This window comes from Saccoglossus kowalevskii, chromosome 8 (assembly GCF_978046115.1).
Source record: "Saccoglossus kowalevskii chromosome 8, keSacKowa6.1, whole genome shotgun sequence".
NCBI lineage: Eukaryota > Metazoa > Hemichordata > Enteropneusta > Harrimaniidae > Saccoglossus > Saccoglossus kowalevskii.
The window spans coordinates 9,195,684-9,316,864 of record NC_140648.1 but is presented as its reverse complement, the minus strand read 5'-3'; the positions used below and the strand labels follow the sequence as shown (position 1 = coordinate 9,316,864).

The 121,181-nt window shown below is 34.4% G+C and overlaps 4 protein-coding genes and 1 long non-coding RNA gene across 5 annotated transcripts; 2 read left to right on the top strand and 3 right to left on the bottom strand.

Moving 5' to 3' along the window:
* Nucleotides 1-2,919: 2,919 nt before the first annotated feature.
* On the bottom strand, nt 2,920-12,749 carry LOC146739265 (uncharacterized). Its single transcript, XM_085502677.1, has 7 exons — nt 12,625-12,749; nt 10,626-11,120; nt 9,009-9,078; nt 7,873-7,922; nt 4,701-4,723; nt 3,171-3,449; nt 2,920-2,991 (listed from the first exon to the last, which is right to left on the bottom strand). The coding sequence occupies exons 2-7, from the start codon at nt 11,083-11,085 to the stop codon at nt 2,920-2,922; spliced, it is 954 nt and encodes a 317-aa protein (XP_085358803.1). The 5' UTR covers nt 11,086-11,120; nt 12,625-12,749.
* Nucleotides 12,750-17,431: 4,682 nt separating this feature from the next.
* On the bottom strand, nt 17,432-82,715 carry LOC102803904 (integrator complex subunit 1-like). The gene is made up of 47 exons (XM_085502143.1): nt 82,539-82,715; nt 79,146-79,415; nt 78,035-78,231; nt 75,728-75,865; nt 73,210-73,378; nt 71,275-71,380; nt 70,669-70,855; nt 70,097-70,242; nt 67,717-67,858; nt 67,416-67,598; nt 66,255-66,363; nt 64,784-64,904; nt 64,279-64,356; nt 62,118-62,275; nt 61,540-61,636; nt 56,945-57,036; nt 55,745-55,805; nt 55,291-55,366; nt 53,950-54,074; nt 53,674-53,803; nt 53,113-53,295; nt 52,615-52,758; nt 51,527-51,757; nt 49,395-49,499; nt 49,044-49,208; nt 47,008-47,119; nt 46,562-46,720; nt 46,329-46,401; nt 44,928-45,103; nt 44,366-44,484; nt 43,022-43,090; nt 42,718-42,891; nt 42,022-42,154; nt 39,606-39,725; nt 39,130-39,289; nt 32,047-32,280; nt 31,336-31,423; nt 30,427-30,629; nt 29,680-29,809; nt 29,403-29,536; nt 26,309-26,498; nt 25,513-25,637; nt 24,213-24,448; nt 22,821-22,891; nt 21,915-22,006; nt 21,638-21,747; nt 17,432-17,640 (listed from the first exon to the last, which is right to left on the bottom strand). The coding sequence occupies exons 1-47, from the start codon at nt 82,600-82,602 to the stop codon at nt 17,516-17,518; spliced, it is 6,510 nt and encodes a 2,169-aa protein (XP_085358269.1). The 5' UTR covers nt 82,603-82,715; the 3' UTR covers nt 17,432-17,515.
* On the top strand, nt 58,708-59,716 carry LOC146739264 (uncharacterized). The gene is made up of 2 exons (XR_014930141.1): nt 58,708-59,047; nt 59,543-59,716. It is a non-coding gene; the product is annotated as an uncharacterized LOC146739264 (long non-coding RNA).
* A 221-nt stretch (nt 82,716-82,936) lies between the features above and the next one.
* Nucleotides 82,937-108,507, top strand: LOC102805148 (transmembrane protein 184B-like). Its single transcript, XM_085502142.1, has 7 exons — nt 82,937-83,305; nt 100,866-101,031; nt 101,483-101,573; nt 101,818-101,985; nt 102,446-102,615; nt 103,055-103,272; nt 104,960-108,507. Exons 1-7 carry the CDS (start codon nt 83,078-83,080, stop codon nt 105,221-105,223), a joined length of 1,305 nt encoding a protein of 434 aa, XP_085358268.1. The 5' UTR covers nt 82,937-83,077; the 3' UTR covers nt 105,224-108,507.
* A 5,009-nt stretch (nt 108,508-113,516) lies between these two features.
* On the bottom strand, nt 113,517-117,789 carry LOC102804436 (uncharacterized). The gene is made up of 2 exons (XM_006813598.3): nt 116,976-117,789; nt 113,517-116,244 (listed from the first exon to the last, which is right to left on the bottom strand). The coding sequence occupies exons 1-2, from the start codon at nt 117,479-117,481 to the stop codon at nt 114,138-114,140; spliced, it is 2,613 nt and encodes an 870-aa protein (XP_006813661.2). The 5' UTR covers nt 117,482-117,789; the 3' UTR covers nt 113,517-114,137.
* Nucleotides 117,790-121,181: the final 3,392 nt, after the last annotated feature.

Genomic DNA, 121,181 nt, shown 5'->3' with positions numbered 1-121,181 from the left:
CACAAGTTACTACGTCAATGAATGCAGTGAATCTGTATGTTAACTCGCACCAGTCATGTTGGTCTGCGTGCGCCTAGCATTGATCAACAAGTGGACAACTACTCAAATGTAAAAATCGATTTATTTATTTTATTATTTATGTAATATGTTGTGTTACAAGGATAAAAGTAACTATAATTAGTTAAAAGAAAATGTAGTGTAAATGGTTTGATTCCTATGACATGATCTTCAAATTTTACTTCTTGACATGGGATGATTAAGTGTTCTAAAATGTACATAATACCATTTTATTGGGTTTGTTTCATATTATTCGTAATACAGTTTTCCCAACATCATTCATATAGTATGAGGAGAACTTAAAAAGAGATCTGTAAATGTATAAAAAGTAAACAGAACTTTAAAACAGACTATAAGAACTGACAAAAGAAAATGGTATACAAAGTTTCACAATTTGGAAATAAAAAAAGGCAGACACACAAAACAAAAACTTGTAAAAGCCAGAATAGGCAATGAACATTTAAATGAAAATTTTGTTCAAATTTGGTACATACATAATAGGACCTTGATGCATGTCATTTTTTTTTTGGATCGTGTTTGAAATGGCCGACTGGCGGCCATTTTGTTTTCAAGAATTCAGTTCTGAATCCGTATCTGAGACATGTGTTGTACATATGCAGGTGCATTTCGGATCAGACCACTGAAAGTGGTCTGAGATTTCGGTCATGATCTGCTTTGAATGTATATGTCACTCAAATATGAACGGAATGGGGACGTGTCATTGACAATGACTTGTTTTTTATGGACTTGTCAGGAATATAATGTAAATTTATTTCCAAGGAGTCAATAAAGTTATTATTGTATCAAATTCAACCTTCCTTGATTTGGTATTCATGAGATTTCTATTAGTCTTTTATCTTTGAGGGCTTCTCATTCTTCAAGTACTCTTTACCAACTTCCACTGCTATTGGTTAATTCACTATCATTGAGAAACCTGTTTCACCTGCAATAAAATGGTTAAAATTGGTTGTGATACATGTTAACGAGCCCTAAAAGATTCCTGATAGTGTAAAAAGTTAATTGTATCTTGGACATGAACATTTCTTGCTAAAAGCAAAGCATATCACTGTTCAGTTACTGAATGTTCTTTCGCAATACAAGATTTCCATGATTGATTGATAAGGACTGAATTGCGGTAATAATCTATACACATTGTCACTGATTTAATGTTGAACATGTCTCCAGTAATTGCCATTAATTCAGCTTGTAGTGTGCTCCAAGCATTGTTACTGATTGCATGATGTGGCTTTGATATAGGATCTGATATAATGAAGACTAATATAGCATTCTGCTAATATTTGGATGTGTGCGAGTTGTCTATGGATCAAGGTGCAATTCTATTCAGAGAACGAAGCAAATAAGTTGTGTATAATCCTGCAAAACCTCACAAGTTTACATACTGAGTGAGTCAGTGTCAGTATGTGTGCACCCCTTGGACTACCAGAATCCTGCCTACATTGCTAACTCTTCAGGCAATTCAGGAAGGGTTGTTAAAAAATATATTAGGGATATGATGCTGTCAATATACATCATTGAAGACAATACATGTTAGTGAGGGTTGAACAATCATGAGATAATATATTGGACCAACGAAGTACTGCCATTACAACTGTGACTTTTGTGACTGGCTTTAGTTCTCTGAGTTCATGTAACAAGGTATTTCAGAGAAAAAATGCACGATCATAAAAATATATTATGAAGTGACTTTGCATATTGATACTTGATAAAAAGAAAATGTCAGATTTGTCAATTAAATGAAATACAAAATGAAGAGCACTTTCTTAAATGCGGCCTTCATAAGAAAGAAAGAAAAGTGACCTCAAAAATTTTATGCTAGCTCCCAAAACTTTCTGACAAAGAAATAAAGAGTTCTTCAAATTGCTAATTACTTCCATAATTATTTTAATATTCGAGAGAACTTGAAATGAGTACTACCAGTACATTTACTTTAATTTATTGTATTAATTTAATTTTTTCATTGCATACCTTTATTTTATAATCAAAGTTCTATAAAGAACACAATAACAACAAAAGTTTGCGTATGATCAAAACATTCAACAATGAAAATAATAATGAAGATTTTGAATGTTTTTTCCCAGACATTAATAATTTTTACACTGTAAAATTCGATTGTATATAAATACTAGTGTAATAAAACTGTTTTATCATTGTAGAAGTGGAAATAAACGACGACACAATTTTCAAAATTTCATTTTCCCAAAAAAAGATTCCCTAATTTGCCACAGGATGAATGAAAATTCCCATTTTCTAATTTTTTGCAAGAGGAGTGCTCGACCAAGCGCCCACTCCTAAAGAACATGTTTTTGAGGGCTGAGTACCCTGGGTATTAAGTTGAATGAATACAGTGATATGCATTTGTTTGAACAACAGGGACACAATGTCATGTAAACTGTAATGACCTGACAAGGGTATTGTGTTAAGTAACCTAATTGTTATATAAATAAATACCCGGTACCTAACAATTAATGGTAGTTATTTAAGGTTATTACGAGGATACCTCAAAGTATGCATGAAGACAGTACACAGCTGGAGTATCAACCGACGCGCAGCATATTTGGAATTTGCATTTCCTAATATGGTAGGATGAAAATACCCTGTAAAATACCGCAAAATTACGGCATGCTGCAACTTATGGCGTTACGGTGACAAATGTATAATAATGATGTTTATGACAAACTGTAAATTTCATTTCCATTTTTCTTATTAAGATAAACAATTTATTAAGCAAATTGTCAAAAATTTGTGGTATGCAAATTACGCAATAAAATTACATCTGACCTCAATTTGCATCTCTCTTACATAAATTAATATTCAATATTGAGCAATGAAAAACTTGTCTTTTTAATAAACTGTGCCAAAATGAATTCCAATAGCTGACATTGTAGTTCTAAAATGACTGACCATTGCTACGAGCTGAAAAAATAATAGAAACATGTTTTTGAGTCCAGCAAACTGTTGAAAGTACCAGTAACCACAGGTTACACACGAAGGACTGACTCCGAAACATTTCACCCTGAATGGATGGTGCCCTCTTGTACCAAGCCTCTCTACACCTAAATATATTTTAGAGTTTAAGGATGTAAATATCTTACCAGTAATCCAAGGAGTACTCCATTTGAAGTCAATAGACCAACTACAAGGGTAGCAATTACTGAGATTGACCATCTACTTTGATCTGACGTTTTTGAAAACTTGACAATGACCATAAACATTATTAACAGGCTAAATATCAAGGATATAACACTGATGACCAACGCTGGTGACCATTCTTCTTTTGTACAATGATCCAAATAACACACAACGAGATAGACGAGCACAACAATTGTCAAGAATACTGTAAATCCATATAACAGTTTGAGTACAATTGTAACCTGTGAATGAATTCCAAATAAATACATGTACTGAGTAAGATTAAATTTAAAAAGCTCCAATTAATTTAAAACAAAAGCTTACAAAGAACTCCTATGTGCTTGAGGGTATTGTCAGAAAAAAACAGATATAAGAAATATTCAAAATTCATTAAAAAAATTTAAACTAGCCTATTAAACAAACAGCATTTGCTCTTTGAGATCCACAATGTGAAAGCAATGTGATCCCCATAATTGAAGTTTATAATACTACACTAATGTCAGTAAAGACACTTTTATTTCTATATACAATGACTTTCATTTGAAATCAGTTGATTGTTCAAATCAAAATGAGACAGGTACATCCATCCATTCCATCAGTAAGATGGAAATCACTAATTGAGTTACCGGTAATAAATATTTCAGTTGAAAACAAATAATTTATAGTATACTTTAGTGTAAATAGAAAAATTACAACAAAATGGAAAAAAAAATATTGTACATCTATGGTTTGTGGTCTGAGGAGTATATCATGTTAATCTGTTTAGTGGATCTTATAAAACATTGACATGTATGTGAATCTTTAGTTGGAATCGAGCTATCAGTGGGAAAGTTAGAAATTGATTTAGAAATTTAGCAGAAATCTAATTAGGCTTGCACACATTACAATATTATGTGTACTAATTAAGTTTCATTAAAATCCATCCTTGAAATATTAGTGGAAGAGACATATATACACATATGTACAAGCATGTACACACACAGCAACCACAAAGATTCCGATTGTGTGCTATTCAAACACTGGAGTAAAAATATGTATACCCTAAAAATATTTTTAAAAAAGAAAGAAACAAACAACTCTTGTGTGCTGAGGGTATTGGAGGCATGAAGTACAAAATAAAGAATACTGCTTTTACTATATAAAGCACATTATTGACATGCGTCTTATTTTGACCATTATCTACATTTAAGTACGGTACATGAGCTTCTAATATTGTAAAAGTCAATGACGACGTAACTAATTTTGAAATTTTATTTTTCCTCAAAGACGTAATATCCCCCTCAATCTGTCACATGGTAAATTATAATTGTCATTTGCACTCTTTTCTGAGGGGGACACTGAGCACTAACACGGTCCAGTACGGTACATACAACAATTATAATTTTTTAATAAAGTCATGACCATATATGAGGCTTGATATTTCGGTCATATAAGTTGTCCAATCAAAATTATATAAATAAGGTCATATGACCATACATGGTCACCTGACTTACCTCATGACGTTTCCTGTTTGTATCTGTTACAAAAAGAATATAGATTTTGATTATTCTATGTACAACAAAACAATATATTTGTGTGTGTCATATAGGATAAATTGTATAATTATACAATTGTTTAATTTGAATGACAATTTGAATCTTAACGCTGAATTAGTTGACAGAATTTTGTGGAGATATAGCAGCAGATTAAGTATGTTTAATTATTATGCAAATACAGCTAGTTATGTATGAATTTAATTTATACCAAAAATAATTGGATCTTAAAGTGTTCCATAAATTATGGATTTTAAATTCATCTTAATTCATCTTCATCATTCTTGAGATGGCAGTGGATCAAGTGTGATAAATTATTATCTGATTTTGACTACATCAAAAGATCTTCTAGCTTAATACGCAGATCAAAACAATCTTAATTACATTAACACTAATTATTAATTGCTTCATGCTATCAGCTTAGCAATTTAACTTTTCGGCCATGAAAAAATTCTGCTAGCCATTTAGAAAATTGGAGCAAACTGCTTCTGAACCTGAAATTTCAGGAGCAACTTTGTTTTATGCGTAAGATGCATGTTATGGTATTTCCACTATCTTGAATTGTACACAAAGAAAGTATTGGACATATAAAGTTAAGTTCTATTATTTTTTATGGCAATAATTTAATTCCTACCATAGTTTTGAATAGTGCGAACATTATTCAGTGAGTAATCATTTGGTATACTGTAGAATACTTTATTTTCGCTTGGAATTTATTTTCGCTATTTTCGCTGAAGGGATGATTCCGTGAAAATAAAATCCAGCGAATATACTTTTTTTCCGATATTTCACATTAATCTCATCAAAAATCAGTGAAAATAAATTCCAGGCAAAATGCCCAGAAAGCCTTTTCAGCGAAAATTAATTCCAGCAAAAATAAAGTATTCCACAGTATATTATTTTATTTAGTGATTTCATATTTTCAAGAGATAACTAAGCACCCCTATTCTACACCAATTTATATATAGAGGATATCTCATTAGGAAACTTACAATTATATCAGATTTAGAAAACAAGTATCGGAAGCTATTTTCATTTGTTCCAATATTTTACAGCTTTTACAACCTGAGGTTGTGCGACGAAAGCATCCTAGCTTGCAAGGACGTGTAAGCCATACGATCGAGGGCAGCAAAAGCGATATCCAGTCCATAAAGGTTTTATTATATACCTTATAGGTCTAATCAAAGTTTTATCATGGAATGTGAGGGCACACTTCCCATAGTCTTATAAGATACAAGATATATACTAATCAAAACAATTTAAGGAACACTTGAATATTCTCAGTTACAGCAAGATCCTTTATTTCAGATAAACCCATTTGGTCACATAATTGACGTGAAACATCTGCACAATGAAACAGATGATAAAGAATGCATGTAATCATTACACATTTCGTTACATGAGTTATGAAAGAGGGAAGGGTTGAAAATGAAAATCCCAGTTCATGGAACATTTCAATACTGGGTGTGACCACCTTTTGAAGTAACACATGCAACATTAATGTCGCCTCATGGATGTCACTAATCTCTGCCGTGAACGTTGTGGAATTGCTTGCCACTCCTGGATCAGCCATTGAGCTAGCTGATAACAATCCACTGGTAGGGGATGATTGTCCATAACACGAAGACCAAGTTGATCCCACAAATGTTTAATTGGTGCCATGTCAGGTGAATAAGCAGGTCAATCTATTCTGTTGATGTTGTGTTGGCATAGAAAATCTGTGACAACACATGTGTGGTGTGGTCTGGCATTATCATCCTGTAGGACTGCTACAGCTCCAATCTTCTGTAGACAAGGCAACTGACAATAGGTCGCAGTATCTTGTCTCTGTAACGTAATCCAGTTAAGTTGCCATCAATAACATGGAGAGGGGTCTTTTGGTGTTAGCTAAACCCATACCATGATGCCACCACCAAACTGGTTGTGCTGTCTGATGGTGGCATCAGTGAAGCATTCACCAGGGCGTCTATAGACAAGAATATGACCATCATTGTTCTGCAAAGTGAATCTTGACTCATCTGTGAAGATGACAGAACACCACTGTTGACGTGTCGAATGAATGTGCTGTCGAGCCTAGTCTAAACAAGCAGTTCTGTGGCGTGGGAGAAGGACTGGCCTAACAGCCTGGTGTCTAGGCATGACATTTCTGGCTCTTAGACAGTTCCGCACAGTCTGGTCACTCACGTTAGTATGAGTTGCTGCTCTGAGGGTCCGACGTAAGGAATTGGCAGTTACAGCTCGGTTATGAAGGGCTGAGATAAGGAGGTAGCGGTCCTCAGCAGATGTTGGGACAGGTGGGCGACCTGACCTGGTTCTGCCATGTACTGTATGGGTTTCTCTGAAGCGCTGGGATAGTCTGTGAATAACAGATGCGCTCACATTTAGCCTTCTTGCAGCTTCTCGCAAGGAAACGTGCTCATTCAACCAGCCTATGGCCCTGGCTCTCTCTTCAATTGTTAAATATTGACGTGGAGACATGCTTGCAAAAGCTGCGACAACGCCATTAGTGAGTGTATTCTGATTACCATAATTGGCAGATGTAATCACAAGGATGCATTATGTACAGGAAAAAAAATCAAGATTCTTCGAAGCATATAAATTAGAGCAGGTGTGTGATGAGCAATGTTCCATTTTTTCACCTGATTTTTCCCTGATAGAATACGTAACTGTGAAATTGAGGGCGCACCTATTCTCATCTACTGGGTTAAGAAAGAATTTAGACAAGTGTGGCAGATTAAAAACTGCCATTGTGGCAATATTACATGACATCGTTTAACATGGTCAAAACGTATTTGATGTAAAAACTCAGGTGTTCCTTAAATTGTTTTGAGTAACATAATAATAATTTTTACACAAGTAAATTTTTAATGTCCAAGCATTTCCAATAGAACAATGAAATCTTCCAATCAGTAACAATGTTGTGATTCACATAATTAGAATGTTGGTACAATTTCTATTTTCACTCACCTAATGAGCGTATTTATGAAATGTTCATGCTGAATATAGATATAACCAAATGTTTACCCACATCAGCATTTTTCTCAGTCCAAATGTGATTGGGTATAACTCATAACTTCCTAGAGTGGTCATAACTGCAAACTTTCCATCACTAATATATTAAATTTATGCTAACCTGTTTGTCCCGAATTCTGTTGTGTTCCATCTGGTACATCTGCAGTGCCACTACAGAAGTAACATTAAATAATAATTAGACTAAATATTGAACATTGATATACTGAGTTACCATTTTGTTTATGGTGTAGGGGTTAACTACATAACACATCTACTTCATATCATTTACCTTCAATATTTATGATATAAATAAAGACACAATCTGCAGACAGAAACAGTAAAAACAATATTTAAAAAATTAAAAATTAAATTCCAAGAAAATGGGGGATCAAATCACAAAAATAAACTGTGCATATATATAAATACTTATTGTTTTAAAATTATCTGTAAATAACTAAAAAAACAAATCACTGATCATCATTAATTTTCAGCATAATACAATTAAAAAGAATCAGATATTATAACCATATTGAAATATAAGGGAAGAAAATAATTTAAAAGAAAACTAAACAAAACAGAGGAGAGAATTAAAAACGATGTATCTGTTACCTGATTCATGGCTACAAAATAAGTATTAGACACATTGTAATTATAATTTTATAATTGTTTTTTGACTAATATTATTATATCCATTTATTTTGACTTTATTGTACCTTCATATCAATACCTTATTAGATTGGAATATCAGCAAAAACAAGATGCAATTTCATAAAATATACCATAAAACTATTTATTTTCAATAATGTGTTTTAAGTCCACAAATTTGCAAGTGAAACAATGTGTTCTATTGTAATTTGACATGTTTATGTGAATTTACGTAAGCAGATTGTTCTTATTTGTGAAAATAGCGTGATTAAAATTTTGTGAATAATGAATACATTTACAGTATACTGTAATTAGTAGACACTCCAAAAAATCATCAGTGAAATAAGCAACAGGTTATACTGTAAGTAATTTGTGTTCTTTAAAGCGCGGTGGTTGTCGCGCAGCGAGTGTTTGAATTTCATGTAAATAAACAATGTATTTTACACACGTTGTATACGTCGCTATGAGTCCCATATCGAACAGGACGCGGTGCGACGACTGCCGCCCTTTAACTCACAATAACAGTCACTCACAAAACAAGTAGATATTATCCAAGATTATTCTATTGTGATAATTATTAGCAGCACATGTAAGAATAATCATAAGACTTACCGGTACGTTATAAGAGGTGTATTTTCATCTGCTTCAGGTTGTGTAACTATTGGTTCTGGATTTGCATTGTCTGCAAACAAAAGTGAAGAGACTCTATGTAAAGCTACACTGAATTAAATTTGCCTCAAAATCATATTTTGTTTAAAATGTTACTAGATTTTTAAAAATTGGTGACACTATTTGTTCTATTATACGCTTTTGTTAATTACAGAATTGTTTTTATAAATTAAGATTTTAATGATTTAGTATATAATGAATGCAATTTATGGTTTATTATTGGCAATGGCTCTCTCTGCCTATCTCTCATAGAAGAAAAAGATAAAAAATCTCTTGTAATATTGAGCTTTCTTGGCATTTGTAACATTTTGACACTCCAATTATAGCGTTTAATGTTTAGATTGTGCAGTTTGGAATAATTAGACATTTATGCACAAACAACTATGTAATAAATATGCAAATTAGTAATGCAGTACATGTACTTTAAAGTACTAGTATGATTATGAATATGAATATAATTTATAATCTGTGTTAATGCTCAATTATGACATGCATTGACCAAGCTGGCATCCCCCTTTCATATTTTGACACCTCCCATGCCACATTGTACTTCATGCAATATTTGCTCACATTTCGTCCTTCAGTCGGATTTACATTAATTAACACCAGACTGTTCATTTGCTTATCTGTGCTCGCATCCTCTTCAAGCATCAGTTCGTTTTGCCGCACCGTACGATACACATCGTCTCAGCAGACCTCCCACCCACCCATTCATGCAAAGGGCTCTATATAACCACTTTCTATACCATTATCGATCTCACTCAAGTGTAACTCATGTTTATCTGTTCATGAACAACCTTAGCAATAAACAGGAAAGGGGGTTTCCACCACAGACCAAGCAGACTTTACACAGGTACCCACGCTGTCCATTCCCCTGGGGTTGTGAGTCTATCTGCAGGCTCCCGCTAGGGGGACGCCAGCCATGACGCCCGCCTGTACAGTCTCTGCTGGTGGAAGGTTGCAACCAGGTACCACGCGCTCAGCGTCATGATGCAATTCACAGGCGAGTCGCATCATGGAGCTGTTCGCCACGACGTCTGCGTCCACAATTCACTCCCCCTTCCACTTTTGCCAAAACCTTGTGTCTTGTGTCATTTATTGAAGCATTAAATGTGCAAAACAATATGGTCCAATCCAGAATCAATAACAACAAAACAATATGGTCCAATCCAGAATTAATAACAAAATTGTTTTCATCATTCAATTCTTAACCACACTAATTCAGACTATTACCGGTATATATTATCCTCAATGATTTTTCAAGAATACAGATTTGTTCTAAAAAAACAAAATATTCTATGAGCAACCAAATTTTAAATATTGGGTATCTAGCAAAAATATGTATTTCTTTATCAACCAATGATTAGGACCTATTAAATCAACTTGATTGATACCAACATGCATGTGGGGGCCTTAATGCAATAATTAACTCTTGTAATCTAACAATCAACTTTCTGTTTGTATGAAAAAATGTTTTGAAAACTGTTTAAAAGTGTAATTTTATACGGCAAGGGTATAGCTGCAAAGTTAAATGTCATTGAATGAACAAATTGTCCTCACCTGATGTTTCTCTTGGTGATTCATTCCGGTTTTGCTGTGAAGGCAGACTAATACCTTTGATATTTTTATACAACTTGTCATAAAAATCAGGTTCTTCAAAGTTTAATCTGTGGACATCTCTCAGAAAATCTGGGACGTTTGCTTGTTGGTTTTGTACAACAATGATAAGGCGATCATTACGTTTCTCCTTATACATTCGATGTATGGCTATTCGAGCAGCGTAGTTTGTCCATTCGCTATGCTCACCAAACACAACAATGGTCCGCTTGCAATAGTTAATAAAATAATTTCTCTGATCTATTATCGAGCCAGCAAGAAAATCACGTTCTTCAAAAGCTCCTTTAACTTTAAAATCTTTCTCTATACATGTTGCGATTTCCTCAATCAATTGTGAAATTTCATCGGCAGGGTCTCCAGTAATAAAGAAGTCTCGAACATAATGTTCATCATGTTCAGTCATTTTACCAGCTTTTTAAAATTATTCAGTTGTGTGCCCTGGAAAATGGAAACACATAATGATATATATAAATATTAAATTTGGTTAAAAATAACTGTATCAGTCGAAGCTTGGATGACACCTCTCATGTTTATATAGTCAAAACTCAAGCAGTTAGCCAATTCACTAGCAAGTTTGCAAATTGGTTGCCTCAATTCTTCTGAGCCTTGCTGTAATATAGGCATTAGAATTAGTAATGGGAATTTATAAAATATTTATTAAAAGTCATAGTTGCCATCCAGGTTTTAGTGTCAGTGTCATTAAAAAATCTGTGAATAGAGTCATAGAATGCGAAGTAGGTTATTTGAATGAGTTCTATTGGTACAGTGTATTTTACATTTTCAACTGGTTTCAATTTAGCAAATTTTACTTACATATATCAGAAACAATAGTGAAATTAAAATCCAGTGATTCACAGTACACCTTTGCATCAAATTTAAACTCTGACTGATGTGGAATAAAAACTTTTTCTTCGGAAGATTCTCATACTACTAAGAAGCTTTTATTGGTTACAGAAGCCATATCCCATGAGTTTTTAAAGGTTTCACTGATTAATCATAAGCAATTCACAATAATTCATCTTCTAAGGCATTGTGATTGGTCAAGTTGTTTTCAAATATTATTTGAAATTTATTTGAAATTTATAAATATTTTATATAAAAACATTCATGCTTATGTGAGACAAAGTATATGAATCTTTTATTTTTAGGCAATAATATCACTATCACAAAGTTGTTCTCTTGTTTTCTATAAATACCGGTAGTAATAAATTTTAATAGCAGCCAGCTAATCCTAAAATAGTAGTGCACAATATCATGGGTTTTAGAAAAAAAAAAAAAATTGTTTTAGAAAAATCTTATATTTCCAAAGTCTGTGAGATATTATCCTATGTTAATCCCAGTGTTAATCACATCCTGGAATAAACTTCACAACTTTTAATACATGCATCGAATTTCATGTAAACACAATGTATTTTGAGACGGACCGGAACAGGAAGTCAGTAGAAGACAAAAGATTATTTCGTTAGCGTGGGGGAAAGTTTGTTAGCGCGAGGGGGGGGGGGGGGGGGCAAAGGTGTTAATCCGAAAATTAATTGTCTATTCTTGTTTGTGATTGGTCCTAGCAACGGTAGGGGAATCGTGACGTAGCTCAGTCTTTGGGAACGAGTCGCATATCGAACAGGACGCGAGCGACCCGAATCAACAGTCATTCGTCCGAACACATTTGTCCCACAAGTCGATTCGTCCCAATTCATTTTCGTTCCATTGCCTTTGAGCACAGTCCCTCGTTGAGGGACTGTGCTTTGAGTCACCCTAATTGCAATTTTGGGCAGTGTGATGTCAATTTCAATGTTGATGCATGGAGATCCATGGTTGATGTGCAAAAGATCGGAGTTGTACGTATCGGTATGAGAATCTCAAAATAGGGAGACAGACATTCCCGCAGACATTAAGGGTTTGTCCAGAAACGAACCAAACGAGCACTATTAAAAAGACCCCAAACCTGTTACATTCTCCGTACAAAATTAATCAGATACATGTCTACAGGAAAACTTGCAGCAATATTTCTAGTACGCAGTCCATGGGCTTTTGTAGCTCCATGCAGAGATAAAATTCGTCTGGTCCCCTGCCCCAATTTCAACGCTGAGGGCGGTTAAGAAAATTTTCTTAACCGCCCTCAGCGTTGAAATTGGGGCAGGGGACCAAACTAAGATCAAATAAACGTTATTCAGCTCTCCATTTCCCGGCGGTCGAGGCGCAATACTTCACAAGGGATCGGTCTTTTTCTGCTACGAGGGGGGGGGGTATCTTGAAAACACAAGAGATATGCCTTTCAACAATGTAAAATGCTTTATACTAGTATATATATTCTGGCTGTCATTAATACATGTATCTGAACTTCTAAGAAAAACCGTCATGTTATTTCTTAACCAGTAGATGTATTGTCTTCTTCAGAAAGTTTACGATTACATAATCCACAGTCCCTCAACGTTGAGGGACTGTGATTTAAGTAAACTTTAGACCAATTAATTACGCAAATTAGTTATTTTGCCCAGATTAAAGTGCATGCGTCAGATGGCCATAGCCTGTCATTGTTTACAAACAAGAGTCTATCCATGAGCCTTTTTCGTTTTTAGCGTGTGTTGTTATCGTCGCTTGGGACTCAATTCCCGCGCTTGCGCAGGTGATGACCTTTCGGCTTAAATTAGAAGCCATTACAAATCGATCAACACAAACAGCAACAATGTACAAAATTTCAATCCATTTGAGCTAACTGTTATAAAGATATACAAAGGGCACAATAAAACCATGCAGCGCGTCTTCGAATTTCATGTAAATATACCAGTAGTTTACACTTGTTGTATACCTCGCTATGAGTCCCATATCAAACAGGAGGCGGCTCGAGGACCACCGCCCTTTAATTATACAAATTAGCTCATTGAAATGCACACAAATCAATCCATTTTGCCTCCATTTTGAGCAAACTGTAACGAAGCATACTAGAATTAGTTAATTTGTATGCAAATTAAATAATTAGTAAGTAAAAATTACCTAGGAAAAGACATTCCACTAAACATATTGTATATATACATCTACCAACGTTCAAACCATTTTAGAATCAAAGAAAGCTTAGAAAGAAATCCCGTGTGCTGAGAGTATTGAAGACACATTAAAAATTAATTCAAAATTACTTGTACATGAGATATTGATGGAAAAGCTGAAAACTAATTATGTAAATCAGGTAACTAATATGAACAGAACAGAACAAAAACATTATGAATTATTATGCTAACTGGAGAATTAATATGAAAAATTTTTAACCCAAAATTAATCAGGCCTGTCTATTGTCCTAGAGCATTTATGTACCAAATTTTATTCAAATGTGATGATCAGTAATTGAGATATCAGTGTTAATTAATTATGTTAATTAGGTGATAAATATTTACCAAAAACTAATTGTGTCGCTGCATAGTTCTAGATTCATTGAAATGTGATGATGAGTATTCTTTAAAAGTTTCATTAAAATCCAATTTGTGGTTCTTTATATATCAGTGGAACATTATGCAAATTAGGTAATTAATATCCAATTAAAACTAATCAGGTCTCTGCATAATCCTAGAAGATCTATGTAGCAAGTCTCATTGAAATATGATGATTACTACTTGAAATATCAAAAGCTGAAAATTAATTAATTATGCAAATTAGCTAATTAATATATACTGATATTACCGTAAAAACTATCAGGTCTGTGCAGTGTCCTATGACATCTATGTACCAAATTTCATTGAAATGTAATGATTACTACTTGAAATATCAAAAGCTGAAATTAATTAATTATGCAAATTAGGTAATTAATATGTACTCATATTACCCTAAAAACTATCAGGTCTGTGCAGTGTCTTATGACATATATGTACCAAGTGTCATTGAAATGTGATGATTACTACTTGAAATATCAAAAGTTGAAAATTAATTAATTATGCAAATTAGCTAATTAATATATACTGATATTACCGTAAAAACTATCAAGTCTGTGCAGTGTCCTATGACATCTATGTACCAAATTTCATTGAAATGTGATGATTACTACTTGAAATATCAAAAGCTGAAAATTAATTAATTATGCTAATTAGGTAATTAATATGTACTCGTATTACCCTAAAAACTATCAGGTCTGTGCAGTGTCCTATGACATCTATGTACCAAGTGTCATTGAAATGTGATGATTACTACTTGAAATATCAAAAGCTGAAAATTAATTAATTATGCAAATTAGCTAATTAATATATACTGATATTACCTTAAAAACTATCAGGTTTGTGCAGTGTCCTATGACATCTATGTACCAAGTTTCACTGAAATGTGACAATTACTACAGAAATATCAAAAGCTGAAAATTAATTAATTATGCTAATTAGGTAATTAATTTGTACTCGTATTACCCTAAAAACTATCAGGTCTGTGCAGTGTCCTATGACATCTATGTACCAAGTGTCATTGAAATGTGATGATTACTACTTGAAATATCAAAAGCTGAAAATTAATTAATTATGCAAATTAGCTAATTAATATATACTGATATACTAGTACCCTAAAAACTATCAGGTCTGTGCAGTGTCCTATGACATCTATGTACCAAGTTTCACTGAAATGTGACAATTACTACAGAAATATCAAAAGCTGAAAATTAATTAATTATGCTAATTAAGTAATTAATATCTACTGATATTACCCTAAAAACTATCAGGTTTGTGCAGTGTCCTATTACATCTATGTACCAAGTTTCATTGAAATGTGATGATTAGTACTTGAGATATCAGTGGAAAAGCCGAAAATTGATTAATCATTATGCAAATTAGGTAATTAATATTGCACAGATTTTTACCCAAAACTAATCAAATCTGTGCATTAGTTTGGAGCATCTGTGTGCCAAGTTTCATCAAAATCCAATGAGTGGTGCTTTAGATATCAGTGGAACAGTCATGGAACAGTTAAAAATCAGCTGATTATCATGCAAATTAGGTAATTAATATGCATGGATTTTTACCAAAACCTCATCAAATCTGCGCATTGGCCCAGAGCATCTATTCACCAAGTTTCATCAAAAACTGATGTATGGTTCTTGAGATATCAGTGGAACAGACGGACACACACACACACACACACACACACACACATACAGACACACTAACTGTAAAGACTCCCTTTTTTTGTGCTTCGCACACGAGAGTCAAAAAGTTAATTAATAAGCTAATTAGCTAATCAATATACATTAATTAAATTTAATTTCAAAATATCATTAGATATTGATCTACATAAAAAGTATGCAAGTACTTTTTACGATACAGTTGATTAATATGTTAAGTAGCTAATTAAACTGAACAAATTATCATTAAATGTACAAGTGTTAAGCATGTTTCAAGCTTCACCCCATTAGAGCAAACTGAAAATATTGAATTAGTATGCAAATTAGCTAATTAATATGCACATATTAAACAGCGGCTGTTATTGGATATTGATTTACACAAAAAGTTATCATGTGCCAAGTATCAATGCATTTGTGCAAACAGACGCAAAGACACACATCGAACATGCTAAAATTGATAATTATTATGCAATTTAACTAATTAAATATATATTAAATGTGTGCCAAGTTTCATGTCAATCAAGTGATTCAATCAAGAGATTCTTTAGACATCAGTGGAACTTTTACAAAGACTATGTTCAGAAAAATATAAACTCACCAGTAACTCGCCAGTCTCTTTATGTGGCTGGCTACTGATGTGTATTGTGGTGCAAGGTCATCCACCCGGACACTCTCCTTCTACAAGTTACCAATATTGCACAGATACTCACTGTAATTGATTGGTATCATGTTCGACAGAGTGTGCAGCGTATGTTCTACAATGACAGTGCTTCTGACTGCATTCTAAAATTACCGTCGTCGCCAAAGTTAGTTGAAACTTGCTGGGAAATATACTGACATCATGCAAAGACTCGTACATCTAGTTTGAAGAAACTTTAGGAAGGATCGTGTCCAATCACCAGTATTATTTGCATTCGTTCTTGTCTGTTATGTACGTTTGTTTCATAGTTTTATGCATCCATGCTGAGACAATTATGCAATTATCTACATTTCCGATTTAGGCATTTCCTTGTAATAATGTACGGTAATCCACTACCCCTTGTCTGGCATTTCTTGCCCACTCCTCACCCAAGTGGAAATATCATAATATTATTACTAAATTATTAGTTTTCTAGTGTTATATTTCTTATGTAATAATACAATGTTTACCCCACTACCCTTTGTATCGGGTCAGGCATCTCCTGCCCACCCATTTTGTGTGTCGAATAAAGTGCATTGTTTAAACCTTACTCGTGTAGCGTGTACTTATTGCTTATGTCGCATACCCATTATATATCAAAGAACCAAGTTCACAGGGGTGTTATGGGTGTTTATTTGGTACAATTTGAAATTTTAGTTCAGCTCAACTAGAACCCTGTGAAATCCAGGTCAGTAGATTCAGTGAATATAACAATACTATTCTCACAAACACTTCTTGGAAACACTGTGTGCTATAAGTGATTTATTGTTCATCTTATAAAGAATCATATTTAAACTTTCTAAATAAGTCTTGTATTCACAAACATAGTCTTTAAAAAGTTCATCAAATTTTCCCAAACTCAATAAGATTTAACTTGTAGAAACCATGGGTTTAGGTTGAGAGACAAATAAATTAAACTTATTTTTAATCAGTTAGTCAACCATGACAATATAGAATTGTAAAACTTCGTATGAAATCAGCTGATGGGTTTCATTGATGATTTATTGAATAAACTATTAAACTACATGTAATGTACAAAATAAAATATATAGCTAGGCGTTTCAATTATCATGATGCAACTGTTACAGATTCCATGTTTAAAAGTTGTAATGTCTCTGCAACAATTGGAGCTGTGTCAATACTTGTATTTACTCCCACTGAAAATGCTTTTTGTAGAACCACTCCGGCATGCTCTGTAATATTAGAATATTAGAAAAACTAATTAAAATAGAAGAATTAAAATAGTTACTAGGACAATTAACACATTGGCTCAACACAAACTTTGCTTTTAATACATGGTAATCTATGTTCCTGTGTATAATCGACTCACGTTGGAATAGATGGCACTCACTAGACTCACATTGGAATAGATGGCACTCACTAGACTCACATTGGAATAGATGGCACTCACTAGACTCACATTGGAATAGATGGCAGACTCACTATATTCACATTGGCATAGATGGGCAGACTCACTAGACTCACATTGACATAGATGGGCAAATTCACTAGACTCACATTGGCAAAGATGGGCAGACTCACTAGACTCACATTGGAATAGATGGCAGACTCACTATATTCACATTGACATAGATGGGCAGATTCACTAGACTCACATTGGCAAAGATGGGCAGATTCACTAGACTCACATTGGAATAGATGGCTGACTCACTAGACTCACATTGGCACAGATGGGCAGACTCACTAGACTCACATTGGCATAGATGGCAGACTCACTATATTCACATTGGCATAGATGGGCAGACTCACTAGACTCACATTGACATAGATGGGCAGACTCACTAGACTCACATTGGCATTGATGTGCAGACTCACTAGACTCACATTAGCATTGACGGGCAGACTCACGAGACTCACATTGACATAGATGATTCACTAGACTCACATTGGCATAGATGGCAGACTCACTATATTCACATTGGCATAGATGGGCAGACTCACTAGACTCACATTGACATAGATGGGCAGACTCACTAGACTCACATTGGCATTGATGTGCAGACTCACTAGACTCACATTGGCATTGACGGGCAGACTCACTGGACTCACATTGGCATTGATGTGCAGACTCACTAGACTCACATTGGCATTGACGGGCAGACTCACTAGACTCACATTGCCATTGATGGGCAGACTCACTAGACTCACATTGGCATTGATGTGCAGACTCACTAGACTCACATTGGCATTAATGTGCAGACTCACTAGACTCACATTGCCATTGATGGGCAGACTCACTAGACTCACATTGGCATAGATGGGCAGATTCACTAGACTCACATTGGCATAGATAGGCAGACTCACTATACTCACATTGGCATAGATGGGCAGATTCACTAGACTCACATTGGAATAGATGGCAGACTCACTATATTCACATTGGCATAGATGGGCAGATTCACTAGACTCACATTGGAATAGATGGCAGATTCACTAGACTCACATTGGCATAGCTGGTAGACTCACTAGACTCACATTGGCATTGATGGGCAGATACACTAGACTCACATTTACATAGATGGGCAGACTCACTATACTCACATTGGCATAGATGGGCAGATTCACTAGACTCACATTGGCATTGACGGGCAGACTCACTAGACTCACATTGGCATTGACGGGCAGACTCACTAGACTCACATTGGCATTGACGGGCAGACTCACTAGACTCACATTGGCATTGACGGGCAGACTCACTAGACTCGACTCACATTGGCATTGATGTGCAGACTCACGAGACTCACATTGGCATTGACGGGCAGACTCACTAGACTCACATTGGCATTGACGGGCAGACTCACTAGACTCACATTGGCATAGATGGGCAGACTCACTAGACTCACATTGGCATTAATGGGCAGACTCACTAGACTCACATTGGCATTCATGTGCAGACTCACTAGACTCACATTGATATAGATGATTCACTAGACTCACATTGACATAGATGGGCAGACTCACTAGACTCACATTGACATAGACGGGCAGACTCACTAGACTCACATTGGCATTGACGGGCAGACTCACTAGACTCACATTGATATAGATGATTCACTAGACTCACATTGACATAGATGGGCAGACTCACTAGACTCACATTGACATAGACGGGCAGACTCACTAGACTCACATTGGCATTGACGGGCAGACTCACTAGACTCACATTGGCATTGACGGGCAGACTCACTAGACTCACATTGGCATTGACGGGCAGACTCACTAGACTCGACTCACATTGGCATTGATGTGCAGACTCACTAGACTCGACTCACATTGGCATTGATGTGCAGACTCACTAGACTCACATTGGCATTGACGGGCAGACTCACTAGACTCACATTGGCATTGACGGGCAGACTCACTAGACTCACATTGGCATAGATGGGCAGACTCACTAGACTCACATTGGCATTGATGTGCAGACTCACTAAACTCACATTGGCATTGACGGGCAGACTCACTAGACTCACATTGGCATTAATGGGCAGACTCACTAGACTCACATTGGCATTGACGGGCAGACTCACTAGACTCACATTGGCATTAATGGGCAGACTCACTAGACTCACATTGGCATTGACGGGCAGACACACTAGACTCACATTGGCATTAATGGGCAGACTCACTAGACTCACATTGGCATTGACGGGCAGACTCACTAGACTCACATTGGCATTGACGGGCAGACTCACTAGACTCACATTGGCATTGACGGGCAGACTCACTAGACTCACATTGGCATTGACGGGCAGACTCACTAGACTCACATTGGCATTGACGGGCAGACTCACTAGACTCACATTGGCATTAATGGGCAGACTCACTAGACTCACATTGGCATAGATGTGCAGACTCACTAGACTCACATTGGCATAGATGGGCAGATTCACTAGACTCACATTGGCATAGATGGGCAGACTCACTAGACTCACATTGGCATAGATGGGCAGATTCACTAGACTCACATTGGCATTGACGGGCAGACTCACTAGACTCACATTGGCATTGACGGGCAGACTAACTAGACTCACATTGGCATTGACGGGCAGACTCACTAGACTCACATTGGCATTGACGGGCAGACTCACTAGACTCACATTGATATAGATGATTCACTAGACTCACATTGACATAGATGGGCAGACTCACTAGACTCACATTGGCATTGACGGGCAGACTCACTAGACTCACATTGGCATTGATGTGCAGACTCACTAGACTCACATTGGCATTGACGGGCAGACTCACTAGACTCACATTGGCATTGACGGGCAGACTCACTAGACTCACCTTGGCATTGACGTGCAGACTCACTAGACTCACATTGACGGGCAGACTCACTAGACTCACATTGGCATAGATGGGCAGACTCACTAGACTCACGTTGGCATAGATGGGCAGATTCACTAGACTCACATTGGCATAGATGGGCAGACTCACTAGACTCACATTGACGGGCAGACTCACTAGACTCACATTGGCATAGATGGGCAGACTCACTAGACTCACATTGGCATTGACGGGCAGACTCACTAGACTCACCTTGGCATAGACAGGCAGATTCACTAGACTCACATTGGCATAGATGGGCAGACTCACTAGACTTACATTGGCATAGATGGGCAGACTCACTAGACTCACATTGGCATAGATGGGCAGATTCACTAGACTCACATTGGCATAGATGGGCAGACTCACTAGACTTACATTGGCATAGATGGGCAGACTCACTAGACTCACATTGGCATTGATGGGCAGACTCACTAGACTTACATTGGCATTGACGGGCAGACTCACTAGACTCACATTGGCATAGATGGGCAGATTCACTAGACTCACATTGGCATTGATGGGCAGACTCACTAGACTCACCTTGGCATAGATGGGCAGACTCACTAGACTCACCTTGGCATAGATGGGCAGACTCACTAGACTCACCTTGGCATAGATGGGCAAATTCACTAGACTCACATTGGCATAGATGGGCAGACTCACTAGACTCACATTGGCATAGACGGGCAGATTCACTAGACTCACATTGGCATAGATGGGCAGACTCACTAGAATCACCTTGGCATAGATGGGCAGACTCACTAGACTCACATTGGCATAGATGGGCAGACTCACTAGACTCACATTGGCATAGATGGGCAGACTCACTAGACTCACCTTGGCATAGGAGTGCAAATTCTGGCAGATTTCTCAAGGCAGTATTAACAATAGTATGATCATGACTGTCAAGACATTTCATGAATGCAGGCAAAAATTCTGTTGCAGAACTGGAATTAAAACAAATCGCTGGTCAAATTTCTGGACAAATTTGCAAAAGACTGCTTCAAATCATGGATGGCAGGCAGCAGATAAATTTTAAATCATAATTGATGGGCAACAGAAGACTGTACTGCAATAATGGACGATGATCAGCAGACCAAGGATAGTGTCCTACCTGGGTTTATGTCTGATATGTCTCATTGCAAGTGTGTATGCTTTGTTACAACATTGATCACTTTTTTCAATCATTATGCGCATTATATCAGTCTGCAAGGAAATAAAAAATGTATGTTTTGTCACTAGAGGGATGGCATATATTTGGGAGGGTTACACCAAACCATGCATTGAACGTCTCACATATAATTTAATGAATCCCAGATTTTATTTGATGGTGCAAATGATGTTTTTATTGCATAGACTTTTCAGTAAGTACTGCCAAAAATAATTTATAACACAACACACACTCATACTATTCTTTCATTGGTTCAAACAGTGTCATGTGACACTCAGTAGATTGCCCTTTTAACACTGACCAAAATTATGCTTACTTGCCATGAATTTAGAAACCATGTCTGTTACAAATTACAAGCATTTCCTGACAGAGGTGTAGAGCAAAATGGATACACAGATACACAAGGCTAAAAAAAAAAAGGTTTTTCTTCTCATCGTCGCTTGAAACTTGCACCTCACACATTTTTGTGTGCAATGTAGCATGTTGATGTGCGCCAGGATGGAAGAATTGGGAAATGTTTGTCTGATGTTCAAACTTGTATGCATATATTCAAAACCATAAATCAATAAATGTTAAATATTGAAATTGTATTTTGTTGTGGTATTTTTAATTTTAAAACAAAAAAGAATTAAAACCACATAATTAGATTGAGAAGTAAAGAATATATTGAAAACATATGCCTCATTTTCTCAGCCTCATTTCAATTAAATGTAAATAAATATTTAATATTATAAGGAATGGTCAACCAAAAATATGAGCATTCACTGTGTTTCAGGAAAGATTTTTAGGGGAATTGAGAGAAAAATCAAATTGCAACTATTGTCTTGTATCAATCATTCACCAACTTACCACAAAGTGCTGCAAAATATGAACTTTTCGTTTGGAAATATCATCCAGCTCATGTAGACCTTCCATCATGACTAATAAAAAAATTAACTTAATTAATAAATGTTAGTTTTTGAAATAAGGATCATAATTACTTTATTTTTTCTATAAGTAGACATGCCTAATATGTAAATGTCACAGAAGGCGTGTCAATAGTCATAATAAATGATATTTTTAAGATCCAGTATACAATGCAATGAATGGAACAAATACAGTATGTACTTCTATAATGGAAATGCAGTACATATTCTAAATAGTCAGTGTTTTTGTTTGATTATATAGTTAGCCAAATCTGTTGAAAGCTCACAGTTATATAAGCACAGGTACAATTCAACATAATAAAACAATGCTTTCAGGTATTATCATCGAACAAGTCATTGACATGATGTAGATCCTGTCAGCCATTTTAAATCAAACTGATGTATAACTTATGTGATAAGGCTGATTTGATCCAGATTCACAATGGTAGACAAGCTTCATTTTGAATTCAAACTAAAAACAAAATGACATGCATCAAGTTTGAACAACATTTGCCTATACAACTGAGATTCGGTTCCAGAATGATTAAAATGCTTGATTTTTAGGCTCGGAAATAATCTAGAATTGAATTGTGTACTGGGGTATGTGTGACATGATTAGTCAAGAAATGTCAGAGATATTGGCTCTAAAACTGCTTCATTAATACAAAATGGCCACAGGTTGGCCTTTTTTAATTTTATCTGCAATACAAAGTGATGCACATCTTATAATGTCAAATGTATGTAGCAAGTCTGAACAAACAAATCTTCCTATACACATGCAACCAAGATATGGTTCTGCAAAGACATAAACGCTTGATTTGATGAATTTTTCACACTAAATTGGCCATCTGGAATTTGATCACAAAACGAATGCACAGCAAGATGTAAGTCTGTTTTCATTATTTGTTAATTTTTATTTCACCAACTCAACATTTATCATAGATAGATATTGTCATTGAAACAAGAAGCAGTATCTGAACTTGAGAACTAACAATTTAGCATGAATATATATTGTATTTGCTGTATTAGTAAAACAATTTCGTTTTTATGGGCACTTCTATTTGAAATGCACTTCAGGTACGTACAATGTAAGTGCTTTACATCAACACTCATCATGATGTCATTCGTCTGACCATTGTTGCACTGAACTGATACTTATTTACTACACACCGACTGTGACAATGCTGTGATTTTTGACGAACACTGAGGACAAGAAAGTACACGGGACTGACATATATACTAGACACCATATTCACAATTTTGAAAACCGATGGGCAGTATGACCACAGGAGAATTTTTCTGGTGCTGGGTGGATACGCTAAGCATTAATACAAACCTTCCACACTTTGTTCTTTACTTAGTTTTCTAATGAGAGGCAATAGATCCTTGTGTGTCCATTCAGCACCCATTGTTGAGGAGGTAAAGTTGTCACTGGTTGAGTAGTCCTTGATATTATGGGATATCTCACCGTCTGTAGCAGGAATCTGTGTTTCTTGTTTCCTACTTGGCAATGCCGTACTTGCAATCAATGTCTTTAAAATGGAAGAATCCGGATAACAATTACACAGGTCACTGGAAACAAATATCACAAATATGAAAATAATATTATTATTTTTATATAAAATTAGGGCAATCACAAACTTTCATATGCACAAAATATTATTAATATGAGTGAGTCTGTCTGTCTGTCTGTCTCTGTCTGTGTGCTTGTGCTTGTTCCATTGATATCTCAAAAAACAATCATTGTATTTCAATCAAACATGGTACATATAATATGTGCATACCGATTTAGTTTCTGGTTGAAATCCAAGCGTAATTACTTTATTTACATAAATTAGCCAATTTTTAGCCTCCAGAATCACTCAAGTGATTTTAATGAAACTTGCTGTATAGGTACAGACCTGATAAGTCAATTTGAATAAATTTTGATATCTCAAACACTCACAAGATTTAACATGACAGTGTTAAGACATAAACAACAATTGTACAATCGATTTATTCTTTTTGTTTTAATATTTATTTTGTTATTACTATTTAAGAGAAACGTAGATTTACAGTTGAAAAAGATGATATTTTGGAGAAATGGAGCAAAATAGAGATGGGTATGCGTGTATTTCACTGAGTAAATATGACCGTGACATAATATTTCAACTCCCAAAATACCTGCAAAAAAATACGAAAATATCACACTATATAATTTGCATCATCTTTTTTCTTGCTAGGGCAAGATAGTGTGCAAATTTTCAGAGGCTTTTACAAGTTAGTTGATAGCAGTTTTGAGGGGAATTAGTATGTTGCGAGTTGGAAACATTGATGTTCGATGTACTGCGACTCTGTGCCTTTGGAATGTTCAAAATCTGTATTACCTTCCAGTTTGTTGACCTCAGGTCATGCAATATGTGCAAGCGCATAAATGATAAACACGTAAATGCTATTAATTTGGGAATCATCGTTTTTTACAGATCTCAGTCACCATACTCTTGAAATGTTCCCATACTTTTATCTGTCAGCCACCACACATGATACTACATTATTACTTCTTTGTACAGTAAATCACATGTCTAGACAACATTAAGATAAACAAAGACACTTTACTGTTTTTCAGAAAGCGATTCCATTACATTGATAAGACTTACTGTAGTATATATGAATGTTTCTGTAATAGAATCCCAGCTTGTACTTGATCATAATTACAATACATGTGCAGCAATTCCAAAAATTTATTGATAAGTCCCGCTAATAATTTCTGTGCTCCATGTTCCTAGACAGATAACACAAAATAAACATCAAAACATAAATATGTAAATATGCTAATTTTAATATTTAGGATTTTTCTGGTAGTTCGATGTCAATAGACCTGACAGAAAGTTGGACTATGGTGATAATCAGTGCATGTTTATGACTAATTTAATTAAAATCTGACACAGGTGAAGACTATATATATGATAGGATCACTGGTTATGTACATGCCTCTCTACAAGTAGGTAGTGGTGTGTACAGTAGTTTTCAGTGATTAAAAATAACCACCATTACCAACATCCAACGTTAATCAGATTGGTCTATTGATTCTTTTTTATTGACTGAATAACAATTCCAAGAATTGTTTTTTCATATATTCTGCATTTACCAAATTCCATGACAACCCTTACATCTCCAAACAAACTTCAAATATCATTGACAATGAAAACAAATTGATTTATATGAACTGTTGCGATTACATGCTCATCATGAATGAGGCAATGTCAGTGGTTAAAGGGTCACAAGTAGCATGTTTCATTAAATTATCACCAAATTAGGATAACATCATAGTAACAGTTAGAAATCACAAAAAGATAATGTAAATGATTCAATGTCATAGTTGTATGCTGCCCATAATGCATGGAATAAAATATGTGGCATTGAATATGGTAACTGACATTCAACTGCACCTACCCTGACAAGTTCAAAGTATGACTCCAATGTTGAGTGTAACACATCCACATCCTGCTGGAACAGATATGGTTGCATCAACTCTAGTATTCCTAGCACATGACTGAAGAATAACAGATGATGTCGACTTTTCATTTCTCCGAATGTTAAATGAACTCTGCCTCTTAGAGTAGCTGACAGCATTGAAATTTGTCTGCAAAAAATGATAAACAATGATAATCTTGTCACTCACTATGATCATCATGTCACACACTATGACGATCTTGTCACTCACCATGATAATCTTGTCACTAACTATGACAATCTTGTCACTCACTATGACGATCTTGTCACTATGACGATCTTGTCACTCACTATGACGATCTTGTCACTCACTATGACGATCTTGTCACTCACTATGACAATCTTGTCACCCACTATGACGATCTTGTCACTCACTATAATGATTTTGTCACTAACTATGACAATCTTGTCACTAATTAGGAGGACCTTGTCACTAAGTAGGACGACCTTGTCACTCACTATGACGATCTTGTCACTCACTATAACGATTTTGTCACTAACTATGACAATCTTGTCACTAATTAGGAGGACCTTGTCACTAAGTAGGACAACCTTGTCACTCACTATGACGATCTTGTCACTCACTATGACGATCTTGTCACTCACTATGACGATCTTGTCACTAACTATGATGATCTTGTCACTAACTATGACAATCTTGTCACTCACTATGACGATCTTGTCACTCACTATAACGATTTTGTCACTAACTATGACAATCTTGTCACTAATTAGGATGACCTTGTCACTAAGTATGACGATCTTGTCACTCACTATGACGATCTTGTCACTCACTATGACGATCTTGTCACTCACTATGACGATCTTGTCACTAACTATGACAATCTTGTCACTAACTATGACAATCTTGTCACTAACTATGACAATCTTGTCACTAACTATGACAATCTTGTCACTAACTATGACAATCTTGTCACTCACTATGACGATCTTGTCACTAACTATGACAATCTTGTCACTAACTATGACAATCTTGTCACTCACTATGACGATCTTGTCACTCACTATGACAATCTTGTCACTAATCTTGTCACTCACTATGACAATCTTGTCACACACTATGACGATCTTGTCAGGCCCTATGACAATCTTGTCACTCACTATGACGATCTTGTCACTCACTATGACGATCTTGTCACTCACTATGACGATCTTGTCACTCACTATGACGATCTTGTCACTAACTATGACGATCTTGTCACTAACTATGACGATCTTGTCACTAACTATGACAATCTTGTCACTCACTATGACGATCTTGTCACTAACTATGACGATCTTGTCACTAACTATGACGATCTTGTCTTGTCACTCACTATAACAATCTTGTCACTCACTATGACGATCTTGTCACTCACTATGACGATCTTGTCACTCACTATGACGATCTTGTCACTCACTATGACGATCTTGTCACTCACTATGACGATCTTGTCACTCACTATGACAATCTTGTCACTAACTATGACGATCTTGTCACTCGCTATGACGATCTTGTCACTCACTACGACAATCTTGTTACTAACTGACGATCTTGTCACTAACTATGACGATCTTGTCACTCACTATGACGATCTTGTCACTACCAATGACAATCTTGTCACTAACTATGACGATCTTGTCACTGACTATGACGATCTTGTCACTAATTATGACAATCTTGTCACTAACTATGATGATCTTGTCACTAAGTATGACGATCTTGTCACTAACTATGACAATCTTGTCACTCACTATGACGATCTTGTCACTTACTATGACGATCTTGTCACTCACTATGACAATCTTGTCACTAACTATGACGATCTTGTCACTCACTATGACGATCTTGTCACTCACTATGACGATCTTGTCACTAACTTTGACAATCTTGTCACTAACTTTGACAATCTTGTCACTAACAATGACAATCTTGTCACTAACTATGACAATCTTGTCACTAACTATGACAATCTTGTCACTAACTATGACAATCTTGTCACTAACTATGACGATCTTGTCACTCACTATGACGATCTTGTCACTAACTATGACGATCTTGTCACTAACTATGACAATCTTGTCACTAACTATGACAATCTTGTCACTAACTATGACGATCTTGTCACTAACTATGACGATCTTGTCACTAACTATGACGATCTTGTCACTAACTATGACGATCTTGTCACTCACTATGACGATCTTGTCACTCACTATGACGATCTTGTCACTAACTATGACAATCTTGTCACTAACTATGACAATCTTGTCACTAACTATGACAATCTTGTCACTAACTATGACAATCTTGTCACTAACTATGACGATCTTGTCACTCACTATGACGATCTTGTCACTAACTATGACGATCTTGTCACTGACTATGACGATCTTGTCACTAACTATGACAATCTTGTCACTAACTATGACGATCTTGTCACTAACTATGACGATCTTGTCACTAACTATGACGATCTTGTCACTAACTATGACGATCTTGTCACTAACTATGACGATCTTGTCACTCACTATGACGATCTTGTCACTCACTATGACGATCTTGTCACTAACTATGACGATCTTGTCACTCACTATGACGATCTTGTCACTCACTATGACGATCTTGTCACTCACTATGACGATCTTGTCACTAACTATGATGATCTTGTCACTAACTATGACAATCTTGTCACTAACTATGACAATCTTGTCACTAACTATGACAATCTTGTCACTAACTAGGATGATCTTGTCACTAACTAGGATGATTTTGTCACTCACTAAGATTAAAGGGGTTAGTGTAGAAAATGAAGACTTACATTCACATTTGTTGTGCCAGGCAACATTTTAGTCACAGATGTCTCTCCTGAAGTTTTTGTTTTTATGTTGCTAATTGCAAGTGTTTGTGTGAACTAGTCTCCCTACGTAATACTGCATGTTTGTTAGGCAATTCAGACTGTACTCTGATTTAAACTGTTGAGTAAATGGTGGTGTGGTGTACATGTGACACATGAATGGCCTCACTGCTTACCTCAGTAGTAAGGTAGGATGTGCAACTGCAATTTTTCTCAGTGCTATATTAGCATCATTCATCTTGGTTTCACAACTTCTACCAGATTTAGTGTCGGCCAATGTTGACAATAATCCATGAGTTATCACATCAAACTGAAATAAAAACAAATAAAAAAATTAACTTTAATCTCATGCAAATAACCTTAATTATTAATTAAGAAAGGTACAGTAAATAGAGCAGAGCATGTTACTGAACATGATAATTGTACAACTTTGAATAGATCAAAGCATCTTACCTTGCTAACACTGTTGCTAACTGTAGGACAATTACGGACTAATAAATTAGTGTCTATAATATTATGTAATAATTCTGGTACTTGTAGATATATCTCTAATAGTAGAAGTAATGATGTATTGGAATCACAGCTACTGAAATGAAGTGATGAAGATTATTTAGTAACAATACAAAGAATATCTGATATATCAGATATTAAACAGAAACAATGCAGGACACATAAGTAGGGTAAATCAGCAAACACTCTCATAACCTGGTTGTAGGGTTGGTCAACACACACTCTCATTGTGCATGTGAGAATGTTGTTGTCCAGTAAATGGTTCGTGTTAAACCTTTGAATCCATCAAGTCAAATAGCTTAATGTTTAAAACTGTTTTTTTTCCAGCAAAAATGTAAATATAATATTGACCACATAGTAATGTGATTTCTGTATTTGTATGTTCAAGGTTGGCCAATAGACAACCAGTTTTCATGTTTGGTTGTTCCTTGCAAGAGGTTGCCTGTGACAAAACAAGACAATTTTAAAGCCAGTTTAAAACCCAATCATCATTTATAGCAGTTTAGTTTAATCAGTTAGATATTAATAATTGCGTATAAACAAAAAAACTAAGCCTATTCCAATAAATGGTTTCACCAATTCAATTAAACAGAAAATCTGACGGAAGAATTTCAGACTTAATCCATCATTCCCCAATACTGATTCAATAAAATGCATGTAAATAGAATAAAAATTGATGTTTATACTGACCTATTACTTGTTACATTTGCTAACAGATGCTCAACAACACTGGTAATAAGTGCTTTATTACCATGGCAACAGTTGATCACTAATGCTAATCTGAGTTGTATGACTGAAGCATTATCCTTTGATCTGCTCTCAGTCAAGACAAAATCTATCATACAACAGATTTGCTCTTTGGTTAAACACAGAACATCTTCCTGAGAGTGTTTCTGAAAATAAATTTATGTAAAAAACATTGTTATTATTAACCTCCTAACACAAAACGAAATATTTGTCATCTTTCACAAAAAAATAATTTCCAAAATATTTGATTACGATCTGTAAACAAGACTCAACCAAAACCATTATGGTCAAATATAGTACACAAGTATTAAAATTGTGCATTTTTGAGGAAACCCGCCATGTCTTTTAGTGACTTTGTCAAACAATGAAATATTGGGACGGTATTTAGCATATTAACTACAAATGTGCATGAAACAGGTATAAGACAAGTTTGAATGAAATTGGTCAATGCATGCCCCAGAAAATGTTAATGACATGTCCAAACGATGATTTTTGGGACTATTAATGGCTGTCAGTTGAAGGTTCACAAAATAAAAACAAAGCGATATCTTGCCTTTGTACTAAATTTAACCCAAATCTGTACAATCATCTATGTAAAATGAGCAGAACACTTTGGAATCAAATCATGAAAAAAATGACATGCATCAGTAACCAACCATGACTGATGTCAATGCCATGTTTGAATGAAATCGATCAAGGCATGTCCAGGAAACGGTTGATGACATGTCCAAATGTTGATTTTTGCTCAATTATAGTACCATATATAGTTGCCCATATCAACTCACTAATTAGTAATTCTGCTACTGAAATGACCAAATATGGCAATTCAAACGACTAAAAGTGCACAAATACCTTAGGTACATTGGTCTCTCTTCCTTGCCATATCTTAGGTATATGTACACAGGCCCATAAGAAATCTAAAGCAATACTTGCATTAATACTGAAATTAAAGACAATTTATTTTGAATTATTTGTGGCTGATACAGCATAGTAATAGGAAGTGGTCGGTGCAGTGTTCAAGCATTATGGTCAAATATAGTACACAAGCATTTGAATAGTGTATGTAACCTTTTCATCACAAATTCACAAAATATTCCTGTTTATAGTCTGCACTTTCCTTCAGAAGATTGAGACTTGAATAGCCAAATTTTTTTAGTAAAATCTGAAAATTGTTTCCTATTTTTTTTCTTAGCTTCAAAATTAGAATTCATTTCCTAAAATATTGAAGGATATGAGAAAAAAAGCAGAAAAATTTGGTCAAGGAAGTCTGATGGTTAAAAAGATAAAGGGTAGGCTGGGAAATGTTGGAGAATATAAATTCTTTGCATGACAAATGTTTTTTTAATAGAAAATAGGCAGAGGATATAGGCTGGACAGACAGGTTGAATTATCTCAATTGCTAGGACACCATACTCCCAACCTAAAATCAAATGTTTGATAGTAAGGACATTTATAGTGCTGAGTGAGTGACATCAAATCCAAAAACCTCCCAGGGTGCAATGTACTAAACCTCAGTACTACCACATCCTGTTAAAAGTGGTGATGTTGTAAAGATCACTGTACCTGTTTATATTTTGTCTTGGTTTTAACAACCAGTTGATACATCTACGTAATGTCTTCCAATTAGTTTGGTGGGTCAGTAGCGCTAATAAATACGCACAACACGAACCATTTTGACCAGTCTGTGTTTTCTCAGTAAATAACAATTGTTGTTGTAGATCTGGACATGACTGGATAATCTCAGGATCCAGCAATTCTAACCAATCAACTAAGAGACCAGCAGTAGAGATACCAGATCTGAAATCAATTTTTATACTACCGTATACAGTATTATTCCTGAGAGAGACTGACCTGGCCGGACTACATGTACAACAAAGTATGTACTTTGGCAGTACGGGTCACATTCACCTCTGCCAACATGTTGATATGATCACTGTACTGCCTTTGTACATACTGTAAAGGGGTTAATTATTCACAGGGTTTTAATTTTGCTTATTTTGCTGACTGGAAAATGAGCTAAATTAAAACCCAGTGAACATGTAAAATTTAGCATAGAATCATAGACCTTAGAAAGAGAGGGACAGGCAACTGAAATATAAAACAAAGGATTTCACCACATCCGGCGTGCAACGTGGGTTACTACAGTTATAAACAAATGACCAAGCTAAGGAAATTGTATGCCGTCACTCACAATCAATCGGCCGCGCAGTTTGCAACACGTCTTTCAGTGCTTGTGCTCATTACATCGAATTTTTAATTTCAATACAAGATCCATTTTTTTGTACTGGTTATTAGGTGACACTTATTATATGTTGAGTTACAATTTGTTTTTTTTTATCAGTATAAATTAACTACTCGGCTGATTTTATGTGCGGTGACAAATGGTTGACTAATACTTATCCTGCGACTGCAACATTTTCGCCCGTTTTCGGGAAAACAAAAACACTTGTTGTTTGCATTATCGTATTTTCACTTAAATCATACTATTTTCAATGATACTCGCGTATTTTAGTTTTGCTAGTCTATATTTTAAAATCGTAATTCTGAAATTTTCGAACTGTCTGAAAGGCCGTCTGGACAGACAGAATTCGTCCAGATTGTTTTTAGATCGCTGTATTTTCGCCCCATTTCTCAAAAATACAAGTCATTGAAAATGACACAGTCCCCGTAAAATTTTTGAAAGTTCTCTTTGTGTTCGTCATATTAAAGCGAGGAGAGGGGGGGGGGGGGGGGTTGTCGCGAGCGTGTCCTTGAAACTTGAGCTCCAAGTGGCATATACAACAGATTGTTTATTTACATCAAAACACTTGTTCCATGTAGTAGTAATATGGCCAAAAATAAAAACAGCCGTTATTCGGCCATCTTTGATCTGATTATGAAACACACTGATATGTATGATGTATGTGCCAAATAGGAATGAAAATGATACATAAATTGTGGAAATATAGTAGTAAGGCCAAAAAGTCAGATTGCTGTCAATCGGTCATCCTTGACCAGATTTTGAAACAAATTGTCATGGACATGCATCCTAACATGTATAAAGTACATGTATGTGCCAAATTTGAATGAAAACTGACAGAGCATGTCCAAGATACCGCATAAAAAAACAAAAACAAGATGCCTGCCGGTCAACCATCTTTGATCCAATTGCAAAATAAATTGTCATGGACATGTATCCTAACATGTATAATGTATGTACCAAGTTTGAATGACAACTGACAAAGCATGTCCAAAATACAACATTTTCAAAAAACAAGATGGCTGCCAGTCGGCCATTTTGAATCAAAACGCTAAACCACTGCATGTGCATATGTCCCACATAAGGTACTCGGCACATGCAAAGAATGAACGAAATCAGTCCACAGGATTCTGAAATATGACTCTGAACATACTGACACATGGACGGACAGATACATGGACGGACAGACTCAGGAACTCACGGACGGTCGGTGGACATGTATCCTAACATGTACCGTAAAAGCTCAATCAATTCGGCCACTCAAATAGTTCGGCCACCTATTTTTTGCGTCATGGTTAATTTTAAAATGTATCCGTTTAGTTCAGCCATCTGTCCAGTCAGTCTATTGTTTGTATTCAATTAGTTCGTCCGGTGATGACACCGCCCGATTTTTACGCCACTCTCTCAACAAAGGTATATTTTCACACATCTATCACGTAAATACAATGTACATGTAAAAGCATTTACATCCAAGGTATAAGCAATCGGGATATCCGCCAGATGTGCAGTCATGGTGTCAACCGTGGTTGTACAAAAGACGTGTGAAATCTCTAGTACGTCCATCACGTCCATGGTGAAATATACTTTGTTGATTGTCATTACAAATTACCCAGTACATCAGTTGTAAATAATCGCTAAGAAAATTCTCATCACAACGCCAAAAATATCGACAACGAACAAATACTTTAAGTCATTGCTAGCAATCACTGACGAAACGAAGCTCCATGGTTTAGGGACAACAAAATTCAGGCCGACACTTGACTCTCGTCTTTGAAATTTCAAGCAAGTCATACAAAGTCGCAAATGTGTTACGTGAAAGCGTCATTATTATTGGACGTAGTTTTGTTTACGCAGTCACGCAGCACGTCAAAATATCTTCTTTTTTTCGGTTGACCCAAATAAAATTATCTGCGGGATTGTTTCAGCACAGTCGTTTCAGTAATGTTCGAAACATTGTCCTGCAGAGTTGTTTGTTTAAAAGTCAAGTAGATTATTAATGTTAACGGGGTAAAAAATTAATTAATGCCGACTTGCAAATTGTATCGTCTTCGGCATTTCCAGTAAGTCGATACAAAGTCGCCAATGTATAGCGTGAAAGTGTCATTTTTATTGGATATGGTTTTGTTTACACAGTCACGCAGCACGTCAAAATATCTTCTTTTTTTTTGGTTGACCCAAATAAAATCACCGGCTGGATTGTTTCGACACAGTTGTGCCAGTTATGTTCTAAACTTCCTCTTGCAACGTTGTTTGTTTAAAAGTCGGGTGGATTTTTTGTTTTGTTTTAACTGTGGGTAAAAAAACATGACCGTGAAGTGAAGAATGCGCTCTCCACGGCAACAAAACAGCAGGTGGCCTGGTTGCGTCAGATTTCTTGAACGCGCTTGTAGTTTGTTTTAAAATTGGGTCAAGTCTCAGACTAGTACTACCGGTACACCTTTACTCTAATCCCGGAAAACGATATATTTATTCAGTTTTTCAAGTTACCATGTTTGTTTACATTTACGGGGAGCGTGACATAAAACTGTCGTCTCCAAGGCAACAAAACAGCAGGTGGCCTGGTTGCGTCAGATTTCTTGAACACGCTTGTAGTTTGTTTTAAAAGTGGGTCTCAGACTAGTACTACACCTTTACTCTAATCTCTGGAAAACGATATATTTATTCAGTTACCGGTGATACACACTTCAAACCCAGTTTTAAAACGTTGAAAAATTATTCAAACAAATCGACCACTTCGGAAACATATTTTCTACATTTATTCAATCAATTGGCCCACCCCCAAAAATATTTATTTTTACATGGCCGAATTGATTGAGTTTTTACGGTATGATCGATGTACTAAATTTGAATGAAAACTGACAAAGCATGTCCAAAATACGACATTTTCGAAAAACAAGATGGCTGCCAGTCAGCCATCTTTGATCCAATTGTGAAATAAATCGTCATGGACATGTATCCTAACATGTATATTCTATGTACCAAGTTTGGATGACAACTGACAAAGCATGTCCAAAATACAACATTATCGAAAAACAAGATGGCTGCCAGTCGGCCATTTTGAATCGCATCGCTAAACCACTCCATGTGCATATGTACCACATAAATTACTAGGCACATGCAAAGAATGAACGGAATCGGTCCAAGGGATTCTGAGATATGACTCCGGACGGACGCACGGACGGAGACCGAATTATAAGTCCCCGTTTTCGGACTTTGTTCCAATTTTTTGCGGTTTTCACTTGAGTCCTGCCATTTTCAAAGTAATTAGGGTATTTTATTTTGATGACCTGCTATACAAAAGTCGAAATTACGAATTTTCTGAACTGTTTGAAACCGTGAAAGTCAGTAGCTTACACCGGAAATGGCTGACCCGGTTTGTTTTAGATCGCCGTATTTTCGCCCGACTTGTCAAAAATAAAACATCTGTTGTTCAAATTATTACATTTTTTACTTGAGTAGTAAAATTTTTGAAGTAATTAGGGTATTTTAATTTAATGACTTTCTTTACAAAATTCGAAATTCTGAATTTTCGAAACTGTTTGTAAACGTGTGACAATCGTCTGACAACGAAAATGGCTGACCCGATCTTTTTTTGATTGCTTTATTTTCGCCCGATTTCTCAAAAATAAAACATCTATTGTTCAAATTGTTGCATTTGTTACTTGAGTCATGCCATTTTCGAAGTAATTAGGGTATTTTATTTTGATAACTTGCTTTAAAAAAAGTCGAAATTCTGAATTTTCTAAATTATTTGGAAACGTGTGATACTAAGTGGAAAACTCATTAACATAGAATTAGCATATTCATGATTGTCGCTTCAATTATCATGAAAGCAATACATAACGAAGTTGAAATATTCAGAGCCGGTACATTATTGTAAACAAATTTGTGTAATTAGAAAAGCAGTGCACCAAGTAAACGACGTTGATATAAGCCCATACAGAGTTGCATACAAGTTGCGTAATTACAGTACCTTCGGATATAATAAGAATTTTACTAGATCGACGCGCAGGGCACGAAAGAAAAAGGTTGCTAAGGTAACGCGCCAGTTCAGTGTGTGACTTGGGGGTCAAACTGGGTCAACACACACTTGATGTCAGCATCGCCGTGCAGCAAGTTTCGCAAAGAAGTACTTGAAGTTCAATTGCGTCCAAAAATGATGTTGCTGATCACTCAGTTGTCGCAGCGTGTGTTGTGTCATGTCCATGATGCACCCCGTTTCGACTTTGGTTTGCTTTTCCTTCTTAGTGCATGTTCTTGTTCACGTAAAATGCGACCTTTCACCAATGTATTAAAACACTTTGAATTTATACTTTGCATGATTATATTTGGTCAACGCGAAACATTATTTTTTCTAAACATTTTCTGAGACCATTTTTATCAACGCAGGGTTATTTTTCCAGACAAGATGGGCTTCGTAATATCTACCATAACATCGCCCGGGTGATGCCTAGAAAAATAGAACAAGCAGCCTGTCGGCTGAGATAGCTCCGCTGTTAGCAATGCACATTTCAATTAAAGAACAGAAGACATCATTAGAAAATGAACAATATGTATAGTATCAAAGCAATCGGACTTGCAGTTTTTAACAAGAAGTCGAAAATATCACTTTCTACCAAAAATGACAAAAATATTCACCAAAATTAGAGAATTGAAGATATCATCAGGAAATAAACAAATCTGAGAAAGGTCTACATGTAGTATCTATATATGTAATATCAAAGCAAATGAACTTTTGGTTTTTAACAAGAAGTCGAAAATATCACTTTTTACCAAAAATTACAAAAATATTCACCAAAATTAGAGAATTGAAGATATCATCACAAAATGAACAAATCTGAGAGAGGTCCACATGTAGTACCTATATATATAATATCAAAGCAATCGGACTTACAGTTTTTAACAAGAAGTCGAAAATATCACTTTTTACCAAAAATGACAAAAATACTCACCAAAATTAGAGAATTGAAGATATCATCACGAAATGAACAAATCTGAGAAAGGTCTACATGTAGTATCTATATATGTAATATCAATGCAATTGAACTCTTGGTTTTTAACAAGAAGTCGAAAATATCACTTTTTACCAAAAATTACAAAAATATTCACCAAAATTAGAGAATTGAAGATATCATCAAGAAATGAACAAATCTGAGAGAGGTCCACATGTAGTACCTATATATGTAGTATCAAAGCAATTGGACTTGCGATTTTTAACAAGAAGTCGAAAATATCACTTTTTACCAAAAATGACAAAAATATTCACCAAAATTAGAGAATTAAAGATATCATTACAAAATGAACAAATCTGAGAGAGGTCCACATGTAGTACCTATATATGTAATATCAAAGCAATTGCACTTGCGGTTTTTAACAAGAAGTCGAAAATATCACTTTCTACCAAAAATGACAAAAATATTCATCAAAATTAGAGAATTGAAGATATCAACATGAAATGAACAAACCTAAGAGAGGTCTACCCAAGGTACATATACACCAAGTATCAAAGCATTCAGGCTTGTAGTTTTCAAGAAGAAGTCGAAAAAGTAAAACATTGACACAGACGACGGACGATGACGACGACGACGGACGCCGACGGACAATCACTCATATGATAAGCTCCGCTCGACAAAGTCGACAGCGGAGCTAAAAAGGCAGTGCAGCCAGACGGCTACTTTGTAGCCACGTGTTCATTGTTTGTTTGTGGACAGGGTGACCTTTGCCATTTCACTGTTTCATTTCAAGTGTAACTTGGTGCGTGTTCTCTGCCCGACTATACGCCATGAATGTCGCTAGCCACGAGTCTCAGAGGCACGAAAAAAACGTCCTGTAATTGTGTTCATTGGAAAACAAAACAAATCACTAATAAATTTATGAAAACAGCTTCTTTTTCAATCGATCAAAAAGTACTCTTTTAATTCGCGCACCAAAAACCAATAATTTCCGTTTTTACGCTATTAAATTGTGCACTTGAAAAAATAATTATTTTTACTACCGCGAATTAATCGAGTTTTTACGGTAGTTGCCTGTCCCTAAGGTCTATGATAGAACACATTATCTAAATGATACAACCGTGAATTTCAAACCCACTGAATATGCCTGAAATGGTAAATCAGCGAAATTTAAACCCAGTGAAAATTAGTAATTTTACTGTAACAGTACTTTGTGTATTCTCAAGATAACCTCATATCAAGAAATGATTTTTATAAACTGGATGGCATTTGAATTGCGCTATGGAATAAAACAAGATGAATCAGTAACCAAGCATGTGCATGGAATGTTGAATGAAATCAACAAATGCCGGAGCACGCCTGAGAAACAAGAGACACGAACTATGGAAACTAGTCAGTTAAATCAGAAAAATATAAATCACTTCTTCAACTGTAGACAAAATAAGGCAATCTTACCTATCGCTGATGTCATCCTGTTTGTTAGTTTGTTGTTCTAAAAGCAATTTACTCATCAGTTCATTGGTTGGATGTGATGTAGACTTTCCTGGAGCTGACAAGGCTGCATTTAGGAATTCTTCAAGTTCAGAAGAACTGCACATTGCCAGGCGACTGTACACTAATAAAGAACATAACATAATCAGTACCATTTATTAATAACAAAAGAACCACCGATGTTTGAGTTTAACGCCCTGAGACTTGTCATCGTTCACTTATGTAAATTTATTAAGTAAGTAAAATTTACAGAATCTACACAAGCTCGGGACGACAGATTAACACATTGCTGCTGAAAGTTTCCATGGTTTGCCAAAATAAATAGCAGAAAATGCATTAATGTAGAAATCCTAATGTCATCATAGCAGTTGTGCATATCTAGATGTGTTTCATGCTACAGTTAAACAAACAGCAAAGTGGTAAGGGTAAAATGGACTCACCTTTCTCCATATTCAGACTGCTTAAAACAATTCCCTGTGTCTTCAAATCATCAAGTAAGTCTTTCAGAGTTTGCTTTTCTAGTTTATCAGATTCACAGATTTCTATAATTGATTTGTTTACTGGAAACAATTTATATTTAAGAAATCAATGAATTATCAACAGTTCCATGTAAGTGACATCAGTATAAAACATTATCCTCTTTGTGACACTGGTAAATAAAGCTGAGGTAAAATACCCCTACATTGTAGCATTAATTACCGGTAGCTTGCAATCAGTTTCCCTCCCTTCCATCACAGAACCAATCAACATACAGATTTCTGAAACAAGCACTGATTGGTCATTTGATTTTATGACATTTACTCATGAATATGCAAATCATAGCTGACAAGCAAATTAAAGCATTCTTGCTGTATATTTTGTGCAGCAGAAACATACTATACTTAAGCAATAACCCCCGCCAAAGGCGAGTTTACCACGAGATATTGCACAATTCGCGACATATATGCAAGAGCCGCAGACGAGTGCATATATGGAGTGAATTGTGCAATATCAAGTGGTATACCCAACTTCGGCGGGGGTTATTGCTATTAACAATTCGATAAAACTAGTAAAAAAAGAGTTTACTTTCATCTACTAAAAGGTCATGATTATGGCCCTTGAACATGAATATTTATAAGAATAGTATGTAGTTGTACGCTGAATGCATACAAAAATTACATGCGCAACACAGTTCAAATTGAATACAAACTAATTTTTATTCCACATGAAAAAGAAACATATCCACGTTGAATAAAGCAGCGTAAACACACACATTAGCATAACAAAGGATGACCTTTCTGACCTTTTACTGACGCACAACGCGATTTGAAATACAGGGTCGTGTACAGTTTGGATCATTTAAACAACGGATTTTCCACGTTTTAATTCCGGTTTTTGTACAATTTGAACTGTAATTTGCCCATTGAAAGTACAGTTGTGAAATAAACCGGTTTTGTGACTCATCATACTACTTGTAACTGTGGATATTTGACGTTCAGCGGTACTTGGTTCGACCGAAATTTGAGACGCGGCGGGACGCGGTGTATCATGTACGGCGACCGGCACAGCGACCTCAGTTCCAACATCTGACCTGGATACCTTTGGTATAACCAAAGTTTTGTGACAGTATGATTGACAAATTTTGTCGTTGTTCTGGGGTAAGTTTGATGGTGTAAGATCGGATTTTTGCATCGTTTTTGTGACACGTACATGATATGCCTTGTCTCAACTCCGGCCGAAAGACTTTGCACACCATCGCTCTAATACTCGGCATCGCTCGGCACAAATCTGTAGCTTTCGAAATTACCTTCATCATCTCCTGTAATTTATTTACCCATAGTGGAGAATTACAATACCATATATCATCGTCGAATCCTGCGTTGTCCTGTGTTTTTTGAAACAGGTGGCAATTACCCGGATGTGGCCTACATTTTTGCCTGTGACTCATAGTTTTTTTGCATTTTTATGTCATTAAATCCCTCAATTATATCTTGTACTTAAAGATCATGTTTTCTTTGTTGGAAGTTCGCAATCCATCTCAAAGTAACAACACTGAGAACATATCGTTCTGACGTTCGTGTAGGCACCTCACGGTGTTGAGGGACGGTGGTTTAGGTTTGTGTGGCGAACGACAATCACCCAACGACCGACGCTCACAACTTGGATCCCACCATTAACAAAAAGCAATATTATAGTTATATAACTTTTCAGATGTTTTTAATTCAGTATTTTTTTCAATATTCTTCCAAAATTGAACCACTATATTCCATAAAAATCAAATAATACCGGTTTTATGTATTTCCGTATTAAACCTGTAGTCAATTCATGTTCCAGGGCCACTTGGTTTAGTCGTGCATTATCAGCCAATATACCATGGATTGCATATGCAAATTTTGTGTTTGGACCAATCAAATCAATGGATTAACACCATCAATATACTGGTATAATATAATAGGCTTTAACCTTCTCACCACCAGTCCCCCCCAACTCCACCCCAACCCCTCCCTTTTCATTACAAATTCACAGAATAGTCCTGTTTATAGTCTGCATATTCCTTCAGAAGAATGGGAAATTAAAATACAGCCAAATTGTTTTTAGTGAAAACTGAAAATTGACTAATATTTGTCTTTTGGGCTCCAAAATTAGGGTTCATTTTAAAAAATATTGAAGAATTCCAAAAAAATGCAGAAAAATTTGGGAAAGAAAATCTGGTGTTGAAAAAGTTAATGATAATCCATCAAACTTGTTACATTGAATATCAATTGTTTGTCTCATCATTAGTTTCAAACACAAATACTACAGATTATTTCCTTGGCTAGCAATAATCCAAATATTGGACTACATATACAACCATATATGATAAAATTGGTGACTTACCATCTTTGCTTGTTGATTTACTTGGCTTCAAATATCGTGCAAACATGTTGTCCTTAGACTTTGAGACGCTGATTACTACAGATATCAATCTGTCAAATCTGTCATCTGCTTCGTTTTCATGATCAGCAGATTTCTTTAAAAAAATGAATACAAAAGAAGAATTTATTGAGTGCAAGAACTCTTCTCTTTCAATACATTGATCTAAGAATACATAGCAAAACTACTGTGAGCTTTTCTCTACTACATACTACATAGTATACGCTCAAGCTGCAAAATTTCTGTTTAATTGAAACTTAAGATATTCAACAATAATGATGCATCCCAAAAGTTTGTTATCACCATGGTGACTGGAATGTTCCTATCACTATGGTGACCTGACTATTCCTATCACCAAAGTGACCTTAAGGTTTCTATCAGCAACCTGTGAAACAGTGCAAACAAAAATGTTGGGTGGATGGGGAGGAGGCGATGGATGGGGAGGAGGGGGTGGATGGGGAGGAGGCGGTGGATGGGTTACAAGTAGAAATATAATCAATAATGATACAAGCAGATTTAAAAAAGGTTACAAATGTCAACAATGATAGTGAAAAGGTCAATGGGACTATTTTGAGGAAGGTTACAAATGTCAACACTGATAGTAGAAAGGTCAATGAGACAAACACCACTTGGTGTCTACTAAAACAGTTCCAATATTACCTGTATTCTATGTAGTAGGTTAAAGATTGGACACGATAGGTGACGTTTGTTAAGTAGACGATTGGTAAACTCATTTGCATATGAGGACTGTAAAATGGTTAACATGGACTGCAGGACTTCATCACCAATACTAGGAATGGTTTTACTGACTTGACAAATCTCCTTGGACAATGCCTCAAGAAAAGAAATAAAGAAATAATTGTGAATCAAAAAATAAAAATAACTAGACTAGATAACTTCTGAATTGTCATTTTGTCCCAGTAAAATGCTTTATTTTTATTGGATATATAAGTAAGTGAAATACCTGGAGTATTGTTCTTAATACTTGTTTTTCATCTTGAGAAGTCATGTGATATTGATCAATATTAAATAACTAGGAAAGTAAAATAGAAAAAAGAAATACAAACAGTTAAAATTAGTGTATAAAACAAGAAGTCAGTCAGCTGATATAGCTGTGGGGTTTGAAATGCAAACAGTGAAAGCAATCTAATACATAGCACATAATGAAAGTCAATAATAACAGAAAACCTAAGATACATAACAAATGGATTAAATTAGAGAAACAGCAAAATGTTTTATTGTTTATTAGTTACTAACATTAATTTGTATTGTTTAGATATGAGACAAATAAGGGTTTGTGAGTCGCTAATCCATTCTGTTGAGTCATGAAATTTGGTCTACTAGAAGTGGTAATGATCTTTCTTCCAATACCAGTTTTCTCTTTTTCTCGGATAATGTGTGTGAAGACTGCCTAGGAACCTGCTGCCAGCACATAGGCGGTTCCATTTCAGAAAGTCAATGAGCTTCCCGAAAATTTTAAATAAAAATCAGTTGAGAGTCAAAAGTCTGAACAATCAAGCAAGGGATGCATAGTAATCTATGAAGGCTGTCCAACTGTCAATCAAGCCATACCGAGACCAAAACTCTACAGATAATCTACTGCTGGCCATATTGACAAGGCAGAAAAATGTGAAAAGCATACAAGATCCACACTGAGGAGATCGCAGTAACTATATCTGTACAGAGTCTTTCACTTGTCTTGCCAAGTAGATCGGATTAGCAGCTCACAAATCCGCAATTGTCTGGTTTAGAGATCTCTGAACAATACAAATTAGTTGTTACAGTGGTAATTGGTCAACAATGACATAAAAGTGATTGTCTATCAGTGGAATGGCTGAAAATTATTATGCAAATTAGGTAATCAATATGCATAGAGTAATACGGTGTGATGATTATATCAGGGCACCCTGTATGAAGTTAAATAGAAATCTATTGCGATACCGAAAGAAAACCTTATAATTGGCCATGTATTATGCAAATAAGATATTTAATAAGCAACAATTTAAATTAAGATCTAGTTAGATCAAGTATCTATGTATCAAGATTCATTGAAATTTGTTCAATAGTTCTTGAGATAGATTTGGAATAGCTAAAATTGAATAATTTATGCAAATCAGGCAATTATTATGCAAGGGATTTCAAAAAAAATCAGTGTTATGGAGTATTGCAGAGCATCTATTATATTCAATATTCAAACAAATAATTACAATTTTTTATTTATATGTGCTTCAATTGAAGATTAAATAAATACACAATACCAGGATTTATTAAAACTAATATATGTATCATCTTCCCTCATCAACATTACCTTTAAAATTAACAACTGCCATGCATCGCTGTCATCTCTCGGAAGACCTATGTATTCTTTTTTAGTCACAATTTTCTCTTTAACATCAACTTCACTCATTTCAACATCTTTGTTTTTATCTGAGATGGGAAGAACAAAAAAAAGTTTATCATTTTAGTAGCATCTAATTCAAACAAGTTTTTTTTTTCACTCGCCATATTTAGATATTTTTCATTTTGACTAAATTCCTTCTTTAGAAAAGTCAGTTATATATGATGCTGAATGAAACACCCTTAGAGTTGAATATTCAGAGCATCCATTTGTTTATCTTTCACAACATATAACAGTGATTTCCAATATTTTATGTCATTTCTTTCAAAGATAATAATTTGAAATCCGAGAAGATGCAGTGGTGCAGTAATTTGTAAATAATGTGAAATTTTGACTAAAAGCAAGTTCATTGTGTCTGAATTTCTTTTTCGGGAAAGTCAGTTTAAAATTGTGTTTCTTTTAAACCTTCCACCTTTCATTCTGAATGGTTCATCCTTTATATTTTAAGTTGTTCCTTGTTATTTAGAAATACCTTTTTTATCTTTCTCCAGTGATTTATTCAACATCTGATGAAATTTATTTCCACCGCTGGAACCCCTCATTTGCTGTACTTCTACCAGCTGGGCCATGTATCCTTTGTCGGCGACGACGTGCTCCATACTGTACGAATCTTGACCACATGCAGTGTCTAAATGATCCAATAATTTACTGAAATCATTCAACATTAATATATCACATTAATAACATTTATATATCATCATGCATACTTCCAGGTTGAGGTTCTGTTTAAGGTTTTTCCGCAGACTGAATCAATATCAAAACAAAGGTAGAAAATTTCAAACAAGTCCGACGAACCAAAAAAAATATTAAATAGACCACTTTCCGGGAAGTATTGAGACAGTAGGGCAATAAAAACATCAGCCTTTGTAAGGTTGACAAATACAAATATGTCAGTTAGTTGATACATTGTTTGTATTTAGTAAAAAGAAATCTTGTCATATCTACTAGTACATCTACAAGTGCAATATATCGCTTGCAAGTTGAAACCCATATCAGGTACGCATGCATTACGCCACCTTACGAGAAAGTGGTCCATGCCTTCTTCAGGCATATTACACTATATTACAGGGGTGACCTTGATCTCAATATTTGTCATTAATATATATCATACCATGATTTTACATTCAAATGAACTGTATTTGATTGGTTAAAACAAGTCACAAGTTTACATCATATTCAGTAGACATCTTGTTGTATACATCATGAAGGCTTAATTCCTAAAGTTTTATGAAAATCAGTGACGACGCAACACATTTCGCAATATTATGTTTAAAAAACATAATCGATCTGGCAAAAAGTGAATGAAAATTGTCTTTTGGATAATTTTTCAACAAGGTTGACATGGTTACAATGTTAAGCAAAAAACATTCTTCAATTTTTCAGAAGAGGTTCTTGAGTATCCTCGGGGGCGGAGCTACATCACAGAACGTTCTAAGTTGCTAAGTCGCGCACCACTGTAACATGAATTTCTATGGGCTCTGTGCGAGCTGCTGTGAAACGTCAGCTGAAGAGAGTTTTCGGCCGTGATGGTTTCCAGGCGGTGAAAATGCCTGGATATCCACCCCTGAGAATATGTCCATTTTCCCTTAATTTCTCTGATTTTACATGTTGAGGCACTTTGGCATACAAGGCATACATATGGATAATCTTTAGTCATTACATAGATTAGTCATTACATAGATTAGTCATTACATAGATTAGTCATTACATAGATTAGTCATTACATAGATTAGTCATTACATAGATTAGTCATTACATAGATTAGTCATTACATAGATTAGTCATTACATAGATTAGTCATTACATAGATTAGTCATTACATAGATTAGTCATTAGTCATTAGTCATTACATAGATTAGAAAAAAAGCTTTACCTCATGCTGTTTACTGGTATACCAAAGGACTGCACAAATAAAACCAACTGAGCAGGTTCCAAATCTTCCAGAGCTGATAAGCGTAACAAAATAGGAATTAATCGCTTTTTGACTAAACTGAATTTTAAATTGTGACAAGATTTGTATTCCTCTTTAATAAAAAACAGAGGAACAACAATTGAAATTCAGAAATGATCCACAAACAAACAGATGGAGGTCAAATGTCATCTTACCAGCATCAACCAGTCTTGAAACATGTGATCTAATCATCTTCAGTTTTAACCAATCAGGAAGGAGTAAAGCTTCCTCAGACGTATCTACTAGAAAAGCTGATGGTGATGGTTGGTTGCTAGGAAACCATGCATTCAACAAATAGTCAAAGTTACTGTCACCTACATGATTATAAGAAAACAAAATCATTGTTGAATTCACATCTCACTATGACATGTGACACAAAAAGAACCAGTATTATCATGATGTTTAGTTCGCAGTTTTTTTGTGGTTCTCTTTTATACCCAGAGCTGGGAAGAAGCTGATACAAACTACTCAGGGTTGCGCAATTCCAAAATACTGGGCACCAATTTCACAAAACATAAATTTTCACAAATTTCAGGAGTTAATGAGAATCATGCAAATTGTGGAGCAAATATTTCACTGGGATGTCGGATTGTACGATTACCTTGTGGTCGGCCGTATGTTAACAATATTACCATGGCATGTACCACTAATATATGCATTGTGGCCGCTTCACCAGTAGTCCACTGTATGAACACTTGGTCTTGAGTATCTGACTAGAACACACAAATAAAATGATACATTGATTGGTTAATATACGATCACATGATAGATAAATAGCCAGAGTTTACATTGGCTTCATTACATCTCATTGGTATATTCGCTTCTGATGTAATAACATCAGGAACGTCACAATTAAAAGATGATTAAAATATGTTCAATATAATGATGAATATTCATCAACTTCATGCTGTTTCGATGTCGCTATTTGGGAAAAAATATATCAAAAATTATCATGTAACGTGACAGGAATTCAATCAATTTCAAGAATTTAGTTACCGTATTTATCTGGGTATAAGCCCAGGGTCTTGAACATGGAAAATCACCAAAAAGAAGGGGTGGGCGTTTGTCCGGATATCCCCGGCAAAAAAAACGAAAAATTGCGGAAAATTGGCAACACGCAGGTCGAACTGCGACAGGGAGAAAACGGCAAATAAAAACATGCAACAAAAATAAATGAACAATATGCAGCATTAGAAGTGTAACAAGAAATAATTTATTGCTTAGAATGTGACAAATATTAAAACCAGAAATAATAAAAATTAGAATATCCCCGTCGACAAACACGCCGCCCCATACGCGTGAATTATTTCCGGTTTCGACAATTACCGGATCAACAGCCATACAAGATCAATAATAATTTACGCAGTAAAATTACGAAAGTTCATAGTTGTTAGAAAAAAAAAACCTTCTAAGATCTCTATTTCAACGCTCATTGCTATCTTCGTAAAAGTCAAAACCCTGAAATTCCAAGTCGGCGCCACTGTCGCGATAGAACTAAAATCCATATAGCTTCCTCTTGAAGTTTGTCGATGTCGTCCCATACAATTTGGACTTATCACATTTAATCCACGCATTTCGCTGTCTGGTAGCTTGGCACTTTTAATTCACGTCTAATCAGAATAAAGAGACAAGAAAAATGGGGTCGCGACAAACGGCACGACCTTTAAGTATCCACTTTACTGATTGGCTAAGAATGACATCACTACTAGTGTTTCATCATGGATGTAAATTCAACATTGCTTTTTTGTCAGACTAGGCGTTCGTTCATCAATCACGGTGAAAGTTACCATTCAGCAAGTTATATGGATATCGCGACGGGCTTGAAATAGGAAGATTTTTTTTCCAACGACAGAAGAATAATTTCCATGAAATGCAATAGCTGTAGTGAAAGATGGTAACAAAGTTGGCAGTCTTCGGCATGACATTGCAAAATTTGCCCCAGTTATGGATTCGCAAATATTTTATAAAGCCAAAACAAACGTGCTTCAAACCACTCTCCCAGTTACAGGTTGCTACAATATTGCAACATTGGTTTCATTGCCGGTGACGCTAACTACGTAAACAGTGGTGAACGCGCTGCTCTATTTATGTCACAGCTATTTCGCGTTCACTCATCGTTTTACGCAATTGACATTTATTTTTCAAATTTTGTTATCAGAATCAAAACAAACTGCAAGGAAGTAAACTGTTAATACAACGGACAAAAATAGGTTTTTGTTTTTATATTTTTTTACTGGTGTAGAAAAAACACCCCTGGGCGTTTGCTAGGATATGACCTCAACTCCTTTATTTTATCAAAAGTGGGGGGTGGGCGTTTGTCCGGGCATGGGCTCTTAGCCGGATAAATACGGTATTGCAATTCTAGTGACTGGTCACCAACTGTAAAAATTTAGTGGTTAGCAATATGCGATATTGATTTGGTGATTTGGTATTGACCTGACATTGACCTTGTATTAAGCTTATATTGGCCTGAGGTTGACCTGACATTGATCTATTTATATATAAATGACCTGGTGTTGGTTTGATGTTGAGCTGGTATTGACATGGTGTTGACCTGACATTGACCTTCTATTGACCTATAAATGACTTGATGCTGACCTGATATTGAGCTGGTATTGACATGATGTTGTGACTTACCCATGAGTATGCCTCAGCATGTGGGTGTGTGGCTTCTTTCAAGTAATCATAAAATATTTTCAACATGGACTGTAGAGTAATAGTAGGTCGTTCTGTTTGGTTGTCATCTTTAGGAATCATGTAGCCTAGGATTGTGGGTCTCTCCACAATCAACTGAGCCATGTCCTGAATTCAAAAAAAAAATAATAGTTTTCATGTGAAAACGATGCCAATAAAAAAAAAAGAAAAGAAAAGCATTACACATTAAGCAACATGTACCACCATGAAACCATAACAAAAGCAACTCATTCACTGATTGGGTGATTGATTAGTTAAATTAGCCAACCAGAATGAGTCTTACATAATACTTACCAATGCCAGATCTGCCATGTTGTGTAACTGGTTTAGAGGAGCATGTCTTGAAAGGAAGATAATGTATGCACTGATAAAACTAGGATCTGTTTCCATTTGGCATGCCTACAAACAATGAGAAGTAAATAAATAACTGTACAGAGAATAAATTAGCCCCAAATTTTGCTTTCTGCACACTCAAGAAGTTATCATTTCAAAATATGATTCTGACAGAAAATACTCAAAATGTGAATTTCTCTTAACTGATCATCAAAGCAGTGTCCAAACTAATAATGAAATTATTTTTTTATATTTTATTCTATTATTTATATCTGCATTACACTATGTAATTTGGTAACAGAAACATTTTTAAAAGAATATAAAAATACTATGAATACTATGTTTCATGGTCAATTTAATGTCTTAATTTTGCTGGGTGTATTAACCAAGTTACATTTCCAAACATGTTTTATGAGTCAAGTCCTTATATACTGTGATAAAATATAGGCCAAAAAAAACAACAAACATATTTAAACAAACATTTTGACCAAAGTAAAATGTAATGTCTCAGTAGTACCGTACTTATCTGGGTAAGAGCCCATGCCTGGGCAAACGCCCACCTCCCACTTTTGACACAATAAAGAAGTTGAGGTCATATCTGACCACGCCCAGGGGGTCTTTTTCTACACAAAAAAAAAATATTTTCTATTCGTTGACTGTGGTTGTATTAAGAGTTGACTTTCTTGAAGTCTGTCGTGATATTTATAAAAATTGTTAATTGAGTAAAACAAGGGGTGAACGCAAAATAGCTGAGTCTATAAAAATATTTATTAAAGCAGAAACGGTAGTTCTCTTTTTGAAATATGTCATGACCCTAAAAAGGGCCGGCCGTTTGGTTTGTGCTTCCTTAGAAACGATTCAAGCAAATCGTATAAGGAGAGCCGCTAAGCAAGTGTTGCACTCGTTGTACTCGACAATGAAACGAATGTTGCAATACTGTAGCAACCCGTACCTGGGAGAGTGGTTGAAATCACGTTATTTTGGCTTTATAAAATATTTTGTATCAGCTTGCAAATCCAGCAATTTTGCAATGTCACGCCGAAGACTGCCAACTTTTTTACCATCTTTTATCACCGCTATTGCATTTCTGTCTTGAAAACTATTCTTCTGTCGTTGGAAAAAAAAAAAACTTTCTTTTTCAAGTCTACCGCGATATCCATATAGTGAGACATTCCAACCGCCGGAACTTGCTGAATGATAACTTTCACCGTGATTGATAAGCATCGAAGCATAAGAAAGCAATGTCACGATTTGACCTTTATGATGAAACACTAGTAATGATGTAATTCTTAGCCAATCAGTAAAGCAGATGCATAAAGGTCAAAGAAGATTGCTAGACTGTAAACAAAAGCATCGTGTGCTATCGCAGCACAGCGACCCTATTTTTCTTTTCTCTTTATTATGATTAGACAAGAATGAAAAGAGCCAAGCTGCAAGACTGCGAAATCTGTGGATTAAAAGTCCAAATTGTGTGGGACAATATCGACGAACTTCAGGAATAAGTTGTAGGGATTTTGTTCGACGGCTACAGTGACACCAACTTGAACTTTGAGGGTTTTGAGTTTGACGAAGATGGCAATGAACGTACAAATAAAGATCTGAGAAATTTTTTCAAACAGCTATGAATTTTTATAATTTTTACTGTGTAAATTGTAAATTATTATTGATCTTGTATGACAGTTGATTCGTAATTTGTCGAGACCAGAAATCATTGTACGCAGTTTAATCCCTGACATTTTAATTCATTTCGAGTTCACGCATATTGGGTGTGAAAATCCTAATTTAAATGATTCCTCACAGTTGTTTTTTATTATTTCTGGTTTATTTGTCACATTATAAGCAATACATTATTTTTGTTTTACTTCTAGTGTTGCATATTTTTCATTTATTTTCGTTGCATGTTTTCATTTGCCGTTCTATTCCCTGCCACAGTTCGATCTGCATGTTGTCAATTTTCGTTTTTTTGCCGGGGATCTCCTGGCAAACGCCCACCCCTTTTTTTTGGCAATTTTCCACGTTCAGGACCCTGGGCTTATACCCGGATAAATACGGTAGATATACTCCTTAGAGACACATGAGAATTAAGTACTTACTTGTCGGAGATGAAAACATGTCTGAACTTGCACTGCTTTAAAATGAGGGAGTCTGGGCAAATAATGCAACAGCCATTTATGAGATTCTAGGTATTGAGGACACTCCCCAAATTCCTCCTCTTGGTCCATAATCATGACATCATCATCACTGTCATCAGTATGATTGGATGACTTTGGAGAAACAGAGTCTGCATGTTTTTTAACATGTTTGTCCAATACCATAGATAAACCCTGGCAAACAAACACACAAGATGAATTTTCTATAGTTGGGCATTTAAAGTAAAGACATGTATTTATTATATTAATATTATGCTTCTATCATTGAAAACAATGTATCTACATTAGTTTCAAAATGTATCAGCACGGAAATTCAAAATTTTTCTAATATGGGGTAAACTACATCACCAACATTGAATATATTCCTGGTTACGGAGATCTCATTTGGCCAACTACTTTTTATACACATTGTAGAAGCCCTATAGTATGTGACTGAAATATAATCACGGCACTAAACGCAAACGATAACACAGAGCAGAACGTTTTGATTGGCGTACTAAGGTTATCACAAAGTATATATGGGACCTACATGTACGCTACATTGATGATCCAAACTCCATACGTTGACCATTCTTGTATTCTGATGGAAAACCTTGTATTATAGGCATGTGCACATGTAGGTAATTGCATGTAACTTTCATAGCCACGCCCGGCAATAAAAATCACATGGAAATTGCGAGACGCAAACTTGCATACTTTGCTATGAAATCCACATTTCAAACCAGTTCCATGTGTGTCAATAAACAACACCATCTCTAATTAATTATTTATTTATTTATTTGACAAACTATCGTAAAAATGTATATGTGACTCATAATTACGTGTGATCACTAGGAAGTTCAGTTTACAATACAATGTAGTTTCTATTATGCTGAAATCAGCAAATATTAGTTCAATTGTTTTGTGCTGAGGCTCATAAAATCTTAATATTACTGTTTTATCGTAATTTGATGCTTTTAACCAGATTTAATAGTTTATTAGTTTATCACATTGCAAGTTTACCGCACACATGATGTGAATTCACTGGATACCTTAGCAGCTAAAGTTCTGGCTGATTGTTGTTGTGAACTCAATCTTCTCAGAAAGTAATCTAATATTTCAGCTGTAGTGTGGGCTTCTTCTCCATGCAGCAAAGACTTCAATCTTGCTAACAACTGTTCTTGCTTTCTCAGTTTCTAGAAATAAACAGTTTTCATCATTTACTAACATAACAGGGTATTTACATAAGGATATGTACACCAAATAGTCAGAAAAATATGTATAATACAAATAATCAAATGAGAAGGCATGTTGCCAAATATGCCAAGAATACTGAAAAAAATCACGCTTTTAAAGAGTGCTATGGGCCAAAAAAAAATTTTCAAACAAGAATCGTCTACTTAATCCACATCAGCACAGTAGGTCAATTATCTGACTACATTTGATTATAAATAAACAATTGTTTACATGTATGTCTATGTTAAGAAACTTTGGACAGATTACCGATAGTCATTTTTGTGAAATAGAAGAAGAAAATGATTCAGACAAACCTGTTTCTTTTTATGTTGTTCAATTTTACTTTCTTCATCTGATAGGTCATCCATATTTATTTCCATTTCTGTTGGTGCATCATGAAGTAAGAACTCACAAAGACATTGTACTGGTAGTACGTCTAGTGAACCCTCGCTGGATTCTACTAACTCTGCTAACCACGGCATAGACTGAGATGTACCCTACAATTATATAAAATGGACAACAATATACCAGTAATCTATTACAAGGATATCGCAAAGAGGATTATATGTAGACAATATCATGCATACTTAATAATAACCTCAATAACATAATAACCTTATTATTATACATCTTTCTGATTCATTGATATCGATAGGGAAAATTATGACAACTTTCTTTCTACAAACCATGGCAACATGTCCGCCATCTTAGAAATATTGCATAAACCTTCCATGTTTATAATTCATATATTTGTACTTAAAGGTAGAATGCTGATATTTTGTGCAATATCTGTTAAATTGTACTTGCATTGTGAATGGTCAAAAATACAATGAAATTATTCTGAATGCTAGGTCATGATTGGTTATATTGCCTACCTGCCGCTGAATAATATCCAAGAGAAAGTCAGGTGATCGACTTCTACATAATAATGTACCCATCTTAATAGTGTTGTTAAGACTTCGCAACTGTTCTAGAATGTGAGGAGGTGGTTTCCTAGCAACGCCACTGAAAAATCAAGACATGATTACAATTTTTAATGTTTTTCACAATACTGAACTCATTTTTCTCATTTGATACTTCAAAGGTCATTTTCACTTGAAATATACAAAAATTTAAATTGAATATTTGAAATATTTTAAAATGAAACTTACTGTGGGTCCATACTTGTGAGCTGAGCAAGCAATAGACTGGAACTTTCATCTATAAGCATTCGAGTAGATGCTGCAGCAAGGTGACTTTCAAATTCTAATATATCTTGTTTTTCAATCTGAGCCAGCTAAACATTTTTTTTATTGTTTTTTATATTTGTTATGTAACGAATAAAATTGTATCACATTCTATGATTTGGTGACAAATCCCACAATAATCCAGACTGATGTATATAGACACATTTTTATTTTGTGATTAAAATAAATGGATTTTTCAATTACGAAAGTATGAGAAGCATACATGTCGCGCGCAGTTATCTAACATGACAAAATTTTACTTTCTGTATGATGTTCTCTAAGCTAGTTTGTAATTTCAGACATTGATTTGATAACCACGAGTTGAGCCCTGAGAGACTAGATCTGTTTCTGTAGCAACCGTGACGCTATATCCAAACGTTCGCTACATTGTTTCCCATTGCGTTCTCGCGGTACTTGTCTGTTTCCCACCAAAGTTCTGCCTCGTGTTAGTCGCGTGTCACTCCTAATATGGAATGACAGCGTTATGTTTCGTTTGTATGCGCCAATCATTAGCGTTGTTTTATTTTCGGAACGTTTTTGGCATGATATATTCTAGAGTACAAACACGTGTTTGGCACTTCTCCGATTAGCTGTCACCGAGACAAATGCCGCTCTAACGTTGACAATTACATTAACCAGGCAAAGCGCTGTTGTGAGAAGTCCGATTCAGGCCGTCGCTGTAATTCCTTCTATGGTAGCTTCGCAACTTGATGCTCGTTATGCACACCCTCCTTTCTATGCTCTCTATGATGCCAACTCCTCATGAAGCTATTATTTAGCGATCTATATTTTATACCAAGAAGTATTTGCTGTACAACGTATTGATGTTCATGTTGAGTACAAATAAACCAGTTTGAATTATACCTCACGTCTGTTCAACTCAAGAAAACACAACGCAATCGATGTCCCTTTCAATAACAATTCCGCATGATTAGTCAGTTGGTTTTATGTGACGAAAAGAACACCCCAACGCCTAGTTTTGCGATATAAACTTATCCACCACAATACATATAAAAATAAGATTCAAATCAGTCTTGCATTCAGGCAGAAAATCATGTTTAATACCAAACTCAAATTTGGACACCTATATTTCCCATATTTATTTCAAAAAAATTTGATCAAAAGTAGTACGTGATGGGATATAAAGTCCAACTAGTCCAAAATCAGTAAAACATGAAACTATGGAAAATGCTGTTACCAAAATATTTTGGACAGAGAAAAGATAGCTTTGATATGATTAACTAATGACAGCAAATAAATATATACCTGTAATTCTCTGGCCTTGAGTTCCTCAGTTGTTCTCTCATCTGGTGCCATAGTGGAAGGCGGGAAATTAAAATTACTGTTAACAAATAACAGAAATAATTAGGATACAAAAGTACATTATCAGAACTGCTTACGGAGTGAATTCAAATATTGCACCAACATTTTTACATTTTCTGTAATTCTCCTTTACTTCGATGATAATTTTGTACAAAACTGGAAGACATTATATACAGTTTTTGATGAACTAATTTTGTTGATTTCATTCTGGATTGAATTTATTGTGGAGGATTACAATAGTTCACAATGGTTGTAAAAAGGTTAATTAGGGTAGTAATAAGGCTGCTTGATACACATATAAACAGTGTTCAGCTAAAGTGTAAATATGGGCAAGTAAAGCATCGTTTTGCGTAAAATCGTTTGAAAATTTGTTTGTGATATAATATTGTATACTTACTTAGTCATACACATTTCCATAAAACATTTCAACATTGGATACTCTTCCCACGATTTGTGACCTGTAAATAACAACATGTTATTTGCAATTATAGTCAAAATACATTACTAACTAAAAGAATTAAATATTCTGATTAATTATTAATGAAGTCATATATAAACATGAATGATAAAATCAGTGGTGACTGATCTCATGTTAGACTCAGAAAACGAAAACAATATTCAGGTGAATTTGCGTTTTTAAAATTGCAATCTTATTTTGTTTTTCATAAAAATTGAATTTTTATGTATTTTTTTTTATTCTGAAAAAAATGAATATTCTCCTCACTCTAGGGCAAGCTAAAATGCCCACTCACAGTGTTCATTAGTCCTTGCGAATACAAAACAGAAACCAGGGACAAGCTAGTGAAAGTCTTATAAGCAGTATATTTAGATATATAATTATATATAGATGTTGTAATTTCAGTTAATTTCATCTTCATTTACTCATTAATATAAATTACAAGCATATAATGAACATATAAAGATGCAATATGAGATGGAGAAACCCTTGTCACTGTACATAGATGTACACCTTGCTATGCAAAGTAATACAGCCCTTAAAAACAGTTCTAAATAGCATGTAATGAAGTTGACTAGATTAAACTTACTTAAGGCCTTAAGTAAGTGTTAAGTGTTCCTGGAGTGGTGAAAAAATGTTATCACCCCTTGTTACCGTGCACCACCGTTTAACAGAAGTTGGCCCCTATTAAGGCAACGGCGTATACACTCAGCCACAGCTCGAAGTTTTTTGAGCTGCACAAAATATTGCGAGCGGTGAGGAGCGGGCAATTTTCCCCTCCGGCAAAGTTCACCACCGCTCTAACAACGCCCAGTCAAGTTTGGCACCGCTAGATGCAAATTCGTGGACGCTTGGGTCTGCTAGGCCAACGCAGAAATCTTGAACGCTGGACCACCACTGCTTCGCCAGCTTTGCTCGGCCGGTATGCCGCTAAAAAAACTTTAAAACTCAGCTGACCCAACGCACACATGCGCGGAACGCCCATGTTTTCAATTTTTTTCCCATTTTGTGTGCGGTGACGAGATTGTCTAAATTCCGCCCCTCTCCCTATTGTTGAAGGAACGCTCCAACAAAGTTCGGGCGGTGTGACCGGGCCTTTAGTGGCCCAACTATACCTGTGAACAAGTGATAAAAACTCACCTATATTTTTAGGATTGAAAGCTGACACCAATAATAAAAGTAACCAGCCTTTCCAATATAAATTTGATATTGCTAGTTGAGGTGCCTGATATCTAAAAAGTAACAAAACAGTGAAGTGTGTAATCTTGTTTTCATCACAGTATTGTCAAAACAATAGGCTTTGATAACAGATTAGCAGCTAGGGAGTTCATGTACAAGTTTTTCCAAGATTAATTAGAAAATAGGAATCGCAAATAAAAATCAAAGAAAGCTTAGAAAGAACTCCCATGTGCTGAGAGTATTGGAGACACATTAAATATAATTTGAAATTACTTAGCTGAAAACTAATTATGCAAATCAGAAAATTAATATGACCAGATTTGAGTGTAAAACTAATGAGGTCTGCGCAATGTAACAGAAAATCTATGTCTCCAAGTTTAATTGAAATGTGATTAGAACCAAAAAATTATGAATTATTATGCTTATTAGGGAATTAATATGAACAGATTTTTACCCCAAACTAATTAGGTTTGTACATTGTCCTAGAGCATCTTTGTACTAAGTTTCATTGAAATGGAATAATTAGCACCGTGAAAACTCCAAAATTTCGACCCCTCTAAAAATTTGACCGCCTATTTATTTGCCGGGTTTCGGTGTTTTATTTACCTCCAAATTTTCGACTCCACTAAAAATTGCCGACTCATTCTTATTCGAAAATTGCGACCAGTTTTAGTTTTCCCCCAAACGAAAAAAAAACCGATGTGAGCGTTCAAACGGGACCTTCCTCAAAGGCATGAATCCGGGTTTCTGATTGACTGAGAGATTTTTATTTTATTGGTAACGAAAATATATTCTAAATAAACGAAGTTTCAAATAAAAACGAACACAAAAATCTCGGCATGCTGCGTTTCTGAATTGTTGATTATTACTGTACTCAGTAGTGATTATAATAATGTACACAAAATAAATTTGTTGAATGGTTATGAAATACAAATAAAAGTCAACTTAGTTTCATCGTAAGCGAATGATTCCGGTCTCGTATAAACGTTTGATGCTGTAGGATATCCGCCATGTTCTCTTAGGTCAAATAGGTCAAATCGCTAATTAACCAATCAAAAAGCTGGATGATGCGAAAACGGCATGATTTTTTTTAAATAAAAAAATTAGTTGTTTTTAAAAAATAAACTGGTCATCTGAAGAATAATTTAACATTGTTCACAGTGATAACAGCTCATTCTCGAAAGGAAGCTTACCCGCTCACGCTAGTCACGATAAAAATCATACACGTGTACTCTTGAATAGACAGACGTCAATGACTACGGTAAAACTTAGACTCTATTTTAGCTGGCAGGATTGATTGAAATGTCCGAAAAATGACGCCAAAATACACCTTAAAAGTCCCATTTTATTTTCTTAAATCCCATTATATTTTTTAATCCAAGGGCGAATTTACGGCAGAATTTGGTCCCTCAAATCACCGGTACGGTGCTCAAATAAGGGACACGTGAGCTTTGATTCTAACCGGATACATTGCACTGGGTCGGGGAGATCGTTTGCTAAACTTCCATGTATCTTTTGTCCAATGGGTACCTGTACTTCGAACATTCGCAAGTTTTCCTAGGTAGTGCGAGACAGCTTTGTCTTTTGACCTATTAGTTTTGTTTAGATTTTGAGTTACAACTCGGCCACGACCTTTGCTTTTACCGTGAAACATGAGGAAGTTTACGTCAATTGACGGACATTGCATTTTTTAAAAACTAATGAAGCACACTGTCTATCAATCTGATTAAAATCTGATGTAGTGTACGGGCTTTAATTATTTTGGCTATAAACTTATTTTAATTTTATTTTTTATTACTTTTGTTATTAATGCCTTTTAATTTTATTATTTTACTTTGATTTTGATTTTGTGATTTTTTTTTAATTCTGCCCTACCTACATCTGAGCCGATGCCTATGTAACGAGATTTCAACGAGACCCACTATCGACGATTTTAGTCAACGAATCACAGACCTCCTTCTATAGCGCACATGATGACGTCACCGGGCGGAGTCGGGTGGCAAACACTCAAATAAAATGGCGGATTATACCGACGTTAGCGACCGAGAATAACACGGCTTTACGGTAAGTTTATCATTGTCAAATGCAACGAAAGTCATTTTTATGTTAATATTGTGGCTCGAATGGTTCGACTTTAGATCGTTATTTTGCATAGTTATTCTGGGAGTGACGATTTTGTTTCCACCGTTTCGACCGAACACCAGTGTCTTTTTCCAGTCGCCTGCCCTGGAGACGGGTGATGTTTTGTTGAAGATCGGGCCAACATCGTCTACGGTATTGAAGCCGTAGCTGTAAATATTCATCAAATTGTATCAACATTTTGTACATTATACAATAACTCTTTATTAAAGTAATTGAGCTGATTTGAACTGGAATAAAATATTTTTTATTTGGAACACATCGCAATTGATCAGGAAATATTTGTTTGCTCCAATTTTCTGCGTCGATGCCGTGGGCCGGTGACCGTTATACAATTTAAAATCAGTTTGCATTATTTACTATAGCTGTTTACAGTGTTCTAATCATTACAATTTACTTATTTTTTTGCTTCCATTCTAGATAATTATGCTCAGTGATGTAAAATTGAAGCGATGACTGAATGAACGAACCTTGGCTGGCGAAGATGTATCTGGAAGTGTACACATTTGTTGGAAGTGAAAAAAATATTCAATGTAATGACAAAAAATGTAAAATGCTGAGGAATTTCTTTTGCAAATAAAAATATACTAGCAATTTTCTATTAATGGTTTATTCAAGCTGGCAAAATATAATGTACAGAAAGATTGCCCGTAGAGTATCGCTACACTGAAAAGTAAGCAACCGACAGCCTGTATAAAAGGGGGGCTGTGATTGGCTGTTACTTACGCGAGATTTGAACGGGACTTACATAGGCGTCGGATCAGATGTAGGTAGGGCGGAATTAAAAAAAATCACAAAATCAAAGTAAAATAATAAAATAAATAAAATAAAAGGGCATTAATAACAAAAGTAATAAAAAATAAAATTAAAATAAGTTTATAGCCAAAATAATTAAAGCCCGTACACTACATCAGATTTTAATCAGATTGACTGTCTATCATCCCCATTTTTTTTTTGCTGATTTCTATTCTGAAAAATTCGACCGTCCGAAAATGCACCTTAATTTTGACTCTAAAAACACGTCACATTTCTAACACAAATTATTTAAAACCAGTCGAAATTTTGGAGTTTTTACGGTACTTTAGATATCAGTGTGAAAGATTAAAATTGGTTAATTATGCAAATTAGGTAATTAATATGTACAGATTTTAACCCACAATTATTCAGGTCTGTCTATTGTCCTACAGCATCCATGTACATTCATTGATATGTGATGTATAGTACCTGAGATATCAGTGTGAAAGTTGGTTAGTTATGCAAATTAGGTGATTAATATGCACAAATATTTACCGGAAACTAATTGGGTCTGCATAATTCTAGATTCATTGAAATATGATGATTAGTACTTTAGATATCAGTAGAAAAGCTGAAAATTAATTATGCAAATTAGGTAATTAATATGCACAATTATTTACCCTAAAACTAATCAGGTCTCTGCATAGTCCTAAAGGATCTATGTACCAAGTTTCATTGAAATGCGATGATTAGTACTTGAGATACCCGTGGAAAAGCTGAAAATTAACTAATTATGCAAATTAGGTGATTAATATGCACAAATATTTATCGAAAACAATCAATCTCTGCATAGTCCTTGAGTATGTAAGTACCAAGTTTCATTGAAATGTAATGCTAACTACTTATATCAAATGCTGAAAATTAATTAATTATGCAAATTAGGTAATTAATATGTACTGATATTACCATAAAAACTATCAGGTCTGTGCAGTGTCGTATGACATCTATGTACCAAGTTTCATTGAAATGTGATGATTAGTACTTGAGATATCAGTGGAAAAAACAAAAATTGACTAATCATTATGCAAATTAGGTAATTAGTATCCACAGATTATTACCAAAAACTAATCAAAACCTAGCATTAGTTCAGAGCATCTATGTACCAAGTTTCATCAAAATCCAATGAGTGGTTGTTTAGATATCAGTGGAACAGTCATGGAACCACTAAAAAATAGCTAATTATCATGCAAATTAGGTAATTAATATGCACGGATTTTTACCAAAAATTAATCAAATCTGCGCATATGTTCAGAGCATCTATGTACCAAGTTTCATCAAAATCCAATGAGTGGTTCTTTAGATATCAGTGGAACAGTCATAGAACAGCTAAAAATTAGCTAATTATCATGCAAATTAGGTAATTAACAAGCATGGATTTTTACCAAAACCTAATCAAATCTGCGCATTGGCCCAGAGCATCTATGCACCAAGTTTCATCAAAAACCGATGTATGGTTCTTGAGATAGCAGTGGAACAGTCGGACACACATACACACATACACACACACATACACACATACACACATACACACATACACACATACAGACGCACTAACTGCAAAGACTCCCATTTTGTGCTTCGCACATGGGAGTCAAAAATTAGAAGCTAGGGGTTATTCTTACCCAGCAGGCAATGTTATATTTTCCGGATGATGATATCCACAAAGATTCAACACAGCGTCCATTAATTGACATCTCTCCACTTTCAAGACTGAAAAATCTAAAATGAAAAATATTGACCTCAAAGGTGAGCAGAAGTAAAAGACCATTTGCAAATATTGAGCACCAAAAGGACGTAATTTGAATCAAAATAAGCATTTCAAAATATGCTAAATGTTATACATGTAGCTACATAACCTGAGCAGCGCAATACACAATCAAAAGTTGAACACAATTTGTTTCAAATTGTCAAATCTGAAGATTTAATTTCAAATTTCTAGGTTTTCAGACCTTATCAAGACATCTCAAAAGGATTCTCATTTTTTAGATTTTAAAAAGATTTTAAAAAGACAAAGTTTGGTTAAAATCATTTCAAGACATTTATCCCTTCAATGGCAACACTGTAACTGTTTTGCAGACTGTTATTTGAATAATCAAATGAAATATCATTCACAGTAGAAACCCATATGTTATTGTTATGGGTCACAATACTAACATTTTACAAGACTTAAAATATATAATAATGACTTTCTACATCATACCTGGAGTATACAATACTGCTGCTCTTTTTACAAGTTTGTCTGCCATATCTAATGCTTCAGCTGGAGTGAGAGGTAGATTCTTTGACAAACCAATCACCAACACCCTCATTAATGTATCTTCTTGTACCGGTACCTCAGCAGTTAATCTCAATAACAAACTGTAAGCAATCAATAAATAGAATTTTATTTAAAGACAGGCCATGTAAGGTTGCGTTAGACTATAAAAGTTATATTTACTGTGAATTATAACACACTTAGTCTGAATCTAGCCATCTGGTTAGCTGAAGCAAGTACTGAAAACCTGTGATCCTGCCCCTAAACTGAATAAACTGGCCTAAATATCTAACCAAATCAATATCAAGACTGTGGGCACTGTTCATATTGATTGTGAGTATATGATCATGGAAACCTGGTACAAGTAATTATACAAATTTTATTCCCCAAAATCTCCCAGTGAGGAATGTGATTGTTTTTGGCTGCACAGCATTCAATAAATAGACGGGGTATGACACAGCACATTCCATTTTCGTTTAAAACGCGTACCTGCTGAATTGTACGCCAAATAAATTGGCCTTAATCGTTCAGCAATTTTTGATAATGGTTTGTAAATTACAGACATAAAGCAGTATTTCCATCAACATGTTGGTAAAGTTGCTTGATCAAACCAGTAATCCAAACTTGTAAACCGTACTCTGGGCGTTGTAGGTATAAAGCACAACTCCAGCATAGTTGATGAATGCACTAAATTTAACACAGCAATGATGGAGAATCATATTTTGAATACATGGAGTAATTACACAGCAGAAAATTAAGATAAACAAATAAACAAAAATGTTAATTATTGTTGATGCTTTGATTTGATTTTGTTATTTATAATACACTCGCATTCCAAATATATGTTATTATATTTCTGTTATTAAACAGAAAATCATACTTGTTTAAATAACATTCAAGAATAAATGAAAGTAATATTTGTGGCGTTCGGAAATATTCTTGTGACCAATCTACCATTGTGAACTGACTGTGGTCAAAATGTTTGGATATTATTATTTTCATGTTGGTAGGATAAAGTAGTTAATGTCTTAAATTAGGCTGTCAGGTGGCTGGCTAATAACCAGAATTGTGAAGAAAATCAAAGTATATTTGCTTGATTAATTGTGAGGCTAATGTTAGTATAAAACCAGGAACGAATAATATTTTGTTTGAAAATAAATACACAATGGCCTTTTTTATTCGAATATGTTTCGTACCCTGCTCAACTCGTGTTTCAACATGGTCAAGCATGATGTACCATGCCGCCAAAGGCAAGGTCAAAGTCAAAAATCGTACGCATATTGAAAGAAAAATTGTTGGTCACATATGTGCTAAATGACAAACACCTCCATTTAATTACTAACTTCACGTGCAGCCCAGACTGCTCTAATATCTGCATTGTTATTTCATTGGTAGTTGCCCGACACTTGAGTGGGCTTTTCTTTCCGTCTAGGGGGCTTGCTCTGGGACCACTTAGTTAAGCATTCGCAAGCTGTTTTCTGTATCTTTTGCATGGTTGGTTTTGGGATGAGTCCCCCCTTATGCCAAATAGTTTTTGAGTCTTACTCTAGAGTCTAAGAAGACAGCACTGTACCTATGGCTGCAATATTACTAATAAATTATTTTAGCCAAAATTTTTTTTCATTTTTCAATAATTTTCATCTCAACCACAGTTCTTCTATAGACAAACTGTGGCTATCTGATGACACTATGCATTTTATTTGGACTGAGCAAATCACCTGTGCCTACTGCCCTTAAATAAACGCATCACAGATGAAGGTATCTGTAGTTTCATTCTCTACATTTCATGTACAGCAGCTCAATTTCCTAAATAAAATAAAAACATAGTGAAACTGTGACAGCTTTGCCATTTCTAACAACGGCAGCAACAAACCAAAACAAAAAAATGTATAGGCAAGCCAGCACTTAATTCTTATATATAATATAATTTTCCAGTTAAAATTTTGGTCCAACATTTTTCACATATTTTCCAAAAGAACATCCTTACAGATGGCAACCTTATGTAAAAAAGATTTTTCATTGAGACTTTTTGTGATTGTTTATGTAAGTTGAATAATAAGTACAAATTAAACCGCAGACACTCAAACTTCACATTATAAATACAAACCTTCTTTCTGATTCAGGTGGCCAGTTATCTTTGTTATAATAAGTTTCATTTTGTTCCAGGAACAACACTTTCTGTAAACTGCAATAATGAGAAAATAGTGTGCATGATTTCATGATGAGTTAATTCAACTTACAAAGTTGTTGATTACTTCATGTAGTAAATAGTTACATTGCATAGGAAATATGTACATTCAGCGTAAATATATATTCATTATATAATGTCATTATATAATATGTTTACAATGAATTTGTTACATCATGATGTAGCTAATTTAGCTACTATGTAAATTTGTTGCATCATTGTGTAGCTAATTTATCTACTACATACATTTTTTATAACATGATGTAGCTAATTTATCTACTACATATATTTGTTATAACATGTTGTAGCTAATTTATATACTACTTATATTTGTTATAACATGATGTAGCTAAGTTATCTACTAGATATATTTGTTATAACATGATGTAGCTAATTTATCTACTAGATATAGCGAATATCTTACCAGTGTACATAGTCTGTTTGGTTTGGTTTAAACATAGCAGGAACATTGGTATGCAACCACCAGACAGAGTCTCGCTGTATGATTGCTATTTGATTCTGAAACGCATGTAAAACTTCAATATCTATTGAAACAAAAAAAAACACAGTACTCATTAATTTTTTTTTATTAGTGGCTCTAAATAGTGCATCCTGTTAACTGAGTGCTATAAAGTTGTCGTATATTTGCAGCTGAATATTGCTTATTTCATATGTGTCATGTGATCACCACTGACTGATCCGCATCTACTGTAAATATCTTCATGTTGTCAGAAAAAAAATTAAAGAAATTGCATCAACAAAGTACCCATACAAAACCAGTACAATAAAGACACAGGATGAACAATGATGTACAACAAGTGAAAGCTAACAAGACTGACAAAATAGTAACTCAATTATGCAATGAGATCAGCAAAAGTAACTTACCTTTCCTGTCTCCTCTAGCACAAGCAGTTACTACGTCTTTTACCTGTGGTGTGATACTCAGTAACTCAGTCAATGCAATGAGATCAGCTAAAGTAACTTACCCTTCCTGTCTCCTCTAGCACAAGTAGTTACTACATCTTTTACCTGTGGTGTGATACTCAGTAACTCAGTCAATGCAATGAGATCAGCTAAAGTAACTTACCTTTCCTGTCTCCTCTAGCACAAGCAGTTACTACGTCTTTCACCTGTGGTGTGAAACTCAGTAACTCAGTCAATGCAATGAGATCAGCTAAAGTAACTTACCTTTCCTGTCTCCTCTAGCACAAGCAGTTACTACGTCTTTTACTTGTGGTGTGATACTCAGTAACTCAATCAATGCAATGAGATCAGCTAAAGTAACTTACCCTTCCTGTCTCCTCTAGCACAAGCAGTTACTACGTCTTTCACCTGTGGTGTGATACTCAGTAACTCAGTCAATGCAATGAGATCAGCTAAAGTAACTTACCTTTCCTGTCTCCTCTAGCACAAGCAGTTACTACGTCTTTTACTTGTGGTGTGATACTCAGTAACTCAATCAATGCAATGAGATCAGCTAAAGTAACTTACCCTTCCTGTCTCCTCTAGCACAAGCAGTTACTACGTCTTTCACCTGTGGTGTGATACTCAGTAACTCAGTCAATGCAATGAGATCAGCTAAAGTAACTTACCCTTCCTGTCTCCTCTAGCACAAGCAGTTACTACGTCTTTTACCTGTGGTGTGATACTCAGTAACTCAGTCAATGCAATGAGATCTGCTAAAGTAACTTACCTTTCCTGTCTCCTCTAGCACAAGCAGTTACTACGTCTTTTACTTGTGGTGTGATACTCAGTAACTCAGTCAATGCAATGAGATCGGCTAAAGTAACTTACCCTTCCTGTCTCCTCTAGCACAAGCAGTTACTACGTCTTTTACTTGTGGTGTGATACTCAGTAACTCAGTCAATGCAATGAGATCAGCTAAAGTAACTTACCTTTCCTGTCTCCTCTAGCACAAGCAGTTACTACGTCTTTTACTTGTGGTGTGATACTCAGTAACTCAGTCAATGCAATGAGATCGGCTAAAGAAAGGAATAGTCTGTCCTGCAATGAAAATGATCACATCCATGTAGCTTCACATAACTCCCTCCATCAGATCAAGATAATTCAATCATGTCATATTTAGTGATTTTTCTCAGATAGACTACTCTAATTGTGGTATAGGAAAATTGTATGACATATACATGTATGATGTATTACATTACGAAAGAAACTGGTCTGAAACCAATCATAGAAGACCTGCTGTTAGTTGAGAAACATGTCCAAATTTATTTATCTAAAATTATTGTTCATTCCAAAATTTAGCAAAAAATTTGATCTCTTTCCAGAAGCACAAGTAAATCATGCATTGTGTTAATAAGCAAGGCCACTCTGACTTTTGACGACAACTGTAGTGTTATCAACCAATCCGCTTGTCCCTAAGTCAATGACATGGGAGGACATAATTATATGCCGAGGATTCAGACTGATTATTATATCCAGGTCAACAAAGGTTAAACAAAGTGGAAACTACTTGTTGCAATATAATACAACCCAAAATTGTAAACAGGCTTCATTTGAATATCAACCGAACACAAACAAGAACATTTTTATATGAACACTGAGGGCAGTATGAATCCTAGAAGCTATCTAATCCCTTGGTAAATTGATTCAGAATATTACTACATTTTTGTAAGCCTACCCATCCCATGACATCTTGACCAAATTAAATTTATCCATAATAACCAAGACAGTTCAAATGTTAGTACTGATTATTAATTATAAATTCATTAAATTATTGAACATGACCAATGTGTACAAATAAAATTGAATGAACTAGATTGTAATTTTTAGCATAGACTTTTGAACCAAGAAATTAAATTATGGCAAACGGACAGGGGGAAAACTGGTAAAATTTTTATTTGGTTAACAAATTTCTGGGCATGGAAGTCACAAGCCAGTTTCGAAAAAAAAAAATACATTATTTTTTTTGTTTTTTTGTATTTTCTTAACTTTGATCCAATCCAACATAATATGATAATGCCTATAGATAACATTTTAGTGAATATCTAATTAGATTTTGTGCAAGACTTTTTGTGACAGGTGACCAAACCTACCCTAAGCTGTGAATCCATTTCAGCAAATTGTTGTTCAGTTCTCTCTGTCATCAATCCCATACAGAATGACGTAAAATTTAAATCATATCGTAACTGCCGTACAATCTCACGAAGTAACGCTCTAACCGCTCGAATATAGTCTTCTCTGTTGACCAGTAATTCCTGAAACACCATGGCTAAATACTACACAAAATAATGCAAATCATTTAGTGATTAGAAAGTTTATGTTAACATATCATGACTACATTAAAATACAAGATTTCAACTAAAATCTCCATCATGGATGATAACGAAGTCTTACCTTTGCGGCATTGTCTGGTGAATGTTGGAATAAAACTCCTAATAAAGACATATTATTTGGATTTCTGGAATTTGATAGTTCATTGTATATAGTATGCTTCAAGATGGTAAAAAGATTCTCTGTATGCTGCGTGAGTAATTCCCTGAAATGAAATCACAAATTGATCATGGCTATTTTTGCAAAGTTATATTACTCATAATACCGTTCATATACAGAAATACAACAAAATTCAAATTCCATGTTACTGAGAGGTTTGACATGACATTACCTTATACAAGCCATATAGTGGTTGATAAGTGGTTTGACAAGACATTACCTTATACAAGCCATATAGTGGTTGATAAGTGATTTGACAAGACATTACCTTATACAAGCCATATAGTGGTTGATAAGTGATTTGACAAGACATTACCTTATACAAGCCATATAGTGGTTGATAAGTGATTTGACAAGACATTACCTTATACAAGCCATATAGTGGTTGATAAGTGATTTGACAAGACATTACCTTATACAAGCCATATAGTGGTTGATAAGTGATTTGACAAGACATTACCTTATACAAGGCATATAGTGGTTGATAAGTGGTTTGACAAGACATTACCTTATACAAGCCATATAGTGGTTGATAAGTGATTTGACAAGACATTACCTTATACAAGCCATATAGTGGTTGATAAGTGATTTGACAAGACATTACCTTATACAAGCCATATAGTGGTTGATAAGTGGTTTGACAAGACATTACCTTATACAAGCCATATAGTGGTTGATAAGTGGTTTGACAAGACATTACCTTATACAAGGCATATAGTGGTTGATAAGTGGTTTGACAAGACATTACCTTATACAAGGCATATAGTGGTTGATAAGTGGTTTGACAAGACATTACCTTATACAAGCCATATAGTGGTTGATAAGTGGTTTGACAAGACATTACCTTATACAAGCCATATAGTGGTTGATAAGTGGTTTGACAAGACATTACCTTATACAAGCCATATAGTGGTTGATAAGTGGTTTGACAAGACATTACCTTATACAAGGCATATAGTGGTTGATAAGTGGTTTGACAAGACATTACCTTATACAAGCCATATAGTGGTTGATAAGTGGTTTGACAAGACATTACCTTATACAAGGCATATAGTGGTTGATAAGTGGTTTGACAAGACATTACCTTATACAAGGCATATAGTGGTTGATAAGTGGTTTGACAAGACATTACCTTATACAAGCCATATAGTGGTTGATAAGTGATTTGACAAGACATTACCTTATACAAGCCATATAGTGGTTGATAAGTGGTTTGACAAGACATTACCTTATACAAGCCATATAGTGGTTGATAAGTGGTTTGACAAGACATTATATTATACAAGCCATATAGTGGTTTATAAGTGGTTTGACAAGACATTACCTTATACAAGGCATATAGTGGTTGATAAGTGGTTTGACAAGACATTACCTTATACAAGCCATATAGTGGTTGATAAGTGATTTGACAAGACATTACCTTATACAAGCCATATAGTGGTTGATAAGTGGTTTAACAAGACATTACCTTATACAAGCCATATAGTGGTTGATAAGTGGTTTGACAAGACATTACCTTATACAAGCCATATAGTGGTTGATAAGTGGTTTGACAAGACATTATATTATACAAGCCATATAGTGGTTTATAAGTGGTTTGACAAGACATTACCTTATACAAGCCATATAGTGGTTGATAAGTGGTTTGACAAGACATTACCTTATACAAGACATATAGTGGTTTATAAGTGGTTTGACAAGACATTACATTATACAAGACATATAGTGGTTGATAAGTGGTTTGACAAGACATTACCTTATACAAGCCATATAGTGGTTGATAAGTGGTTTGACAAGACATTACCTTATACAAGCCATATAGTGGTTGATAAGTGGTTTGACAAGACATTACCTTATACAAGCCATATAGTGGTTGATAAGTGGTTTGACAAGACATTACCTTATACAAGCCATATAGTGGTTGATAAGTGATTTGACAAGACATTACCTTATACAAGCCATATAGTGGTTGATAAGTGGTTTGACAAGACATTACCTTATACAAGCCATATAGTGGTTGATAAGTGGTTTGACAAGACATTACCTTATACAAGCCATATAGTGGTTGATAAGTGGTTTGACAAGACATTACCTTATACAAGCCATATAGTGATTTATAAGTGATTTGACAAGACATTACCTTATACAAGCCATATAGTGGTTGATAAGTGGTTTGACAAGACATTACCTTATACAAGCCATATAGTGGTTGATAAGTGATTTGACAAGACATTACCTTATACAAGCCATATAGTGGTTGATAAGTGGTTTGACAAGACATTACCTTATACAAGCCATATAGTGGTTGATAAGTGGTTTGGTTTTCAATCGGATTCTTATTAAATGTCCGATGACTTCGGCATCATCATGTTCGTGTGTATTACAATTCAAGCATACAGCCATGAGGAGATCTTGAGCAGGTTTGGTTAACTGAAAACAATTATATACTGTCATTTATTCAGTGACAGGTCAGAATGTGCACCACGTGTATATTTATGATGTGTCACATTTTTATCGCTCTAAATATACATGTGAATGTCAATCAAAACTACCATGTTTGAAGGCATGTCTTGGAGATTTAAAATAACAAACAAAATGAGTGGATTAGGAATCCAACATATTCCCATCTTCCCAGAAATTAAATTTTTGCTTTGGCCACAATGCAGGTATACATGTAGATATTGGTTTTGGACCAATAATGGATGCCATACAGACGAGATGAAACTCACACGATCATGTCATGCCTGAACTGAAGCTGTACAATAGTCTGATGAGAAAAGGGTGCATTAAGATGGTGTTGACTAAAATAAACTCAAATTTAAATTGTTGGGATTAAATAATATGACCTTTGCTGACCTTTGGGTTTTGTAGCCACATTTCTAGCCTCATCGCAGCCATCTGTCTGATTTCAGGAATACCGCAAGTGGTGGTCAGTAATTTTAACATATTTCTTGACCCTGTATCAATCGATTGACGTCTTGTTAAATGTTCCTTTAATATATCAACAACATCACTTGCCAAACTTTCTTGTATTATGGTATATCTAAAAAAAAATAAAACATTCTCTGTTTTCATCCGTGAAAATTTATAGCTCAGAACAATAATCTTTCTCCTCTGTATCAATTGGACCATAATAGGCAAATCTGATGGTTCAGTATCAAGTGATATTCATGTCATACAAGTTGTATTCATATTCGTAATTAATCTCTCCACTTGGTCATTGAAAAATAATGAATCCAGAAATTTTTTATTTATATTTGCGATCCCAGTACGAATCTATTTTGACAGAGGTCAAGTTTGGTACATGATGCAATGCAACATCATTGACAATGCAAAAAACAATATTAATGTGAAGCGACCAGTAGCTGTAGGCGAACACATTAAACGCGGACGTGACAATGAAGTGAAAAATCTGAGATGCTATACAAGTACTGCACCGTATGTGTTACTGTGTCGTAATACCTTGGGGATATTTCTATCTCGAGGTCGGGATCTTTATCAATGAGAGTGTCTCCAGATTCCGATGTAACTTCACTTTCTTCATCTCCACTCTGAGCAGGACTGGCACCTACAACATCACAAGACATATTGCATATGTTTATGACCTTGAGTTGACCTTGTGACCTCGATGTGACCTTCTGTGCGCACTAGGGTATGTGTGCTGAGCAAAAACTACAATGATACCTAAGTGGCAATATTCAGGGTTGGAATTCAATGTTTGACACCCATGGGTATACATACATTTATCTTATTAGCAACTGTCATTTCCATGGTTTTCTATTGTTTTAGCTGCGGTAATCTTTCACACACCATGTGACAACTTTTATTTTTTTACTCCGGTGACATTTTTTTACCCAGGGTCAAAAACTAACAATGTCATACAGAGTGCATGAACAGTATTGATATCGACAATGAAACTAATCTTCTGAAACAAGATATCTTACATGTTTTTGACAAAGAAACAACATTAAAAGTGGATTTATTGAGGAGTCAACTTGTTTACGTTCTGTTGCAACAATCTCAGGTGTTTCACTAATGTGGATACTCTAATTATTTGTGCATTCAAAATTTAACATACAGATTCAAACTCACTCAGTAATTTGCTAAAAATCAACATTTGCTAGTTTGAGATCTATTTTGAATCAATTAAGCAAATCAAATCCCCACATCAAAGTTGAGTATTTCACAATAAATATTACACATCTTTAAGTATTCATACAGTGTCACAAAACTCCTACTTTTTTTTTCTTCGTCCAATTTGTCATGATCAGTTTTGTGTTTTCCTTACCAAAACAGTTTATAATAAGATCATTTGAGCCTCAGTAATAACGTTTAATAGACCATTTTCCGTTCACTGCGAGAATCACGCGTTATGCGTGAAATCGAACGTAAAAACAGGACAAACAAAGGTCATAGCGTCGTAGTGGCGTCAAACATCGTGTGGGAATTGACAAACGCGAAAGTATTTTGGGGGACATTTCCATGCTTAATTATGTGCTGTCCACATTTGATGATAGGCAATTTCGATTAAGTAAGGGTATTCAAAAGCAATATTCCTCTGTCGGCCGATCGATGTGAGATACGAAATAAAAAAATTCGAGTTAAAAATCAAATCGTTCGAATTTTGCGGCAGACATTCGACGCGCGTCTTTCAAGCAATTCGTGAGATCTCGCAATTGAACGGAAAACCACCTGTTATCAAACACTGTTTCTTGCAATACAACACATTATCTCGGGGGTGGGGGGCTATTAACAAATAAATTTTAACAAATAATAAAGTACGTGTATCTTTGAGCCATAATAGTCAAACTGACATAATATTTGGATAGTTCGAATTCTCATGCAAATCCATGGGACTAAATTTTCACAAATAACATCACAGAATCTCAATGACATGTCTTATAATACAAATAGCTGTAACTATCAATCATTTACTTCTATTTTCATTTTTAATAAAAACAATTCCAATTTGTAATGACAAAACATGGACACAGAAAGCATAACTATGTATCAGTGTTGCGTCCAGGTCTCAAAGAGGGTGCCATCTATTGAAATCCAATTTTGTCAACCCAACCTTAGCGTTCATTATAAAATGTTAAATATGTCGCCACTTTGAGAGGCAAAGTATCTTTCTGACGGCCTCTAACTGATCATTTGTGTATCACTTTCCATAATAGTATGCATCATGTGTCATATTTTGTTATGGTCTCCACCACTTGACCGATTTCAACAAAATAATATTTGACAGTATGATGATTAGTTTTTCACATCACATATCAGTATTTGACTTAAGGGTCACTTTGCTCATGAAACTGTGTCTAAAACAATATTTCGGTAAGATTAGGTGATCTATATGTGGTTATATTTAAACAACAAATTTTCAAAAAAGACAATTACCTGCTGTCAAGTCTGTTGTACTGCTATAACGTAGACCTTCCTTCCCATACATGGAGTCACCCTTCCTTGGTAACTTAGTGGCAAATGCAGTCTGTAGGTTTTCCACGAAGTCACCACATTTAGGATGGTCAACCCAAACTCGCTCACCTAGGGAGTCTTCAATGTACACCTAATTTTATCAAGACACAAAAAATGACACTGTTCTCATCAAAAATGTAATGTATTTGACATCTTAAACTATAGACAGTTACCATGAGAACCACTGAGATTAATATTGGATGATGATTTGATGACATCATTTATTGTGTTATGATATCATGTATTGGTTATGACATCATGTAATCAAATGTGATGCAAGTATTAAACAACAACAAATTATAAGTTTTATTAAAGCTTCAAGAGTTTGTTGACACTTGCAAAAAGATCGGTCCTTGTTTTACAATACATAGCATAAACTATTACAACCTTTTCCGTTGAGAATCAAGAAATTAAATAAATAAAATTCAGGATGAATACAAACTGTTTATCACATTAGTGATAAATAAGTGCTGTGATGTGTATTAATATTTGTATGATAACTTTGTGTACTTTCAATATTAAATACATGTAGCTGTACTATACATGTAGTAATCTCAAGGCCCCTCACATAAAAATAAACCAATGGCCTGTTGCTCAACGGCTATTGTACAAAAGATTAGTGCTGCATATGACAAATACCCCAAAAGGCAGTGAGTGAGACAATAAAACATAATGCTAAAAGTGGAATTTGTTACAAAAATAACAGAAATATTCAATAAAATTAGAATCAAAGAGAGCTTAAAAAGAACTCCAGTGTGTTGAGAGAATAACATGATATTTGCAATTATCTGAATTCGTAATATATGTATATACCAAGTTTTGTTGAAATATGTTGAATGGTTCTTGAAATAGCACCCAAATAGCTTTTATTTCACTAGCTGATATGCAAATTATCTAATTTGCATAAATTTCCACCAAAAACTAAATATATCTGGAAACTACCCCAACACATCTATGTACCAAGTTTTATTGAAACATATTAAATGGTTTTCAAGATATCACCAAAATAGCCTAAATATTGGTATGTAAATTAGGCAATTTGCATAATTTTCCACCAAAATCAATCATGTTATACACATTTAAATATGTTGAGTGGTTATGTTTTCATTACAATCATAATAGACCAATCAAAGAAAACCATGTGCTATGTGAGAATGAGAAACAGTTGACAGAACAAATGGGAAACATTACATATCTCCCTGTGAGCATATAATTTCAATATGGCATCATTTTCCAACAACTGTAGTGCATTAAGGAGAAGGTAATAAAAACAATCATGAATTTCTAACATTTTTGGTAAATTTGGCCACTTTTAGTGACTGGGTGAAGTGTCATCCAAGCTACATGTGTACCAAATATCAAAGAATTTGGACTACTGGTTTTGAAGAATAAGAAAAAAGTACCGTAAAATCTGTATTAGAAGCCGCATCCCTAATATAAGTCGCACCCATTCTTTTTGAATAATTGAGAATCTAAAATTTACCATTTCTCATATGTGTAGATGCTCTAATAGAAGCCGCATCCCCTCTGTTGCTTTGTACCATTTTAATAGAAGCCGCGGTTTCTAATACAGATTTTACAGTACTATTTTTAATGAAAAATGACAAAATATGTCAACACAAAATGAACAAATCTGATAGAGGTCCACCCAACGTATATACCATGCTGGTTTGAGAGCAATCGGACTACCAGTTTCAAAGAAGAAGTCGAAAAATAGCATTTTTGACCAAAAATGACAAAAAATATTCGCTAAAAATAGAAAATTGAAGATATGAGATATGAAATGAACAAATGTGATTAGAGGTCCACCCAAGGTATATACCACGCGAGTTTGAGTGCAATCGGGCCATCAGTTTCAGAGAAGAAGTCGAAGATAGCATTTTTGACCAAAAATGACCATTTTACAATATTGGCCAAAATTAGGCGAATTAACAAAACTGATAGAGGACAACCCAAAGCACATGCACTATCCATATCAGCAATGTAGACCACTTAGTGTCATAGTAGCATAGAAGACATTTTAGAGTTTTGAGGGCCCAATTTGCATAATTTTTGGCAGATCAACTTCTCATGAATAACTTACCATCTACACTCATCAAGGCATCTACACACCAAAAATCGAGTCAAACGGCTCAGCGGTTTTTGAGAAGAAGTCGTGCACAGACAGACACAGGACAGAAACCCATCCCATAGGCTCAGCGGACCTATGGCCCGTTGAGCCAATAATAACATGAATTGCATGAAAGTTCTCCAACAGGACAACAATGTTTCTAAGTGAAATATTGGTAAAAAAAAAGAATTACTTCAGGTGGGAAAAAAGATTTATACCTCTTGTATAAACAGTATATTATACACTGTATATTTTTCACCTATTCATCCCTCCAATAAAAAATAATAAACCAATTACTGACTATATAATTTAGCTATTTTGAGGAATTACCTTTATAAATTGCTCCGGCCAATTGTCTTCTTCAACAAACGCTGCTAGTGACACATTACACGCCATCACAGAAACCAAAGAATTGCCTTTACTTTTAAAACTCATGGCGATATCTCTCTTCAATAAACTGCATAATGCCTGTGTTCATGGAATGCAACAATTTATTATTACTCATGATATGCTAATTTAATAAATTCTATATATATATTCAATATATGTGTAGTTCCCTAGTGTATATCATACTGTAGAATACTTTATATGCTATGGAATATAGTTAGTATATATCATACTGTAGAATACTTTATTTTCCATGGAATATAGCTTATATATCATACTGTAGAATACTTTATTTTCCATGGAATATAGCTAGTATATATCATACTGTAGAATACTTTATTTTCCATGGAATATAGCTAGTATATATCATACTGTAGAATACTTTATTTTCCATGGAATATAGCTAGTATATATCATACTGTAGAATACTTTATTTTCCATGGAATATAGCTAGTATATATCATACTGTAGAATACTTTATTTTCCAATGAATATAGCTAGTATATATATCATACTGTAGAAAACTTTATATGCCATGGAATATAGTTAGTATATATCATACTGTAGAATACTTTATATCCCATGGAATATAAGCTAGTATATATCATACTGTAGAATACTTTATTTTCCATGGAATATAGCTAGTATATATCATACTGTAGAATACTTTATTTTCCATGGAATATAGCTAGTATATATCATACTGTAGAATACTTTATTTTCCATGGAATATAGCTAGTATATATCATACTGTAGAATACTTTATTTTCCATGGAATATAGCTTATATATCATACTGTAGAATACTTTATTTTCCATGGAATATAGCTAGTATATATCATACTGTAGAATACTTTATTTTCCATGGAATATAGCTAGTATATATCATACTGTAGAATACTTTATTTTCCAATGAATATAGCTAGTATATATATCATACTGTAGAAAACTTTATATGCCATGGAATATAGTTAGTATATATCATACTGTAGAATACTTTATATCCCATGGAATATAGCTAGTATATATCATACTGTAGAATACTTTATTTTCCATGGAATATAGCTAGTATATATCATACTGTAGAATACTTTATTTTCCATGGAATATAGCTAGTATATATCATACTGTAGAATACTTTATTTTCCATGGAATATAGCTAGTATATATCATACTGTAGAATACTTTATTTTCCATGGAATATAGCTTATATATCATACTGTAGAATACTTTATTTTCCATGGAATATAGCTAGTATATATCATACTGTAGAATACTTTATTTTCCATGGAATATAGTTAGTATATATCATATTATAGAATACGTTATATCCCATGGAATATAGTTAGTATATATCATACTGTAGAATACTTTATATGCCATGGAATATAGTTAGTATATATCATACTGTAGAATACTTTATATCCCATGGAATATAGTTAGTATATATCATATTATAGAATACGTTATATCCCATGGAATATAGCTAGTATATATCATACTGTAGAATACTTTATTTCCCATATAGTTTAGCTAGTACATGTATATTTTATTTTGTAATTGATTTTTTTTACAGTAACTCAGTGAAAATGAAGCTGCCAATCCAAACTGTGGTTGTCAGCAATACTATGCATTCCATGGAAATCACAAAAGTCATGTTCCCTGATTTTATGGATCAACAAAAAGATAAGGAGCAACAACCATTATCAGATTGTAAAAATATATAGGGACAAGAATTAAAAAGATTATAGTAATCCATTCATAGTATCTAAACAGTAATTATCGAGGAGTTCCCATGGTGAGTGTTATCAGCAGAAACACAACATTTAAATTAACTTTCTTTTTCTAATTTCAAATCAAAAATACTGATCTCAACACATGAGAATCATCAATTACACTACATGCACTGAATCACAATTAATCTAATAAACAAACTCAAGAACACTATCTCACTTATTTTGTTTGCTGAGTCTGCTTGAACACATGATCTATTGAATGGAATAAAAGACTACAATGTCATGTTATGTCATGTTATGTCATGTCAAGTCATGTCATATATCATATCACATCATATATACACTGGGTTTAATTTTAGAAGATTTTATGTTTCATGGATATTCAGTGTTTGTATAGGAAACAATAAATTCTATTATAGTTAATTTTAACTGGGTTATATTTTAACATATTTAGCCTCCAACAAAATATAAAATCTAGTGAACAATAAAGTGTTAACATAAGAATTTATACTTACATCTATCACAACTTCACTGCTAAAAAACACTGGTTTGGCTTTGGCAAGATACATGAGACTGAGATAGGCAGTGATGTCAGGCTTGGCTCGATTAGTTCTAAGACTTTTAATACACCCACATAATAAGCCATCAATTCTCTCATCGTCTCCAACACCTTCAGATTCTAAAACTAAATCAATCAACTCCACAGATGGCACTAGAAACAAACAATTTTTAAACCAATCAGAGTTATGGGCATGGTAATTGTAAGAAATAAATATGTCAATGGGTTAATTGCAATATCATGCATTGGATTGGTTGCTATGGGCAATGGTTGTATACTGTAAAACTAATGGTTTGCAAAGAATAACATTTATGCATATTAATGAGGTCACATGTCCCCCCAAAACAAACTTAAAACACATATTCGGAGTAAAACAAACTTAAAACACAAATTCCCAGTCAAAAATATTGTTTTCCATTCAGAATGAAGTACATATTAGGGCCAAACTTCTATCTCATGATGCATTGTAAAATCACAAAAAAATTGAATATGTATCAAATCAAATCATAAAACAAAGAAATTTGCCACAGTAGCGCAAATACATGTATATGTGATAAACATACAAAGTTTGACTGAAATCAGCGTGTGTTCATTGTATTTCAGAAAAACAAGTTGTTTAACCAAGCATATGCCAATACACTATATGACCTCATCGATGCATTCGTCATTGCTAGTAGCAGGTCAGTATTTTTTCTTTTTTTGTTACCGTACTTTGACTATTTGCAGAACAGTATCATCAGATTTTAAATACCACAAATAAGTTATGCAGTAGAATCATTACTGTTTTCCATCTATGTGTAAGTTCTGTCAAGTGTATTTCAAGCCCTGGAACTGGAATACACAATCTTGAAAATCTTGAATGCAAATACTTCAACACATACATTGTAAGTACATGTACATGCATCTTATGCTAAATATGCTACCACATACCATTTGAATTCACAATAAACTTCAGTCTATAATTACTATACAGAGAACCTAAATTTATTGAAATTTCAATCTGTACATTGGTTGTTAATTCATTCATTCAGTCATTCAAACATGGTTCATAAACTACAGACACGTACCAGATATAGCAATAGCATCAGGATTTGTACCAGTATCAGTTTCCAGTACTTCTCTGCTGCCTCCAGCACCACTACTAGTTCTACCCAATGGCGTAAACGTTTGCGAACCAAATTTGGCTTTCTTTACTGGCGGTGTAAACGAAGAAGGAACATCTCTTTTTCGTTCTCCCGATAATTTTTGTGAAGATACTGGTTTGATTTCAGGTAATTCTGGTACAATTGGTCTAGATTTTGCACCGAGAGCAATGAAATCTCCAGGTGGTGGATGACCTGTTGAAACAAATGTGGGAAAGGAAAAGTTTACAATGGAAAGCAAAATAACCTGACCATTTCTAGTATGTGCTAATAGCAGAAACACTTGTCATACACATGGACCAAACATACTACATGACCCTTTCTTGTATGTGCTGTCTGTGAAAATACTGCTGCATTGTTTGTTTGGTGCAGGCATGAATATTTTCTACAGACATTTTATGTTGTTAAATCTCACTTAATTACCACGACATGAAGGAAAAGATGTACAATAATGTTATCACAAGAACGTTTACGTTTTACGTTTATAGAAACACTTAAAATTCCTCAGAAGGAATTAAAATGGTTACACTAACTACTAGAACACATATTTAAAATATACAAATTTTACAAAAATTATTATCTAAAATACGACAATGTTTAAAAAAAAAACTACAATTAAAAACATAGTTGAACTCTGGTGACCTTGCCCTTTGTTATATAATATAATTCCCTTTATCATATTTGTTTCAATATAAATATGCATTGTCATAATTAATTTTGAATACAAACAAGTTTTGGGGTTGAACCAACAGTGGGGAATCAGTCTACCGAATGTCCTTTAAAGATGTAAATATCTTACAAAAAGATTGGTGCCTTATTTGTTTAATTATTTTAAGGGACATAATTTCCAGCTTTATTCAAAGTAATTCAGATATTTTAGTATAAAAACAAATGTCTCATCGCCAAAAAAAAGTGCTGCATTTAGACGTGAATAGATTCATAAAACATGCAAGATAACAGAAAAACTTAGCTTGCTTTTGTCCAAGTATTTTGTACAGGTGTCTGTAAAAAATTAATGGTTCACTGAGACAAATATGAATTGCCTCATTGTGTGACTACTGTATTATATGAAAATTAAAAAAAACGCCCTTTATGAATAGCTATCATGTTGCAAGCTCTGCTTAGTATGCAAATCAACTTAAGTAGTTAGTTGGTGTCCAGTGAAGGGAGAAGTCAACAGTACTGTTGCCTCCTGAGAATCTACATCTTCAAACACTGCAATCTTGAAGTGCGTTTTTAAACCAGTATTATAAAAACTCTATCATTCTGTTCTAATAGCTGAAACATATTCCTGTGAGTTCTCATTTGTCGAATGAACTGTTTGTCAAATACAGAATACATATATTTTAGAACAATTTTCTTTTTGAAATGTGGATGAAATGTTTTGCTTTTTATGTATTTTTTATGTATTGTTTTTGATTTGGTAACTTTGAACTAAACAGATTTTCTATTAGCTTCAGATCTTGATCAAAGTTTGGCACCCAGTTCATAGGAGTGCTTATATTGATTTTCTGACATCTTGTTTTCTGTAAAGATTTTATTGGTAGGTTTGCAAATGTGTATCAGACTGTGCTTTCTTTCCATGAGTTGGTTTTGAAACCCAGTATGGGATTCTGAGATACATTACCAAGGATATTATTACAAGATAAATCATTTGCTTCATTGAACAAATACAACAATGCATATTTCCACTGAGATCAGTGACCTTTGATGTGTATCACCAGTGATCAGTCAAGTAGAAACAGTCAAAATATTTTATCAGATTTTTGCATGATATTTTTATACAGGACATTTGTTGTTCAAACTCAGGGAAGACTTTATACTGATGAATAAGGTGATCAAGTTTGGTGAAGTTTGGAATAGAATTAGTAAAGTTATTATGCACACAATAACAATTATTAATGACGACGACAACGACAACGCCGGACAAAATTTTCCCCGTAATATACTTTTCCCTTCCATCTTTGATGGAACGGGCAAGGTAAAAACTCGTGATAATAATAAAAAAAATTAAAAAATTAATTAAGCAAAATACAGTATTAAAATCATTAAAACGTGGAATATGAATGGAAAAAAAAAAGTATTAAAGAAGAAACATTTTTATGTTAATTTGCCAGAAGATGTTGCTGTCTAAGGTTTGTGTTATTTTTGATAAATTGGGCAACTGGTATTTGTACATTCAGTTTTGTATCAACCATTAATTTGAAACAATTGTTGTCGTCACTCATATTCATGAAGTTTATGATGTGTTTAGTAGTCTCTTCAAATAGTGCTTTTCGCGATTTTTCGTAAAAGGGACAACACAATTTGTAGATTGTTTTTCCTATTTCACTTTTTGATTTGGTATACCTCCCTGTTTCAACTTTTAGTTTATGGTTGCTCAGACGGAACCAGCTAGACGAATATTATTTGCTCTTTCAAAATTCGCCATAGCCATACCTATATTATACCGATATCTGCAGAAAGCACGGCACAGTTGGAGGCGTGGCCTGTTCAGAATTTGTCAAGAACCAATCACAAGACTGGTTACAAACCAGTTGAGAGAGGCTAACCGAGTCGTAAACTCGGTGTGGTTCGTAACCAGTCTTGTGATTGGTTGTTGACACATTCTGAATAGGCCACGCCTCCAACTATGCTATGCTTTCAGGGCAACCGTTAATTATTCTTAAATGGAGTCAATTTGATACAGGTAAAATAAAAGTAAGTTTTTGGCAAAGTTTGAAAGAGCAACTAATATTGTTCAAGCTAGTATTTTTTTTATAGATTTTATTTTTCATTCTTTTCGTCTGTTTTTTCGAGTTTAAAAAATGTGAGCTGGCTGGAGCCTTCATCCCTTGTCTATTTCTTACACTAGATAAGAAATACCTCCCCCCTCATAGAGACTGCGTACAGTTGATCGTACAGTTGATCATAGTTCCTGGGTTCCCTGTGCTGATCAAAAAAGCCTCTAAACACGTACTTATTATTTTGAAATGATACCCCTTTTCAAGTGCAGAAACTTAAAATAGATACCTTATCTACGGTACATACTGAAATCATACTGTTTCCAAGTTAAGGTACCTTGAATTCATGAGATTCCTATTTTCAAACTTTTAATATTTATATGTTCTAAGTTAAACACAGTATACGCGTCATATAATTAATTAACACCCCTTTTTACGCGATTTTTTACTTCAGCTTGCGTATTTCATTCAGAGAACCCCCCACCACCCCCACCCCCCCGGCTTCTACTGGCCACAATGGTCTAAGATGGTACTGACTGTGTTTACAAGTGATGTACAGGGTATGCCACTAGCGTCGTTTTGCACAGTAAAATACCTCTCGATTTTATTCTTCGAGCAGCTGCAGCCGCCATCGCCGCTTTACTTCTATCTGCAGCCATTATACCAATGAAGATCCAAACGATATTATCGTGAAGTCGCGATATAATAACAAATTCTTCTTTCTCAACTAGAATTCGGACTTCTGGTCCATGTTGCGGCTGCGAGATGAGACCCCTTAAGTTGCCAAACAATGATTGTATTCAGCTTATGTAAATTTACGTATTCTGCAATAGTGTGGCAGTAGGCTGAATATTAATTGGAATTTTGTTTATAATAGTTTTCAAGTATATTTATTATCAACATAGTAGAGAAACAATGCTAAGGATTGTCTTAAAAACTGCCATATTGCTAAATTGTATAAAACTGCGTGAATCATTGGTTGAATGACGTCACGAGTGTCAGCCATTTTTGGATAGGAAGAGACCGAGAGGAAGTGGAGATATTTTCTTTGAGATTTCAGTATTTCCAGTTTTATTTCTGTTGAGTAGATGTATCGTTAACAGTAGTCCTCGTGCAGTATAACACAGAGTTTTGATGGCGTCATCAAATGCCTCAAGTGAGGCGGGAACTGTGGCTTCGATCATAGCGACTACGGTTCTTTCGATGGACACAACCTCCACTGGATCGCCTTGGGATGATGACGATGTGACATCAACGGCAAAACCCATTGAAACCACCCCGATAATCTGGCTGCAAACTCCAGTAGCCAGAGGTATATCAGGCGCATTTGCTTGGTTGGCGATCGTCGTCACTTGCCATCAGGTAAAGAAATACTCATCATCAATATATTATATTTTATTCTGATGTTATTATCGTTTCAAATGAATTATTCAAGTGAATCGAATCGTTTATACTACCGGGGTAGTCAGTAAACATCAGGTCTACATGCAAATCTACGGGGATCTATGTTTGGTTTCCTGTTTTTTTTTAGTACAATAATAGATACGTACATCACTACATGTACGTATCATATATTGATAGTAGTTGTATTGTTATGGTAAACTAGTTTTCTATTTTATACCTACATGTATGCCCACATTATAATCATACGTTATAACTTTATGGGTACCCCCGGTAATAATTTTGTGTGTAAATAATAGAGAGAGAATAGTACTTGTCACGGCAACATAATTATTACGGTTTTTACATTATACAAGTCACCTGAGAATACCGTATAATTAAATGATATTATTACAAATAAACATTTCATCTTATTTTTCTATCATTGTTATGCTGAAATTGAAGGTTGTATTATTAATAAGTAGTGACATCATACATTTCGAAATGACACTTTAATCACCCAGATAGCCATTAATTAAACTGTGCCAGGCAATATTAGGTGAGTTAATTAATTAGAAGCGACTTCTCTGCCCCCTGTTGATAAACAAGACTGCACTGATTTGTATGGTTGCAGTATTATATGTAAACCATTTTTAGGACATGGCAAAATAAATTGTTATTTAATTGAAAAAATTTCATATAGAGCATTTACATAAATTTATATGAAAATACCTTTTAATTTAATTTGTTTTGTTCAACTTATTCTGCACAACATGGATTGAAGTGACAGCTGTCTGGGATTATGTCGTCCATACATATACAGTTGTATATTCAGTATATGAGTCACTATGTCATCTGTGTGTCTGGCTAATACAAATGCTGACCGTTTCTGTCTTCCGGGGTTTTATCACATTTTTATAAACAGATGATTTGTCTGGCTGCTCTTTATTGTGTCAATCCACCAATTCAGTAACTTGTTCATTTTTAAACTCAGAATAGCTGCCCTCTGTCTGTGTATTGTCTACCCGTTCTTTATTCATTGAAACCATAGTACTGAGAAAACAAATTTTTGTTGAAACATACACTATTCGGAAGCCTTGTGATATTTTCACCACATATGTCCTCCATTTTAACAGCCATAGTTTGTTGTGTGTAAATGTTTCTGTTGATATAAATGACAATTGTACATATGTTTTTCCAAGGTGTTAGACATGTACAATCTACAAATCAATGTACAATCTACAAATCAATATAAGGCACATAAATAAATATACTGAAAAACTATTCTGTTTGTGCAAATTTTGGAAACAAAAACCTCACAAACTTGTTATTACATAAATTTTGTGAGTAGAAATAAAGATGATGATTATTTCCCATTCTGCTTTCAAAAATGTTTGTAATAAACAGTATTTTACATATGTATGTGCATGTAAGTGTATCTGTGACCAGTTTAATGGGTCAACATTTTGGGCAATAAAGTTGTTTGATAATTTATAAGGGTAGTATCCTATGATAACCTGGTTAAATGTTTGATAAATGTTATTAGGATTTGTTAAAAACATGACTACATCTGGGGTATTACACTGAGATTAAACTGAGGTCTGAGTTAAAACTGGAGGAAATTATATCCTGCTGACCAGTACATGTATAGGAATTTGTGCACACACCAATACAAAGGATACTCAGTAGATGTTAATGGGGGGGGGGGATTAGCCATCCATATAAGTTAACAATAGTGTTATTGTTTGCCTTACTGCACTTTCAGTAATTACTGTTTCCAAACCTCTTAATATTTTAGTAGATATTATATCTGAAACAACATTGGAGTAGCTATTAGCTTCAAATTGTATGGAAAATCTATAGAAATTCTACAAAAAAATTATAGAAATTCAATAGAAAATTTTTATGAGGGATGTAAAGAATGAAAACCATCCTTACTGAACATGTTTTATTTACAAAAATGAGTGCTGAGAACTCTCTACCCAGTCACAACAATTACGTATTTCATGCGTTTAAATTATTCAGTATCTTGCAGCATATAACATTTGACCTGTGTATTGACTACTAGTCTTTAAAATTCACCTGTATATGTAATGTACAATGCAAGACTCATCGGTGCAAAATTTATTGTTGAATCTTGTTAGATAATTTATATATTCTGTGAATATAACAAATATGTTAGTGTAATCGATTTGTGTCTCAATAATACTCCAGGGCTCATAACTCTCGGAGGCTGTGGAGGCAATTGTCTCATCGCCCTACTGTACTTTTTTCACAATTCCAATCAGTCCAAAGCATTTTAGAAATTTTGGTTTTGAAATTGGGTACCCTCAGATATCCAAAGTTCGAGCCTTACTTTGACCTTGACTTAGATTCTTGGTGGGTACCTACATTTACATGTATTCTTACTGCATTCAGTAGAATCAAATCAATGACCATCCATTTATAAATCTAGATTGGTACTGACATTTGGAGTCAGGTTAAATTTAATATTTGAATCCATACAACAATATTGTAGGTAATAATATCAATTTATCTATTGAGTAGTTTGTTATAATATTACTCAGTTTTACAAAACATTAGTCACATTATAACTATAAATGCATACAGATTTTATTGAAACATACATGTATTTTACTGCCTTACCTGTCATTAAGGTTGAAAATTAACCTACTGAATTCTGACAGAAAAAAAAATAGTTAATTAATGTGACAATATATTAATGAAAATGGAGTCGTTACTGAACAAACACTTTATGCCTCACAGCGACTTCAGATATCTCTTAATGTACTGTATAATGTGGAAAATAGTCGTTACTGAACATACATGTATGTCTGGCAGCGAGTACAGTAATGTGCTGACTTAAAGCTTACATTTAGGAGGGAGACATTAACATAGTCCATAGTCATGAGTAATATGTGATGTAATAATGATGTAAGTATATCACCTGACTCATTTGCAATTTTAAAGGCAAAAAAAATTATCTTCTTATTAATATTACTACAGGAGAAGTTACTGAGCACTTATCATGCTAGCATTTCCAAAGTGATTTGGGTCAACTTTACTTAGTACCTAGTACATGTACAAGACCATAATATTTTGAAAATAGTTCTTATCTGTATTTGTAAATGATTTACTTGTATAATAGATACATGTACCCTATTTATCTGTGTGTTTTATAATCACATGGTAGTCACAAGTGGTGGTTTTCGATTACACCAGATATAATCCATGAGAAATACGTACATATATCATGGTAGATGTTGTTGTTATGTTCTGTCAATTAAATAAGTGTAGTAAACCAATATGTTGTTATGAGTATAAATAAAAAAAGTGACAAGTCTAGTGTTCCCAACCTTTTTCAAATCCTGCTAGTATTTTATTTTGCTTAATTAAATATATTACCGCACTATAATTCAGGGATTTTATTTTACAATTTATGCTATATTATTTTATAAAGTACATTAAGATTAATGTATATGTATATACCGTAGTATTAATTAAGGAACACATTGACTAATATTTTCCTTGCCAAATTTTGCTTATATATGTTTTGTACTATAATTTTTTAGGAACTTTTATGTAATTCATCTTGTGTTATTCTATAAGTAACATTAAGGTTAACACTACATTATTTGAGAAACATGAATGTTACCGTAGGTAATTTATTTTTTTACATAAATATGATGACTTTTTTCAGCTTTTATTTTTCACGCAAAATGCTTATGATGATATATTAATGCATTGTTTCTTTATACTGTAAAACTATTTTCACTGACATTTAATTTCACTATTTTGATTTTTGAGCGATTTCACTGGGTTTTAAGTTCGCAAATTTGGCAGGGAAACAATGATTTCTATTGTTATTTTATATGTTCATTTGGATTTAATTTTAGTGAATTAAAACCCAGTGAATGATACTAGTGATGCCTTTGCTGTACTCACTTTTACAATACAGAGAAAAGATATGACGTCGTTAGTTTACTATCCATCTATGAATTTATTATTTAAGGGAGGTGATCAAAATCAAACCAGTATCTTAGTATCCCGAGGCTTCAAGGAGCTTTGTGCGATATGTATATTTATGCAAGAATATTCATGAGCTGAAAATTCAGTGCAGCGACTCATTTTCGTCAGCAGACTGGAACAAACTGAAAATCCATTGTTTAACTCCAAAAGAACATCACTCGCTGTATAAAAATAGGACAACTTAAGCGTAAATACATTTAAATGTTTGTTCATTTTTAGGACATTGTAGCAAGGTTTCTGCTGATCTATTTCTTAGCGCTGTGTTGACTTCATAAAATTAATGGCCGTAAATATTAGCTGTGTCACCTTGTTTTGCCGATGTAAACATTGGACGACTTGCGTTATAGCTAATAATAACAAAAAATTATAGTGGATCGCACTGAAATAAAAACTATGCACCTCATTTCCCAATATATCGCTCTGAAATAAAAACTCATACGCCATAATTCATAACATCGTGACTACGCAAATTTAATAAAACACTGGATCAGCGTTACAGTTTTTAAGTAAAATACCATTATGTCAAATCATCAAGATCAAACTGCATGAATATAATTAGCCGCTTTCGTTTACTTTTTTGTACTGGCAATAAATATGATAGGATTCTTGGCTCCTTGAACTTTGAAACAATCTCTATTAATTTTTCAAACACCAAGCAGCTTTTTTTTACTACTTGACTAGTTGAACCTGTTCGTATTCGGACAGAAACAGGGCAGTTTCCGGGTGACCTCATCAAAAGCTTATTACTGAAATCGGCAAAGCTCCCAGGAGCTTTGCGTATACTGGGCCGTAAAACGCTTGCTTGATGCTGATACTGTTACTATATTAATGTATTTATTGATGTAGTATTGACAATTTTTATAAAATTGTCAAATGATCACTTTCGTTTCCATTAGTTTTTAATTGGGTTTCCCCCTGAACATTATAGAGTACATGTAAGAATCCCAAACTTTTTAATAAACAATAGATACAATAACAATAACAATAAATACAATAAAATGTGCAGATTAGTGACTGCCCAACATTATTTGCCGAGGGAGAACAACAAAGTAGACGGCTAAATTGTATTCCTTAACACACAGTATGAGTCATTGCTAATGAGTCATTATGGAAAAGAGTAGAAGGTTAATTAGCTTGCAGCCCCTTGTTAGACAACACTAGTATTCAACTTTGTGTCCATTGATCCTTGCATCAATATATGGTAATAATGCAGTTCAGTTTGCTTGGAATATTTCTATTACATGATTTAAATAATGGGCAGGTGTGATATTTATATATAATCCCATGATATTATCTCATAGGTTGATGTAAGCTGATATAGGTGTTTACCACCAGAGTATTGTATCAATCAAAGCTGCTCAAATCAACCTAGGGGAAAATATTTTAAGATCATATATATTTATCACATACATATTTCAACATTACAACACAGCGGAGTGTTGAAAGTGGAACTATTGCTAAAATAACACTGAATACAAATATATCATTGCGTATGCCTGGTATGCTAATTTTGTTGATGCCACAGTTTTTTTATTTTACCTAAATGTCTTGCGTACACTGTGGTGATTCTGCTCATTAGTGAAATTTGCCTCCAATTCTTTAGAACAAAACTCAAAAAAAAGTTGTAAATACAAAAAAAAGAGGTTGAATAATAATTCTGAAGTTACACACATGAACTTGTCAAAATGGACCATTTTTACTGCAGTCCACAGTTACCGTATACAAACCTGAAAGCTGAGGACAACCTTTAGGCAGTCAGGAGAATGTGACATAAATATGTAATATACATTTTTTATGTCTTCTGTATTACATCATTCACACTGTGGGGATATGCATGTTATGTATTTGATAATTGAGTACATTGTATAATATAATATGCCTCCATAGAATCAACTCCTCATCCAATATTGCACTGTAGGGAATTAATTATTGTTATAATGGATGAACGAAGCACTGTCAGCTCAATTGGTTTGATACTTGATATGTAGTTACTTTGGGTGGACCTCTGTCAGATTTGTTCATTCTGTATTTTTAGCTCCGCCGCCGTCATAGATGACAGAGTGGATTTGTTCATACATGTATGGGTGGCTGTCCAATACATGTATTGTTTAATTTTCAGTTTTTACTAAAAAAAGGTTTGGGCTATTTTTGTTCCAATCTTCTTATTGAAATTGCAAACTAAACAGGACCTTTTTGTGAATTTGTAATGAAAAGAGGGAACTGGTGCTTGAAAAGGTTAAGTTGACAGCAAGAACCAAATACTTTTGTGTGGGTTTAACCATATTTCAGATGTGCATTGCTCTGCTTGGCTACCACAATGTTCTTGTATGACAGCCAGGTCACTTATGTGTGCTGCTATTGAAGATCTGTTTTTGTTTTTTGCAAATACAGTACTGTAGAATACTTTATTTTCACTTAGAATTAATTTTTTGCTATTTTCGCTGAAGGAATGATTCAGTGAAAATAAAATCCAGCGAATATACTTTTTTTGCCATTAAACTTGTCAAAAATCAGTGAAAATAAATTCCATACAAAACACCCAAAAAGTCTTTTCAGCGAAAATTAATTCCAGCTAAAATAAAGTATTTTACAGTATGTCATATATTTAGTGCTATTATCAGATGTATAACTTCAAGAGCAAATATTGATTATTTTAGAATATTAATTTTATATAATGCAAAATGACTCTGGATAATTTACATATGAAAGAGAAACTTTGTCTTTGTATTACATTTTCTTGTTTTCAAAAAATCCTTAGCTTCATGGTTAGCTATGCTTCTATACAGCACTGGAGAGAGCAATGAGTGGGCATAATTTGTTTGCAAGTGTAAACAGTTGACTGAGAACCATATGTATTTGTATTGTGTTCCACTATCTAATACTGTAAATAGATTTATTATTCACTGGGTTTTAATTTAGCTTTTTTCGTTGACTGGAAAATGTGGTAAATTAAAACCCAGTGAATATGTAAAATTGAGCATGGAACACATTATCTAAATGATAAAACCGTGAATTTAAAGCCCACTGAATATGCCTGAAATGGTAAATCAGCGAAATTTAAACCCAGTGAAAATTAGTCATTTTACAGTAATTATCATTGCTTATCAATAATTAAGGCTCAAAACCTGGTGTATGGTTGATGTAAAAAAAAAAAAAGTATCAAAATATTTTGTAAATTTCTAGTTGTCCAGTTATAAGCAGCAGAACAATATTGATAGTCGATGTGTGACTTGGTCTGGTCTACCTGTTAATTTTCAGTTACTTTGTTAAATTGTTTGTGCTAGCACCTTTTATACATGTATGGTGGATCAGAAAACCTCAGTATTCTGTCATCGTGAGGTCATCACATGCCCAGCTGTGCTCACAGCTTATATGGACCCTGGCAGAATCCTTCCATACATGTCGTAATATGCATAGCTGATTAATCTGCAATCTTTGTGACACCAAATTAATCAAGCTTTGTTACCCATCTGCAGATATTAATAAGTGAAATACTAATTGATGTTTCTGTATTGTAAATTCAGTTCAACTTTGTCCCCTAAAAAATCACCTTGATCATACATGTAATTTATTGAAATATAATTATCTTTCTGCTTCTGTATCATTGACCATAGTTATGTAAGTCTGGAACCCTGAACAGTGTTAACTAAAGCGTTGTGTCATAAGCACATGGCTTATGAGTAAAGAAATTGATTTGAATAGAAATAATAAATTATTAATATTATCATGATATGTCCATCCCATGTGTGTTCAGTTTATTATGCTGAATATATCTATTCTCATTGACATTTTGCTATGAAACTGTTATAGTTGAATAAAAAAGGCATATTTTGTCTGAATTTCATATTTATTCCGGAAAAGAATTTTGGTGCCATATGATATGACATGAACCAAGGAGTACAAGGTCATTGTCATGTAACTAATACAGTATTGCTATGTGGATAAGCATTACATGTTATTTTTGTTGATATCCACTGTGTAGATACTCATGCAATCACTCGAAATACTGGTGCTACTTACAAATTAATCTAATCTTTATTTCTCATGTATTATCAATTAATCTCACTGCAGTAGCTGTTTTGACGATGTATGCATTTCGTATACATTTGCATTAGTGAACACTATACATTTGCATAATGGCATAGATAATAGTACATGTATATTGCCTTAGTTCGTTTGCATAACCGTATAGATAGTATATTGCCTTGGTTCATTTGCATATCCCTATAAATAATAGTATATTGCCTTAGTTCATTTGCATAATGGTATAGATAATGGTATATTGCCTTAGTTCGCATAACCGTATAGATAACAGCATAATGCCTTTAGCATACTCGCTCAACATAGCATGCATGCTTTGTCCATTTAGTGTTACACGTATGAAATAAATTATGATACATGTATGCTTGTTTACAATCTGAATAATATCATTCATGAATCAAAATAATGAAATGTGTAATTGGACCCATTGAGCAGTAGGGGGTGTTTATTAGGGAAGATATAGCGCTACAAGGCTTCCACTGGGTAGATGTCACTGTGTTGCGTGCAATTCAGTAGCTATGTGCAAACAGTCAATGTGTTTGGTATAAATACATATACTTGTAGTTGAGTTGTGTAGAGTTGTGTTGTAGCAGTTGATTTGTTTTTGCCGTTTTATATGATGAAATATACGTGTGTGTTAATATCTTAATATACCCAAAGTATAATGTATACTTGAAACACTGTATCCATGGCAACTCTGACGGCATTGATGACATTATTATTATGATGAGTGTATATTTGTCGCTCAAATTTATGTTTCTCATGTCAATTATTTCTACGGTGAATCAAGGTAGTCATAACAACATAAAATAAGTTTGTTGTATGTACATTGTTTGTAACTGCTTTTTAGAATTAATAAAAAAAAATATAAGATTATTATTCTGCCTACGGAAATTCTTGTGTAATGAAATTTTCAGAGATGTGGGCACTAGTGAGTGCAGAGTCACTAGTGTGTTTTATATCAATCTACTAGTGACCTAAAAATAGCCAATTCATTTTAATCTATCATGTGCATTGCATCATGGGATTGTATTAACTAGCAAATAATTAAAATGAGGACAAATCATAATAACAAAGGAATAATGCATTTATAAAGTGTATAAATAGATATTATCATCAGTGCACATTTAATCAAATGTGTATCAAATCGTGTTAGAAATAAATTGAATTTGTTATTTCAGCAATAGTGAATTAAAATAAGATCTTTATCCGTGTTGTGATTTTATTCCGTTGGCCACAAAACACAAATACATATTTCTTTTTTTTTTTTTTTTTCTTTTAATTTTTTTAATATAATTTTTCAGTGGCACATTTTTTTTTTTTATTTTGTGGTAAAAGTGACTATTTGTAATTGCACTACAGTTTATTAAAAAGCAGGGATCACCCAATCAATTCTTGTTAGTTATACCTACTAGTGACAGAGTGCTACGGTGAAAGTAGTGTCTATGTTTGGTTTTGTTGTCATTTATAATCTACAATATAGTAAAATCTCTCATTGATAGATAACTACAAATCAAAGGGATATAGATACTTTGAACTGCCTTTGTGTCACCCATTGTAACATATCATTTGATTACTAGTGGGTGTGACGATACATTGTATGGTATAGGAGAGGTGGATTTGTCATCTCATTGGATATATTCTTCCGTGTGTTTAGTAATCAAATCAGCCCTGAGAGTATGCACGAGACAGCTTTGCTACATGTGTAGTTTTAACACGACTGTAACAAGCAGCCATTTTGTTTTAATGAATGTTGTTCTAGTGCCATATCTCTGACTTGCTTTGACTGATTATGTTAAAATTTTAAATATTCATGTCATAGATATACAGATGTATTGGTTTGACGATCCTATTAAAAATGGCCGAATGGTTGCCATTTTTGTGCTAAAAAATCATCAAATATCAAGCATTTTTGGCATTTATGGATTGGTTTTGTTCAAACTTGGTACATACATTAGACATTACGGGTTCCTGATGCACGTCATTTTATTTTTCAGATCGGATTTAAAATGGCCGACTGGTGGCCATTATGTATTAATGAATGCAGTTCTAGTGCCATATCTCTGACATGCTTTGACTGATTATGTTCAAATTTTATATATTCATTGTTCCAGAGCAATATGTCTCAATACTCAGAACAATGCGTTAAGTATTACACACTAAAAGTGTTAGTCCATTGTTGTCACATCTCACAAATTAAAATTGTAATCAGGTTCTATCAGGAAAGTCATTATAAAATCATAAAAATGTGCAAAATTGTGCACCAAAATTTTGGTTGGATAAAATATGGCAAAAAAAGATTTGAAGGCTGTATTGTAAAGGAAGAAAAACAAACAGTGGCATTTGTTGTTCGATGCCAGACTGCATGTAGCAAGATTAGATGTTTTAAATTGCAATTTGTATGCATCCCTTGTTTTGAAATTTCACCTCTGGGTGCAGCAGATTAAAATTGAAATTCATCAAACATATGGGTACTGTAATCAACATGATAGTTTGACCATATGGTATTTATAGTCCATCCTGGTCTATTTCTAGTATAAATCAGTGTAGTCACTGTGATTTCAATATGTAAATTTGTTTTTTGACTTGCTTTCAAAACTCCATATTGTAATAAAAAACAGATCTATCGGTAATTTAGAAATAGTAAAATAGATTAATTACTAATGTTTATATTGGTATCATAGAGTATTTTTGACAATTTTACATCAGAATTATTGTAATTGTTCTCAGATGAATGTTATTTCTTTTATTTACATTTTGCATTTGTGTCCTAGCCTGACTCTCATCTGTTTAATGTGTTTGGACAGGGTCTTTATGTAAGCACATATACTTAATTTTTGAAAAATTAAATTTTATTTTAACCTGCAAGTTATTAAGAATTTTTCATTGATGGTGAAAATAAAGCAGTTCAAATCTGTAAAAAAAATACTCCTTTATAATCATGTATAGTGTGACACATCATGAAGATTTCATTTATTAATTGATGTGACATATTTCGGGACGTACTTTATTGCATGCATCAGAATACATACTTTTCTAATGGTGTTATATGTCACCTGATCACCCAAGTGTATTGATATGTAAAAAGTAGTTCCGTTGGTGTAACTAAAAATGGCGGAATAAACAAGAAATTAAATTTGTGTGTTCCTCAGTTAACACATCACAATTGAATATAGTGACTTGTTTTCCAAAACTAAAGATGGTAAGTCACCATGACCACATGCATTCCCCAAAATGAAACTAATCTGATCTCCAATTCATTGTAAACAAATTTGTAATTAAATTTTTTCAATCTCATTTTGTGGGTAACGAGCCACCAGAATTTGATTTGTTTTGTTCCATATATATATTGTTTTGTATGCTTGAAATAGAGATTATGGTATAATTACGGTATGTTAAAAGAGAGGTTGCGGTATGATTCCAGTATGCGTCAAATACAGATTGCAGTTAAAGTGTCAAATAGGAAGATTACAATATGTGTCAAATAAAGCGATCCCAATATGTGTCAAATAAAGCGATCCCAATATGCGTCAAATAGAGAGATCACAATATGTGTCAAATAGAGAGATCACAATATGTGTCAAATAAAGCGATCCCAATATGTGTCAAATAAAGCGATCCCAATATGCGTCAAATAGAGAGATCACAATATGCATCAAATAGAGAGATCACAATATGCGTCAAATAGAGAGATCACAATATGCGTCAAATAGAGAGATCACAATATGCATCAAATAGAGAGATCATGATATGCGTCAAATGGAGAGATCACAATATGCGTCAAATAGAGAAATCACGGTATGCGTCAAATAGAGAGATCACAATATGCGTCAAATAGAGAGATCACAATATGCGTCAAATAGAGAGATCACAATATGTGTCAAATAAAGCGATCCCAATATGTGTCAAATAAAGCGATCCCAATATGCGTCAAATAGAGAGATCACAATATGTGTCAAATAAAGCGATCCCAATATGCGTCAAATAGAGAGATCACAATATGCATCAAATAGAGAGATCACAATATGCGTCAAATAGAGAGATCACAATATGCGTCAAATAGAGAGATCACAATATGCATCAAATAGAGAGATCATGATATGCGTCAAATGGAGAGATCACAATATGCGTCAAATAGAGAAATCACGGTATGCGTCAAATAGAGAGATCACGATATGCGTCAAATAGAGAGATCACAATATGCGTCAAATAGAGAGATCACAATATGCGTCAAATAGAGAGATCACGGTATGCGTCAAATAGAGAGATCACGGTATGCGTCAAATAGAGAGATCACAATATGCTTCAAATAGAGAGATCACTATATGCGTCAAATAGAGAGATCACGGTATGCGTCAAATAGAGAGATCACGGTATGCGTCAAATAGAGAGATCACAATATGCTTCAAATAGAGAGATCACAATATGCGTCAAATAGAGAGATCACAATATGTGTCAAATAGAGAGATCACAATATGCGTCAAATAGAGAGATCACAATATGCGTCAAATAGAGAGATCACAATATGCGTCAAATAGAGAGATCACAATATGCGTCAAATAGAGAGATCACGGTATGCGTCAAATAGAGAGATCACAATTTGCGTCAAATAGAGAGATCACAATATGCATCAAATAGAGAGATCACGATATGCATCAAATAGAGAGATCATGATATGCGTCAAATAGAGATCACGATATGCGTCAAATAGAGAAATCACGGTATGCGTCAAATAGAGAGATCACGATATGCGTCAAATAGAGAGATCACAATATGCGTCAAATAGAGAGATCACAATTTGCAATTTGCGTCAAATAGAGAGATCACAATATGCGTCAAATAGAGAGATCACGATATGCGTCAAATAGAGAGATCACGATATGCGTCAAATAGAGAGATCACGATATGCGTCAAATAGAGAGATCACAATATGTGTCAAATAAAGCGATCCCAATATGCGTCAAATAGAGAGATCACAATATGCGTCAAATAGAAAGGTCACGGTATGCGTCAAATAGAAAGGTCACGGTATGCGTCAAATAGAGAGATCACAATATGCGTCAAATAGAGAGATCACGGTATGCGTCAAATAGAGAGATCATGATGTGCGTCTAATAGAGAGGTCACAATATGTGTCAAATAGAGAGATCACGGTATGCGTCAAATAGAGAGATCATGATATGCGTCAAATAGAGAGATCACAATATGCGTCAAATAGAGAGATCACAATTTGCAATTTGCGTCAAATAGAGAGATCACAATATGCGTCAAATAGAGAGATCACGATATGCGTCAAATAGAGAGATCACGATATGCGTCAAATAGAGAGATCACTGTATGCGTCAAATAGAGAGATCACAATATGTGTCAAATAAAGCGATCCCAATATGTGTCAAATAAAGCGATCCCAATATGCGTCAAATAGAGAGATCACAATATGCGTCAAATAGAAAGGTCACGGTATGCGTCAAATAGAAAGGTCACGGTATGCGTCAAATAGAGAGATCACAATATGCGTCAAATAGAGAGATCACGGTATGCGTCAAATAGAGAGATCACGGTATGCGTCAAATAGAGAGATCATGATGTGCGTCTAATAGAGAGGTCACAATATGTGTCAAATAGAGAGATCACGGTATGCGTCAAATAGAGAGATCATGATATGCGTCAAATAGAGAGATCACGATATGCGTCAAATAGAGAGATCACGATATGCGTCAAATAGAGAGATCACGGTATGTGTCAAATAGAGAGATCACGATATGCGTCTATTAGAGAGATCACAATATGTGTCAAATAGAGAGATCATGGTATGCGTCAAATAGAGAGATCACGATATGCGTCAAATAGAGAGATCACGGTATGCGTCAAATAGAGAGATCACTGTATGCGTCAAATAGAGAGATCACGGTATGCGTCAAATAGAGAGATCACTGTATGCGTCGAATAGAGAGATCACGGTATGCGTCAAATAGAGAGATCACAATATGCGTCAAATAGAGAGATCACAATATGCGTCAAATAGAGAGATCACGGTATGCGTCAAATAAAGAGATCGTAGTATGCTGTGTGTCTAATACAAAGATTACAGTACTCTCATTATCTCTACATGAAGCTCTAGTTTGCTGTGCAACAGAGGTCAAAAATAATTTGTTTTTCTATCAGTTATCTCAACTGACATCTGTGTTTCATATTTCCATGGTGACCAGCAAAGATGCCAGTGATGAGATTGTTCCTGTAACCATGGTTACTTTTTGAGATGTCTGATTACTTTTACATATTCACATTGATGATTGTGTTTTAATCTTTATTCTGAATCTTAAAATGAGTAAAAATTTGTGTAAAAATTGTTTTTTTTTTCTATTTCATAATGCTTGAATTTTTCAATGTATTACCATAGTTTTGCTGGAATTAATTTTTACAAAACATGTTACTATAGTTTGGTGTGTTTTGAGTAATAGTTTGTAACAAATGATTTACACAACTGGAACAGTTGGGGTTGAAATGGAAAATTAAAGTTGCCTGTATATTGGACAGGTTGGTGAACAAAAAAGTTCAATTTGATGATGTAACTGTCCCTAGCGAAACTTGTTATTTGAAACAAAACATTGTGATTCCCGGCTCTCATCATTTCAAGTCTTCAAAACATCTGTAAGCAACTTTCTGAAGATTAGCAACTTTGGAAAACCCGATTTAGTCAGTTAGTAAAACATTCATATTCACCTGTACACAGGGACAGGTAGTTTGTACCAAGCTAAAATATGCCTGTCTGAAAAAGGTGGACAGGCCTTAATTTTGATCCATGTTAACTACATAATATCTTTGTTAACTACTGTGCAAACGCTGAAATAAAGTGTAGTCTAATAAAGTGATCAACAATACATTGTAGTTTATTATACCGGTAATAAGTCAAAATAACAATAAAATAAAAGGGAAGAAACTGGACTTTTGTGTATCAAATGTTATCAACTATCTAGTATGTATTCAAAGCATTTGATCAATTACTGTGTAAAATATTCAGCATGCAATGATGATGTGCCTTTGGCAATATCTGGTAATACCAGCCATCCTCACGTATTCAATGAATTTCCTGAAATGACAAAGTTTTCACCAGTGATCTGTATGCATGTGGAATCCACAGTTGAACCGTTTGTTAATTAGACACTAGATAACAATCCAGTCAAATCACCAGTATGTTGTGTTTATAGGAATGAGGAGGTCAAAGGTTGATGTTACACTATGACTACTAATCAGCTATCACGTCGTTAATGCATTGATACATGTTTTGCATGAGGGTCCTAATGTCTTGTATGTTTGTACTACAGTGAATTCTATTGTTCACATGGATTTAATTCAGGGGATTTTTTTTATCGGTGAAAATAGCAATATTAAAAACCAGCAAATAGTCAATGTGTTTACAATAGATTATTTATATTTCTAGGGAGGGATGTTGTGTAATACTACCATAGTTTCCATGTGATTGGATTTCAATATTACAGCTGTACATGTATTGATGTACTGCCAAAAGAAATCTGTCTCATAAAGTCATTATTTCCTTGCATCAAATTACACATGGTTATGTACCATCTATCCCTGAATCCCCATATATTCAATCCATATAACAAATGTACTGAACTTCTCTTCTCTTAGTTTGATAGTAGTGGCTACACAGTCTATGAAAGACTCTGATTGTGCTTTGTAAAGATCCCTCCAAATCAGACAGACACACTCACCAAATGTCACACATGTATAGTGCTGTCAAAACTAATCTCTTTTTTCAGATCAGATTTAAAATGGCTGGCTGGTTGCCGTTTTGTTTTACTGAATGCTGTTCCAGAGCCTTATATCTGATATACCTTGACTGTTCTAACCTCATAATATACATCATGTTACACAAATTATGCACATTTATTTGTTTGTTGATCAGATTCAAAATATCATCAAAATCAGGCATTTCTGCCCTTCTAGAACAGAATCTTGGTTCTTTACAGATGGATTTTGTTCAAACTTTGAACATACATTGGAAATTATGAGACCTTGGTGCACGTCATTTCCTTTTCAGGTTTTATACAAAATTGCCAGCTGGTAGCCATTTCGTTCGATTGAATACTGTTCAAGAGCCTTATCTGTGATATACTTTGACTGATTATGTTCAATTTCAAACTTTATATATGTTCCTCATACATCATGTCACATATATGCAAATGCATTTTCCACAATCCATATAAAAATGGACGAATGGTGATCATTGTATTATAAAAAATACATCATAATCAAACATTTCTGCTGTTCCTGGCCTGCATCTCATACATTGTTACATACATTGATTGTATATATTGTTTTTCAAATAGTTAAAAATGGACTAATGCCTGAATACTGATCTTCTGTAATATTAACATGAATTTGTTTCAAGTTTTGATTCAAAATTGCTGACTGATTTTAGTGTTGTTTCCCATTGAATATCTGGAATCATATGTCATATGCATAATTTATATACATGGTGATTTTAAGGTTAACTAAACTAGCTTTTTAAGGCAACATAAGGTTGTGTTGTTGGCAACATTTTCACACTTTCTACATGTCAAATAATATCTATACTGCAATTTACAGTATTCACAAGATAACTACATCAAATGTAGTTCGTCTAACACCATCGAGCAATTCTGTGGATTAAGTTAGGATTAATTTTTTTTTAAATAACACATTGCTTGTAGTATTCTATGTTCAATGATCAGATATGGCTTATATTTGATGTGAAGCATTCCCTGTTAATAATTTAGTCTGAGATGCACACCAGATTCTTAAGTTGTTTTCTGTCTTTTTCTTTGGATTATATAACACAACTATTATACTCATGTTACTACTGTCTTGTACTGAACTTTGTACATCAAACATTACATACTGTAGCTGGAATTCATTTTCGCTGAAAAGACTTTTTGGGTGTTTGTAAGGAATTTATTTTCACTGTTGAATGTCAAATATAGGAAAAATAGTATATTTGCTGGATTTTATTCTTACTGAATCATTCCTTCAGCGAAAATAGCGAAAATAAAGTATTCTACAATACCTTCTAGGTTAGTTGTGTTTATGTGTATCCAAAGCTAACAGCAATGCATGATGGGATTTATTGTTTGAAGACAATAACTAATACATGTAGTTGATAAACGTCAGCTTTCAATCACTCTAATGGCCAAATTACTCAACATTGAAATGTTTTTTAGCTACATGTACATGTAGACATTACAGCATTAAAGCTAGCGAAATGTAAAGTTACACCCAGACTGTGTTGTATATTGCTGATTGGTTTGAGTGGATGCTTCATAAGCCTCCTCAAACCAACACCTCTAACAATGAGGTAATAATTATCTTGGCATTATGCAGTGTAAACCTGTGTGTCAGTAAATTTGCATGCATATCATGTACAGAATTCATTACATTAATAAAATTATTGTTCTTCTGTTATTACCTGTAGATATATCTTCATCTTCGATATTACAGCTGCCCCAATGAACAACGCTGGATTGTTAGAATTTTGTTTATTGTACCCATTTATGCGTTTGATTCCTGGATAAGTTTGCTGTTTATTGGACAAGATCACTATTATGTCTATTTCAACAGTATACGAGATTGCTATGAAGGTATGTGGTTGTCACATGACATTACTTGGCAGTGTCGCGTATGCATCGCACCATGAACTGTACTATAAACAGATAATTTGTAGGAATTCGTGAGGTAACTGGTGAATTTTCTTGACTTGCAAAATTAAAGCGCTTCACAGTAATTCACATATAAAACAAATATGGACTCAAATCCCAAATTAGCATACATTTAAATATCATGTAAACAAAAACATGTTTTATTTACAATGCATGAGACGCACATCTGACAACAATCAACATTAAAATCAAGCAGTATACCTCATGACAGTGCATAATTGTACCAAAATTACAGCTGATGTGGCTACATTAATATAAACAATGATAGCAATTTTCAGTGTTAGTTATTTAAATCCAACTAAATAATCATAACACACTATGCTAATCATCTACCATGCATGGGATTTCAATATATTTGTTATTTTCTTCTCAGCCTTTGTGATATATAACTTTCTGAGTCTCTGTTATGAATATCTTGGTGGAGAAAGTACTATAATGTCAGAGATTCGTGGACAACCAATCAAGTAAGTACTGTAATTTACTGTACTGACCATTTACCATGTGAACTGAGATGTAATATTTCTACCAAGAACTGATATTCCGGCATTGCTGTTCTTAACACCAGACTTGGAAAGTGGTCATGTTTATTTGCCAGTTTTTAATACAGCATGAGCACACAGGCATCATTTACTGAGTTGATTGAACTACTGCATACAGTTGCATGACCTGACATGATTACATATTACATATATGTGTTATTCCTTTCAGATCAAGTTGGTTATGGTGTACATGCTGCCTTTCTGGAAGAACCTACTCCATTGGTTTCCTGAGATTCTGTAAACAGGCCACTTTACAGTTCTGCATTATAAAACCAACAATGGCTTTACTCACTCTTGTACTGCAGGCTTTCAATAAGTATGCAGACGGTGATTGGAGGTGAGTGGTCGCTCATTTCACTTAGAGAATATACTCTCCACTCACTTGTACTAAGAGGGCTAAAATGACATAACATGGTTATGCTTTTCACTAACAATGGATGTAATTGTGTTAAGATCTCACCTTAAATAGAATTGACGTAACCATATCATGTTCAACTCATCAAACAAATCTAATTTGTACAATGTGCGCTGACAAAGAAGATCCGTTTATACCCACCCGACTGTGTTACTTCACTGTGCTTTTGAGTTATATGCTGTGAATCTCAATAAACTTTACAAATCTCTTGCAATATTATTTCATAATTACATCTGTTGCTAATCTTGTTTTTGTATTCACTTCATGAATAATTAAACAAATTACATAATGCTTTTTTACATCATTTATGAACTATTGTACTGTTTTGAGAGAGAAAATATCGTACATGGGTTTAACATGTTGATTTATTGTTTGATTTCAGCATCACTGGTGGGTATCTTTACATTACCATCATCTATAATATATCTGTCAGTTTGGCATTATATGCACTCTTCTTATTCTACCAAGCTACCAAGGAACTACTAGCGCCGTTTGATCCAGTTTTAAAATTCTGCATTGTCAAATCAGTAATTTTCCTCTCTTTTTGGCAAGGTTGGTGTTTTTATGTCTTTCAAATTCCTTTTTTACCGTGTTCAGTTGCATGAATATAAAGCTGACATTTCTCAAAACATGGACTATGTTTCTCAATGTATATACTGCATCTAAGTTTTTGCCAGGTGAGCAGGGCTGTCATTTGTATTGTCAATGCATATCAATCAATTTTTACGTTTACCTATGCTGCAACTGAATCCATACAATCTTGGAACATGTATCTAACAGTGCATTTAGCTTGTTCTGCCAAAAAAAAATTACTTGGTCACTGACTGACAAAATCTAATATCCAATGTAGATAACTCATGAATACTGTTTCTGTTGAATTTGATCCAAGTTAAAGACACTCAACAAAATATAAGAAGCAATGGAACTATTAAATTAAATGATTTCACCGCCATCAATGCAGTAAATGTGTTCTATGATTGTCTATTTCAAGGTGTCTTACTGGCCATATTGGAAGTATCAGGGGTGATCTCCTCCATCTACTCCAGTGAACAAGTACTAAAGATGGAAGCTGGAACTATATCCGCTGGATTTCAAGATTTCCTTGTTTGCATTGAAATGTTTCTTGCTGCAGTGGCTTTACGATTTGCATTCCCACACTCTGTGTATCTGTCTGAAGAGTATATTCAAGGAAGAGGATCTTCCATGCAGGTCAGTATCACATTATATTATGCTGGCACAAGGTGTACTGCAGTACATTGCCATGCTAACATATGGTGTATCTCACTGCAGTACATTGCCATGCTAACATATGATGTATCTCACTGCAGTACATTGCTATGCTAACATATGATGTATCTCACTGCAGTACATTGCCATGCTAACATATGGTGTATCTCACTGCAGTACATTGCCATGCTAACATATGGTGTATCTCACTGCAGTACATTGCCATGCTAACATATGGTATATCTCACTGCAGTACATTGCTATGCTAACATATGGTGTATCTCACTGCAGTACATTGCCATGCTAACATATGGTGTATCTCACTGCAGTACATTGCCATGCTAACATATGGTGTATCTCACTGCAGTACATTGCCATGCTAACATATGGTGTATCTCACTGCAGTACATTGCCATGCTAACATATGATGTATCACACTGCAGTACATTGCCATGCTAACATATGGTATATCTCACTGCATTACATTGCCATGCTAACATATGGTGTATCTCACTGCAGTACATTGCCATGCTAACATATGGTGTATCTCACTGCAGTACATTGTCATGCTAACATATGGTGTATCTCACTGCAGTACATTGCCATGCTAACATATGGTGTATCTCACTGCAGTACATTGCCATGCTAACATATGGTGTATCTCACTGCAGTACATTGCCATGCTAACATATGGTGTATCTCACTGCAGTACATTGCCACGCTAACATATGGTGTATCTCACTGCAGTACATTGCCATGCTAACATATGGTGTATCTCACTGCAGTACATTGCCATGCTAACATATGGTGTATCTCACTGCAGTACATTGCCATGCTAACATATGGTGCATCTCACTGCAGTACATTGCCATGCTAACATATGGTGTATCTCACTGCAGTACATTGCCATGCTAACATATGGTGTATCTCACTGCAGTACATTGCCATGCTAACATATGGTGCATCTCACTGCAGTACATTGCCATGCTAACATATGGTGCATCTCACTGCAGTACATTGATATGCTAACATATGGTGTATCTCACTGCAGTACATTGCCACGCTAACATATGGTGTATCTCACTGCAGTACATTGCCATGCTAACATATGGTGTATCTCACTGCAGTACATTGCCATGCTAACATATGGTGCATCTCACTGCAGTACATTGCCATGCTAACATATGGTGTATCTCACTGCAGTACATTGCCATGCTAACATATGGTGCATCTCACTGCAGTACATTGCCATGCTAACATATGGTGTATCTCACTGCAGTACATTGCCATGCTAACATATAGTGTATCTCACTGCAGTACATTGCCGTGCTAACATATGGTGTATCACACTGCAGTACATTGCCGTGCTAACATATGGTGTATCTCACTGCAGTACATTGCCATGCTAACATATGGTGTATCTCACTGCAGTACATTGCCATGCTAACATATGGTGTATCTCACTGCAGTACATTGCCGTACTAACATATGGTGTATCTCACTGCAGTACATTGCCGTACTAACATATGGTGTATCACACTGCAGTACATTGCCATGCTAACATATGGTGTATCTCACTGCAGTACATTGCCATGCTAACATATAGTGTATCTCACTGCAGTACATTGCTATGCTAACATATGGTGTATATTTCTCTCTTTATATACAGAGCATCTCTCACAGTTTGAAGGAAACTATGAATCCAAAAGACATCGTAAACGATGCTATCCATAACTTCTCACCTGCTTATCAACAGTACACCCAGCAGAGTCAAGGCAGTATCAATGATGACATCGCAGACAACATGCATAAAGAAAAACAATTGCACCTGTCAAGTGGAAAGAAAAATGGATCTTTAGGAAAAACTTCAAAACAACACAAATTAAGTAACACTGAGAAAACCACTTTACTGAGCTCTGATGAAGAGTTCTAAATGTCAGTGATGAAGATTGTGGGACATCATGGTTCAGACATCGGACAAGTTTTGCCATATAGTGAAAAAAAAGTTTAATTAAATATATATGTTATTAAACATATGTGTGTGTGTAATGTCCCCTTATAGATACCTTACTGGTATGATAAACTATGTAATACTTGTTGGTATCTATGACAACATTATAGACAATGTTGTTACCCATCATTTTTTGTTGTTTCCCTCAAAGAATACAACTAAATGACCAAAGTGAGATTTCTAAAAATCAACTTCCAGCTGTGCAAAGGAAAACTTAATTTTTATTTCGAGAGGGGTTTAGCCTATTGTTAGTTATGGTTAACAGTTCTAAATGAATATATATAGTGCCCATGGCAGATATGTGCTAGATGCATGCTTTGGTTAGCCACTGTACTGCTACTAAGCAATGGAAGCCACTACTCTGTGGCACAACTGTGTTGAGTGTCGTCAACTTATCATTACGGTATACTGTTTTTAAAACAGGTTTACATTTTACATTAGTCAAGATTAATATCCTGCATGTGTGTGTGTAGATTTAATTATGTACAAAGTGTTGTGTTGTCTTATTTAAAAAAAAAAAAAAACATTTATATTTTTTTTTTATTACAGAGAATCAAAATGTTATAGTTTATTTGTTTTCTGACGCATATATGTTTTTTTTTCTTTCTTTTTTTAGTTTTTCAAACAGGTCAAGTTTATCCCATCATTGACTTACATCTATAATTTAAGGTGTATTGTCTAATTTCAAAGAAGTTAAGCTGTGTTTTTTGACGAAATGTTGTACCAAACACCTGCTGATAATTTTAATTGGAGTTCATAAGACCACAAGTTTGCACCGACTTTCACAAAATTTGTCCTCATGAATTTCCTCAAATTGCGAAAGTTGATATGAAAACATTATCTAGTTTAATTAAAACTATATTTTTGCAAAGATGCATCCTAAAAATAATACAGTTAGAGTGTCAGTCTTGGCTCCTGTTGAGTTCTGATAATGCCATCAACTGTACCTTGCCTATGTTTTCACAAAAGAATATTTTGGAAGCAAGGATGAAAAGTGATGTTTAGCGCCCTCTGTGACCAAAGTACACAATGTACTTTATATTGTTTTTCGTGTAATATCTGTCGCATTGAGTCTCAAGAAATTCCTGTATTTATAGAACAGCGTATGTGTCATACTGCAAAGCCATATGAATTGGGCAATGTACAATACTTATGCATGTCTAGATGTGTCTTCAATATTTAGATCATTTTATTTTTTGCTGTAAATACTTGCTGATAAAACTTATTGCAACTGTTGATTTTGTCAATATTGTTTTTTTTTCTGGAAAAGTTTGTAGGATGTAAATATATTGATGTATATATATATTGGTTTACCATGTAGATGAACATTATGAAGATTGGCTAAATTGAATTCCATTGTTTTCCACCAATCACAACATTTCATACATCCATTCAAAGTAAGCCATGTCAAATCTGATTGGCCAATTGGCTGTTAAGTTAGTCTAGAATGTAAGGAGCATTCTACTTGCTGTATGTCACTCAACTAATTCCTAGGTATGGTGCTAGTAATATCTCATTACCCATTCAGATTATGCAAAACTTGCACACTATGGGATATCATTGGTCAGTTATTAAAATTTCCACTCCACCAAATCTGATAGAGATATTACTAGCATCATAGCTAGGCATTGGTGGAATGCTGCTTAGATTGTCAGGGTGACTACAACCCCCCCCCCCTCTCAATATACATACTAATCTTATGAATTTATACCAACTTGATAAAATGCCCACAAGGATGTGTGACCTTTGTGTGGGTCAAGCGTTTGGTATTGCCAAATATGAACTAGACGACTATCTTTTGTAAATAACTGTTTTCTAGAAATATTGGTATATTATAGTTGTCCTAGCGCTTGATGTTGCAATGACGACTTCATCAATTTAGGTTTTATTTTGTAACTGTGAACAAAAAAAATAATCACAAAATAGTTGTGCTGAATAATCTTATTTGTCATACTTTGTTTTGTATTGAGATTGTTTTATTAGAAAAAGTGTGCAATTTGTAAAGTGAAAGACATCCCAATATTTATTTTTATGCAAAAAAAATGCCACATTTTTTTTTAGAATTAGGGATGTATATGTGTCAGAGTGGCACATGACCAGATCAGTTTTTGAAAATGAAAATGATCAATTTTAATGATTCTTGTAGTTTACCAGTATTATTAAGGACACGTACTTGGATTGAATTCTCTACCATTTCTAAGAATTACTGAATATTTTGTTCATGAGTTGTGTACTAGTTTCCTTTTTAGTCTGGGTAACCGGGAATAAAAAAGGTGTGGTCAGTCCCTTGTTCTTCTAGAGATACATGTGCTGACACAAAGCTAATGACAACGTCCCACCTTATACTTTTCTAAGGTCTATGTTAACATTAGACACTATACAGGCAAGGGACATCACTTTTCTGTCATATGTTCTATGTTACAAAATGTGAAACAATCCCCCCCCCCCCAACCTGGATACGTGTGAAAGAGTCCAAGACCATTTACAGTGTTTTGGCAACTTGTTTTTGGTTTGTTGTGTAACTGTTACATTTTGCCCTACTCAAGTGTCTTCCCTTGAAATTATAAATATTGACGTAGCTTTTATGTGTAGCTACCCTATGCATATAACCATATCTATATTCTCCAATCTGTGTTCTAATCTATAGATCATACTTTTTAAGTGACAATGCAAGGTATATTTGGTGATCATACCTAGATGGACGACCGGTATTCAAATATACTGTCAAATACTTAATTTGCACTTGAAATAAATTTTCGCTGAAGAAATGATTCAGTGAAAATAAAATCCAGTGAATATACCTTTTTTCTTATATTTTACATTCAAAAATCAGCGAAAATTAATTCCAGCTAAAATAAAATATTCTACAGTAGCATGTTAATGTAAAGCCCTTTAATGATAGTTTACTATTAAATCTTGTGCAGTCGTTATATATATATATTATAGGTCACTGGATACAACTTGAGTGTCAAAAAAATCTATATTTTATCAGATATATGTTACTTTAGGTTAATTAAATCTTGCATAGTTAACATGAATATTTTGTACAGTGCGAATAGTTATAAGTGGTAACTAGCATATTACTTCAGAATGTTTGTATATTTATTCTGTTTCAGTTGTTTTAACATTTTAGAAAGAGAAATGTGCCTCCAGTGTCCCAAAATGTTATGTGGATGTAAAGTAAATAAAACTTAAAAGCATTCAAATCTAGTGTTTATTTTTGTCATGAACGTCCTATGTGTACGAGTTAATAAGACTGTTACAATTATTCGTTCAGTGTTTTATAATTCAAAGCGCACAAGCATTCAATTATGCCATCAAAGGTGGTTTTGTGCAATACATATAACTATTTTGATTTCAACAAGAGTGTCTCACCATGTGGTATACAGGTAGTAGAAAATTTGGTATTTGAACTACGGCATGTTTTGTAATTTACACCTGTATAAACGTTATACTAGTAGTTTGGCAACTACTTGTAGACAGTCTGTGTGTGGAACTTCACATTACATCTGCAGATCTCTCCAATTGAAAATATCTGGACAAAGCCCAGGGCATAAAAACAAGGGTGAAAAATACTTTTGCCATTAATAACATGCCTGTTATTTCATATGATTTCATTTGAAGGGTTTATATATAGTCACTTTGACTCAAACCACTCCATACATTCAATATTAATATTGAGCGACTGTTCAGAAAAATTGCATTTGAAGATAAGTTCCCTCCCCTTTCCTTCTTCCCATTTTAAATGATCTGTCTCTAATGTAGTGGTCAAACATCTGAAGCTTCATGCAATACTGAAAACTTGAACTAAAAGATCTTATACATGTACATGTACAATTTACAGTAACTTTAATTAATGTAGAGATGCAGTTTACCCGACATGTATTTTAATTAGTTAATTAGGAAACCAAGATGACCTCCCTTGTCCACAAAACTATATTTTCGGAAAGCTTATTGTATGAATTTTAAAATGTTGTTAGTATTTTTTTTTATGGACACTGTAGTTTGAAATATGCAGAAATATGTGTTTTTTTGGTCAAAAGTGATTTTAAAAAAATGGCTTCTAAACCATGCTTCTGTTTCCTGTCAAAATTGGTTTACGAGTACATCTGTTTACTATGAAGAAAATGCCGTCTTGAAAACTGTCTACCAGGGCAGCAGCTCAAATTTCACTACTTCAAGTTTATGCATAAATTAACACCCAGGCTAGTTGTCTGTACAATTGTTGTAATGTTCAACCAAAAACAATGCCCCGACGGCGTTTTGAAGATAAACACATTGCCAATCATTTGTGAAAATTTAAAAACAAAAGTTCAAAGCGTCTAGGAGCAATTTTTTTTGGAAGTTCTGGGAAAAGCAAAAAAAAAAATTTCACTCCCAAGTGCCCATGAACCTGCATCTCTACCTTAAGCTAATTAAAAATTAAGCTAATTGGGTACATTTGTATTTTAAAACCCATATATATCAGAGAACACTTCAATGAAATTTGGTGGGAAAATTTGTTTGTTTTGCCGACCTAAACTCATCTTCAGTAGTAACAATCTTTTACATTTGCAAATAATGAATGTCATCGTCCGCCTGCACGGTGTTGTTCCGTTCGGAAATTCCTCCCTCTACAACACCGTGCGGTAATACCATTCATAACTGTGTATGTCACGTGGTTGCGCGATTGAAAGTTTACCGACCAATAGAAAGCTTTGTTACAAAGACTGCCAGAAAGCACTCGGAGCTCTGCATTTCTGATGTTTTCGGCTTCATTAAGGATTGGTCAGTTACTTCGGCCTAGGGGGGGGGGGTCGGTCGGCAGATTCCGTTTTGCCAGCTGTAAATCTCAGTTGACCCACCCCCTATCAAATAAAATCAAAGAAAGCTTAGAAAGAACTCCCGTGTGCTGAGAGTATTGGAGACACATTAAAAATTAATTCAAAATTACTTGAACTTGAGATGTTGATGGAAACGCAGAAAATTTATTATGCAAATAAGGTAACTAATATGAACAGATTTAAGTGTCAAACTAATAAGGTCTGCACAATGTACCAAGTTTCATTGAAAGGTGATTAGAACCAAAAAAATATTAATTATTATGCTAATTAGAGAATTAATATGAACAGATTTTAACCCAAAATTAATCAGGCTGTCTATTGTCCTAGACCATTTATGTACCAAGTTTTATTCAAATGTGATGATCAATACTTGAGATATACAGTATTAATTAATTATGTTAATTAGGTGATTAAGAAGCATAAATATTTACCAAAGACTAATATGGTGTATAGTCCTAGGTTCATTGAAATGTGACAGGTACTCTTGAAAAGTTTCGTTAAAATCCAATGAGTGGTTTTTAGACATCAGTGCAACAGCCATAGAACAGCAAAAAATTAAATAGTTATGCAAATTAGGTAATTAATAGGCACAATTATTTATCCCAGAATATGTAGTCCTAGAATATCTATGTCGCAAGTCTCATTGAAATGTGATGAATAGTACTTGAGATATCAGGTGAAAAGCTGAAAATTAACTAATTATGCTAATAAGGTGATTAATATGCACAAATATTTACCCAAAACTAATTAGGTCTCTGCACAGTCCTCAAGTAACTATGTACCAAGTTTCATTGAAACGTGATCATTATTATTTGAAATATCAACCCCTGAAAATTAATTAATTATGCAAATTAGGTAATCAATATGTACTGATATTACCCTAAAAACTATCAGGTCTGTGCAGTGTCATATGACATCTATGTACCAAGTTGTATTGAAATGTTATGATTAGTATTCGAGATATCAGTGGAAAAGCCGAAAATTGATTAATCATTATGTAAATTAGGTAATTAATAATATTAACAGATTTTTACCCCAAACTAATCAAATCTGCGCATTAGTTCAGAGCATCCATGTGCCAAGTTTCATTGAAATCCAATGAGTGGTTCTTCAAAAATCAGTGGAACAGTCATAAAACAGCTTAAAATCAGTTAATTATCATGCAAATTAGGTAATTAATATTCATAGATTTTTACCCAAAACTAATCAAACCTGCATATTGGTTCAGAACATCCATGTGCCAAGTTTCATCAAAATCCAATGAGTGGTTCTTCAAATATCAGTGGACCAGTCATGGAACAGCTTGAATCAGTTAATTATCATTCAAATTAGGTAATTAATATTCATAGATTTTTACCCAAAACTAATCAAATCTGCGCACTAGTTCAGAGCATCCATGTGCCAAGTTTCATCAAAATCCAATGAGTGGTTCTTCAGATATCAGTGGAACAGTCTTGGAACAGCTAAAAATCAGCTAATTATCATGCAAATTAGGTAATTAATATTCATAGATTTTTACCAAAACCTAATCAGCTCTGCGCATTATCCCAGAGCATCTATGTACCAAGTTTCACCAAAATTTGATTAGTGGTTCTTGAGATAACGGTGGAACAAAAAAAGTGACATACATACATACATACATACAGACAGGGTAACTGCAAAGACTCCCTTTTGTGCTTCGCACACGGGAGTCAAAAAAGCGGGTGAATACATTATATTTTAAAACATGCTGCCCCCCTCCCCCCCACACACACACACGCACACACACACAAAAAAGAAACATTAACAGTTTTGGTTCTGACATGATTACAAAAATGTATTATATGTGCATTGAAAATATCTTATAGCTTATGAAAACAAAGGAAACTTTGATTTTTGCTCAAATTTGTGTTGGATTTTGGTATTTTACAGAGCAAAATATGCATATTTAAAAGTTAAAAAGACAAAAAAACTATTTATTTTTTCATCATTTATCAGCATTTTCACAAATTTAACTTTTTTGATTTCCTGAACAAAAATTGTCACTCCTCTTTGTACTGATTGCTGTGTTGTCTTTCTGTCTCCTGTTATAATTGGATAAATTCAGTAAATATCTTATACAATGGTGACTTCAGACTTAACCTGATATCAGCAGCACATGGACTTGGGATGTGCTTAAAACTTAACTGTATAATTGGGGTTCTAGCCGCATTGCATAATCTGTTAGTTATTTGGCAACTTTAACCTCAAAATATTTAGCCTATAACATTTTTTGCATCAACAAATTTATAGGCAATATAGGTAATAGTTATTAAGAACAAATTTGTACGATTAACTTTTTTATCGTTTGTTCTGAAATAAAATTTTTAAAAATATATGCACGAGCGCGCGTGTGAATTTTAGAAAACATGGTGACCCCCTATTCATGATATCAAAAACAGGGTGACCCCCCTATTCGCACAATCAAAAAGAGGGTAAACCCCCTACTGATCCACCACCACCCCCTAGGCCGAAGTAACTGACCAATCCCTTACTGCTGATATGTGTTGCAGTGATATCACGAGCTTTGGGGTATAACACCTACTCTTCTATAAAAGTCAACAGTGGTGACAACACTATTACCACTATTATTAAGTAAAGCTTGAATAGCTTTGGTCTGAATAGCAGTGAGTTGCATGATGTATGGATATTGTCGCTGCATCGCCTCGACATCCAAGCCAACACAGCTTTAGCTGTGCTCAGTGACATTTATTCTCAGGTCAGGCATTTTCACCGCCTGGCAACCATCATGGTGAAACAAAGGCCAATAAATTCTCAGAAAACGGTATTTTGAGATGGTTGTTGTCGCCCCCTACATATGCAACATATTTAAATTTGGTTGGATTTTTTCAAAGTTAAGTTTGTGCTGTTTTCTCGATTTTAGCTATTTTCATTGGCTTTTTGATCAGTGCACAGCAGTTTGCGCAGAGTCCATAGAAATACATGGTAGAGTGGTGCACGTCTTAAATAGCAATGTGGAGCGTTTAGTGATTTAGCTCCGCTTCGAAGATTTTGATAGCTTGGCCAAGCGCGTTGAAGAAAGAAGTAATATGATTGGCTGTTGTTAAACTGATTCTAAACTGTGAGGGCATTGTCACATACACATAGTCCTAATGAAATACTTCAAGGTGATAGTGGAGTGCTTCGCCGGAACATTCACCTTGAAAATTCAAGATGAATGAATGTGAGAGATCAGCACTTAAAATTTACTATTGAAATACATACTTTGAATTTCACATTAGTCACACTATTCAAGCTGTATGCCCGCTTACAAAAAAACACATTTTGTGACTGTCTGGTAAATCGTGTTCAAACACACATATACCGGTACATGTATCATTCTCACATGGTCACAATATTACCTCCTACTGTGGTTACATTTGGGGCTACTTAACGATTCTATTTTTATTAACATTATTACTTACAAAACAAACATGAAATGCATTTTCATCAAAGATTCTAAGTATACATTATTAATTGCAATAAATGCAACACTATATAATATGATACAGTCATATTGAACAAATACCATACAGATCCTGAAGACAACAATCACATTTATAATTAAGTCTCCACTAAAAGTAGCTGGCCATTGTTTTAATTATGCCAAAGTTGCTGTATACTATACTTGCTCTATTAGTGGTGCATACGCTTACGTAAATGATAGAGGCATGTCTATGATTAAATACAGTTAACAATATAGTTTATATAGATCTATTGCAGATGCGCTTCTAATAGAACAAATACAGTATTTTAAATTATATAAATTTCAGTCATGAATAAATGGCTGGCATACTCAAAATGAATCTTGGACATTACACTTTCAGAAAATGAAAGAAATCTAGGAAGGACAGGACATTTGTAGATTTTCAAAACACAACCTAGATATCTTCAGAGAGTACATTTATTGGACAGCATATATATTTTATTGGCTTTAACAGAGCTTTAAACTGACCTTCTCGTATTAACATTTATTTCTATATCATTACATTGCTTCAGTTTTCCAGTCCTTCTCTTAAAACCTGTTCAATTTGCTGCCAATCATAATGTTTACAAAACTCAACATGTTCAATGGCCTTTAGCAGCTTGGCTGTTTTCATACTTGTGTCATAATTTTGTTTACGTATGGGGATTATTTGATATTCTTCAGTCGCGAGTGTTTGTTTCAATGCACATACGCAGTGCTGTAAACAATTAAAAAAAGCTGGAGTCAGAATGAAAATAACAAAGACACTATTTTCAATAGCATCAATGATATTTTCTAGTTTATTTTTTCCCGGTGTGCAGTCTCTTTGTGTTATGCATCCTTTCAATTCTAACTCTTTTTCCAATTTTGGTAAGAGTGTATACCAGACCCAGTCAGCATCGTCGCCTTCTGAAAACACAGCAAAAAAGTCATATTTTTTCCCATGTTTGTTTTTAGCAACCTTGGGGGCAGGTGGAATATTAATTTTCTCTGGATATTCTTTTTCAATTTGACTTAGTATTTGTGAGATTGTATCCGGACAAATATTGGTCTTTATATGCTCTGTGCCATCAGGTGCTTTATAGATAAAGTTATTTGAATCTACATCTTCCGTAACAGACAACAGTACTTTTTTATTACCGGTAGCAACAGACAAGTCAGAAATGCTCACACTATCTTCAGATTTTATATCGTTTCGAATTTTTTCTGTAGAAATTAGACTTGAACCTGAACTATCCATATGACTATTCACACTCAAAGCTTCGGCATCTGGTTCATTATCCTGCTCAGTTTTAAGAGTGCAGTTTTCTGGTTTTCTCAGAGTTTGTGTGTCATCCACATTACTGACAGGGTTGTTTTGACCATCCACAGTGTCTGCCTCATCCACACTCTCCACATGTGCTGGTTCCCTGTTTGTGACAACTGATGTACCATTCTTTATTTGTAGCAGCAGTTTCAGTGCCTTGTTCTTTATCTCGACATCAGGATCTTTTTTCAATATATTAAAACACCTTCTTGCATATATGAACTTCTGGTTATTCTGAAGATGCTCACCAAGCTGGAGAAGTTCTTGAGCATAAGAAATACCACCTGTGGTAAATACATCAACATTGATCACATACTTATCGATGCCATACCTAAACCAGTATGCTATTTCACTCAGCATATATTTTTCCTTTCCACCCTCATGTCGATATTCCTTAAAGAACGTTTTCATCAGATGAACAAAATTCTTATTGTAATTTTTGTTATGCTCGCATTCAACGGCTCGCTTGAAGCATTCAATGGCTTTACGATTCTGACCTAAGCTCACTAAACACAGGCCTCTTCTCTGGTGGAGGTCTGGTCTGTCAGCACCATCTTGGCACTCCTCTGCTTGGAGGAAACAACGAAGAGCTTTTTTAAGTTCTTGGCGGTCACAAACATTACCAGATGCATCCACAGCAATCAAATAGTGAATTTCACCCAAATTTGCATATTCTTGAGGACTCTCATTTAACCTGAGGCACTTATCAGAGTCACTTTTCGCTTTTTTGAGAAGTGATATATCTGGAGGACTATCATGCAGCTTCTGAAACCTTTCTGCTGCTTCTTTATAGGACTGTCTGTATATTTTAGACCTAGCACTGTAAGCAAACCAGCTTCTGGGATTGTCCGGTTCATTCTGGATAACTTGATCAAGTTTCATCAAAGCTGCATGCTTGTTTCCCAAACGATAGCACTGCGATCCATAATCAGCAAGAATCTTCACAGGTATGATATCTCGACACAAATCTAAGGCTTTCTCAAAGCATTTTAGACATTTCTCATTATAAAAATATTTGAGGTCAGGGCATTCTCCAATGAAAGGAGGATAACGTGTACCTTTAGACAGTTTAGGTTTTTTACAAAATAATAAGCCCAATGCTGCCCAAGTATCGCACTGTAATTTTGTTGACCCATTGAGAGCGCTATAGTAGTACTTTGCAGCATTGTCATACATTTCAACTTTAACACTTTGTTCCTCCTTTGTCATAATATTGTATGATCGTCTACAGTTTTCACCCATTATGTAATACCAACTTGATTTGTCTTCCAGACCACAAGATTCCAGCTGAGATAATGCCTGGCTATAAAGGAGTGTTGATTCTTCATATCTTTAAAAAGAAAAAAAAAAGAAGGCATTTTATTATCACTAAAGTCATAAAATTACACAGACAAAATTGAATTTTGAAGAACACTTTATCTCAAGAGATAAATCACCAGAAATAAAATGCAAATACTTTTTTTTTCTTTTGTATGAAGTTTATACTTTCAACTTTCTGTTTTCAGTGAAAATAAATTTCAAGTTAGTTATTTGGGATGAAAGACAATTCTGCAATGCATGCAAGAACACAGCAAGCTGACCATTGTTCGATAATCATTTGAGGGAGGGGGCGGGCTGTACTAGATTAGTGTTCTAAGTTACAACAGAAAAATGTTGTCATTTAAATAAAAACATCTACCGGTACCACATAGAATCATCGTCCATCCTTGATCTAAATCAGACAATAATTGTTGAATAATTGATAAATATGATAAATAGAATTAATTTTTTTAAATGTATTAGAATAATCATGTAAATATTACAGATAACATGGGTCACTCTAGGATACATGCATCCACTTGCTTGAAATTCAAATGCATAGATTTTATTATTTTAATGCTTTGTTTTTTACTTGTTACCTTTCCTTTTATTACTTTCAGTCAAAAATGAATTTGTAATTTCACTCAATAAAACATTATTATTGTTATTATTATTATTTTCATTGGTAAACTGTAAACACTGTATCCGCATTGTGCGTTGATGAAGAACAAAAAAAAGAAGCAAAAACGTCTTCAATATCACCTTTGTAAGGACTTTGTTCCACCGCAATGGTCATCATACGCAAGAGCATATGCTCGTTCAGCTTGACTTTTAACTTTCAAGAGTACAATGTTTTCATTAGCCAACAACTTTATAAGCTTGTCTTCGCACTCCTTTTTTTCGTCGTGTTCTTGTGTCGATCCATAGAAATAAAACAGATCTACTAATGCATTGATGTTATCGGGATCTCGTTTGAGAACGTTCAATAAATGATCCTCCACTCCGTCATTCCCAATATCCGGATCATGTGTCAGCTGAGCTGCACATGCAGCGAGAAGAAGATTCAACGAGACGGTCTGGTGATGCGATGAACAGCCATCTTCGAGAAGCCGATTCAAAAACTTATATCGACGTTTCAGTTGATGGCACTGTCGCGTAGTCTTGTGATCTTTGTTAATAAATAACTTCGAGAAACGTGTTATTCCATGCTCTTCTAGAATTTCTGAAAATTGGAGTACTGTGTTTTTTTCGTGGTCGTCACCCGCCATTTTGTGGTCAACTCAACCAAGCTGCAATTCCGTCTACGCCATAACAAAATTTACAGCGAGTTAAAAAATGTACATCAAGCTCCATGGTTTAGATGACAAAGTTTGGAAACGGAAACTTTATCAAGTTCACGCGATATTTTTCACACAACGTTGGAAAGTATATGCGATAAATAATGTTCGTTCGGGTGGAAGACAAAAACATCTCCTCAAAACAACTCAGTCAGTGGCAGCACGTCACTGAAAGTAACATTTACAAACACATTACGGGTATTCCCCAAACATTGGATGTGTTTTCCGTTTCCGCTAAGAACGCCGGGAGCCACATTGTTTAACTCGTGGTGGCGCACTTTACATGGCTTTATAATAATTTGTAATAATTTATAATTTACTGACACAAGTAGAGCGACTAAAACTACAAAGCAACTACTGGTAAGACTAAAACACCACAACACAAGTTAAAATATACTGTTACAAATCACAATACAGACAAAATCACTAAATCACGTCTGTAATTTTCTGAAAATGTATATTTTTAAAAACTTTGTTTTGTACAGATTTTTTTTGTTTTGTTTTTTGTTGGGAGGAGAATTTAGAAAAACAGAAGTGAACATCAGATTGACATTTTCAATCTACAAATATATCAAATGCAAAAAACAAATATATATAATATATATATAATAAACAAAAAAATCATAGAAATAATGACTAAAAAAAATTCAATCTTATTACTATCTAGCCCTCGATTATTCCAAATGATTCACCAATAAAAGTTATTTTAACAAAGCTTTATGAATTTTTGTTTAAATCCAACATTTTGAATAGATTTGTTTATATTTTTAAGTTATGAAAAATACATATTTTCTAAACTGAAAATGGATGTACTGTTTCTGTTCTATTAGAATCTCATCTCTAATAAATCTCATAAACTAGCCAATACATATTGCATTTATTTCATGAAGACTTGAACTTAGTTCGACCATCTCATTCTGGCAACTTTTATAAATCAACGATAAATATAATTTTGCTTGAATCAACTGTTTAGTTTAAGCAAGAGGCTATTTTATGATCACTGTGAGATCTCGCATATAGCGTGAACCAACCAAACTTTTCTATAGCTGAACGTCATAATGCTGATCTACCAGAAGAGAATATGGCATTGACATAGCCATCATCAAAAATGACCAGAGTCAAATGTTACAACACATTAAAGGGGGAGTCAAGCCAAACAACACAATGGCACCAGTACATGTATGCTACCATGTTCAAAACTTTCAGACTCTATGGTGTCATACTTTACCCATAATCCTTTCCTTGAGAATCAAGATGGCTGACTACATAATACTGATGAAAAGTTGAATATCTAGAGAATGAATAGTGATATAAAAAAACTATAAATTGCATTCTCCTACATTTGTGGAAAATTTTCTTGGGGGGTCATTGTGTTGTTTCGCTTGACTTCCCCTTTAAGCTCTGAAATATTTAAATAATGTGTTTGTTGAATCCAGTGTGTTGTTTTGACGCCATTATGATGCTATGACCTTTGTTTGTCCTATTTTAATGTTCGATTTCACACATAATGCAGGATCAGGCAATGATCGAAAAATTCCCCATTGTGGAAAAAATAACAGAGAGAGACTGCGATGAATTTACAAAATTATCTATTTATTATTCATCGACATACACAAATTATACCGAAAATTTATATAATAATATTTAAACAGTTATAATTACATCGTATTGCACAAGATTAATGCCAACTTATATTCTCTATATTTTGAATGAGTGAGAGCGACATGAAATGTAATTTTTGTAAAAAAATTATCTTAAAATATTTAAGATAAATATATCATTTATTTATATGTACTGGTATGTACATTTTTGTTATATTTTATATTTCAATTTGTTTAAATTATTGTATTCTTATTGTAATAAGCAAAAAGCTTATAAATATACAGTAGAATACATAACTTGTAAGTATCTCATATCGTCTGATACAAAATCATTGCTTTTAAAGGAATGCATAATTTTTTTGCTTCAGTAATGTTGGCTAATTGAAAAGCTTGTAACTTGTGTGTGGTAAGCACCTATACTGATATACCAACAACCATTTATTTTCACACACTCTCATTCAAAATGATCACAACATTTTTTTTCACATTTTCTACCACAATCAGTTCACTAAAAAAAATAGTAACAAGTTTTTTTTACTATTAAAAACTATAATATTTGTCTATCTACTCAGCTATAGCTACACTGTTACCATTGCACATATGGGTCAGTATTGTACTGTGAACAGTCGCCAGACATAGTTATATGTAATTCCCATGGTACATAGCCAGATATTGCGAGCTGAGGATGTAACGAAGCTACTTCCAATAACAAATCTATGTCTTCTTGGTCTTTCAACAGAATTAAATCACCTTCAATATCACGATAATTTAACACAATATTACTGGATGACAAAGATTTTCTGAAAAAAAAAATGGATTAATAAAAACATTCAAATTTCACATCATTATATCAAATATAGCTAATTTGAAATTATTTGTCATTCGTTCCAAAATTAAGGATTATTATACCTACAAGCAAGTATGTATAAAATAAGGGTATGCAGCCATGTGATATGTGATAAAGATCTCACTTGTAGTCACACAAATTGTAAGATAATCACACAATTGCAACACTTTGTGTGTGTATATTGCAAGTATATAGCAATACATTGTTCATTTCTGTGTCCACATTCAAACCATTACAAACATTCATTTCCATTGAATTCCATGATGCCATTAGTCAGATTTGATTGATGTGGGCATGGAAATGAGATCTCAGTGTGCAGTGACTTACCTGACAGTGTCGAGGAGCTCTTGATATGTTGGCATCTCTGCAAGTTTAGGGTCAACATCTATATCCCTACAACAGTGAAAACAACAACAGTACATGTATTATTGACAGATTTATACAAACATTCATAAATCTTATCACACTAGTAGGATTGTCATACTTACCTAATGGCACTGTCATAATGACATCTTATCACACTAGTAGGATTATCATACTTACCTAATAGCACCGTTATAATGACATCTTATCACACTAGTAGGATTGTCATACTCACCTAATGGCACCATCATAATGACATCTTATCACACTAGTAGGATTGTCATACTTACCTAATGGCACTGTCATAATGACATCTTATCACACTAGTAGGATTGTCATACTTACCTAATGGCACCGTCATAACGACATCTTATCACACTAGTAGGATTGTCATACTTACCTAATAGCACTGTCATAATAACATGTTATCACACTAGTAGGATTGTCATACTTACCTAATGGCACCGTCATAATGACATCTTATCACACTAGTAGGATTGTCATACTCACCTAATAGCACCGTCATAATGACATCTTGTCACACTAGTAGGATTGTCATACTTACCTAATGGCACTGTCATAATGACATCTTATCACACTAGTAGGATTGTCATACTTACCTAATGGCACTGTCATAATGACATCTTATCACACTAGTAGGATTGTCATACTTACCTAATGGCACTGTCATAATGACATCTTATCACACTAGTAGGATTGTCATACTTACCTAATGGCACTGTCATAATGACATCTTATCACACTAGTAGGATTGTCAAACTTACCTAATAGCACCGTCATAATGACATCTTATCACACT

What these genes read in the sequence shown, in the direction of transcription:
- LOC146739265 (XM_085502677.1), bottom strand. Translation starts at nt 11,085, where the DNA reads ATGACTGAACATGATGAACATTATGTTCGAGACTTCTTTATTACTGGA. An exon ending in ATCACCAAGAGAAACATCAG is followed by an intron (nt 9,079 to 10,625) that starts GTGAGGACAATT and finishes TTTTGTTTGCAG; the next exon opens with ACAATGCAAATCCAGAACCA. An exon ending in ACAGAATTCGGGACAAACAG is followed by an intron (nt 4,724 to 7,872) that starts GTTAGCATAAAT and finishes TTTTTGTAACAG; the next exon opens with ATACAAACAGGAAACGTCAT.
- LOC102804436 (XM_006813598.3), bottom strand. Translation starts at nt 117,481, where the DNA reads ATGGCGGGTGACGACCACGAAAAAAACACAGTACTCCAATTTTCAGAA. An exon ending in GGAACAAAGTCCTTACAAAG is followed by an intron (nt 116,245 to 116,975) that starts GTGATATTGAAG and finishes TTCTTTTTAAAG; the next exon opens with ATATGAAGAATCAACACTCC.
- LOC102803904 (XM_085502143.1), bottom strand. Translation starts at nt 82,602, where the DNA reads ATGGCTGCAGATAGAAGTAAAGCGGCGATGGCGGCTGCAGCTGCTCGA. An exon ending in TACAACAGACTTGACAGCAG is followed by an intron (nt 71,381 to 73,209) that starts GTAATTGTCTTT and finishes GTGATGTTGTAG; the next exon opens with GTGCCAGTCCTGCTCAGAGT. An exon ending in GAGAGACCAATGTACCTAAG is followed by an intron (nt 30,630 to 31,335) that starts GTATTTGTGCAC and finishes ATTTATTTTCAG; the next exon opens with AAACACTCTCAGGAAGATGT.
- LOC102805148 (XM_085502142.1), top strand. Translation starts at nt 83,078, where the DNA reads ATGGCGTCATCAAATGCCTCAAGTGAGGCGGGAACTGTGGCTTCGATC. An exon ending in TATACGAGATTGCTATGAAG is followed by an intron (nt 101,032 to 101,482) that starts GTATGTGGTTGT and finishes TTTTCTTCTCAG; the next exon opens with CCTTTGTGATATATAACTTT. An exon ending in TATGCAGACGGTGATTGGAG is followed by an intron (nt 101,986 to 102,445) that starts GTGAGTGGTCGC and finishes GTTTGATTTCAG; the next exon opens with CATCACTGGTGGGTATCTTT.